Genomic DNA, 135,737 nt, shown 5'->3' with positions numbered 1-135,737 from the left:
CCAGCAGAGGCTCCCGAGTTCTGGGGGCCGCGGGCAACCCGACGACAGTGCTCACTTTGCTTGTTGACAGCCAGCTCGTCCTTCAGCCTCTGCAGATCAGCCTTCAGGCTCCTCTTCTCTTCCTCCACCTTCTCTTCAGCGTCCCCGCCATCCAACCTGACTCCACCGGCAGCTTCCTAGGAACAGTGCCAAGGGCCTGGGTTACTCAGGAGGGAGGAGGGAGGAGGGAGGGAGGGAAGGAGTCCAGCTCCGTCCTCCCCACTGAGCTGTGATTCCTCAAGCTGCCCTGGGCACTTGCCCCTTCGGAAATGTCAGCACAGAACTGGGCCACTGCTTGTTCCCAGCCACCAGGCAAAGCCCGGGCCAGCAGGGCCACCTGCTACAGCTCCCAGGGCACACGCCCTGCCTGCCCTGGCCCCCAGCCCTGCCTCCTTTCTCGGCAGCTCCTCCAAGTTGACCAGTCCATCCAACGACTCCATTTGCTGTCATCTGGGGATTGCTGCCAGTGACCCCTAACTGACCAATGCCATCGTTTCCTCTCTCCAAGCTCCACAGCTCACTCCAGCTGAGGAGCCCCCAGCTCACCCCTGCCCGTCCAACTCTATCCTGCCTATGAATCCAAGTCCATCCGTCTCCTTCCCAGCTTGGCTCACACCTCACCCCCTCTGACAAGCCTTCTAGGACTGCCCCGCCTCGTCCCCAGATGATAGCAATCCTCAGGGGACCAAGATTGGTCCTATCCTATCTTGTGTTCTTCTGTGCTAACTTGCCCAATGTTCACAGCACAGGGCTCGGCTCCTTAGGGAGTCAGTTTATCAGGGAAGTCTGGCCTGGATGCACAGCAGGTAGAGGCAAGAGAGCAGCAAGGGCGCTCCCCTTCCCATCGCATCCCCCAGACCCCTCCAGTACCCACCCCCTTCGTCCCTCCACCCAGCTCCTCCGCTTTTCACACAACAGCAGTGTCGCACGTTTCCCAGCCTGATAGGCTAACGGCAGCTGCTGTGGCCCATAAAGAATGTCACATGGCGGGGGTCGGGAAGGCCGAACTCACCTTCTTTAGCTGCTCATTCTCTTCCATGTACTTCTTGGCCGCTTCACTAGCGCTCTCTGCCTGCTTTTTAAAGGCTTCATTGGAGGCCAGCAGCGTGGCCTGCTGGGAGATAAGAGTCACCAGGCGTCTAAGCAGGCTGTAATTGTTTACAAAAAGAAGGGAGAAGTGAGCAAAAGAAGGAGGGAAAGATGGCTAGCATGAACTTCTTTTTGTTTGCTCCCACCCCACACCTGCCTACAGCCTAGACCTGTCCTTCTGGATTGCCAGGGAGGCAAAGCAAAACACACCGGCAACGTGAGGGGAAAGACGGAGGCAGGAGCTGTCCTCTGCCACCAGAATGATTACTAGTGCCCCCAAAAGGCTGCTCACAGCCCTGGGGCTCTCCTCCAGCCCAGAAGGCACAGGAAGCAGGAGCCTGACAGGACACAAGGGGCCACGCCTAGATACAACCTAAAGGCCTAGAACCCGGCACTTTACAGGGCAGGGCCTAGATGTGCCAAAGCAGCCACGCTGCCACTTTCCTTGCTGCAAGGCTGGGCTCGCCTTGATAAACAAGAGCAGCCCAGGACTTCCCTGGTGGTCCAGTGGTTAAGACTCTGTGCTTCCAATGCAGGGGGCGTGGATTTGATCCCTGGTTGGGGAACTAAGATCCCACATGCCATGCAGCAAAACAAAACAAACAAACAAACAAACACACCACACAAGAGCAGCCAGTGCTGCGGGGGCTTCCAAAGGGCCGGCCGAATCCTCCAGCCCACCTTGTGAGACAGTTGCTACTACTGCCCGTTTCACAGAGAGGATATGGAGGCTCAGCATGCTGAAGCAATTGGTCAAGAGCCAGAAACGAAATGTGGCTGGAATCCGCACTCCTGCCTGTCTGACCCCAAGGCCTGAGCTGCCAACCAGTACATGTTCTCGATTTCCAGGGAACCACTAGCCGGGCCAAATGAGAGAGATGGAAACAACTCTTCTTTCCTCACCCCCTTCCCAAATGCAGTCTACAGGCAGCTGCCAGACCACACCTGTTAGAAAACATCACCACCTTGAGGTTTCCCCGGGCGAGGGGGACAGAAAATGAAAAATCAGGGCCCAGGCACACATCTCAGGTTCAGACCAGCCACGAGAGGCAAGCACGTGGCAGCTGAGCACACGCTACTGTTTCCCGACAGCCACCCTGCCCTGAGATGTTAGCTGGCAGGAGAGAGGACGGGAAGACTCAGAGTCGGGGGCGGCGGGGGCACTTCCCACATGCCTGGGATGGGCGTGGCCAGCCACTGCCCCGAGGAGGGTGCAGAATGGGCAGGCCCCAGGGACGAGGGGAGGGGAGGACTTGGCATGTCCAGGGTGTTTCCACAACAAAGTGCTCGCTCAGAGCAGACAAAGCAGCCGAAGCCGCCTGCTCTGAGCCATCTTCTCTGGCCTTTGCAGGGCTCTTGTGGACACCTGCTGCTTATCAGGCCCCTTGTGGACACCTGCTGCTCATCAGGCCCAAGGGGACGAGGGGACTAGGGAGGGATGGGAGAGCAAACAAGGCGCCCAGCTCTCCCTGGCCAGGCCCTGGCAGAGCCCCTGCTGGGAATGAGCCCTGAGGGGGAGCAGCTCGCAGGGGCTGTGAGGCACCCATCACGCTTCCTGGTTTAGGGAGCGGCTCCAGGGGCCCCTGTCAGGACGGGGAGAGCAAGGCTACTGGTTCCTGGCAGGAAGGGAGAGTTTCCAGTGACATGTGCTCTCTAAAATTAGCGACCGAGACCTCGTGGCCCAGGGCTCAGGTTTCCCTGTCTCAGCCGCAACTGCCCACCATCCTGCCCCCCACCGGGCTGAAGCCATGGAGGTGGAGGGAGCTCCCGAGTGCCCCAGGAGCCAGAGAGAAGCAACATGCCTGAGTCACACAGGCAGAGTGGCAGTCACTGGGGGAGCCCAGAAAGAAAGGCAAGTCTGACTAAGCCCCAAGCTCGCAAGCACAGGGCGCTCAGGCAGCTCTGAGCAGATCCTGGTGACGTGGAGGAGGCTGCTCCTCCCAGCCGGAGACTGGGTTGGGGGGGAGGGCACATGTGCCACCTGGCAGACCCAGCCAGCAAAGATGGATGGAGCAGGCAAGCCCAAAGGTGACGCTCCCCCCTCGCCTGCCCCCCTCGATGAGGCTGGGCAGGCCACTGACACGCGGCGGGACTCCAGCAGCACTGTGAGCGACCACAGCTGTCGCCCCAGTTACCCAGGGAAGCCAAGCCCAGGATAGTGGTGGCAGTGAAGACCACAGCAGTACAGCAGGGGCCAAGCTCTCCTCAGTGCCGTCCCAGCCCATCCCCACTTATGGAGAACCAGGGTTGCCAAAAAGAGCCCGGGCAAACACGCGGTACCCAGCGCAAGAGCTGTCCAGGGGGCCTCCCGCCACCTCAACCTGCTCAGCCCCCCACCCGCCCTCAGGGTCTCCCCCTCAGTGCAGGGCAAGAGCCTCCAGGGTAGATGCCCCTCCCCAACCACGTGTCTTTCACACCATCCATCCACGCTATTCACGCTATTCACCCCCAACCCCGTCCTCTCCCTTCCTGTTAGACCTGTTCCTCCAACCCAGCCCCAGACGATTCTGGGTAATTCCTCCCTCCAGGAACCTAGCCCCTCAAGCCTCTGCCTCCCACCAGCCCAAGCCCCTCCCCTCTTTCTCCATTCCTCAACCGACACCAACCTATATATCCTGCCCTGGCCACGCCACCAGCATGATCACCGGTGCCCTAACCACCCAATCCAAGGAGCACCCTGGAGTCCTTGGTGCACCTGCTCTGTAGCACTTGGCACAGCTGACGGGTCACCCCCTTGGAACTCTCCCTTACCCTTGCCTCAAGCAACCCTCACCACCCACCAATCCCACCCCCGGCAGGGATTTATCTCAGCCAGATCCTGACACCCAGCTGCCTACTCACCGGTGGCTCCTGCGTGTCCCTGAGACATGCCCGACTCAGCCCATCCGTGACAGACCAACTCTCCTGCACCGCGCTGTGGTGGACGCCGTCACTGAGCTACCCAAGCTCTTGGGCCTGCACGCCACCTTGGGCCCCAGTCATCCCTGTGGCCTCACTGCTGCTTTCCTGGGTGACTTTAATAGCTCCTAAGCGGCCTCCTCCCTACCCTCCACCATACAGTTTTGTAATCCATGCCCCCAAGGAAAGCCAGTGATCTTTCTCCAAGACAATCTGATCATGTCACTCTGCTTCCATCCCTCTGACGCCCGCCCACTGTTCTGGCTGGCACACAGCCCTCTGCGAGCTGGCTCTTGTCCCCTCACCACCCGCGTGGCCCTCTGCTCTACTAACGCCAAACCACTGGCTGCTCTTGAACACGCCAGTCCTCACTTGCCTCGTCTCCTGTCACTGCACGTCAGCCCACCAGTCTGCAGGGGTGTCTCCCCTTCTCTTTGAGAACTCTCGCTGATGACTCAACACCCAGCTCCAGGGGACTTCCCTGGTGGCGCAATGGTTAAGGATCCACCTGCCAATGCAGGGGACACAGGTTCGAGCCCTGGTCCGGGAAGAGCCCGCATACCGTGGAGCAACTGAGCCTGTGCGCCACAACTACTGAGCCTGTGCTCTAGAGCCCATGAGCCACAACTACTGAGCCCGCGTGCTACAACTACTGAAGCCCACGCGCCTAGAGCCTGTGCTCCACAAGAGAAGCCACCGCAATGAGAAGCCCGCGCACCATAACAAAAAGGAGTGCCCGCTCACTGCAACTAGAGAAAGCCCGCCTGCAACAATGAAGACCCAATGCAGCCAAAAATAAATTAAAAATAAATAAAATTTAAAAATAAAAAAGGGGACATTAAAAAAAATCTGCCTGCCAGTGCAGGGGACGTGGGTTCGATCGCTGGTCCAGGAAGATCCCACGTGCCGCGGAGCAACTAAGCCCGTGCGCCACAACTACTGAAGCCCACGAGCCACAACTACTGAAGCCCGCGCGCCTAGGGCCCGTGCCCTGCAACAAGAGAAGCCACCGCAATAAGAAGCCTGTGCACTGCAACAAAGAGTAGCCCCCCGCTCGCTGCAACTAGAGAAAAGCCCATGTGCGGCAACAATAGACTCAATGCAGCCAAAATAAATAATTTAAAAAAAAAAGACCTAGCTCCATTACCACTCTCCCCTCAAAGCCTCTCCTGAACCTCCCAGGTCCCCCTTCCACATGTTCCCGCAGCAGCCCCTGTGCCCCCTCATCTGGTTGCACAGTTCTTGCTCTCTTCTCCTCCTAATCATCTCCCCGCATCACACTGTCACTTGCTCCTCAACTGGGTGCCCAGCCACAAACGCCTTCAGACCAGGGAATGCACCTTCAATCTCTACCCCCCCCAGCCTGGTCCACTGGGAAGGGACCCTGCAGGTGACTCCCCCCCGTCCCCCATGTGTGTGGTGCCACACCTCAGGCCAGGACAGAATGTGAGTCTGGGGCCCTGGCTCTCCCCGAACTCAGCCTTCCCTAGGCCCAGCCACACAGAGGGGGACACAGGCAGACATGGGCAGGGCTTGCCAGTCAGTTGAGCAACAGGGTGACGAGAAACAGCAGCAGGAAGGCGCCATGTCAGACCCGTGTTGATGAGCCAGCCAGGCTTGTGACTGCAGCGGTAGCTGAATAGGCACTTGGGAAAACACTCATCACCAAAGCTGGGGGCAAAGCCCAGTGCCCCGGCCCAAGTCCAAAGGGCGCCCCTGCAGGGCCCCTGGCTAAGCCAAGAGCAGCATTCCCTAGCACGGCCGACAGGGCCTGCCCTGCCCAGGAGCTGGCCTTCTAGAACTTCTTGGTGCCCCTCACACATTAGGCCCCATGCTCTTGTGCCTGCCCCCGGTTCACCCAAGATCCAGCTCCAACGCTCTCCGAGAGCCTCCACCCTCTCCCAGGCACATCAATGTGCCCTTTTTGTGTCTGTCCCCTCAGTGTTCTGAGCCTCCACCAAGACCCAGGACAGAGCAGGGCAGACGGTGGAAGGTGCTGAGCTTCAGCATCTCCAAATCTCAACAGCCCAGAGACGTCAGCCTAGAGAGAAGGCCGACGGACTGCTGTCCCCACTCCTGCTGGCCATCCTCCACCGAGCTCGGCTTGACTGCCCAAGTACTGTTACGCAGGTAACTATTCCAAGCCAGTTCTGGACAACAGGTGAGAAGCCACAAGCCGAAGGGATTTCCCAAAGGTTCAGGGCTGATAGAGGGTCCAGGGTCTAGGTTAAATGCACCCAGCGAATGAGAGAGAAGTCAGTGCACGAACCATAAGAGAATCCAGATGTGTCCTTGGCAGACAAATGTCATCCCCAAATACCTCAATTCAACTGGGTTTTCTCGGTAAGATGTTTCTGGATGCTGAGTGGGGCTTTCATGCTTTTATAAAAGGTTGAGTAAACAAGGATCGGCAGGAGAAACAGAGCCAACCATATCAAGCTATGGAGACGTGGTTTCACATGTTCTTTACACTGATCCTGTCTCCCTCCTGTGGGCGAACGGGGTGGGCAGACTTGGACTTAACAGGAAGTGGGACGAGAGCAAGGAGGAGGGTCCTCCCAAGTCCCAAAAGGAATATTCTATGCTTGTGGCCCCCCCTTGCCAATCCTGCCCACTAGCATTTACCAGGCATCTCCCAGGTGGCATGCCCTCGGGTCACTCAGCCCTCAGGGCCCCGGCGAGATAGGTGGACAGGCAACTCCCCTCACCCTGCTGCCCTGGGGAAGCGGGAAGCTGGTGTCACAGCGCCACCTGTTGACTCTCCAGGCCGACTACAGCTCTGCCTCTGGCGCCGCTCCACAGGGTGGCAGGTGGACTCCGGGTGAACTCGGCCCAGCTCGCCAGCAAAAAACACTGAGGAGGCGGCGGCGCGGCGGCGTGGGGAGGTGGCCACCGTGGCGAGGAGCCAAAAGCCAGGTGCTGCCCCAGCAAAAATGTCGGACAAAGCAGACTGGTAATAACAGGGTGGAAGCTGCCACAGGAAACTCTCACCCTAGAGTCTGGAGTCATGAAAATAAGGAGGCAGCAGAATGGGAAGAAGGAGAGTTTACTCAGAAAGGTCCAGGGAAAATCTTCCAAGGGCTGCCCCCGTCCATCTCAGGAGTACATCTCAGCACACGTGCTCGGTCTTCCTCTTAACCCTTGAGGTCGGACAAAATGGGAGGGGGCCAGGGTCGAGGAAAGGCCAAGGCCCTGCAGCAACTCCAGCTTAAGCCCAGGTGGTGCCTGTCTACCCTGGGGACAGAAAGGCCAGCTAGAGGGAGCGGGGGCAGGGGGCCCTCTGGAGCTGAAGAGAACCAGCGAACAGGAGCGAGCCTGTCACGTTGCCTTCTTGAGACCAGGGAGCAGAGGGATTCTGTATAAACTGGGGGACAGAGAGCAACCAAAAGAGGCCAAACAACCTAGGCAGATGTTCCAGCGCTAAAATATGCTGGTGGCCCCCTGGCTACTTCGAGGGAATGGGAAGGAGGGAGCTGTCGACCCCCAGATGTGCCCCACGCGGTACTCCAGTCCAAAGGCAACAAGGCAGTGTCTCTAGCAGGCGATGGCGATGTGCTGTGGAAAAAGCCCAGGAAATAGGCCTGGCCCGGGCTGGGGAACCAACAAAGCAAAGAATGAGAGGTGGCACTGGCTATGCCATCCAAATAACAGAGGCCACCAGAGGCCCTTTCAGTTCAAATAAACTAAAATTACGTTAAATGAAAAATCCAGCTCCTCAGTCACACCAGCCCCATTTGTTCACAGCGAGTGTCTCCAGCCTGCAGGCAATTGGTCACACGGCGCTGGGCTGGAGGAGCCAATCACCCTTCCCATCTCCAGCCCTGCTCTCTGCTTCCCCTACCCTCTGCCTTCAGAGGAAGGGGCCCTCCTGGAACATCAGGCTTCCGATGACCTTGGAATCAGGAAGACTGAACCCCTGTAGTTTGGCACCCTGCCCCCAAAGAGGTCATTCACCATTTGCCTTTAGAGTATGAAGAGAATTCTTAGGCCAAAATCCAGTAGCTGAGCAAACAATCCATACTTTAAAAGAAGCCGATGCGTGTCAGATGGTCTTCCGTGGCCTCTTCGTAGCAACTCCCCCTGCATTAACACGGTCCCCCCTTTATCAGAGCCCCCTCCTGGGCCCAGCACCCACAAGACACCAGCACACTAGTAGCTGGGGTGAGTTTGGCTGGGGGAGGGGGGGACTAGAAATCAACGGACTTATCAAAAAGGCTCTTACCCAGTACTGAGCTGTGAAGCACTACTGTATTTGTAGTCTTAGAAAATGATGGCAGGGCTTCCCTGGTGGCGCAGTGGTTAAGAATCCGCCTGCCAATGCAGGGGACACAGGTTCGAGCCCTGGTCCGGGAAGATCCCACAGGCCACGGAGCAATGAAGCCCGTGCGCCACAACTACTGAGCCTGCGCTCTAGAGCCCGCGAGCCACAACTACTGAAGCCCGCGCGCCTAGAGCCCGTGCTCCGCAACAAGAGAAGCCGCCGCAATGAGAAGCCCGCACACCGCAACGAAGAGTAGCCCCGGCTCGATGCAACTAGAGAAAGCCCGCGTGCAGCAACGAAGACCCAACGCAGCCAAAAATAAATAAATTAATTAATTTTAGAAAAAAAGAAAGAAAATGATGGCAGCTGATGGATGGACCCTTGGATTAAGAGGAAATAAAGGTCAAATATCCCTTTACCTGGCCTTCTAAGGTCAGTCCTCCACTTAGATCACTTTATCTTTGGGTAGGCCCCAAGCACCAGATTTTAAAAACCCCTTAGGTTCCCTTATCTAGACACGGATTTAAACAAACAGTAAAAAACAAAACCTTCGAAGTAATCTGGGAAACGTGAGCAATCACTACTGAGTTGGTTACTAAGGAGTTACTGTAAGGTTCTTGTAATGAGCAAGATGCTAGCGTGCTTATGATTTTTTAATAAAGTCCCTCTCTTTTCAAAGCGATAATCCAAAATATTATTTTGCCTGTAAACATAATAATTGGGATTGGTTTCAAAATAATCCAGAGAATAATGGGGAAGGGGGCAATCAAACGAGACTGGCCAGGGAGACACTCACTGTTGAAGCTGAGTGACACCACAGGGGGTTGGCTCTTCTATGCTGCCTCCAGTGCTGAGAACCGGATGCCCAGGGCCCTGAGGATTCCTCGGCTTGGCCGCCTCCAACCCTTATTTGGCCTCTCCTTGGGGCAGCCCTCCCCACACCCTCTGCTCTGGCTGCAGTACCTGTTCTCTCTGTCCTTCTGTCCCACTCTGCTCTCCCGCCCCCACTCTCCCCACCCTGTGCCCAGCCTGGAATGTTAAGACCCCTGAAGGCCAACACCAGCTTTCTCTTCAACTCCCTACCTAGGCCCAGCACAGCCTACCACACGAGTGGGAAAAATCCCACAAAACTCTCTCACTACTTGGGGTGATACCGGTAACAACTACCGTTTATTAAGCACTCCCCACGTGCCAGGCATGATGCTGAGAACATAACCCAAGTCACCTCCACCCTCACACCAAGTGTTCGAAAGAGGCATCCTCAACCCCTGCGCAACAGGTAAGGAAAAAGGCTCCGGAGAGTGAAGTGACTTACCCGGGATCACACAGCTAGACAGTAACAGACCCAGAATCCAAACCCAGCCAATTCCAAAGTCCACTCTCACTACACCCATCTGTCTCTCAGGACCACCATGGGCTGTTATACCCCCTTGGCAAGGGAAGAAAGCGCCCCGTGGCCACTGCAGGCGGCAGAGCCCAGGCTGGACGTTCATCCCCGCCTGCTGGGCCCACATGGCCTCCGTGGACACGGTGGCTCTGGCTTGTCTCGCCACTGACACAAGCCCCAGCAGCCGCCTGGGCACCAACTATCTGCAGAGCTGAACACCGGCAGCAAGCAGGGCTGACCCAAGAGCAAAGAAAGCAGAGCAGAACGTCCCGCTCACCCCAGAGGGTCTGGATGGATTCTGCCCCACCAGCAGTTTAAAGGGCACGATCACCTTCCAAGAGACAACCCAGCCCCCAAGTCACTGGCCGTTAAGCAGAGAACTTTGTAGCAAAGCACGGGCAGCTCCATCTGGACTGACTGTAGTGACACAACCCAGCCCCAGAGAGGTAGGCAGAAAACAAGAGGTAACTGTGGACCAAGTTCAGGTCACTACAGATCGAGGGGCCTCACACACAAGGGTGGACCTTCCTGGGTCTGGATGACGACCACTACTTGGGTCCTGACCAGTAACATTTTAGCAAAGGCGGAGAAAACAGAGCACTGCTCTCAGAACATGCAAAACTCAGCCCAGCAAGAGCTGCTGTGCAGCCACACCTGTAGCTCCAGAGGGATGCCGACCAGAGGTGGTCCCAGAGCAGGGAAGTAGGCACTAAGGCAACGGATGAGCAAGAGCATGCGAGACAGAGCCCGTGCTGCCCAGGTCCACACTAAATGGTGCCCTGCACCACACCCATCACAGACCAGAGGCCCGCTACACAGTGCTGGGACCAACGGCATCCACATCCACATCCTCGGGGCGCCCAGACATGTGTGTCTTCACGAGCACCACCCCCACCCCCCGGCATTCCTGCTGTCAGAGCTCAGGAGACCTGAAGAGCTGGGCATCCAACCTAAAACACTCGACACAGCAGTTCGATGAGTTCAACCTGGACATGGGCCTGAAGCTGTCCCTGTCTGCCCAGGACACTCCATTCAGTCCCTAAGGTGAAAGTGGCACAGAGCCAACCAGACTAAAGGAGGTGAGCCCAGGTCCCCATGCTGCCCCTCACACGCTGCTGGGGCCCTTGGAGGACAGCTCTGTAGGCCAGCCCACAGCACAGCACGGGCCTTGCATGGCAGAATCAGGAGGGAAGGCCCAAATAAGCATGAAGAGGAGGTCTTGGCTAGACCGGCAGGCAAGAGTTGGGGGGTTCCAGGCAGAGGCCACAGAAATACTCAGGGAAGGGGACCCACGAGGCTGGTTCACAACATGGGGAGGCCGAAGAAGAGACTACAGAGGGCTGTAGGATGTAGGTTTCAAGCCTTGATGCCAAAGGTGCTCTGAAGGCACTGGAAGCAGGGGGTGGTGGAGTCGGTTTTACATGCCAGAAAGGTCACTTGGCTGGGGCAGGGTGGACAGGCTGGGAGACCAAAGCCAGCAGCAGGAAGCCTACTTGGGATGATGCAGCCCCACTGTGGCAGCACTTCCCCGGGTAACGAGGAAGAGAGGCTCAGGAGGTGAGATCTCTGGCTGTGGAGTGGGGACAGAGTTTCAGTTTTGAAGATGAAGAGTTCTGGAGGCTGCCTGTACAACAGTGCACACGGGCCCAACACTACCGAGCCTTACACTTAAAAATGGTTCACATGGCCAGTTTGATGTTAATGCATTTTACCGCAATTAAAAAAAAAACACAGGAGCAAGGGATCACATGGGACAAAAAAAAAGAGGCAGAGCATCCCCAGGCTTCTGAGTAGAGACAGCTGTTCTCAGACTTTGGGGCCCAGCCCATAGAGAAAGGAGCGTGAGGACCTGGGAAGGTAGCAAGCTGCCCCACGTCAGAGCAACCACGAAGCAGATACAAGACAAAAGCCCAGACCCTGCCCCCCTGCCCCCTGCCAGCAGACTGTTGCAGGGAAATGCAGACTTGTTTAAGGACGTGATGCGTCCTTTAAGCCTGGGGCCCCGGTTTTCAATTACGAGGGCTGCTCAAGGCTCCCCCCAGGTGTTTTTTTGGCCGCCCCACACAGCCTGTGGGATCTTAGTTCCCCAATCAGTGATTGAACCCGGGCCCTCAACAGCGAAAGCGCAGAGTCCTAACCACTGGACAGCTAGGGAATTCTCCCCCAACGTGCTCTTGACCCCAGCCCCATGAGGAACCAACGCCACCCCCAGCCTCTCTTCTGAGCATTGCTCTCTCTCTCTGTGGTCCCCTCACCCACTAACCTGCTGTCTCTTCCCCAGTCTTGCCTCTCCCTGCATCTGCTTTCATTCCCCTCCATCACTTCCAGGCAGTGGCCAGCACCTCCGAGTTGCCCATTCCTCGACCCCTCGGTGAAGTCATCCCCCTCCTCTCCCCCGGCTTCCTCGTTCCTTCCAGCAGGCCTCACCGGCTCCCTTCCTTCCACGCGGGTGGGTGTGCAGCCTTCCTCTGGGTTCTGCCACAGCTGCCACTCTGTGGGCGCCCACAGGAGAACCACCACCACCTCAACCTCAGAGGCTTGGCATCCCCACTAGTTCCTCCCCTTTCTTCCACCAGCACCTCTGAAACCTGGTTCAGGCCACCAGCATCTCTCAGTTCAGCGACCTCTGACTTGGTCCCCCTGCTTGCAGGCTCTCCTGCTCTACTCCATCCCAGGCGCCAAGTATGAACACGTAACTCTGACCACGGCGCAGCACCACTGGAAAAACTCAGTGCTCTGCCACACAGAGATCAGGTACAAACTCTGAAACTGGCATTCAAAACCCTCCACCCTGTCTCTGGCCACTCCTGACCCATCCACCCTGATCCACGTGCTCTTTCCCAAACAGCCTACGGGGGTTCAGGGACTGAGCCAGTACCTGCAAGTGAGACTTGCACAAATACGGATGAGAAAGAGACAGACAGTAAGGGGGCAGAGACACTTTGAAGAGTACCAGGCAGTCCAGCTGAGAGGCACACAAAGTGACAATTGAGAGGGGTTTTCCCTGTTTATGATATCAGAAAAATGGGGAGATCGGTCTGATGTTCACCAGTGGGGAATTGGTAGACACCTAAGAATGCTGGCAACAGATGGGTTGTCCTAGAACAATGTTAATGACAAACTCAGTGGAAGACCCATGTTCCCACGTGGTAGTTACAACCTGACCCTGTTTTGAAGAAGCATGTGGCTGCTGAGGTCCCATCACTTTAAGTCTGAATTCTCAGCTCTGCTGATGACTAGTTCTGGGAACTGGGGTCTCTGAACCTCAGTTGTTTCCTTGCAGAGCTACTATAAAAATTAATGTGTGCTTGGCACACTGAACACTTAACAAGTGGTAGCTGCTATTAGGCATAAAAAAGTCTAGAAAAATATTTAACAAACGTTATGTGTCAACAGTGGTTATGATAGCATTTTAGAGGATGTATTTTCTTATTTGTTTATTTAAAGCCTCAACTTCCTCCAAAGGTTTTATACTAACATTACTTAATAATCTTCAGATGTACAAATGGAACTAAGAGATTAAAGTCGTTGGACTCCTAAAACTTAGACTAATAAGGCTGATGTACAGATCGTGTACTTGATCCAGGCACCTTCCTACCAAAATCCAGGGGAAAAAAGCAGCCCACTATCCAGTCTACGGTCAGAGGCAGGCTATACACCAACAATCTGGCACTAATTGCTCACTCTAATGCAAACTAGCTGGCATCTGAACAGAGGGTCGGAACTAGGCGTGAGCTCGGGCTGGCCACTTACAACCTGTGCAACTCAGGCTGCTCCATCTCTCTTGGGCTGCCCTTTTCCATTTATAAAGGCCCACTGAATTATGAAGGATTATTAAAGTCCTTACTGACTTCAAGCAGAACCAGAACCCAAACACCTCACACGCACACAGGCGAGGCCACCAGGCCATCCAGTCTTCAAGATAAGCTTTTGGGTTTTTTTCTTTCTTTTTTTTTTTTTTTTGGCCATGCTGCACAGCTTGTGGGAATCTTAGTTCCCTGATCAGGGATTGAACCCAGGCCCTCGGCAGTGAAAGCGCAGAGTCCTAACCACTGGACAGCCAGAGAATTCACAGGTAATCTTTTTTTCTTGGATGGTTAATGTAATGCAAATAGAGAAGTTCCTCAAGGGCCACAGCCGCCATACAGGATCTGACCCCTAGACTAGGGAGGAGTATATCATCTCAGAAAATTCTAGAAACAATTAAACAGCTCATTTGTGGGCAACCGATGAATCCACACTGATCCTTGGGGTCACCGTTTCCTTTTCTAAGAAGTCACACAAGACCAACCTCACGTCCTTTTTTTGATCAGCTACCGGCCAGGGACACGGGAGGGTATGGCAGGCACAGCAAGCTAAGATGGACGGGCAACAGATGTATGGCTGCTGGAACAACCAGGCCCAAGAAGTTACTATGTCCGACATGTTTTAAAGGGAATTTGATGAAGCCTTCCTTACACGCCTGTCAAATGGAGAGGTCAGAGCGAAGTGAGGGAGGCAGCTGACACGACAGAGCACAGAGCGGGATTGCGAGGGAGCACAGGACCTGTGGGCCAAATCTCACTCTCCTCTCTCAGCCTCCACGCGTCCCCTCGGGAACAGCGGAGTTATGAGGACTGCTCTTCTTTGAATTCACCTGTTTGGGTTAGGAGACTGCCAACTGCTCTGTACCCTGACGGTGGTGGTGTTATTCTACTCTGCATTTGTCAAACACTCACAGAACCAGATGCCGATTTGTGCTATATGTCAATTTTTTAAAGTCAACTGCAGGAATTAAGCTGGAACACCTCGCTTCACAGTGTCGCAGAGAGGACAGAGCTGAGCACACACTCTGTCTGGTACACCTGGCTACCCACTGTCCCCTGGCCTGGTCAGATAATACCTGCCCTGGAGATCTCCTTCTGGAAGAGATCACAAAAGCAGAGCAGTCAGGAGAGTCTCAGTCCACAAGATCATACTTCTTTTTTGAAGTTTCCTGAAACCCTAAAACCCTAAGGTATGTGTCCAACTCCTCCCAGCCTCCTCAGTTCCTGACTCTCAGAAGTTGGAAGACAGCAGCCTTGCAGATCACTCCTGTGATCAAATGTATCCCCCTAAAAAGCCCTTTCCAGCTCCACCACCCGCCACTTTCCAAGTTTGACCCAGAGAGGCCAGGCTCAGCTGAGCAACTGACTTCTTTTTTTTCTGAAAAACTGAAACCCAGACAGTCATTCCAATGCCCAAGAATCCATACACTCACCCTACTTCTCAGTAACCTCACTGTAGGCTCTTCCCAATAACTCCAGAAGCCCTTGGCCCCCAGGCTCCAATAGGTCTCAAGCTCCTGTGACAGACAGGTCTACATCTGGGAAGGCCCTAGGGACAGGGTCGGTCTCAGCCCCTTCGTGCCATTTCTGCCCACTCTTCTCAGGACAGGACCCCATACACAAAAAGCCCCTGTTCAACTGGTCCCTTTTTTTTTTTTTTGCGGTACACGGGCCTCTTGCCATTGTGGCCTCTCCCGTAGCAGAGCACAGGCTCCAGACACACAGGCTCAGCGGCCATGGCTCACGGGCCCAGCCGCTCCGCGGCATGTGGGATCTTCCCGGACCGGGGCACGAACCCATGTCCCCTGCATCGGCAGGCGGACTCTCAACCACTGCGCCACCAGGGAAGCCCTCAACTGGTCCCTTTTAAGCTGGGCTCCAAAGAGCCTCTCCCAGAGGAGGGTAACGCCTGTCATTTACTTCACTGTGTACAGAAATCGACCTGGTGATAAGACATTTGTCCTAAAAGAACGTGTTGCAGGTTACGGCAGAGCCAGAACGTGGTCTTCTGACCTTCTAGTCAGCCCTCTCCCACCCTCCATGCTGCTTCCGGAGGTCAGGAGAAAAATCAGAGGCTTCTGGGGAAACTGTGTGGTTCCCCTAACACAGAAAGGGCCTCCAGTTCAAGGCCACAGACTGAGGAGGCAAAGTTATGGGCTAGCCCACAGGTCCCTTCACAGTCCCTCACCCCTCCCCACTCACAAGGACAGCAGCAAGGAAAAGCCAGCAATGTAGAGGTTCCTCTGGGCACGGAAAAGCTTCATGTGGAAGTGTTCCACAGCCCCGGGGTTGTTCTGGAGGTTCACCTTCTCCGTCACGTCATCATACTTTCGAATCTCGCGAACAGCATCTGTGGCGGAGCAGAGAAGAAATACGGGCATTTAGCTCCCGCTCAGACTAGGCTGGCCTGTCCAGGTAAGACAGGCGGCATGAGCTGGGGCAGCCTTGCTTCCCTCAAATCTCTCTCCCCTGCTATCCCCCTTCTATACACACCTTGAGAGATGCCTTGTCAGAAGTGCTGCCCTTGGACCTACTCTCTCCTCCAGCTTTTCTCACGTCACCCCCTGGACCCATTCTACCCAGGCCACGAGCTTGCTCTCCGTGTCAAGATGCTCACCGAATCTGAGATATCGCCAGCAACAGAGGCAGCTCCCCTTTCCCATGGTGCCCCCAATGTTTGGTTCTGTTTATCTCAAACTGGGCTGGCCATGGGCCATCCAACTGATAAGCCGGGGTACTCCTGTTTATGGAAATGCCCGCTAGGGAGGCATGAGCTGCCTAGGAGTCAAGACCTAAAGCATGCCTGCTAAAGATTCAAGGGTTTTCATTTTTAAGCTTTATAACCCATTTTATTATTTAAACTGTTTTATTCTGATTACAAAAGAAATTCACAATCAAAGGTTCAAACACAGCAGAAATGTAGGAGTAAGAATCCCATAACATAATCACCTCCAGCAGGACCTGCTACATGTGGCCAGCTTAGCTAAAAAGCAGTCATTTTCAGTCCCATTACCTGATGTCATTCTCTTTGCAATACACACATCTGAAATTACCCCAATTACAGGTTTATTGTCCACCTCCCCCAAATTAGACTACAAAACGCCATGAGAGCAGAAATCTTTTCTATTACACCCCTAGGGCCTAGCATAGTGCTAGGCGCACAGGGGGCACACAAACACCTGCTGAATGGTGCAGCCTCTGCTCTGGAGAGCTGCTGCTGGCCACACAGCGCTCTGGGTCATCCGTATATTCATATCTATGCGTTTGTGGAATAGAAATGGAACCATCACACAGGGAGGGGGAAGGGTAAGCTGGGACGAAGTGAGAGAGTGGCATGGACATATACACACTACCCAAAGTAAAACAGACAGCTAGTGGGAAGCAGCGGCATAGCACAGGGAGACCAGCTCGGTGCTTTGTGACCACCTAGGGGGGAGGATAGCGGGGGAGTGATAGGGAGGGTGGGAGGGAGACGCAAGAGGCAGGGGATATGGGGATATGTGTACGTATAGCTGATTCACTTTGTTATACAGCAGAAACTAACATAACAATGTAAAGCAATTATACTCCAATAAAGATGTTAAAAAAATAAGAAAAAAAAAAAAAGAACTGGAACCATCCCATACCTACCACTTTTCTCCCTCAACCCTGAAATCTTTTTTCTTGAGGTACACTGATTTGTAACATTATATAAGTTTCATGTGTACAACATTTTATTTGTACTTCTGTATACCCTACAATGTGCTAAAAAACATGGAATGCTTCATGAATCTGTGTGCCATCCTTGTGCAGGGGGCATGCTAATCACCTCTCTCTTTCCAATTTTAGGATATGTGCTGCCAAAGTGAACATGTGAGACATCTTTTTAAGTCAGTACGTAAAGATCTACCTAAAGAGGGCTCTTAATGGACCCCCATGGGAGAGGGTCAAAGTATCACTGTATGGCTATTGTCTGGTTCTTAATTTCTGGTTTGAGACTGCTTGTTTTTTAAGCTGATCTTACATTATAAAAATCTGTCTCCCTTTACTGGTGTTTTTGTGTTACACCTGTACCATGAAGCAAGCCCTCTTTCAACACTGTTAGCAGGGATATAAACCAGGACAACAATGTTTTTTATGGACTGCGTGTTCCTGGCCCCCAAAATTCCTAAGTTGGCATCCTAACCCCCAACCAGATGATATTAGGAAGACGGGCCCTTGGGAAGTGAGCGCGAGGCCCTCATGAATGGGATTAGTGCCCTTATAAAATAGACCCCAGAGAGCTCCCTTGTCCCTTCTTCCATGTGAGGACATGGCAAGAAGACAGCCACCTATGAACCAGGAAGAGAGCCCTCACCAGACACTGAATCTGCCAGCACCTTAATCTTGGACTTGCTGCCTCCAGAACTTTGAGAAATAAATGTCTTTTGTTTAAGCCACTTGGTCTATGGTCTATAGCAGCCCAAACTAAGACATAAAATTTTAAATGTTCATGCCCTTGGGTTTATCCATTCCACCTCTATGAATTTACCCTACAGAAAGATTTACATATATGTGCAATGATATGAGGATGCCTATAAAGAAGGAATTACAGTATAACGATACGATAAAATACTACCCAATCTTTAAGAAGAATGAGACTGCTATAAGGAAAAAAGCCTAAGATACAGTAAGTGAAAAAAGCACAATCCAAAACAGTGTGTACTGTGATCTGAATCCAAGCCAAAACGGTATGTACTAGTTTAATAAAGACGGCAGCATAGAAAATGCCTGTGGAAGCATACCATAAACTTTTAACAATACTTACCTGTGAGACATGGGATTATGGGGAACTTTAACTTTCTAGGTTGAATTTGTGAATTTTTAAAGATGTGTTATTTTTGTGATTTAAACTAACAAAAACCATGTTTTCCTACACTGTGTTCTGCATCCAGAAACCCCAGCACCTCCACCACCTCTGGCTGATGGCAGAGAGCAGACCGGGGATGGGGGCATTGGGCCAAACTAGCCCAAGTCACGCAGCAGAGTGCTGCCCTCTATCTCAGGTCTCCAGCCCAGGGCAGTTGACCCTGGACCCTCATTAAGCCCACTCTCCCAGTGAGATGTGCCCTAGGCCCCTCCCAGTGATGGCTAGGGGCCAGCCAGGCCTGCAGCTTCTAGCTGGTTATGTTATGTCATCAGTATTTGCTACTAGCTAACAACTTATTTAGGTAGGCCTCTCTAGATTATGCTTCTTACCCTTAGGATAGAAAGCAGCCTATCATCATAACAGGATGTCTCTCTAGAACATCCAAGCAGTTCCCTGATGCCCAAAAAAGAAGAATGGCACCTTTGCCAACTACTGCCTTCTGCAAAGGGCCCCCCCGGCCCACTCTGCCATACTAGGAGAGTTCGTGGAGTCTGGTTTGCAGAGGGGCAAGGCCCCAAGTGAACACCCTCAGCACGGTCCCTCCCCACCCCAATTCTTGCCCCCAGCCCACACCCAAAAGCAAAAGCACACACACCCAATTCCAAAACCCTGCAGACTGGCTTCTCCTGCTCAGGGGAAGACACGCATAATCCCTACCTGTTCTGTACTCATAGGCCGCTCAGGGAGAGAACCCTGATTGGAAAGAGCTGCCTCCTGGGGCTTTACCAAGTATTTCAAGAACAGTGAGGTCTGTGTGCAGCTGGCACCCACCCTCCACGGCTGGGAATGGATAGGCTGCACCTCACCTGTTCAGAGGCAGTCCTGCCTGAACCTATCCCATCAGGCCCCGAGACATCAGGAAGGAGACACGCCTAATGCTGCTGCTGGTGGGTGGAGCCCTGCACATTCCCCTGAACTATGGCCCCCTTGGCCTCCCACCCCCTGCCACATTTCTGCTGGGGACTCAGGGAGACAGAAGTGCTCTGAGTCTAAGCAGGCATCGCACCTTGGAGACAGGACCACTGTCTACGGCAGAGGTGAGCCAATACTTTGGAGACCAAGCAGGGGGATGTATTGATCACTTACCGCAGCAAAAGGCACATTTAACAGACAGATGAGAGCTAAACTGATTCCTCTGGTCTCCAAACAATCACGCCACCACCTGGCCTCAGGCCCCACCCCTGTTCATCTTTCAAGCCCCTGCTGGTGTGTACCTCAATGCAGGGTTTATAGAACTTCAGAACTGGAAGGACTTCGAGGAACCTGAAGTCTGACCCAGATCCAGAGAGGTCTGGGATTTGACCCCTAGATATGCTATCAGACCTCTTGCCCCCCGTATACTTCAGGACATGGCAGCTTCTTTCCCAGCTTGGCTCCCTATCTACTTGGTAGCTCAGTCCCCTATTTGAGGCCTGTTTCAGGCACTGAGGGAGAGACTGACACTGCTAAGTGCCCAAGGAGCAGCGCTACTTAGACCAAGGTCGGCATGAGCCAGTTAGCTTCTCTTGGTTTCAGCTCTGGAAGGACGTGAGGAGCTGCCTGAGACATGAGGTCGTCATCACCGGGTACACAGAGGCTGCTGGTCAAAGTGAGGGCCCTGCCAGCAGTCAGCATCACCGTCTTTGTGGATGAAAGGAGCCTCTTCCCCCAAGAGAAAGACAGGCGCACTTCAGTGGTCTGTCTCTGAGAAGCCAAAGCTGTACACTGCTCATGGAACATGGCACAGGGCTTTGCAGCAGAGGGTACGTCAAAGGGTCTAGGTCAGGTAGCTGCCCTCAGCCTAAGCCCACTCACCAATGACCAGCAGCACAAGAATGACAATGAGAACCACAAAGAAGGTGTTGCCATAGCTCACGACCAACTCCACGAGGCGGGACTTGAAAATCTTCTGCCATCTGTGAAGAAAACAAAAAGGCTAAGGCCTGAAGAGAAAGAACGCACGCCTGGGATCCAGGGCCCTGAGAACAGAAAAACAGTTTTGCACTCGTCTCCAACGGCTGAATATCCCATACAGATTCAGCCTCAGCTGCTTGCAATTCTCCAATTTATGACATCCACTCAAGAGTGTTAAAAAGAAAAAAAAAATACGTGTCCGTGTATAGAAATTTCTAGAAAACCAATCTTAAACACTGGTAGGCTCTGGGTAGGGAAATGGGAACCTGACTTTCCCCTCTGTAGCATCAAAATGCTTGCCACGTACACATTTCTTTAAACTGTTTTCCCCCGTGACCAATCGTGGTTCACCTAGACTCCCAGCACCCTACATTACCATGAAGCAGACCCCAGACCTCTCTTCGTTTCCCTCCATAAATACTTCAGGATACAGCTCTATCAGAGAAGAGCCTTCCAAAATACTAATCACGATGCCATCACCAGACCTCAAAAATATCAACAAGAATCTCTCATCATCAGAACTCCAGAGCCAGAACTCCAAAGTCCAACTGAGACAATTATTTTTAGTTGGTTCGTTTGAATCCTGACAAGATTCTGATTCTGCATTTAATTGATAAGTATCTTAAGTCTCTCTTATTCTATAAGCTCCCTCTTCCCTTGCCCTCTTTTCTTTCCCAGTTTACTGTCTGCAGAAACCAGGTTGTTTGTCCTACAAAGCTTCCCAGATTGCAGCTCCAAGGGGGCCTGTGTTCTGCATTTCCTGTGAACTGTACGAGGTGACTCAGATCTCGTTTTTGTCAAGAATATTCCTTAAGCAATGTTGTACACTTTCCATCACATCACAACAGGGCCTACACTTTTTCATTAAAAAAAGAGCTTTAAAAAAATATCCGTAAAAAGACAGCCTTATCTGTAATGTCCCAATTTAAGTGCAAACGTGCTCACATAATAAATGTAATTTAAATTTATTTCAAGTTAACTTTTTACAGGTCCTCTGTTCATTGAAAAGAAACATGGCTCCAACCTTCATAGGCTGAGTAATGCTCATGAGGGCACTACGCAACGCCAGTGAGACTAGTTAAGAGAACAGAAGTCACCGAATCAACGGCAACGTGACCCTGTGATGCAAGTTTTGCAGATCCCACAACGCCATCCCCTGAACGGCAGGGCCCCCGGGGGGTGGCAGGAAGGCATCATTCCCAGAACCATAACTAGGTCTTCTCCCCTCTAGGACATTCTGAGGACCAGAAGGCAGGGCGCACAGGAAAGGAACTCAGCAAGATGTGACAGAGCAGAACTGTGGGGAAGGTTGGCGATAATCAACACAACCCTTGCCACCCCTACCCCAGACAGGTTCTACCTGTTTCCATCTGGCCTCAATACCAGGGCCCACCAACTCTGCAGGCATAAGCTGCGGAGCAACTCTCCCTGGCTCGCCTGTCCGCTCCACGGACCATACCTTTTGGGAGAAATGAAGGGAATGCAGAGAAGCAGCACAACGAAGACCTCTGCGTAGAGGAAGGTGGCGACTGCAGTCCACTGCAGACTCATCGTGCTGCTAGCAGCTTGCCAACGGGGAGATGTGAGCCTGTTCCTGACGGAGCACAGAAAAAACAGGAGTCGTGACAGCTGGGCGGCCCCCGCACCCGACCTCAGAGCCTTCCAAGGCCCGGCTGACACGGGCTCGAGCCCCGGCAGTCGGGGCGCTAACACACCCAGAGCCGCCTTTTCGGACAATTCCTTCCCGGTGGAGTCCGGGAGGCTCCTCACGCCTGCGGAACCGGGGCAGCGTCTGGAACCGGAAACTCGTGTAGCCCGGAGACCGTCCTCGCAGCCCCGCGGGCCCGGGCCCGCCACGCCGAGGGGCGCGCTGCGCCAGACGCTCCCGCCCCCCACACGCCAGCCCCCGTCTCCGTAACGCCCTCGCGCTCTCTCCCGAAGCTGCGGCGCCCCCGTCCCCCGGGGAAGCCAAGCGGCCCTGGAGCCCGCGGCCCTCCCATCGGGGCCCACAGAGAACCAGCGGCCCCTCCCGGGGTAGGAGCGGGGCTCCAAGGTCTCCCGACCACCGCGTCCGCCTCCGAAGGGGCGGAAGTGCTCGGGTTACCTCAGAAAGCCCCGGAGAGCGACTTCTAGAGAACGGGAGTTGGGGCCAAGGGCAAACGCGGGTCTCGACCCCGCACCTCACGGCCCCATCCAGAGAAACTTCTAGAAGACTGTCTCCTCATAAAGCCGGAGGAGCCCCTCCCGGCCGCCCGGGTCGGCCACGGCGTCCACCCCGCTCCAGAGGCACCCCGACGTGGCCCCGACCCGGCACGCCCTCCCAAGCCCCACCCCGGCGGCTCCTCCGGATGGACTTAGCCGTCGCCCCCCGCCCCCGCAGACGGCTCCACCCGCCGCCGCCCAGACCTCCCTCTACCCGGCCCTGCCCTCGCACTCCCGGCACGGCACTGGCCCCGCGCCCCGGGCCTCGCCGCGCTGCCCGCCGCTCCCCCCTCGTCGAAGAGCCGGAGCACCTCGGCGACCCCGGAGCCCGGCCAGGAGCGCGGGCGGGCTCGCTCACCGAGTTCCCCACAGTCAGCCGGCACGCCGCGTCGCCGCCAAACTCTCCCACCTCAACCTCGGCCCCGCCCCTTCCCCGCAGCCGGAACCGGAAACGCCCGCCGGGTCCCGCCCCCGCCCCCAACCGCCGCGAGGCCCCGGAGGCCCCTCCCAAGGCGGTTTTCCGCCCCGCCCCCGAGCCGAGGCTCCGACGCCCAGGACTGGGGAAGAAGCTGCGCCTCGGGCGCACGGGGAGTCGGGGCGAGGCCTTGGCGGGAAGGCGAGGTGCAGCTTCTCTAGCCCGCGCGGTCCTCCCACGTCTCTGTGGTCCGGGGAGGGGGCGGGGCCCAACCGTGGGGCGAGAACGGGGTGGGGCGCCCCGCGCCCTGGCTCCGCCTCCCACTCCTCCTCCGCCTCCCACCCCTCCTCCGCCTCCTCCCCTTCCCCCGAGTCACCCCTGGGGAAGAGTGGGTGGGTAGGTGGGGATTCTGGGCGGGTGGCGGAGTCACAGTCGCTTCAGCCAGGCTGCCGAGCGGACGGACGCGCCCGGTGCCCCGGGGGAGGAGGAGGTGGAGAGGAAAAGACGCCCTCTCTGCCCTAGACCTCTGGAGGCTCTGACCCCAGGGGCCAGGGGACTGACAAGTTCCTCCACCTCGGCTGCCTGAAGAGGCCGCGACCCTGGAGGCCCCTGAGCCCACCGCACCAGGGGGCCCAGCACCACCCGGGTGGCCTAAAGCGACAGTCTCAGGGACCACTGCGAGGTTTCCAGTTGCCTAGACAACGAGCCTGGGGTCAGAGCCACCACCCTTCCAGCCACCTGCCTCCTCTGCTGCCTCAGGCACCAGTCCTAGCCCCGTGAGTCCAGCCCAGGTGACATGACCGTGCTCTCGACCCCCCGGCCCTCGCGGGTGACCACGCTGAAGCGCACAGCTGTGGTCCTAGCCCTCACGGCCTATGGAGCCCACAAAATCTACCCCCTGGTGCGGCAGTGCCTGGCTCCGGCCAGGGGCCCTCAGACGCCGGCTGGGGAGTCCGCGCAGGAGGCCTCCGGGGCCACGGTGGGCGCAGCGGCCAAGGCTGGTGTCAACCGGGTGTTCTTCCAACGACTCCTGTGGCTCCTGCGGCTGCTCTTCCCCAGGATCCTGTGCCGGGAGACGGGGCTGCTGGCGCTGCACTCAGCCGCCCTGGTGAGCCGGACTTTCCTGTCGGTGTACGTGGCCCGCCTGGACGGCCGGCTGGCCCGCTGCATCGTACGAAAGGACCCCCGGGCCTTCGGCTGGCAGCTCCTGCAGTGGCTCCTCATCGCGCTCCCCGCCACCTTCGTCAACAGTGCCATCCGCTACCTAGAGGGCCGACTGGCCCTGGCGTTCCGCAGCCGGCTGGTGGCCCACGCCTACAGCCTCTACTTCGCCCAGCAGACCTACTACCGGGTCAGCAACATGGACGGGCGGCTCCGCAACCCGGACCAGTCCCTAACGGAGGATGTGGTGGCCTTCGCCGCCTCCGTAGCCCACCTCTACTCCAACCTGACCAAGCCGCTCCTGGACGTGGCTGTGACCACCTACACCCTGGTTCGAGTGGCCCGCTCCCGCGGGGCCGGCACAGCCTGGCCCTCGGCCATCGCTGGCCTTGTGGTGTTCCTCACGGCCAACGTGCTGCGAGCCTTCTCGCCCAAGTTCGGGGATCTGGTGGCAGAGGAGGCGCGACGGAAGGGGGAGTTGCGCTACATGCACTCCCGGGTGGTGGCCAACTCGGAGGAGATTGCCTTCTATGGGGGCCACGAGGTGGGGCAGGTTCGGGCGCCGGAAAGCGTGTAGCTGGGGGCTCAGGGGCAGGAGAGCCAGGGCTGCCTACGGCTGATGCCAGAGGTGTGGGCCAACCAGGGCCTTGGGCAGTTCAGATGGCACAGTAACGGAGAAGCAGGAAGGCTGGGTGGGGACTGCCCTGGGCCACTTCTGCTTCCTCTCCGCCTCACTTGTCTTGGCCTTAAGGCTGTGGACCCCAGCGATTTGAGACCAGAGTTCCCTGGTTGCCCCATGCCTCTAGCCAACAGAGAGGAGGCTCCTGCCATCTGGGGACGCGGCCTGCTGCCTGGCCCCTCCTGGGCCCCCAGACCCTTTGAAGGCTGGCCTCTGGCCCAGCTGGCCGGCCGGGCAGGCGGGCATTATGGGCATGACTCAGCCCAAGCGGAGGTTAACAAGCAGTGCGCAGCGTGCCGGCCGCAGCGGTAGTGGAGCTCAGCGCTCCAGGTCAAGGCTTCCCCCATCCGGAGCCCGAAGGCCCGCCTGGCTGTGGGCTTGGCCGCCTCCCCGAGGCCCTGGCCCAGGATGCCGGGCCCAGGCTGCCACTGCGGCAGGACGCACTTCCTGCCCGCCCAGCAGCCACCCTGCCCCCAGCGTGGCCGCCCTTCCGCCCGGGTCCCAGTTGTGCAGCTTCCCGGCAGGCCGGGTTGGGGGGGGGGGGGCGGGCCAGCTACGGCCAGTAGCCCGGGCCTAGGAAAGGTTACTCCAGGCCAATGCTCCCTTTATCTCGCCTCGGCCCCTCCCCTTCCTCGTGCCTGGGGTTGCGGCTGCCTCTGGCTAGGCTCTCTGCAACTCTGGTTTCAGTTCCCCAGTGTTTCTCGGGGGAGGGGCACAATGGCATCCATCTCGTGAAGGCCCATGTGTCCTCCCCGGGTCAGGTGGCCTTGTGCCCCAGACCTTGTCTCACTGGCTGCGCATCACATCAGGCAGAGAGGCAGGCTTGTCTCTGATTTTTAAAAAGGGTTTATTCCTGAGCAGATAGGGGGCATCCCGGGCGTGGGCTGGGCTCCAGATTTGGAGAAAAAGCGCCTGGTCTGCAGCTGCAACCCCCTCTCCTCCTCTCCTGTCCTCCGGGCCGCAGGGCCTTGGCAGGCAGCCGTGGCCTTGGGTGAGGCACTTGGCACGTTCCCCGTAGCTACATTGTCAGCCCCAGCCAGCACTCCTGCCAGCTCCCAGCACGAGCCTGGATTGCCCGGGTGCTCATTTCAGGAACAGGAGATGGGCTTGAGGCAAAGCCACTGAGCGGTGCCGCAGACCTGGGTGGTGGGGGATAGAGGAGAGATCACTGGCTCCTCGAAGGACTTCTTCTGGGCTGGTTTCAGCAAATCGCATGCTCACCGCGAGGATTCACCGGCCAGGGCTGGAGGGACCTTGTGAGCGTCCACAGCCTGTCTGTTTAGGCCTCAGCCAAAGGCCTGAAAGCAGTGTGGAGTGATGGGCCTTCATAGGTGGGTTGATTGCCCTTACTGTATAGGCAGGTGGCTCACCCCAGTCCCATTGGCGGATGTCCCCATGCCCAGGCTCAGATCAACAGGCTAGGGCAGAGGTGACTGGCTGGAGGGCAGACAACAGGGTATTCTGCTGTTACTGGGATCTCGAGGAGGCTTATTTAGACATGCGCATACCAACACACACAACCTCTTACTGGCTTGTGCCTAGGTAGACCTTTCTTCATAAGTGGAAGCATGAAGCATCGTTTACAAGAATTTGGTCCTCCTAATGGCTCAGCCAATGTGATCCAAATTCCATACCTCTTGCTACCTCCAGGCTGTGTGAGCTGGGGCAGGTCACTTTGCCTATCTGGGCTGCGTTGGACATGAGAATACACACACAGTGGGACATGGTGAGAATTAAATGGAGAGTCAGCTGTGAAACCACTTGACAAAGGAAACGGTTCCAGGCTGGGCAGCTATTGTCAGTCAGGGGTGGGAAGGCGGGGCTAGGGCATGTGCCCCCCGACCAAGAAATCTATGCCCCAATGGCCACCTTGCTGTGACTGCTTCCTGACCACTCCAGCCCCCCGCCCGTCTAACTGCTGCTGTCACAGGGAGCCTCTTTCTCTCGCACTCCCTCTCCTCCTCTCTCTTCTCCAGGCCCTGCACAGGTCCCTCTCCTGAGATGGCAGGTAGTGGCCAGTGCAGGAAGGGGAGGGCAGGGGAGGCCCACTCACTGCTGAGTGGGTGGGCCAGAGTCCTCAGCTGGCTTGGGTGTGGGGCTGTCCACTGAGGGCGATTCCTGCACGAGCTGGCTTGGGAGTGTGCCCTGCAGGTTCTGGTGGGAGAATGCAGTGAAAGTTTCTCACCCAGAGGAACTATGGGAAAGTAGAGGGAGGCGGGGCCTAAGCAGGTAGAGATTATTGAACCAAGTTCTTCAAAACCAACAACCGCCTTTTGCTTTCCTGTGCTGTCCTTCGCTTAGTTCAGGGTAGCCCCCCAGCAGTTGCCCAAAGAAACGGGCAAGGTGGCTGCCCTCGGCCTATGTTGAGAAGCTGTCCAGGGCAAAGAGAGGGGTGTGGTGAGCACTCCAACTGAAGAGGTAGCGGAAAGGGGATGAGCGTGGGCCTCAGGAGGTGGGGGGGTGAGCCCCTTCACTGCCGCCATACCCCAATGCTGCGATGTCGATCCCATACCTCCCACAAGTTTGAGACCTGTCCCCTGTAAACATGGCCCAGTCCTAACCCCCGGCTCTCAACCTTGTCGTGGTCATCAAACAGCATGGCCTGTGTGAGCGACACTTGGGGACTCTCGCTGTCGCCCCTGTGGGACTGACCGCCAGGCCTCTGGGTCTCCGGTGCCCCGTATCTGCAGGTGGAGCTGGCCCTGCTGCAGCACTCCTACCAGGACCTGGCTTCGCAGATCAACCTCATTCTGCTGGAACGCCTGTGGTATGTCATGCTGGAGCAGTTCCTCATGAAGTACGTGTGGAGCGCCTCGGGACTGCTCATGGTGGCTGTCCCCATCATCACCGCCACCGGGTACTCGGAGTCAGGTGAGCGGGGGCCTGTCCTCCTGCACCACTGGGCTAGGCTTGGGGGGGCCCCAGTGCTCAGCCGGCCCACCTGACTTTTCTACTTCCGGGGTCGGGGGGCACCCGGCAGGTCACACTCTCCCAGAGCTCCCCTTTACAGCATCTCACGCTTCTTGGTCCCACTTGGCCAAGCCCAGGGACTGCAACTCAGGAACAGCCTTCAGCAGGCGCGTGCACCCTTGCGCATCTGGCCCCGCCCTCGGCTCATCTTGGAAGTGGGAGGGTGGGGAAGTACGTCAAGGGAGCCCCTTCCTGGCCTGGGCTTTGGCTTTCCCACCCGCGCCTACAATAGCTCTGGCAGGTTGTGGAGGGCAGAGCCCCCTTCCCCAAGGCCTTGGGGGGACTGGGAAGGATTCACATTTTGTTCCTCTACTGGTTTGCAAGGAATTCATTCTGCTTGCAGCCTTTTCATGGTTGCCCTTCCAAGGTTAATGTGAGAACAGTGTGGGTTAATCAATAGCTCCTCCTCCTCTGGGCCCTTAGAGCACGTGGACTGGAGGACCAGCCCGCCTGACGTGCTGATGTCCCCAGCAACAGGTTTGCCGTTGCTTTATCCGGTTGGTGCGTGTTCAGATTCACCTGTGAGTTTCTGCTTTCTTGGCTTCCCAGCCCTTCCCCGCGGCCCAGTGACCCTCCTTCAGACAGCCGTCCTTACTGTGAGGCTTTCATCATGGAGCTTCGAGATGATTTTCTTGTCTGAAAATGTTTTTATTTTATCCTCCCCCTACCCCCGAACTGAAGTTCAATTGGGTGAGGGAGTTGAGACGGACGGTCGGTTTCTCTCAGCCCACTGACAACATCCTGTTGCCTCCGTTGGAAAATCTGTTACCAGCTTAACTGCTCTCAGCAGCCTGCGTGGTCTCCCTGGTTAGACTTTTCTCTTTTTCTGCAGTTTCTTTAGGAAGCGTTTGCCTGTGCGTTTCTGTCTATTCTGCTTGAGACTTGTTGTATGGCCATTGAATACTCAGATTGTTCCATCGTTCTGGAAAGTTCTCAGCTGTTATCTTTTCAAATATTGCCTCTCTCATTCTTTTTACTCTTTCCTTCTGGAATTCTCATTGCGTGTTGGGCTTCTCACTCCTTTGTGACTGTCCGTCTCTCTTCACTTTTCCCCATCTAGCACTGTCTATTTTGGGAGTTTTCCTCAGATTTTCCTGCTCATACATTTGCTAGTTTTCTCTTCTGCTGCATCTAATTTGAATTTTCTTTTTTTTTGGCCACACCACGCTGCTTGAGGGATCTTAGCTCCCCGACCAGGGATCGAACCCGTGCCCCCTGCATTGGAAGCACAGAGCCTTAACTACTGGACCACCAGGGAAGTCCCTAATTTGAATTGTTTTTTATTTCAATGCCTTTTTCTGTAAAGTTCTGCCGGCGACCATATTAATCATGTTCATTCCATGGTCTCTGTGCAGCTATTCGGTTGTCTGAATTCTTGGGGGGTCTAAGCCAGCTTTATCTTCCATCTGCCGGTCTTCTTTGCTCGTGGTCGTTGGGTCTAGCCTAACTAGAGGGTAGGATTCCCCTGCGCACATTTGCTTTAGTTTTAGCCAAGCGGCTGCCCGGTAATGAACCAGTTGGAGGCCACTTTCATGTTAACTTCTCTGCTTGGGGGAGGAGGGGTCCCCGCACTTGCAGGTGATATTAATTTGCAGCCCAGACACATAATTACAAATTCTTAGAGGAGACCTTTTGGTCCTTGCACCTAGAGCCCTATCTTCTCCGTCTCTGGGGATGTCACAGGAGCACCTGGCTACTGGGTTCTCTTCTCACTCCTGGGAATTTCCCTTGCTTTCCTGCAAGCACAGCTCTGATTTAAAAGGTGTTATATTTTATGCAGTTTGGTAGTAAGAGGGTTTTCAGATATATGTAAAGAGAGAGCCTGACGTGCGTGTTTCAGAACCAGAAGTCTCTCTGATTCTCTCCCTATTGGTGTCTCTCCCTTGGGGCTTCCGTACCCTCAGCTGTCTGTCCCTCTCTGGGTGACCCCCAAGAGGAAAGGTTTAATTGGAGGGGGTAGTTGCTTCCACCAATGGACCTACACTAAGGGTGGCCTTGATTTAGGCCAGGAGCATGGGAACGGACCCAGGAGGAAACCAAGCCGTGGTTTCTGTGAGGAAGTGCCTGTGGCCGCTTCCCTCTGAAGCTGGCACTGGGCACTGGGCACTGGGCACAGCTCAGCCTGTCTAGTCCCCGAGGCCTCTCCCTCCTCTGAAGGCCTAGGACTTTTTGGCGCCTCTGCTGTGTCGGGCTTTGTGGGCGATTCAGAGTCCTGAGCTCCTGTCCCCACGCTCATGGCCCTTATAGCCAGTCACCTGTGAACGTGTGGACCGCTCCCATCCCCCTGGCTCACTCCGCTCGTCTCACTGGCCTCCCCCGGAACACCAGGCCTGCTTCCGCCTCAGGCCCTTTGCTCCTCCTCGCTCTGCCAGGAATGTTCTTCATTCTGCCATCCCGCGGCCCCTCCCTCCCTCTGTGGGAGCTTTGCTCACAGGCACCCTCTAGGTGAGACCACCGCTCCACCTTTCTCTCCCCCTCCCCTGCCTCGCTGCTGAACAGCCCGTCTGCTCCCCGTCTGCGGCTGCCTTATAGAGGCTCTGCCACTTTAAACTCAAGGAGGCCAGAGGTTTATCTGTTTTGTCCCTGCTGTGTCCCCAGTAACTGGAGACAGAGAGCGCTGGGAAGCAGGTGAGGAGGCCAGCGATTATCCACAGGGGAAGATGTAGCTACCTTTGCCTTTCTGGCCTGCCAGCATGGCGGCCTGGCCAGGAAGAGCTGTCAGGTGTCTGGCTCTAGGGCACTCATCTTAGCCCCCAAGGCTCCGAGGAAAGCTGCAGAGGGTTATGCTGTCTCCAGGCAGGGGCCCACTGTTGCCAGGGCCCCCGCGCAGACCCTTTCCCTTTGTGCGCAGTCCCTTTCCAGCTCTCAGGATGTCCGGCGAGGAGGGTTTGTGTCCCCCCTGCCTAGGGACCTTAGACTGTCAGAATCACCACTCCCCTCCCCCGCCCAGTTCCCTGGACTCCTGGTGCTCCAGCCAGCTGTCTGGCCCTATCCACCCCACACTGCACCTGCCCTGACCTGACTCCCTGGCCCTTCCCAGCCCACCCCCACCATCACCTCCTTGAGGCTCCAACCTCAGATCCATTTATGCCCCTGGATAGAGTTAGCCCTCAGACTTGGCCTCCCCCTTGCTCCCCATCACCATTTCCAGAACATTCCTTGTGTAAAAACCTTGCCCCTCTAGGGGGTCCAACGGTCAAGGGAGTCAAGGCCATTGACAAGAGAGGGTTGAAGTGAGCGACCATGGGGTCTCAACTGAGACAGAAAAGAAAAAACCAAGTAAAGACAGGAGCAGGCTCTCAGGGAGAGATAGTAGCATCGAGGATAGCCGCAGAATACGGCAGCAAGGGGAGAGGTGAGGGCGGCACGGGATACACTGGAGGTCTGAAGGGGGTATTCCCGTTTGAGAGGCTCGGCAGGGGCTGCCGTTGTCGTGCAGGACGCAATATCTGCGTTATTGAGACGTAATTAACATACCATACAATTTGGCCTTTTTAACGGGTACAATTCAGTGGGTTTTGATATAGTCACAAAGTTGTGCAACCATCACCACTATCTAAGTCTAGAACATTGTCACCACCCCAACAAGAAAGCCCGGACCCATTAGTGGTCACTCCCCACCCCACCTGGCAGCCCTCAGCGACCACTCATCTTCCTGTCGCTATGGGTTTGCGTCTTCCGGACATTTCATATAAATGGAATCACACAATATGTGGCCTTCTGTATCTGGCTTCTTTTACTTAGCATTGTGTTTTTACGATTCATCCACGCTGTAGAATTAATCAGTACTTTATTCCTTCTTATGGCTGAATAATGTTCCATTGTATGTATATAGCTACCACATTGTGTTTACCCACTCATCCATCGGTAGACGTTTGGGTTGTTTCCATCTTTCGGCTCTTACGAATAACTGCTACGCACATTCATGTATCATTTTTTGTGTGGACCTCTGTCTTCACTCCTCTTGGATATATGCACACCTAGGAGTGGAATTGCTGGGTCATTTGGTAACCCTCTGTTTAACATTTGGAAGAACTGCCAAACTTGTCTTGCACAGTAGCTGCACCATTGTTCATCCCCACCAGCAGCGTCCCATGGGGCCAACTGCTCCGCTTCCTCACCAACACTTTTACTGTCTTTTCACTTATAGCCATCCTAGTGAGTGTGAAGTGGTGTCTCATCGCAGTTTTGATTTTGTATTTCCCTGGTGACCAATAAACATCTTTTCGTATGCTTCTTGGCCATTTGTATATCTTACAGAGGAAATGTTTGTTCAGATCCTTTGCCCATTGTTTAATTGAGTCGTATGTCTCTTTATTGTTGAATTGAAAAAGTTCTTTATGTATTCTGGGACCTGGGCCCTTAGCAGATATATGATCTGCAGATATTTTCCTCCAGTCTGTAGGTTGTGTTTTCACCTTCTGGATGACTTACTTTGGTGCCCAGAACTTTTTACTTTTGTCAAAGCTCCCTTACCTGTTTTGCTTTTGTCACTTGTGCTTTTTGGTGTCGTATTTAAGGAGCCATACCTAATCCCAGGGCACGAAGGTTTACCCCTGCTTTCTTCTAAGAGTTGTGTACTCTTAGCTCTTCCGTGCAGGCCGGTGCTCCACTCTGAGTTAGTTTTTTGTGTGTGGTGTGCGGTAGGGGTCCTTCTTTTGCATGTGGATACCCGGTTGTCCAAGCACCATTGGCTGGACAGACTTGCTCTCTCCCCCAGTGGGTCAGTTATGATTTTCCACTGTCCTTGCCACTCCCCGCCCCACTGTGCTCTGCAGACTCGGAGGTGGCGAAGAAGGTGGCCCTGGAGGCGAGGGAGGAGGAGCTGGTGAGTGAGCGCACGGAAGCCTTCACCATCGCCCGCAACCTCCTCACAGCTGCCGCGGACGCCATCGAGCGGGTCATGGTGTCCTACAAGGAGGTAACCCCCCGCCCAGCCCCCACCCCTACCATCTCCCCTCCCTCCCCACCCCCACTGGCAGGGGCTGAGCCACGGTCGCCCTCCCTGCAGGTGACAGAGTTGGCTGGCTACACAGCCCGGGTCCACGAGATGTTCCAGGTATTTGAAGACGTCCGGCACTGCCGTTTCAAGAGGCCCGGGGAGCCAGAGGACGCTCAGGCAGGGTCCGGGGCCGTGGTGAGGCCCGGTGTCCGTGTGGAGGGGTCCCTGCAGATCCGAGGTAAGGGTGCCCTCCCCAGAGAGGCCGCCCTGGTCCTGGTCCTCCCACGGCAGGCTGCCCAGCGCCCCACAGAGGGCTTCCTGGGCACGTTGCGGCCCCCGCAGCCCTCCCTCTCAGAGCGGTCGCCGCTGGCCACTGTGCTCACGTGCCCAGTCCCTTCCAGGTGCCCTGGCCCTTCCAGGTGCCCTGGCCAGGGTTTCCCTTTGCGAGAGAGGGGGGCGTGGTCCCTGAGCGGAGGGGATCACTCACCCACAGGGGCAGCGAGAGAAGTTCGCAGCTCCAGTAGGGGCTGGGGCGCTGTGGAAGAGGCCCCAGGCGTCGGAGCCGCCTTGCAGGTGGTGTGGCGTTGAGGGGCTACAGGAGCGGACCCCACGCTCGGGCTCCAGAGGCCAGGGAACCGGCTTTGCCCCTCCGCCGCCCAGAGCACAGCAAGGGGGCTGTAGTCAGCTGGTGGGCAGCTGCACTGTATTCCCAAGGGCCCCTGGGCCACACACTGGCATGCTGTCGCGGGTTGGGGGTAGATGGCGCCCACCGGAAGGTGGAGGGAGAGCTCTGCTCCTTCTCTCCCCTCCTCGCGTTCTCTCTCCAGGCCAAGTGGTGGATGTGGAGCAGGGGATCGTGTGTGAGAACATCCCCATCGTCACGCCCACGGGGGAGGTAGTGGTGGCCAGCCTCAACATCAGGGTAGGTCGAAGGGCGGAGGGGAGCCCCAACCTGGAAGCACGGGCGGGGCTGAGCCCAGCTCTGGGGCCCGGGGCCTGGCCTTCTGCACCCACCTCAGCCCTCAGCATCCAGCCTGCCCGCACTGCCAGTAGCCATGGACCCCAGGTCTACGTGGCAGGCAGGCTAAGCTCAAGGTGAAAGACCAACGTGTCTCTGAGTGACTGTTAGTTCTGGGGCAGTGGAGTCAGAGCTGATTAAGAGAGACCAGTGATTACCTGCACTGGGCTGGAGTCACCCAAAGGTTCCTGGTCCTATCGTTGCCAGCACCCCACGCCTGCCCCTATCCCTGAGTAGCCCAGGACTTGGGGACTCTGGTCCAACTCCAGCTGTGATGAAAGAGATTCTCTTCCACCGACCCGGGCTTGAGGTCCCACAGATCTGCTGTGAGAGGCCCCCAGGGCGGGTGTGTGCCGGGTGCAGCCTGGCCCACTGGGAGGGCTCTCAGCCATTATGCAAGCTGTCTGTGGAGAGGATGCCCTGGGGGCAGACATTCACCAATGACCTGTGTTCCCAGCCAGAGCTCTGGACAGGGTCAGGGAGTGATAGAGTGAAAGGGAGTCCTGGGTGCAGGAGTCATTCATTCATTCAACTAATGTTCCCTGAGCTCCAGGCTGGACCCTGTAAACCACAGGTAAATCAGGGGAACTCCAAAGGGTTACAGAGATCCCAGATTTGGGACTTCCCTGGTGGTCCAGCGGTTAAGACTCCACGCTTCCACTGCCAAGGGCGCGGGTTTGATCCCTGGTCAGGGAACTAAGATCCCACATGCCGCCCAGTGTGGCCAAATTAAACTTTAAAAAAAAAAGAAAAGATCCATGGTTAGATGGCTGTCCCGGGTCCAGCGAGGGCCACAGGAAAGGTAGACTAGAGGTCTGCATCCCTGGGGGAGTAGAGGTCACATGAAGCTTCACCCAGGAGCCTCCGGGCGGGCAGGCGGGCAGCGTGGTGAAGAAGAGGGCAGGAACGAGGAGCCAAGGGGCTTCGGGCCCAGGTCCTGCAGGGGCCACGTGTGCCCCGCTGAGGAGCCAGGGCAGCGGAAGCCACGGCCAGGCAGGGAATAGGCAGGAAGGGCCAGCGCCTAGAACTCCTTTCCTTGATCTGCTGAGAGGGGGCCTGAGAGCCAGTTGGAGGCTGGATGCAGGCCAGTGGTGCGATCCCCATCGCCCCTGGCAGTAGTCACCCTTGGGGTGTGGGGCTGCCACTGCCAGTTTATGCAGGGTGAATGGCTTCCAGGCAGGCCCAGTGAAAGCCCCGCTGGGCAAAGCTCAGAGGCCATGGTGAGCAGGGGCGTGGCTGGTTAAGGAGCGAGGTCAGCCGAGGAACGGGTGACCAGGGGCTGAGCAAGGGCTCTGTCCTGGCAGAGCCGCTGGTGGAGCTGGGCTCCAGGGCTGGGAGATGTTGGGGGTGGGGAGCAGTTCCTGGCCCTGATCAGCCAGGTGATAGGGTCAGAAGGGCGGTCGGAGAGATGCACGGAAGGAGACGAGGGAGGCAGCCGTGGAGCTGGCTGGGGCCACGCAGCTCCCCCGGAGCCAGGCACACAGAGGAGCCGGGGCCTGACCAACCAGCCCTCCCACACCTGCACAGAGGGGGGCCTGGGCCCTGCCCGAGGGAGTTTATAGTCTAACGAAGGAGGAACAGCAAACGAGGGGCTCAACCAACAGAATTTCAGATCAGGGTGTCTAGGCCTCTCCCAGCTTCTGGTGTTTTGCCTTCATCTTTTTTTTTTTGGCTGCGTTGGGTCTTTGTTGCTGCGCGTGGGCTTTCTCTAGTTGTGGCGAGCAGGGGCTACTCTTCATTGCCATGCACGGGCTTCTCATTGCGGTGGCTTCTCTTGTTGTGGAGCACCAACTCTAGGCGTGCGGGCGCAGTAGTTACGGCACTTAGGCTCAGTAGTTGTGGCTTGCGGGTTCAGTAGTTGTGGCGCACGGGCTTAGTTGCCCCGCGGCATGTGGCATCTTCCCGACCAGGGCTCGAACCCCTGTTCCCTTCATTAGCAGGCGGATTCTTAACCACTGCGCCACCAGGGAAGTCCCTGCCTTCATCTTCACATGGCACTCTCCCTGTGCACGTGTCTCTGTGTCCAAATGTCTCCTATTTATAAGGACACCAGGTCACACTGGATTAGGGGCCCACCCCACTCCTCATCTAAATTTCATTATATCCGCAAAGACTCTATTTCCAAGTAAGGTCACATTCTGAGGTCCTGGGAGTTAGGACTCCAACCCAGGACTCTTTGAGGGGACACAGTTCAACCCATGGCACTGACCGGGATAAACCAGATGGACGCGCGTATCCGACACACTCTGGGATCTCGTGAGGACTGCACTGGCTGGAAGGCCCTTAGTGTTGCTGTGATGTCACACATGGTGGTGGGCAGCGGAAGCTGTACCCCACGTGCCTTGACTCCGTGCCTCATGCTCTCCCCCACCCCGAGGACGGCGGGCTCCCTGCCATCTGCACGATCCCCGCCTGCTCGGGCCTTTTTCCTATAGCAGGTGTTTCCAGAACACCAGGGGACATGATGTAGTTGGCTCATGGGGGGCCTCAGGTGCTTGACGCTTGGCTTCCAGGTGAAGTGGGATGGCTGGGCTGCAGGCTGACGTTGACCGTCTGGGGCGCGTACCCATTTGTTGGACTGTAGCAGAACAGGCCCTCCTCCTACTGGCCCCCTGCTCTCTGGTGCATGTCGGGGCCCTAGGGGACAAGGCAGTGCCTGAAACAGGCAGCCGGTTAGGGCTCTGGATACCAGAGCTCACCGTCGGGGCCCTGCCATTCCTCACCAAGAGATGGAGGACGGCATGTGCTGGGTGCGGGGCCTCTCCGAGGCTGTCAGGCAGCCCGTGGGTAAGGAGAAGGAGGCCCGGGCCGGGCTCCACGGCCGCTGCCTCTACAGGTGGAAGAGGGCATGCACCTGCTCATCACCGGCCCCAACGGCTGCGGCAAGAGCTCTCTGTTCCGTATCCTGGGCGGCCTCTGGCCCACCTATGGTGGCGTGCTCTACAAGCCCCCACCCCAGCGCATGTTCTACGTCCCCCAGAGGTGAGTGGTGCGGTGATGGGGCCACCGGCGGCGGGGTGGGGGGGAGGGAGCCAGCGTCCCCAGGTCCGCCCCCACCCCTTCTGACCTGCGGAACCTGACGTCCCGGAGATGGCAGGGCCCGAGGCCTGGGCAGAGGACGGCAGGGTGCTGCCACTCCGCCCCGACCTGCTCACCCAGCAGCTTCACAGCTGGGGGTGCGTGTGCATGCATGAGTGTGTGTGCCCGAGTACCTGCACGTGTGCCGTGATGCGTGTGTGCAACCCAAGTGTGCGTGCGTGTGTGAGTGGGTGGGCGCGGCACGCTGCGCGGCGGCGTCTGCGGCCTTCTGGTCGGCCCCCCTCGGGCAGGCAGGGCCCGTGCGGAGCCCGCTCAGGCACAGGGCATCGGCAGGGCAGCCGGGCCGCCCTTCCCTCGGTGGACACGTGGCTCTCCCGCAGGCCCTACATGTCTGTGGGCTCCTTGCGCGACCAAGTGATCTACCCGGACTCGGTGGAGGACATGCGAAGGAAGGGCTTTTCAGAGCCGCACCTGGAAGCCATTCTGGACATCGTGCACCTGAACCACATCCTGCAGCGGGAAGGAGGTAGGGGAAGGGGCATCCCACTCATCAGTGCCACAGGGGAAGCCGTCAATTGATCGTCCTTTGTCCCAAGGCTCAGCCGGGGAACCTGCTGCTGCGCCTGCCCGTGCCTCCCTCCTGGCCCCCGAGGGATGAAGACTACCCCAACCAAAGTTCGCAAGTCCGAAGCGCTATGTGGCCTGGAGAGCCCCGCCCCCTGGGGAGGACTGGCAGGAAGCGGGCGGCCGCAGATGGCCTGAGTGCACTCCACTCGGGAAGGGAGCCAAGCCTGGCGGGGGCCACCCAGCGGGGCACGCTCTCCAGGCTCTGCGCTCCGTGGCAGGCAGGGCCTCTTGGGCCAGGCAGGGAAGCGACAGGTCAGTTATGCATTTCAGCGAGAGGGCAGAGCATGGGTGTGGGCAGGGCAGCCTGCAGCGTGCACAGTGGGAGCAGAGGTGGAGGGGACGCCTGCCCACCCACGTGTCTGGCTCGAGCCTGGGAGGTGTGTCCCCTGGGAAGAGACCGCAGGAGGGAGAGACAGGCCGATGGCCAGAGAACGCATCGCTTGGGGACTTCTCAGGTTGGTCTTTAATTGCCTGTCGTGCCCAGAGGGGAAGAAGAGGAGTGCGGTCCAGCTGCCAGAGTTTGGATTTTTATACTGAAAGCTGAGTGGCAGAGGTCCGAGTCCTACCTAGGCTACGAAGGGGCAGCTTGACCTTGAGCGAAACCTGACCTCTTGAGATGCTTTCCACCTGTAGAAGGGGCCAGGTACCAGTCTCAACCTCAGTGCCAGCAGCAAATGAAAGAGTGCCTGTGAGGACCCATGGGGGCTCCGCAGGACGTGGCAGGTGACTCATGAGAGTCCTTCCCAGGTGTTGTCACCTGTGCAGAAGGGGGGCCACAGGCGGCGGATTCAGTGGGGCTGTTCCTCCCGGGCCTGCCCTGGTTGCCATGGTCCCTGCAAAGCTTTATCCCCAGCTTCGCCCTGGCCTGGTCGGGCCTCTTTCGCTCGCCCTGGGAGTGTACCCCTCCTCCTGGACTCCACACACCCCTGAGTGCCTGGGGCCCCTGAGGCCGGCCATTACACCCATTAGCATCGAGTTCAGCTGTGAGTAATAGAACCATCCACCAACTGTGGCTGAAATAATTTGCACGTTCATCTTAACCGTGACATAGAAGTCCCGAGGAAGGCAGGCTGCAGTTGGTGGGGGCAGCCCCACTCCACGAAGGCCCCCAGGTCACTCTGTTATATGTGGCTTCCTTTCCCAAGGTCACCTCACGGTCCAAGGTGTCTGCTCCAGCATCACATCATATCCCAGGCCATAGGATGGAGAAAGTGGCGGGGTGGGGGTGGGGGGGGAGGTGCAAATCATAGAGTGAATGTCGCCTGTCCTTTAAAGAAAGTTCCAGAAGCTGCCACGTGTGTTAACACTTACACTTATACCCCACTGGCCAGAATTCAGTCCTGTGGTTAAACCTCTCATCAAGGCAAGCTGGGGGATTTTGTCTTTTTTGTGTGTGGCCACGTGCCCTGCCAAAATCTCTAGTTTTCTGGAAAGGCAGTGGAGGGAGCAGGCGAGGAGGCGTTTCTGATGAGACGCACAGGCCTGGCGCTTGTGGGTGAGAAGCCTTCTGGAGAGCCCATCGCAGCCATCCTTGGGGCTCTGCCGTGACTGTTTGATGCCCACTGGCACTTCATTAGCACCCCATCAGGTCCTGTGTGAGTTCGCTGGCACCACAGATTGGGTGGGGCAAACGACAGACGTATCGTCTCCCAGTTGTGCAGGCCGGGAGGCCAAGATCCAGGGGTGTGGGCAGGGGCATTTCCTTCTGGGGACAGTGAGGGAGGGTCTGTTCCAGGCCTCTCTCCTGGGCTTGTAGTTGCTGTCTGCTCCTTGTGTCTTCACGTCGTCTCTCCTCTGTGTGTGTCTGCATCTCCAAATGTCCCCTTTTTATAAGGACACAAGTCCCATTGGATGAGGACCCACCCCAGTGACCTCACTTTAACTCGATCACCTCTGTAAAGACCCTGTCTCCAAATGCAGTGGCATTCTCATGTCCTGCGGGTGAGGACTCCCATGTATCCTTTCTTGGAGGGGATGTAATTCTGGTCCCAGCTCTTTTGAGCTATTCCGGTGTCCCCACAGACAGACAGGTACCCAGAGCACACGTCCCCAGTGGACAGCCTTTCCCCGAGTCACGTGCGCTGCTGTGTTCCGCTATTGTTGGTGGCCCGGCCCCTCCCACCACAGCCACTGTGCCTGGGCCCGGGCCCTCTGCCCGTGCTGCCCGGCCCTTGTTGAACTGAACAGCAACCTTTGTCTCCTGCCAGGTTGGGAGGCTGTGTGTGACTGGAAGGACGTTCTGTCCGGGGGCGAGAAGCAGAGAGTTGGCATGGCCCGCATGTTCTACCACAGGTGAGCCACGCTGTCCTGAGTGGTTGGGCTCCCTCGGGCACTGGAAGTCCTCCGGGCCAGGGGCAGAGACAAGGGTGCTGCCTGGGTGCTCCCAGGAGCCTGCTCGGCATCTGTGCTCCCTGGGAGCCCCTTAAGCAGGGAGGGCAGCGCCATCAGGAGGCCTTGCCCTGCCCGCCAGGGCCCAGCAGGGGTGGGACCGCAAGGACAGGGGGTCAGCATGCAGATCAGGCTTCCCGCCCCCACTGGGCCTGGGGCCAGCCCGGGCTGTTGGCCTTGGAGGGTCCACAGGCTCACGCACTCAGCCCCCACCCCCAAGGCCCAAGTACGCCCTCCTGGATGAGTGTACCAGTGCCGTGAGCATCGACGTGGAAGGCAAGATCTTCCAGGCGGCCAAGGATGCAGGCATCGCCCTGCTTTCCATCACCCACCGGCCCTCCCTGTGGTAGGTGCCCTCCGTTCCGGCGAGCGACGCGCCCGTGGCTTTGCAGCTGGGGAGGGGGCGGTGCTGCCAAACGACCTCCGCTCCCTCTCCTGGGACAGGAAGTACCACACACACTTACTACAGTTCGACGGGGAGGGTGGCTGGAAGTTTGAGAAGCTGGACTCGGCCGCCCGCCTGAGCCTGACTGAGGAAAAGCAGCGGCTTGAGCAGCAGCTGGCGGGCATCCCCAAGATGCAGCGGCGCCTCCAGGAGCTCTGCCAGATCCTGGGCCAAGGCCCCGGAGTCCTCCAGACCGCTGCCACCTGACAGACGGCCCTGGCTCTTAGCCCTTGGCCCACGCCCCACACCAAGCCCTCGGATCACGTGAAGGAAACGGAGCGCCTGCCCACCAAGCCTTCCCCTCCACCGCCCCGCTGCGGGCCCACCCTGCATGCTTTGCCGTCCTCCCAGGCCTCCCAGAGGACAGCCAGCGAAACCCGTGCCCACTTCCCAGCCCCACCAGACTGGGACCTGGGCGAGTGGAAGGGGAAAGGGGCCAGAGGCGTGGCCCCGCTCACAGCACCAGCCTGTGCCCAGGAGCCTTGGTGTTTGCGGGGCAGCGCCTCCTGAGTCTGGAGTCCCCCCATTCCCTCCTCTGCGGTCCCTTGGAGACATCACGGATGGTCCGTCTCTCTATTGCCATCATCCCAGTGGCCCGCCGAGGCTCCCGTCCCCCAGAACACCCTTACTGCCATAAAAACGGCCAAGTGGGCCCCGCGATGAGGCAGGGCCCCTCATCTGTGCCCCTTCTCTCCACCAGTCATCCCAAAGAGCCCTCGGGAGGAAGAATTGCAAAACGTTTCCTACCGAGCAATGACAAGAATGTAGACCCCGTCCCCCTCCGTCCCCAGCCCTCTCCCCTTCAGGCTAATTTATTGGATTCCTCCATCGCCAACATGAGCACCCTGCCAGCGGGGGAGGTGGCCTGGGCCCCCAGCCAGCCCGCTACCCCACCAGCCTACACTGCCAACCGCCAGGGCGTGGGTGGGGGTGGGGATGCTGGGGCTGCCGGGCATGAGGGCACCGCTGTCCCAGTTCAGTGCCAAAGAGGGGTCAGTGGGGAAGCTGTCTCTGCAAAGACTGCCCCCACCCAAGGGGGAGACCCCGCCGCCGCGCCGCCGTGTGCCTTTCAGGCCCTCAGCCCTCTGGTCAGGGAACCTCCCTCAGTTCCTCAGTAAAAACCTCCTGTGGAAAGTGCAGTCCTGCCTCCCAGCCTCTTTGTCGGTTGGGGCTTGGGGGAGAGGCGGGAGGGGCAGCAGTGGGCTGCGTGGGGAGGAGGAGCCTTGAGCCCTACCCCCAGCCGACGATGCTGCCCTGCGCGTTCTCCGGCAGACACAGCCGTGGGCAGGCGGCATCAGCAACATCTCACAAAAAGGATGGCTGAGCCGGACGAGGACTCTGGACCCAGCCCCACCTTGTGCCAGGGTGGAGAGGAGAGGACCGAGGTCCAGTCCACCCGTGATGAGCTCCAAGAGAGATGCTGAGAGAAAACCAGTGAGCTGCCAAATGGGCTGGCAGGGGACACGGAGGAAGAGTCCTGAGCCAGCCAGGCAAGGAGCAGTGGGGACACAGTGCTTCTAGACCTTCTAGGAGGGGGGAACGCTTGTGCAGAGGCCCAGGGGTGAATCAGGAGTAAGATGCAGGATATCAATGCCAAGTGCAGGGGGGAGGGAGGGACCTCACTTCCAGAGCCTGGCCTTCAGAAGCAGTGAGAAGCCACTGAAGGGTTTTCAGCAGGATGGAAACAACATGGGATTCATGCTTAACGGAGGCTGCATGGAGGGTTTCTTGGAGGGAGGCAAGAGCACTGCGCTTGGCCCTCACCCACTGCTGGTGGGACAGAGGTGGGGCAGCCATCATGGGGAACAGTGTGGCAGGTCCTGGAAAGCTAGGCAGAGTTCCCATGTGACCCAGCACTTCCACTCGGAGATATAGACCCAAGAGAATGGAAAATAGATGTTCAATCAAAACCTTATACGTGGGGCTTCCCTGGTGGCGCAGTGGTTAAGAATCTGCCTGCCAATGCAGGGGACACGGGTTCGAGCCCTGGTCCGGGAAGATCCCACAAGCCGCGGAGCAGCGGAGCAGCTAAGCAGCTAAGCCCATGCACCACAACTACTGAGCCTGCGCTCTAGAGCCCATGAGCCACAACTACTGAGCCCACGCACCTAGAGCCCATGCTCCGCAATGAGAGAAGCCACCGCAATGAGAAGCCTGCACACCACGATGAAGAGCAGCCCCCACTTGCCATAACTAGAGAAAGCCCGTGCACAGCAACGAAGACCCAATGCAGCCCCAAATAATAAATAGATAAATAAAAATTTTAAAAAACCCTCATACATGAACATTCTTAACAGTACTATTGATGGTAACCAAAAGTGGAAACAACTCGAGTGTCCATCAACAGATGAATGGACAAGCAAAATGTGCTCCGTCCGTACAATGGAGTATTATTCAGCTTGACAAAGAAAGCAGACCAATGGGTGCCAGGGGCTGGGTAGTGACTGCTGAATGGGGTCAAGGTTTCCTTTCGGGGTAATGAGAATGTTCTGGAACTATAGAGGTGATGGTTGCACAATACTGTCAGTATGCTAAATACCAACAAATTGTGCACTTTAAAAGGGTTAATTTTGTGTTATGTGAATTTCGCCTCAAAAAATAAATAATAGATGATGGATACATTGATCATAAAGAGGTAGAAGTGATCGATGACTGATAGATAATAAAGAGAGATGATAGACTGGTGATGATAGTAGATGGATGGATGGATCACAGGTAAAGAGATAGATAGACAGAGACGAAGGAGCACACCGCTTGACGCAACCCAGGCCAGACGTGCTGAGGCCTGAAATCCCAGATGCACTAGAGAGAATAGAAGAAAGCCATGCGGGGGGTACCTCAGACTCTGGGGGAGGGGACGGGTGGAGTGAGAGTCAAGGTGACCCCCGAGTTCTGGCTTGGGTGGCTGGTTGGGCGATGGCATCCATTGCGGAAGAAGGGACAGGTCGGGGAGAAGGTGCTGCCTGATTAGTGCTTGCTGGGCCCAGGCCCTTGGCCCCAGCGGAAATGATGAGTAAGCGCTAGGAGGGTGTGGCTGGCTGAGAGCTCCAGACTGGAGGTGGTCCGAGGGTGCATTGGCCAGCAGAGAGGCAGCTGGTGGTTGAAGAGACGCATGGACGCGAGGTGCTTGGTCTCTCATCTGTGGGGATGGGAGATAGACTGTGTTTTCTCTGAGTTTTTTTTTTTTAATTTTTTTTTTGGCCGTGTTGGGTCTTCATTGCTGCGCACAGGCTTTCTCTAGTTGCGGTGAGCAGGGGCTACTCGATGTGCAGGCTTCTCATTGCGGTGGCTTCTCTTGTTGTGGAGCACCAGCTCTAGGTATGGGGGCTCAGTTGTTGTAGCACTCAGGCTCAGTGGTTGTGGCTCACAGGCTCTAGAGCGCAGGCTCAGTAGTTGTGGCGCAGGGGCTTAGTTGCTCCACAGCATTTGGGATCTTCCTGGACCAGGGCTCGAACCCGTGTCCCCTGCATTGGCAGGCGATTCTTAACCACTGCACCACCAGGGAAGTCCCTTAGCTGAGTTTTGAGGTTAGAATTTGTTCCTGATCCAGGACAAGTGGCAATTTGGAGGGTTAGGAGCTGTTCCTCCATCTCTTCCCAAGATTGTGCAAGTCGTCACTACCTGATAATAAATCCTTTTTTTTTTTCAACTTACAAAGCTAGAATGGTTCTGTGGTCTGCCACCAAACCCTAATTGATACAAATGGAAACAGACATACCCAGCTAATACCATTCAAAAGGAAGTTAGTGGAGAGAAATTAACATCAGACAAAGTACACCTCAGGGCACAAATCATTATTAGGAATAAAAGAGGTTGCTGCCCAATGATTAAAGAAATAATCCATTCAGAAGCATTAACCATTGTGAATGTGTGTGTAGCTGCCTAATGACAGAGCCTCAAATGTACAGCAAACAAAAAAGTAGCAGTAAAAGGAAAAATTAATAAATTAGTAAATTCACCACCGTAAATCACACTACCTCTCACTCCAATTGGTAGCTCAAGCAGACAAAAGTAGGAAGAATATAGCACAAATTGAACACGCTTGATTAACAGACATCCCCAAACTAGAGACTACACACTTCAAGTTCACCTTGAACACTTAATAAAACCCACCATGTTCTCAGCCACAAAACAAATCTCAGCAAATACTAGAAGAATGCGTATCATACAGATCACGTTCTCAAACTGCAATAGAATAAAATCATAAATGGATAATAAAACTGAAATTAAGTCCTCCCATATGTTTGAAAATTTTAATTTACAAATTTAAATTTAAAAATACACTTCCCGGGCTTCCCTGGTGGGGCAGTGGTTGGGAGTCCGCCTGCCGATGCAGGGGGCGCAGGTTCGTGCCCCGGTCCGGGAGGATCCCGCGTGCCGTGGAGCGGCTGGGCCCGTGAGCCATGGCCTCTGGGCCTGCGTGTCCGGAGCCTGCGCTCCGCAACGGGAGAGGCCACGGCAGTGAGAGGCCTGCGTACCGCAAAAAAAAAAAAAAAAAGTAAAAATACACTTCCCAATAACTGATTTGTCCAAGAAGAAATACAATGAAAATCTAAAAAAATGTTAGAACTGAACAACAATGAAAACGTGACATTTGAAAACGTGTGGAGTGTAGCTCAAGCAGTACTTAAGAGTAAATGTATAGCCTTAAAAAAGTAAGCTAAGCCCCAACCCAGGAAGTTAGAAAAACCACAGTAGAATAAACCCAAAGAAAGTAGAAGGAAGGAAATCACAAAGACAGCAGAAATTAGTGAAATAGAAAAAACAAAGATCAATAAAACCAAAAGTTGGTTCTTTGAAATTAGTAAAATAGACACAAGGCTCTGGCAAGAATGAAAGGAGAGGAAAAGAGGGGTAGAACCATGGATACCACAGCCCTTTCCAACATAATGAGAGACTCTGGCTTAAGCGTGGGAGCTTGGACACCTGTGCAAGAGGCTGCTAGATCACATATATTTCAATTATATGTATATGTATATATATATATATATATATAATTGAAAAAATATATATATATATAGCAGCTTTATATATATGAAGCTGCTAGATGCTCACATCTTTACCCCACCTCATGCAGAAGACCAGACTTTATTCTCTGGCAAGTTAGAACAGAGGGTCTTTGGAAATGCAGATTAAAGCCACAGTGATATATCTTTTTATTCCCATCCACTGACTGACAGAAGTTAAAAAGTCAGACAATACCAAGTGTCAGCAGTGATGTGGAGTAGCAGGAACTCGTACACTGTGGTGGTATACAAACTGGTACAACCGCTCTGGAAAACAATTTGGTGTTATCTAGTAGAATTAAAGATGTACATATTTATGGCCTAACAAGGTCACTCTTGGGCACACCCTAGAGAAGGTCCTTCACAAATACCCCAGATTACATGTACAGGTCGTTCACAGGCAGCATTGTTTATAATAAGCAAAAGCCAGAAAAAACCCAGGTGTCCATTAACAGGTGAATAAACAAACCATGTTGTAGTCATATGATGGAAAACCATTCAGCAATAAAAATGAATAAACTCCAGCTAGGTGTATCACACTCAGGTGCATGTCACAAATGTAATATAGAACTAAAGCAACAGGTTACAGAAAAATACATCCAGTATGATTCCATTTGTATAAATTCTAAAAATATAAAACCAAACTATATATATTGTTTAGAGATGATGCATATATGGGACAAGTAAGAAAAGTAAGGAAAGGCTAGTGGTTGCTTATGTCAAGGGAGGAACAGGGTATATGGGGCCTTCAAAGTCATTGGGAATATTGTCTTCTGGTTGACAGTAGGGACACATGTAGCAACAAAGGATACAATAAACAGAGTAAAAAGGCCTCCTACAGAACGGGAGAAAATATAAGTCACATATCTGATAAAGGGTTAATATCCAGAATATACAAAGAACTACTACAACTCAACAACAACAAATCAAATTACCTGATTAAAAAATGTGCGAAGGGATTTCTCTGGTGGCACAGTGGTTAAGAATCCGCCTGCCGGGGCCTCCCTGGTGGCGCAGTGGTTGAGAGTCCGCCTGCCGATGCAGGGGATACGGGTTCGTGCCCCGGTCCGGGAGGATCCCATATGCCGCGGAGCGGCTGGGCCCGTGGGCTATGGCCGCTGAGCCTGCGCGTCCGGAGCCTGTGCTCCGCAACGGGAGAGGCCACAACAGTGAGAGGCCCGCATACCGCAAAAAAAAAAAAAAAAAAAAAAAAAAAAAAAAAAAAAAAAAGAATCCGCCTGCCAATGCAGAGGACACAGGTTCGAGCCCTGGTCTGGGAAGATCCCACGTGCTGTGGAGCAACGAAGCCCATGCGCCACAACTACTGAGCCTGCACTCTAGAGCCTGAGAGTCACAACTACTGAACCCGCCTGCCACAACTACTGAAGCCCGCAAGCCTGGAGCCTGTGCTCCGCAACAAGAGAAGCCACCACAATGAGAAGCCCACGCACTGCAACGAAGAGTAGCCCCTGCTTGCCGCAACTAGAGAAAGCCTGTGCGTGGCAACGAAGACCCAACGCAGCCAAAAATAAAATAAATTAATTTTTTTAAAAAGATTTTAAAAAATGTGCAAAGGCCTTGAATAGACATTACCCCGAAGATTATATACAGGTGGCCAACAAGCATATGAAAGCATGCTCAGCATCACTAATCATCAAGAAATGTAAATCAAAACCACAATAAATTACCTGACACCCATTAGAATGGTTACTATTTTTTAAAAAAACCAAAAAAAAAACCCCAGAAAACATCAAATAGTGTCAAGAATGTGGAGAAATTAGAAGTCCTGTGCACTGTTGGTGGGATTGTAAAATGGTGCAACTGCCATAGAAGATGATAAGGAAGTTCCTCAGAAAATTAAATATAGAACTACCATGTGATCCAGCAATCCCACTTCTGAGTATATATCTAAAAGAATTGAAAGCAGAGCTATTTACATATCCATGTTCATGGCAGCACTATTCACAATAGTCCAGAGGTAGAAGCAACCTCAGTGTCCATTGACTGATGAAAGGATGAACAAAAAGTGGTCTATACACAAAATGGAATATTATTCCTCCTTAAAAGGAAGGAAATCCTGCCAGATGCTACAACATGGGTGACCCTTGATGACATTATGTTATGTGAAATAAGCCAGTCACAAAAGACAAATATTGCATGATTCCACTTATGTGAGGTCCCTAGAATAGTCAAATTTATAGACACAGCAAGTAGAAGGGTGGGTGTCAGGGGCTGGGGAAAAGCAGAGTTGTTTAAGGGATATAGCATTTCAGTTTTGCAAGATGAAAAAGTTCTGGAGATCTGTTTCACAACAATGTGAGTGTACCTAGCACTGCTTAACTGTACACTTAAAAATGGTTAAGATGGTAAACTTTATGTTATGTTTTTTTACCACAATAAAAAAAATTGACTCAAGAAGAAACAGAAAACCTGAACAGTCCCATAATTATTAAAGAAATCGGCAATGTAATTTAAAATGTATGGATAGAGGGGCTGGTGGCTGCAAAAACAAGGAAGGCCTAGATAGTTTTACAGATGTATTCCATCAAGCCTTTAAGGAACTGATAACCCTTGTGTTAGATAAATTGTTCCAGGGAACAGAAAAAGAGGACATGCTCCAAAAACAACAGCAACAAAACCAATCCAGCCAATACACCATGACAAAGTTGAGTTTAGCCCAGAAAATGCAAGGGTGGTTTAACATTAGATAGTCAATTAACACAATTTAACACATTAACTGATGAGAGGAGGAACATTCTGTCATCAACTCAGTGCTTTTTCTGAATGCATTTGATAAAATTCAACAGATAGCAAACTAGGACTAGAAGGGAACTGCCTTAATCTCATAAAGGTGTCTATAAACACCCTCTGCAAACATCTTAATTAATGATGAAACCTTAAGAATATTCTCTTTGCTTCCATTCAACCTTGTACTGTCCAGGGAAGTAAAGTGAGAAAAAGAAACTGTACTTAAAAGGACTGGAAAAGAAGAAACAAAACAGTCATTCCTCCCAAATGGCATGACTGTGTAAGTAGAAAACCAAAAAGAATCCACAGGGGACTTCCCTGGTGGCGCAGTGGATAAGACTATGAACTCCCAGTGCAGGGGGCCTGGGTTTGATCCCTGGTCAGGGAACCAGATCCCACACGCATGCCGTAACTAAGAGTTCACGTGCCGCAACTAAGGAGCTGACAAGCCGCAACTAAGGAGCCTGCCTGCCACAACTGACACCCAGAGCTATCAAATAAATAAATTAATTTTTTTAAAAGTCACCTTCCTTGGAAAAACATCAAAAGAATCCACAAAAAGAATCCACAAAGAATTATTAGCCCTAATACAAGCATTTATGAGGTTGCTTGATACAAAATCCATACGCCAAAGTCAATTCTGTTTCCTTTGTTGTACACCGGACACTAACACAATATTGTAAATCAACTGTACTTCAATTTTTTAAAAAGTCAATTGTGTTTCTATGTACCAGCAACACAATCAGAAAGTGAATTTAAAAGAAGATAGCATTTATAATGACATAAAAAAGCAAGTCCTGGGACTTCCCTGGTGGTCCAGTGGCTAAGACTCCGCACTCCCAATGCAGGGGGCCTGGGTTCGATCCCTGGTCAGGGAACTAGATGCCGCATGCCGCTACTAAAAGATCCCCCATGCCACAACGAAGATCCCTCACGCGGCAACTAAGACCCGACGCAGCCAAACAAATAATAAATAAATAAATAATTTTTTTAAAAAAGCAAGTCCCTAGTAATAACTCTAACAAATATGTGATGTTCAAGTCCTTAGGGGAAAATGTATTGAAAGGATCTTAATAAATAGAGAGAGATGCTATGCTCAGAGATGGGGAAATGATATTTTAGAGATGACTAGTCTTCAAAGGGATTCAAAATTCAACAAAATCTCCATTTACCTCTTCAAAAAAGTCCCAACAGTGTTTCCTGGAACTTGACAAGCTGTTTTTGAAACTTCTAAGGAAAACTAAAGGGCCTAGAATAGGTGACAGAATTTTGAAAGATGATGATAAGGAGGAGGAGGGGGAAAAGGAGAAAGAGAATGGGAACAAAGGGAGTGACCGCCTCCCGGTATCAAGGCTTTGCTTTTAAAGCTGTAGTAAGTAAACCAGGGTTAGACAGAGAACTACATTCAATATCCTGCCATAAGCCATAATGGAAAAGAATATAAAAAAGAATGTATATATGTGTATAACTGAGTCACTTTTCTGTACCGCAGAAATTAACACAACATTGTAAATCAACTATACTTCAATTAAAACATTAAAATAAAAAATAAGACGGGGGGACTTCCCTGGTGGCACAGTGGTTAAGAATCCGCCTGCCAATGCAGGGGACACGGGTTCGAGCCCTGGTCTGGGAAGGTCCCACAGGCCACGGAGCAACGAAGCCCGTGTGCCACAACTACTGAGCCTGCGCTCTAGAGCCCGCGAGCCACAACTACTGAGCCCGCGTGCTACAACTACTGAAGCCCGCGCGCCTAGGGCTCGTGCTCCACAACAAGAGAAGCCACTGCAATGAGAAGCCCGCGCACCGCAATGAAGAGCAGCCCCCGCTCACTGCAACCAGAGAAAAGCCCGCACACAACAACGAAGACACAACGCAGCCAAAAAACAAAAAAAAGTCCAGCGAGGCATCACCATTTCACACCCATTGTACTGACCGAAAGTACGAAACACAAAGTAAAAGTACTAAGTCCAAGTGCTGGCGAAGATGAGGAGAAACAGAAATCAATGTCTATAGAGTGGCAGTGGGAATGTCATGTGGGCCATCAGCTTGGAAAGCGATTTCTCCACCCCTGGCAATCTCGGAGCGCACGTGCCCTATGACCCAGCGAGTCCCGTTCCAGCATCTAGAGAACCCCGCCCTCAGCAAGGCTGCCTCCCCACCCCTTGCAGGGATACTGATGGATGGATCCCATGCAGCTGGACGAATGGGCCATCCACATGGATCGGCACAGATACATCTCCAAAGGCCAACTGCGAGGGGAAGGAGCCATTGGCAGAAGGAAAACAGCAACACGATTCCCTTTGTGTAAGATGTTAAAACTCACAAAGCTTGCAAAGGTCCTTCATGGTTTCCACTGACTTCAGACTAGGGGCTGCCTGTCTTCTGCCTGGGACCGGTGGACGCGGCCCTTGAAGGCCATACACATACATACTTATCAAAAATTGTGTTGCCTGGAGACATTTATTTTCTTCTGTGGAAAGGTAGGACAAATGTTCCCAGCCCTGGGACTGAAGGCGTCTGTCTTTCCCGAAGCCACCAAGGACACGTGTGTGCTGGGGTGGAGGCCGAGGAGGGACACGGTGGAGGGGAGGGGCCCAGCTGGCCATGAGGGGGACAGTCCTTCCTGTCTTAGTGTTCAGAGACCCTCCCCCATCACTCTCCCGACAGCCTGCCTCTCCCGGAGCTTCTAGATCCCTCCATGGCCCCTTCTTGGGCATTTGGCCTTCCCCCTTGGGGGAGGGGCTGTAGCCCTCCGGATCTGCTGGGCCTTTAGGTTCTGCGTCGCTCACCTCCCCTGACGCCCCTGGTCTCCCAGTTCCCTCTTGTGACTCCCACCCACCCCCAGTGCTCTTCACCCTGAGCCAAGCTTCTCACGCTAAGACCCCACCAGCTCCATTGGCCATCTCCTCCTGCCTTGTGGGCCCCTCAGTCCTCCCCTTCACTGGCACCCCTGCTCCATAGGGAGTGATGCCCCAGCAGAAAGAGCCCAGGGATCTCCTGGATCCTTCTGTGTTCGCCGCCTACACCCTGTCCACCGCCGTGTCTCCTGGGTCCTGCTCCCCCTCTCCATGCCTACAGCCACCCCTGACCCAGGTTTCCCCCGTGCTCTCCACCCCGGGCCACCAGCTTGCACTTGTTCAAATGCAAACCTGTTTGCCAGCCCATGGCGAGCTAAGTCCAAGTTCCTCCAGACTTGCTCACCTCTGCACCCTTGAAGCCCACCTCGACCAACTTGTGCTCCAGGTAGGAGAAAATGCCCTGTGGGCGTGTCACGTGCAGGCTTGGCCTCGGGCAGTCCCCATCTCCCTTCCTGCCCAATGTCTGCTGCCGTTCATGGTTCAGGGCCTCGTGGCCTGATGGTTTAGGGCAGGGACCCGCGGTTGACTCTTAGTCTTACCACTTACTAGCCCTGTGACTTTGTGCAAGTTTCCTAACCTCGCGAGCCTCAGTTTCCCCACCCGTGAACCAGGGGAAATAACTGCACCCCCTCTGGGGTCATTGCAAGGACTGAATGAGTTCACGTACACAGAACACTTAGACCAGCCCTGGTACATTGGAAGATGACAGTAGGAGTAGCACCGTGTGATTCAAGGTCAGCTTAAACCTCACTTCCTCTGTCATGCTCTCCATGGTGCCCTGAGCGCCCCTACACTTGACTCCCCCTCCTTGGTAACACACAGTGCCCTCCACAAATGGGCTGTCCTGGCAGTGGGGTCTCATCTGTTGGCAAGTAGTTCTGCCCCTGAGACCCGGGAGACTCTTGGGGCAGGTGGCAGTGGGCTTTGTCTCTGAACGGTGCCAGTGCCAGGGCCTAGTCTGGCGCTCAGTCAGGGCACTTCATGGAAGGCTATGGAATGCCCGCTTACCCCCAGCCCCCCATGGGAGGGCACCACGCTCCCTCACCTCCTCCGGGCAGGTGCGCGGCCGGCCCTCTGCCATGCCCACCGAGGCCGGCAGAGGGCACCAGTGCCCTGCCCTGCGCCGTCGGGCAAAGGGGTGGGCGCGGAGGGGCTGGGCTGCCCGGGCCACCCAGGACAAGTCGGGCTGGGAGCGATTGCATTGTGGGGAGGGAGGCTGGGGCTCCTCCGGGACGTACTCTTGGCACCGCCAGCTGCTCCTTGGCCCAGCCGGCGGCCCACTCAGGTAGGCAGGAGCCGGGGCTGGCTAGGGTGCGAGGTGCAGGGGCCGCCGGGTCGGGGTGGGGGGTGCCGCCTGGGGGCCGGGAGAAGCCAGGGGTCCGCAGGCCGACTAGCCCGAATCAGGCAAAAGGGCTTAGGCGCCAGCCCCAGTCCTGAGACGACACCTCCTGATGCCTGGGGGCCCGGATCTCCCCAACCCCGGCCAAGGGGTGGCCCTGGTGCTGGGAGGTAGGGCTGCGGCTGCTGACCCCAAATGCGAGAGCTGGTGCCTCCGGCCACGGGGCAGGGCACGGGGTAAGGAAGTGGCCCGCCTGGCTCCCCGCTCCTACAGCCACCCAACTGGCCCAGCCAGGTGGCAGCGAGCCCTGCAGCTGTCACCTCACCCTGGAGCCTGCCTGCTGCTACCGCACCCCGTGGAGGAAACGGGGAGCCTGACTCAAGTACACCTGTTCCCGCACCTCGGGTCACGGCCTGAGCCCTGCCGCCTTGGTGTGCGGACGGTGCCCTCTGAGTGGGGCAGAGGAGCCGGCTGCCAGCTGCCACCCCACACGTGAAGGGGGAGATCCAGACCCATCCTGGGATGGTATTTCCCCGAGCGAGCAGGAAGGGGACAGCCTGCGACCAGTTGCCAAGTCTGAAGCTAAGGGCTGGGTTCCCGCCCCCTCCTGTGCATCCTCTATGCCTCAGCCCCCTCCAGAAGCATCCTCCGCTGGCACCAGACTGTACCTGGCACGACTTTGCCAGTCCCTGGGGGTGGGGGGGCGTGGGGGGAGAAGGTCTCCCAGGCGGGTTGCCTTGGCCAGTCTCTTCCCTGCCCCCGGCCTGGACAAAGGCAGGCATTGAGGGTCAGGACTCGCCTCCAGCCAGGCGCCAAGGCTACCGAGGGTGAGGCCGGCTATGCAGGGGCGCAGGGCCCTGGCCCTCGCAGGGGGGCTCCGTGGCCCACTCTGAGCCCTTCACAGGGACCCCGGGGGGACATGGGGAGGAGCACGCTGGCTGGCACGGGGCGGGAGTGGGGGACTGGCTGTGTGGGTCTCATTTTTCTGGCTGAAGGAAACCCTGTCCCTTTGTCCCCAGATCCCAGGGGGTGTCGCTCTGGGGGTGGGGAGTGGCAGGGAGCCCCCTGGTCAGAACAGCCTGGATGGGGATAGGAACACCAGATAGCGGGTCCCTGGCCTGGGCCTCTGGACAGAGGGGACATTGTTGGCGTGGAGGCAGGGCTGCCTTGGCCCGGCCACTATTGACAAAGCTGCCAGCTGTGGTGGAGCCCGGCTGCCAGGCCTCGGCACCCCCCCAGCCTCCCTCCTCCCCCGGGGTTGAGTGTGAACGGAGCCAAGCCTTGACTGTCTCCCTCCTAGTCAGGACAATGCCCCCCACAGCCATCCTGTGCCCGTCACCACTGCCCCGGGAGACGCCTCTGCTGCTGCCCTTCGCTGCGGTAAGTGCCTGAGTCCTACGTCCCCAGAGACCCCCCTCTGGGGCAGGGCAGGCAGGTGAGGAGCGCAGAGGAGCCTGGAGCCCGGGCTCCCACGCGCTGCGCCTCCAGCTGTGGGCCGTCTACCCCTCACCCGCCGCAGACACTGCCGCCGATACCAGGGTCCAGAGGAAACGGCCCTGTCCCCAAGCCAGGCCTGACCTTCCTGTCTGTATTCCCAAGATAAGGGCCCAGGGGCATCCTCGGAGCTCTCCCCGCAGCTGGCACGCCCATGGGGGCCGGAGCTGGCAGGCTGCTGAATGACAGTGGGCCCACTCCTGGCTGGCACGCGCCCACACGGCCAGCTGTGCGGGACCTTGGCTCAACTCGGGACCTGGCTTCTACCCCATCTTTGTGGCTCTGTGCCGGGGTCAGGAGGAGGGAGGCGTGAGGGGCCATCACGGCCCAGGGACTCATGGTGTGTGTCACCTGGGCACCGCAGGAGGCTGCTGGGCAGCGGCTGCTAACGGCCCCTGGCCGGGAGGTGAGCTGGAAGGCGAAGCAGAACTCCGGATCGGAGCCTCCTCTGGAGTCTAGGGCCCCGCCCTTCCCCTCAGGGCTCAGCCTTGGGGGCGAGCTACCTCCAGTCTGGGCCCCAAATGGGTGGGGAAGGGAGCCCATGCCCGGCTTCTGGCTAGAACTTTCTTTCAAGCTCTCCTCTCCCCTCCCACCCTCTCTGGCTGTCCTCTTCTCACTCCCCGCCCCACACATTAACCCTCCCCGTGCCAGTCCCGGTGGACCCTGGCTTCTGGGGCTGATGGGGCAAGGGACAGGCCTCCCCCAACCCCCTGCACCCTGGGTTGTCTCTTGGTGTCCCCTAACTCCCCCATCCCCGCTCTGAGCACCCCCAGCTCAGTCTGGGGCCCTCCCAGCCCTCTGTTCTCCTCTGCCTCGGCCCTGGCCACCGGCCCCTTGCTTTCTCTGGGGCAGGCAGCGGGGTGTCTGGCTCTCTCTCTTCCGCTGGCTTCCCAGGGCAGGTTTTCTCTCCCACCCTCGCTGGCCCTCAGGCCCTGGTCTCTGGGCTCCTGTCCCCTTTCCCCTCACCCTCCGCCACTGGGGAAAGGCGCTCCCCGCCCTCCGCCTCCACCTCCCCACCTCTCCCCTGCCCTGCTCTCCTTTCTGTGGTCTCTCCTCTCTCTGTCACTCAGTCCTTCTATTGGTGTTCTGGTGGCTTTTCAGGATCTGCCCCCTTCAACAATCTAGATGCATATAAAGTAGAAGATGAAGGAAATTCCTCGCGCATGCGTGCACCCCGCCCCCATCTCCTGGGGACTCTCCGTCCCCCCCCCCCCCCCCCCGTCCCTGTCTCCCTCTGACTCTTTCCCTCTCCTCTCCCTCTGCTTCTCCCTGCCCCCGCTTCCTGCTGCTGTCTCTCTGCCTCTCCGTCCTTCTCTCCCTCCCCTTCTGTCTCTGTCTCTCCTGGATTCTCCTTTCTCTCCTGCCCCCTCGTCCTCCATTCCCACGGCCACCCTGACTCGTGCCTTCCTGCCCGGCCTCCCCCAGGGCCCCGCGATGGCGCCCCGGCCTCCGCTGGGCACCTGCCTGCTGCTCGTGCTGCCGCTGCTGTGCCCACTACTCACCCCGACGCGGGCACACCGCTTCCCGGCGCCCAATACCACCCTCAACCGCTTGGCGCTGGCGCCAGGCCGGGGTGCGCTCTACGTGGGCGCGGTGAACCGCCTTTTCCAGCTCAGCCCCGCGCTGCGGCTCGAGTCGGTGGCCGTCACAGGCCCGGTCCTCGACAGCCCCGACTGCGTGCCCTTCCGGGAGCCGGCCGAGTGCCCGCAGGCCCGGCTCACCGACAACGCCAACCAGCTGCTGCTGGTGAGCGGCCGGGCCCGGGAGCTGGTGGCCTGCGGGCAGGTGCGGCAGGGAGTGTGTGAGAAGCGGCGGCTCGAGGATGTGGCGCAGCTACTGTACCGGGCCGAGGACCCCGGCGACGGGCAGTTCGTGGCCGCCAACGCCGCGGGCGTGGCGACGGTGGGCCTGGTGGTGCCCGCGCCGGGCCGGGACCTCCTGCTGGTGGCCAGGGGCCTGGCGGGCAAGCTGTCGGGCGGGGTGCCACCCCTGACCGTGCGCCAGCTGGCTGGGCCACAGCCCTTCTCCAGCGAGGGCCTGGGTCGCTTGGTGGTGGGCGACCTCTCCGACTACAACAACAGCTACGTGGCGGCCCTCGCTGACGCTCGCTCAGCCTACTTCGTCTTCCGCCGCCGCGGGGCCCGGGCACAGGCCGAGTACCGCTCCTACGTGGCTCGGGTCTGCCTGGGGGACGCTAACCTCTACTCCTACGTGGAGGTGCCCCTCACCTGCCGGGGCCACGGCCTCATCCAGGCCGCCTCCCTCGCCCCGGGCGCCTTACTGGGGGCGTTTGCTGCCGGCCCGAGGCGGGCTCAGGCGGCCCTGTGCGCCTTTCCCCTGGCCGACCTGGACGCGACCATGGAGCGGGCCCGGCGCCTTTGCTACACCACGGGCGGCCGGGGCCCCGGCGGCACGGAGGAAGCCACCGTGGAGTACGGCGTCACATCGCGCTGCGTCACCCTGCCGCCCGTGAGTGGCTGGGCCCGGGCCTCACCCCTGCCCTCTCACCTGAGGCTTTCTGCACCGCCACCTGGCAGCGGCTCCCGCCTCTCCCGCGGCCTCGTGTTACCCGGCCTGCCACTCCGGCCCTGTCCCTCTGTGGACCTGCAGCATCTCTCTGACCAGGGCCAGGGCTGCCACACGTAGTCCTGGTCGAGGGCAGCTGGACGCTCTCATGTGACAATCACCTGTGACCTCTGCTTTAGCGGATGTCAAGGAGGGGCCGCTCGGTCTGAGTCTCCTCGGCCAGTCTCTCCCTCTCTGCGGGGCAACCTTGGGCTCTTCTCACCTGCTGCCTTGCCGTCCTGTGCTGACTGCAGATCTGGGCCCAGGGAAGGTATGTCGTGCCTCTTCCGGGAACTGATTCTCCCCTCTCCGCCCCTGCAGGACTCCCCCGAGTCTTACCCCTGTGGTGATGAGCACACCCCGAGCCCCATTGCAGGCCTCCAGCCCCTGGAGGCGGGGCCTCTGCTGCAGCTCAGAAACTCCATCAGCGCAGTCGCAGCCCTCCAGGCAGACGGACACACAATAGCGTTCCTGGGGGACGTCCAGGGCCAGCTGCATAAGGTAAGGGCCTGATGAAAGCGGGGCGGGCCTCGGCCAGACCCCCGGTCCCAGCCTCAATGCTGCCAGGCCGGGCCCGGCCTCAGTGGCCTGACTGCATGCGCTCCTGCCCTGTGGCGGCTCACAGAAGCCCCGTGAGCCACGGTTTCCTTCCACACCTCTCGGCCTGTGTCCTGCTGGCAGGTCGGAAAGCCAGGCCACACACTGATGGCTGGTTCTCAGATGTGTGGCTTAGGACGCCTCCCGGGCGGCCCCCACTTAGGACGCCTCCCGGGCGGCCGCTGCTTCTCCAGCCGGTGACAGGAGACTCTTGCCTTTTCATGACCTGCTTGTCTCCCCACAGCTGCCCTTCCTCCCCTGGCACCCAAGGGCCCCACCCAGGGTGGCTCGGCCCCCCTAGCTGGGTGAGGCTGGAGCGGGGAGGCAAGATGGGCAGGCTGGATGCCCGTGGGCCTGCCCCACCCTCCATGGCATGGCCCGGCCACCCTGGGCCGGCAGGAAGGGGAGACAGCTCCGTGGGCCGGGATGCTCCCCGGGAACCCCAGCCGGGACAGCACCTGCTCTGAGCGGTTAGCCTGTGGCCATCTTGAGAGCGGGCCTTGGCTCGGCGGGCTGGTCCAGCCCTGCCCTTGTCATCCCCCCAGGTCTTCCTCAATGGCACCCGAGGCCAGGTGTACCACTCACAACAAGTGGGGCCCCCGGGCTCAGCCATCAGCCCCGACCTGCTGGTGGACAGCAGCGGCAGCCACCTCTACGTGCTGACTTCCCAGCAGGTGAGGGCTGTCCCGGGGGGGGGGCAGGTGAGCACACGAGGCCCAAGGCCTTGCAGCCACCACCTCCGTACCCCGCCGCCTGTCCAGGTGGACCGCTTACCCGTGGCAGCCTGCCCCCAGTTCCCCGACTGCAGCAGCTGCCTCCAGGCCCGGGACCCCCTGTGCGGCTGGTGCGTCCTGCAGGGCAGGTGAGTGGGGGCTGCTCCCGGAGCACTTCTAGGTGGGCCAGGAGGCCGGGTCACGTCCCCGAGGTGGGACGCAGGGCCGTCGCTGAGTTCCCCCATCCTGCCCTGCGTGCCAACCGAGAATCTGGTGGGCATACCCTTCCCCCCACTGCCCAACCTGTCCACTTCTCCCCCCAGCCCCCTCTGGGCCAGGCCTCTGTCACCTCTCTCAGGTGTCCCCTGGCCCACTCCAGCTCCTCTCCAGCCCACGCTCCACACGGCAGCCTCAGGATTCCCTCACGGCAACCCTAAGTTAGGTTCACATGCTCATGTCCACAGCAGCAGCGCCCCCCCCTTGCTCACAGGCAAGGCCAAAGCCCGCACATCGGCCGTGAAGCCATGTATGCTTGGCCCCTTCCTCTCTGAGCAGAGTCCCTCTCACCCCCACTGCTGGCTGCGCTCCAGCTGGGCCGTCTTCCCAAGCCCCTTGCCGCCAGTCACCCAGGGAGCCCGAGTCCCACACAGGGACCCAACAGGTCCCTGCCCCACAGGTGTACCCGCAAGGGCCAATGCGGGCGGGCAGCCCAACCCAACCAGTGGCTATGGAGCTATGAGGACGGCCGCTGCCTGCACATCCAGAGCCTGCTGCCGGCCCACCATCCCCGCCAGGAGCAGGGCCAGGTCAGACGCCTGCCGCTGCCTGCTGGGGCGGGGGCTGCCCCGTCTTCCTTCTCTCCCGCTGCCTCTGCTCCCAACCCTCCCTGCCCTGGATCCCTCTCCCTCGGCGGGCTGGGCCCCCCAAGAAGCCCCCGCCTGCTGTGCTTTCCTCGCATGCGTCCCAGGTCACCTTGTCTGTGCCCCGGCTGCCCACCCTCACCGTGGACGAGTACTTCCATTGTGCCTTTGGGGCCTATGACAGCTTGGCTCACGTGGAAGGGACCCACGTAGCCTGTGTCACCCCTCCCCAAGACCAGCTGCCACATAACCCTCCAGGCACAGGTGAGGGGGCCCCGGGGCAAGGGGCGAGGGCAGGAGCCGGAGGGGCAGGAGCCACATGACCGCCCCTGCCACCACCATGCCCTCCCAGAGCACATCACCTTGCCCCTGGCCCTGATGTTCGAGGACGTGGTCGTGGCTACCACCAACTTCTCCTTCTACGACTGCAGTGCCGTGCAGGCCTTGGAGGCGGCTGCTCCGTGAGTGCCGGGCCCGGCTGCTGGGTAGGGGTGGTGACTCCCGATGGCGCCCCACCTGAGCAGCCCCCCGTCCCCCCAGGTGCGGTGCTTGCGTGGGCAGTCTCTGGCGGTGCCACTGGTGCCCCCAGAGCAGCCGCTGTGTGTATGGGGAACGCTGCCCAGAGGGCGAGAGGACCATCTACAGTGCCCAGCAGGTGCGTGGGCCCAGCCTGCCGGCTTCTCTTCACCTCCGTCGTGGACCCACCCTACCCCGGGCCCGCCTAGGCTCCTCGACTCCTGAAGCACTAAGGGGTCTCCTTCCCCCAGGCGGACATCCAGGTGCGGGGCCCAGGGGCTTGTCCCCGCGTCGAGGGCCTGGCAGGCCCCCTCCTGGTGCCTGTGGGCTGGGAGAGCCGTCTGGCCCTGCGCGTGCGGAACCTTCAGCATTTCCGGGTGAGCACTCCGGTGGGTGGGGGACAGGGACAGCGGGGGAGGGGCAGTGGTCGCAGCTGACAGTGTCCAGGATGCTGACAGAGCCCACCCCCAGGGCCTGCCTGCCTCCTACCACTGCTGGCTGGAGCTGCCTGGAGAACTGCAGAGGCTGCCGGCCTCCCTGGAGGAAGTGGCCGGGGACGCCGGCCTCATCCACTGCCAGGCCCAGCAGGTGGGCAGCTGCCCCATAGCCTCACCTGCCACTGGACGCCTTCTGCAGCCCTTGCTTGTCCTGGGCCCTCAGGGGCTCGCCCCGTTCAGCCTGTCGTCACTCATGAGGCCTGCTGTGGGCAGGCCTGGGCGTGCACAGGAACGTGGTGCCCACAGCCCCTGCTGGGAGATGCGGGGGCCCTGAACAATGGCACCCATTCTGGAAGGAGCATCCTGCAGGAGGCGGGCGGGGCTCAGAGGGTGTTCCGAGCTGGGTCGGCCCTGACCCCGCCCTCCACCCACAGTTCCAGCCCTCCATGGCCCAGCGGGAGCTCCCAGTGCCCATCTACGTCACCCGGGGCGAGGGCCAGAGGCTGGACAATGCCCGCACTCTTCATGGTGAGCCTGGGGGCGGCACAGCAGGCAGGGCAGGGTGTGCAGCCGGGGGAGGCACCTCAGCGCACCACCTGACCTTTCCTAGTGACCCTGTACGACTGTGCCGTGGGCCACCCCGACTGCAGCCACTGCCAGGCAGCCAACGGGAGCCTGGGCTGCCTGTGGTGCAGCCACGACCAGCCCACCTGTCGCTATGGGCCGCTGTGCCCGCCTGGGGCTGTGGAGCCGCTGTGTCCCACACCCAGCATCCACACGGTGAGCCCCCAGCCCTCTCCCATGGCCCAGCCTCTCACCTCCTCCCCCATCCCCCATCTCGGTCTGCCTGGCCCCACCCTGCCCCCCACTGTCTTAGCTTTACCAGGGTCAGAGCAGCCCTGCCCCAGGCCCCCAAGCCCTAGCAGCTGTGTCCCACCTCGGTCGGGTTGGCTGGCCAGGCACCCCCCCACCGCAAAAGAGGAGCGGGTTGGGGGCATCCCATCACCACCCTTCCCTGTTGCAGATTGAGCCCCTGACCGGCCCCCCTGAGGGCGGCTTGGCCCTCACCATCTTGGGCTCCAACCTGGGCCGGGACTTTGCTGACGTGCAGGACGCTGTGAGCGTGGCTGGCCGGCCCTGCAGCCCTGACCCCTCTCTCTACCGCATCTCTGCCCGGTGAGGCATCCTGGCAGCCAGGGGCGGAGGGACGCCCTCCCAAGGAGGCCCTCAGAGACGGGCCGCCCAGAGAGAAGGGAGGCTCGCAGCCAAGAAACGTGGGCCCGGGTCAGATACGCCAAAGGAAGATGAGGCCGGGGCTGGCAGCGAGAGGAGTGGAGGGGGTGGGCTCTGGGCAGCGGCTGGCAGGCGGCCTGTGGCTCCCGACGGGCGAGGGTCCGGCCCACGGGGGTCCTGAGCAGCTATCGGGCCTTCGCTCTCCAGGATTGTGTGTGTGACATCTCCTGCCCCCAACGGCACTGTGGGCCCAATCCAAGTGGCCGTTAAGAGTCGGCCACCGGGCATCTCAACCCAGCACTTCACCTACCAGGTCAGTGCCTACCCTGGGTGGTCCCCACAGAGGGGGTAGTAGAAAGAAGGGGCAGGAGGGCAGTGACACCTACGTGAGGATTTCCAACTTGACCTAAGGTTAGTGGGAAGTGTCGCCTTATGTCCAGGAGGGAAGCCACGTGATCCGAGTGATTGTTCTGGCCACTGAGTGGATGGTAGGCTGGGGGCAGCGGCGGGATGGTGAGGACGCTGCCCACTGGCCGCTGTCCAGGAGGGAGGCAAGCAGCGGAAGCAGTGAGTGCAGAGGCCGCCGGATGCCCAGGAGGACCACTCCAGGACGCAGAGCTGTCAGGACTTGCTGCCCACCTGGCTGCCTGCGGGCAAGGGGATGGGGGAGAGCAGGGATGCCTCCAGGCGCCAGCCTGAGCCCTCGAGACTTGCTGGGGCCAGAGAGCCCGGGGTGGAGCAGTGGGTGCAGGGGCAGGTGCAGCACCCCAAGGAGGTGACTGGATCTTAGGGCTTAGAGCTGGGGGGAGGGGGGCCTGGGAGGTGCAAGCCGCGGCAGAGGACGGGGAGACGCAGTGAGGAGAGAAGAGCACCCCCTGGTGGGGCAGGGCGGCTGGCAGGAGAGCTGCGGGGCTGCAGAAGCTGGGCACAGGGCTTCCGGAGGGAGAGAAGGGTTAGCCGTGGCCCAGGAGGCAGAGCTGAGAAGTGGGCCTCCACGTGCCCCAGCTTGCCCTGTCCCCCAGGACCCCGTCCTGCTGAGCCTGAGTCCCCAGTGGGGCCCCCAGGCAGGGGGCACCCAGCTCACCATCCACGGGCAGCACCTGCAAACGGGAGGCAACATCAGTGCCTTTGTGGGCAGCCAACCCTGTCGTATGTGAGTCTCTCCTCCTGGCCCCAGCTGGTCGCTGTCAGCTGGGGGTACTCCCTACGGGCCCCAGTGTCCCCTTGCGTACAATGGGGGCGATGAGCTCAGGGCTCCCTAAGGCCCCCGTGAAAGTCCCAGGTTCACGGCTTCCGTGCCCACCCCAGGGGTCTCTGCCCTTGGTGAGGGAGGCAAAGCAGGCCTCTGGTGGGGAGGCCGGGCTGAGGCTAGAGCCCAAGATGCCAGACACCTCCCCACCCTGCAGAAGGGAGCCAGTGTGTCCTGAGGCCATCGTGTGCCACACCACGCCCCAGGCCAACCCAGGAGAAGCTGTGGTTCGAGTGGTCTTCGGCCGTGCCCAGCGCACGCTGCTCGCCAGCCCCTTCCACTACACCACCGACCCCCAGCTCGTGGCGGCAGAGCCCAGCGTCAGCTTCCGGGGGTGAGGACCTGATCCGCCTGGGGCAACCTGTGCACCCTGCCGGGAGGGCGGGGAACCTGGACTGAACTGGGCTGCCTGCTGCCCCGGTCCTGCTGAGTGCTATCCTGGCGCAGGGGCGGGCGGCTGATCCGAGTCAGGGGCACGGGCCTGGACGTGGTAGAGCGGCCCCTGCTGTCCGTGTGGCTGGAGGCCGCGGAGGAGACGGCTGTGGCGGTGCAGCCCCGGGACCTGAACCCCAGGAGGAGCTGTCGGGCCCCCGCCGCAGCCCCCCAGGCTTGCACCCAGCTTGAGGGGGGCTTGCTGCAGGTGAGGACGCGCCAGCAGGGGACGCCGTGCCCCGTGAGGGGGTGGGGCGGCCCCCACGTCCCTGGGAGCGAGCGGGGAGCCCCAGCTCACCCTGCCTCATCCTGGCCCACCATCTCGCAGTGCTCCACCGTCTGCTCCGTCAACTCGTCCAGCCTCCTCCTGTGCCGGAGCCCTGCAGTGCCGGATGGGGCCAGCCCCCGGCGCGTCTTCTTCGCCCTGGACAACGTGCACGTGGACTTTGCCCGCGCCAGTGGGGGCCAGGACTTCCTGTACCAGCCCAACCCCCGCCTGGCCCCCCTTAGCCGCGCCCGCCCCTACCGCCTCAAGCCAGGCCACATCCTGGACGTGGAGGTGAGGCCGTCTGCCAGCCGCCGCTGCGCAGGGGCTGCGGGCACTGGCTGGGTGACTCGACTCAGGCCCCGGCTCTGGCTTCCAGGGCGAGGGTCTCAACCTGGGCATCAGCAAGGAGGAGGTGCGCGTGCACATCGGCGACAGCGAGTGCCTGGTGAAGACGCTCACGCTCACCCACCTGTACTGCGAGCCGCCCCCGCGGGCCCCACAGCCCACCAACGGCTCCAGACCCCTGCCGCAGTTCGTGGTGAGGCCGGGCCCCAGGTGCCGGGCTGGGCGGGCGGAGCGCTGCAGGCCGGCGCTCAAGAGCCCTGCGTCCCCACCACAGGTGCAGATGGGCAACGTGCGGCTGCCACTGGGCCCCGTCCAGTACGAGGCTGAGCCCGCGCTCTCTGCCTTCCCCGAGGAGGCCCAGGCAGGCCTGGGTCTGGGCGTGGCCGTGCTGATCGCCGCCGTGCTCCTCCTGACCCTCATGTACAGGTGAGGGGGCCGCCCTGCCGCGCGCACACCCACACCAACTCCCCTCTTCACCTTTGGAAAGCGTGTCCCACGGCAGGCCTCTGCGCAAGCGGCCATCTTGGCTCGGTGGCCTCGGCCCAGGCAGGCCTGGTCCCGTGGCTGACACCTGGCCCCTGGACCGCAGGCACAAGAGCAAGCAGGCCCTGCGGGACTACCAGAAGGTTCTGGTGCAGCTGGAGAACCTGGAGATCGGCGTGGGCGACCAGTGCCGAAAGGAGTTCACAGGTCGGGAGAGGGCGGTGGGGAGAGGGTAGAGGGCAGACCCGGGCTTGAGCTCACACCTCGGTGGCTCCTGGCCTACAGACCTGATGACGGAGATGACTGACCTCAGCAGCGACCTGGAGGCCAGCGGGATCCCCTTCCTGGACTACCGCATGTACACTGAGCGCGTCTTCTTCCCCGGGCACGGCAGCTGCCCACTGCAGCCTGCCCTCGAGGGGCCCGGGGAAGAGGGCCGCCGCGCGCCAGTGCGCCAGGGCCTCATGCAGCTCTCCAAGCTGCTCAACAGCAAGCCCTTCCTCCTTACGGTGAGGGCCGCACGGGCAGGCAGCGGGCCTGGGCGAGGAGGCGGGCCAGGCGGCAGGCGTGGGCTCAGGCGTGGGAGGATGCGTGGGGCGCAGGGCTTCCCGGGGTGAGTGCCAGTACCCCGTCCTCCCGCCTAGCTCATCCGCACCCTGGAGGAGCAGCCCAGCTTCTCCCAGCGGGACCGCTGCCTCGTGGCTTCGCTGCTGTCCCTGGCACTGCACGGCAAGCTCGAGTACCTGACCGGCATCATGAGGACGCTGCTCGGAGACCTAGCTGCCCACTACGTGCAGAAGAACCCCAAGCTCATGTTGCGCAGGTCGGCCTTGGCCTGAGCGGCCCCGGCAGCAGGGGAGCTGGCTCCGTCCAGCCTTGGCCTGGCGTGGGCGGGGCTGGGAAGCCCCGGGAGGCGGGCTGGGTCCGGAGCCGCTGGTGGGGAAGCAGATGGGCATCCTGAGCGACGAGCCGGGCACAAAGGGTGGCCAGGTGGAGAAGCTCTGCCTTCCCGCTACCGCCTGCCTCAGCCTGGAGACAGGGTGGCCCTGCAGCAGCCCCTCTGACCCGGGGCCCGCTCCCTGCAGGACGGAGACTATGGCGGAGAAGCTGCTCACCAACTGGGTGTCCATCTGTCTCTACGCCTTCCTGAGGGTAAGGGCCCCTCTCCCCTCACGCCATTCTGGGGCTGCTGCCTCTGGCCTCACTGATCTGTGCCCCCATTCCGCCAAGGGGCCTCGGGCTCGAGGGCGGGGGGATCGGTGAGGGGAAGGCTACAAACACTTGCCCGGGCTGGATGTGAAGCGGAGGCTGCTGTCGTTGCTTGCCCTCCACCCTCGCTCCGTGCCCCGGGCCACCCCTCCCTGCCCACACCGCCCACCGGCCCCCCGGCTGACGCCAGCCCTTCCTGGTGGTTGCAGGAGGTAGCGGGTGAGCCGCTCTACGTGCTCCTGCGGGCCATCCAGTACCAGGTGGACAAGGGCCCCGTGGACGCCGTGACAGGCAAGGCAAAACGGACCCTGAATGACAGCCGCCTGCTGCGGGAGGACGTGGAATTCCGGCCCCTAACGCTGATGGTGCTGGCTGGCCCAGGGGCTGCTGGGGCTGCGGGGGGCAGCGCAGCGCAGCGCGTGCCCGCTCGGGTGCTCGACACGGACACAATCACCCAGGTCAAGGAGAAGGTGCTGGACCAAGTCTACAAGGGCACCCCCTTCTCCCAGAGGCCCTCAGTGCACGCCCTAGACCTCGGTGAGAACCTACCCCTCCTGCCCCGCCCGAGGCTCTTCTCACCTGTGGCCACTCGGCTCTGCCCTACGGGAACAGGCTGTGGGCTGACCGGCTTCCCTGGGTCCCCCCAAGAGTGGCGCTCAGGCCTGGCTGGTCACCTAACCCTGTCGGACGAGGACCTGACCTCAGTGACTCAGAACTGCTGGAAGAGACTCAACACCCTGCAGCACTACAAGGTGCCGGGCGGGTGGGCGCTGGGGGCAGACTCCCGCCTCGGGGTCCACCAGGGAGGGAGCCCAGCCTCTGCTCCCCTCCCCGCCAGGTCCCGGATGGAGCCACGGTGAGGCTCATCCCCCGGCTGCACAGCGGAGGCGCCGTCTCCCAGAGCCCGGCCCCGAGCTGCCCCTCTGGGGAGAGTGAGTCCCGAGGCCCAGCCACGCCAACCTGCCCCCGAGTTCGAGGCGGGCAGGCTGGAGTCCTGGTCATGCCGTCTGCCGTGTCCGGGTCTCCCCAAACCTCGCCAGCAGGGAAGCCACAACTCCAGGCTGAGCCAAGGGCCCGGGGTGGGTGGACGAGGGCGGCAGCGCGTCCGGGTCGGGGAGCTCCAGGGCTGCGGGGTGCTGAGCCGAGCGAGCCCCTGGGCTGCCACCCTGTCCTCCACATCTCTCTTACCCTGCCGCCCTCGGCGCCCCCCACCCTGCCCCACCTCACCAGGGAAGTAGGCTGGGCCTCCCCGGCCAGCGGCACGAGGGTGCAAAGGACTGAGGCCCGGCTTCTGTGCCCTCAGACGTCCCCACGCTGGAGGATGGTGAGGAGGGTGGGGTCCACCTCTGGCACCTGGTGAAAGTCACCGATGAGCCAGAAGCGGCCAAGGCGCGACGCAGCAGCCTGAGGGAGCGGGAGCGGGAGCGGGCGCGGGCCAAGGCCATCCCGGAGATCTACCTCACCCGCCTGCTGTCCATGAAGGTAGGTGGGCCGGGGAGCTGGGCCCCCGGGGAGGCTCAGCAAGGGCACCCCAACCGAGCTGGGGTGATGTAGCGGCCCCACCCACCGAGGCAGGCCGCAGTTGGCCGCGGCTTCCAGGCCCACACACGCTGCCCCCCCCCCCACCGCCCATGCCCTGCCTTCTAGGGCACGCTGCAGAAGTTTGTGGACGACACCTTCCAGGCCATCCTCAGTGTGAACCGGCCTGTGCCTATCGCTGTCAAGTACCTGTTTGACTTCCTGGACGAGCTGGCTGAGAAGCACGGCATCGAGGACCTGGAGACCTTACACATCTGGAAGACTAACAGGTGCCTCGCCGGCTGCCCCCGTGCAGAGAGGACGCTGCCAGGGCGGGGGCAGTAGGGCCGGGACGGAAGCCCAGGCCTGGCGGCCTTTGCCCTGGGTTCCCGGCTGCCCCCACACGGACTCGCAGGCCAGCTCCCCGCGCAGCTCAGGGCCAGGGACCAGGCTGAGAATGGGAGCTGGGCAGCCTGCTCATGTCGTGGCTGGCCCGTGTCCCCAGCCTACTCTTGCGGTTCTGGGTGAACACCCTGAAGAACCCACAGCTCATCTTTGACGTGCGGGTGTCGGACAACGTGGACGCCGTCCTCGCCGTCATTGCCCAGACCTTCATGGACTCCTGCACCGTCTCGGAGCATAAAGTGGGCCGGGTGAGGGCAGAGGGAGAAAAGCTGGCGGGGGAGCCACGGGGACTCGGAGCAGAGCCCTCGGGGGGGGCTGGGGGGGCACAAGTGGCACAGTCAGAAAGACAGGGGGGCTTCCCAGGTGGCGCAGTGGTTGAGAGTCCGCCTGCCGATGCGGGGGATACGGGTGCGTGTCCCGGTCCGGGAAGATCCCACGTGCCATGGAGTGGCTGGGCCCGTGAGCCATGGCCGCTGAGCCTGCGCGTCCGGAGCCTGTGCTCCGCAACGGGAGAGGCCACAACAGTGAGAGGCCCGCGTACCGCAAAAAAGAAAAAAAAAAAGAAAAAGAAAGACAGGGCAAAGAAGAGAAAGAAAAAAAAAAAAAGACAGGGCAGAGCTCCCCAGCTCCCGCTCACGCCCACCCCTGCCCGGAACAGGATTCCCCCGTGAACAAACTGCTCTACGCCCGGGAGATCCCTCGCTACAAGCAGATGGTGGAGAGGTAGGTGTCAGGGCGTCATGGATGAGGGAATGGGTGCTGCCTGCCCCTAACTCTGTCCCCTCCTCCAGATACTACTCTGACATTCGCCAGAGCTCTCCGGCGAGCTACCAGGAGATGAACTCGGCTCTGGCCGAGCTCTCGGGGGTGAGGCCCGGCCCAGAGGGTGCGCCCTTCCACACCTGGGGTGGGGGGTGGGGGCAACAGGGAAGGGGGAGGCTTGGCTCGAGGCCCGGGCTGGGGCCTCAACCCCCACGTGCTGCCCCCAGAATTACACCTCCGCTCCCCACTGTCTGGAAGCTCTGCAAGAACTCTACACCCACATCCACAGGTACTATGACCAGGTGAGGCCCGGGGCACTCTGGGGGGAGGGGCACGCCTCCGGAGCCTGGATCCCGGAGCCCAGAGCCCAGAGCCCAGAGGGAGGCCCCAGGAGTCTCCCTGGGGGTGGGAGGAAGTGTCCAGGCCCAATCTGGGCAGAGGAGAGGAAAGGCCCAGGTTGGGGAAGGGGCTCGGCATCCATCCAGATTCCTCAGGGAGGTCTGGCTCCCCAGGCTGCTACTGAGATGGAGCCAGGGCAGGGCGGCAGGTGGCTGAGGGCCAGGGCCTCAGACAGGATGGCCTGCTCTGCCCTGGTAGATCATCAATGCCCTGGAGGAGGACCCTGTGGGCCAGAAGATGCAACTGGCCTGCCGCCTGCAGCAGGTTGCTGCCCTGGTGGAGAACAAGGTGACTGACCTGTGAGTTGGGCAGCAGCAGGATCTGCCATCTCAACGCATTCTCCCCCAAGACCCAGGAGGAGCCCTGGATGGAGCCGGCAACACAGGAGTGGCCGGCAGAGAGCGGGAGGGGCTCCCTGCTGCCTACCACCACCACCCCCGCCCCCTCCGATTCCCTCCTTCCCCGCCTGGGCTTCTAACTTATAGCCATCCTTTCTCCCTCCCCCTTCCCCACTGTATTTATGTGCTTGCTGGAGCATCACATCTGGAAATAAAATAAAAATGTCTTTTTAGAAGAAGCCCAATGCCCAGCCCCACGTTCACCTGTGAGTCTCTTCAGTGCCCCAGCACAGCCCTCCCCTCGGCCCACGGCTACAACTTCTGCTACCTGAGAAAAAGAGGACTCTGAGGCCTTGCTCTCCTCCCTCCCCTGAGCCCTGCGGGAAAGGTGCCCCTGCCCTCCCGCCCCCATCTATGCCTACCCCATCCTCCCAGTCCTTTCCTTGGCACAGGGACGGAGAACCAAGTGTCCCCAGTCACTGCCAGGCCCCCTCTGCTTCCTTCTGACTCTCTGACAGTCCCCAGCTGACATCCTGGATCCCCTCTTCGCCCCCCATTCCCTCCTGGGAGCAGCCAGTGTTCTTTCTAAAGAGCCAAAGTGCCCACTGGTCTCTGCTGGAACCCCACAGTAGTGCCCACAGGCTCGGGGGGCTCCTTGGCCACCCAAGGCCTCCCCTCATCTTCCCCACCCATGCCAGCCACGGAGGTCTCCAGCCCATCGTGCTGCCTCCCTGGAGGCTTCCCCGCCCACCCCCTTTCTGGGGACCTGATTCTTCTTCCTGGTCCCTTGGATGGGGTCCCAAGGTCACAAGCTCCAAGGGCTCTCTGCCTGACCCGGACATCTCTGCCACTAGCCCACTAGAGCTGTGGGCTTACTTGCTTCCCACTTGAGGGCCCACTTGCTTCCCACTTGAGGGCCCGAGGGCGGGGCCGGGAAGGACAGCTCCCCACGTCTCCTACGTGGACATGTGCATGTGTTGGAGCCAGTGAGCAAGGCAGGGCTGGGCCGCAGGGAGCCAGGAGAGACCGTGCAGCACTAGAGTCCCAGGCAGGCAGTCACCAGGCTGTCACTCAGGCCTGGCACCTCTGGTGGGAAGAGCTGCCCGCAGCTCACGCCCCTGAACTTTGCCTGACCAGGGCCCCCAGCGATGCTACACTGAGGGACAGGAGGGCTCCAGCCTGTCTTGGGGATCAAGGAGCCATCGGAAAAGCGGGAACCCAGCTGAGAGTGGGCAGGGAATGAGGTACCCACGGGAATGGCAGGGATCGCCTCTGGGAAGGCTCCCCCAGGGGCCAAGCAGGAAGCCAGAGAATGTTCCCAGAGTGTCGCCGGCACCCTAGGGCATGTGAGAAGGGGTGAAAGCCCGGCCTGCCTTGCCTGCAGTGCCCTTGTGTGGCTGTCCCCATCAGCGGGCTCTGGAGTACAGAGATTCAGTCTGAGGACCAGGTCACCGCCACATGCCCACTCAACGGTCCCCTCTTGCCAGCCCTGAGGTGCAGGGGCTTAGCCTGGGGCCCGGGTCATCACATCCCAGTGTGGGTGTCCCCCTTGGCCCTGGGGTGCGAGGGAGCTCACTGTGGAGGATGTGTCACACCGTGTCCGTGGAGTGGTGCCCTCTGCCAGCCCTGGGGGGGCGGGGGGGCTCGTCCTGGGGGCTGGGCCCTCCAAGGCCGCTGTCGCCGCCCCCTCCCCGCTGCATACCTTGCCCACAGCCGAGCAGCTGGGAGGCTATTTATAAAGGCGGGTGAGATCAGCGGCCGGCCGAGGCTATAAATGCGCAGGCCGAGGCTGGGCCCCACAGGAGCAGCCGCCCGGGGCGCCGGAGCCGCGGGCAGCGCTGCCAGAATGAGCACCAGCGCGGTGGGCGGCGGCGGGGACAGTGGCAGCAGCAGCAGGTAGGGCTCGGCCTGGGCGCCCGGGGCCCCTGGCGCCTCGCGCGCTCACCGCCCGCCCACCCCACCCACAGCTCACAGGCCTCCTGTGGGCCTGAGTCCTCAGGCTCTGAACTGGCCCCCGCCGTGCCGGCGCCACGGATACTGCAGGGGCTGCTGGGCTCCGACGACGAGGAGCAGGAGGATCCCAAGGACTATTGCAAGGGTGAGGCCTGGCCTCGGCGCCGCCTGGGAGGAGGGGGCCAGGGCCGGCCCACGTGGGCCAGGGGGCCGGCGGGGGCCGGGCTGTCCCAGGGCACGGGGAAGGCAACATCCCCACCGCGCCCTACGGGCTCCCTTCCCCAGGTGGCTACTACCCAGTGAAGATCGGGGACCTGTTTAATGGGCGGTACCACGTGGTGCGCAAGCTCGGCTGGGGCCACTTCTCCACCGTCTGGCTCTGCTGGGACATCCAGTGAGTGCCCCCTCCACCCCCCGAGGCCCAACGCCAGCTGGGGTCCTGCCCTCGGGCACCGTTGAGGCCATGGTGATGGCCCCGTGGGTCTGGCCGGTGCCGGCAGCCGACACAGGTCTCGGTGTTACAGGCGCAAGCGCTTCGTGGCCCTCAAAGTGGTGAAGAGCGCAGGGCATTACACGGAGACAGCTGTGGATGAGATCAAGCTCCTGAAATGTGTGAGGCGCCTCCCCTACCCACTCACAGCGCCCCAGGAGCCACCCAGGGCCTGGCAATGTGGGTGCAAGGCCTGCCGGGGCTCCGCAAGGGGGGGGGGGCGGGGCTCCCGGAGGGGCAGGATCCAGCTGGCTCCGCGGAGTGGGAGGACCCGAGGAGCGGGCAAGGGCGGGCCGGCAGCCTTTCTTCCAGCGGGGCCCAGCTGGAGCGGGAGGGGGGCCCCCACCCCGGAGGGGCCGCCCGGGGAGCAGCTGGCGAGGGGCAGGTTGCAGCCGTCTGTGGCCCCTTGGCTTTTGCTCCAGGTCCGAGACAGTGACCCCAGTGACCCCAAAAGAGAAACCATTGTCCAGCTCATCGACGACTTCAGGATCTCAGGGGTTAATGGAGTCCGTATCCTTTGTAGGCTGAGCAAGCAGTGTGGCAGCGCAGGGGCCAGCTGGCTCATGCCTTCCCAGCTCCTAGGGCCTCAGTTTGCTGATCTGCACGATGGGGGTTTATCCCTTCCAGTGACACTGTGAAATATCTCCATCACCACTATGGGGATTTGTGTTTCTGTGGGGGGGGGCAGGGAGCGGATAACCAGGTTGGCACTGGCTATCCACGGGTGCTGCTGGGTTACCCCCAAGTGGGAGGGCCCACCTCTGTGGCAGTGCCTTCCCTTTCAGGGGGCTGTCCGTAGGCTCTTGGGCAGACTTGGGCATAGGACTGGGGATGGGCTGAGAAACCTGTCTATTCCTCCAGTGCCCTCTCCCTAGGGTGACCACAGAAGGTACTGTCCCAACTGGCACACCTAAGAGTGACAGGGACACTAAGACACTGGGATGGTAGCAATACCGGGACCTCCCAGACCCAGCTCTGCACTGCCTGAGGCTCGTTGCTCCCCCGCCCCAGCTGAGGGTGGGCAGGGCCTGTGCCCCAGCTGCTTGCCCACTGACTGCCCTTCACTCCCGTCCCAAGACGTGTGCATGGTATTGGAGGTCCTAGGCCACCAGCTCCTCAAGTGGATCATCAAGTCCAACTACCAGGGCCTGCCCGTGCCCTGCGTGAAGAGCATTGTGAGGCAGGTGAGCATCACGCGTCCGGCACGAAGAGCACAGCGAGGCGGCCTGGGGAGGGCTGCAGGAATTCAGGAGTGGCTCTCCCCAGGTGCTGCACGGCCTGGACTACCTCCACACCAAGTGCAAGATTATCCACACAGACATCAAGCCTGAAAACATCCTGCTGTGTGTGGGTGATGCCTACATCAGGCGCCTGGCTGCTGAGGCCACGGAGTGGCAGCAGTCAGGGGCCCCGCCCCCATCCCGTTCCACAGGTACCAAGAGCCTGCGTGGGGCGGGGCGGGGCCCGTGGGCCTCAGCCCCTGCCTGAGTCTCGGTTCCTTTCTGTCACACCATGCTCTGCCTGCCCCACCCCCCAGTCAGCACTGCCCCCCAGGAGGTCTTGGTAAGTGGGGGCACCCCTCTTCCTCGGCCTCACCTTCCTCAGCCTCTCTGGTTCCACCCCTTCCCTGCCTCTCCACCCTCCCCAGCACTCCTGCAGTGGCACTTCCAAGAGGCTGGGTGGCCTGGATGCGGATGATACGCAGAGTGGGCCACGTGCCCCAAACTGCCCTGGGTGGCTGCTGGGCTCGCCCCCGCCTCAGTGGAAGGACACTGCGTCGGAGGCTGGGAGGGGCCGGAGCTGCCCCTAGGGGAGGCTGGCACCCACAGGCAGGCCTGCTGGTTCCTCCCCAGCCTCAAGCTCTGGGGAGTGGCGGGCAGGAGGGGAGACAGGAGGTGGGTGAGGAGGCGGTGCCACGTCTGGTGTCCCTGGAGCCCCCGGGCCCGCAGGCCACGGGCAGAGGCTCGGGCTGCTCAGGGGATGGGTGACGGGCACCCCGGAGTGACCCTGGCTCTAACGGCAGACCGGTAAGCTGTCCAAAAACAAGAGGAAGAAGATGAGGCGCAAACGGAAACAGCAGAAGCGGCTGCTAGAGGAGCGGCTTCGGGACCTGCAGAGGCTGGAGGCCATGGAGGCGGCGGCCCAGGCCGAGGGTGAGGGGCCAGGGGGGCGCAGGGCCGCCTGGCACGTGCCGCAGCGGCATCTGCTCACACACCACCTCCGCCCGTCTCCCCAGACTCTGGCTCAAGACTAGAGGGGGGCAGCGGCTCCACCTCCTCTTCCGGCTGCCACCCTGGGGGGGCCGGGGCCGGCCCCTCCCCGGCCTCCTCCTCCCCTGCCCCCGGGGGCAGCCGCAGCCTCAGCCCCAGCTCCCAGACCTCAGGCTTCTCGGGCTCCCTCTTCTCCCCCGCCTCGTGCTCCGTCCTCTCAGGCTCATCCAACCAACGAGAGACCGGGGGCCTCCTGTCACCCAGCAGTAAGTCAGGCAGCGGCAGGCAGCATGCGGGCGGGGCTGGGCAGGGCAGGGCCGGGCCAGCTCAGTCTCTCTCCCTTCTCTTGCTTCCCCAGCACCATTTGGTGCCTCCAACCTCCTGGTGAACCCCCTAGAGCCCCAAAATGCAGACAAGATCAAGATCAAGATCGCAGACCTGGGCAACGCCTGCTGGGTGGTATGAGCGGGCACCCTGCTATGAAGGAGGCGGCACAGGCCCGTCTCCAGGGCTCACCGAGCAACCCGCTTGACCAGACCCCTCCCCGTGTCTGCCTCAGGCCGCAGTCCCAGGGCTGAGCCGAAACCAGCACCGGCCCCGCCTGGTCAGCAGAGCTGGGCCCACGGCAGGGGGTGGGGGGCCACAGGGAAGCGGGCAGCCTCAGCCTTAGGTCGTCTGGCCAGACCCTCGGGACACCTGGGGACGCTGAGGCTCAGAGTGAGCCCCACTGTGCTCCTTGGGTGCACGGCCCAGAGGAGGTGGGAGACGAGAGGGGGGACAGTGAGGGGAGGCCAGCCATGGCCCCAGCTCCTCCCCAGGGCTCCCCTTGCCTGCAGCACAAGCACTTCACCGAGGACATCCAGACGCGGCAGTACCGGGCCGTGGAGGTGCTGATTGGCGCCGAGTACGGGCCCCCGGCCGACATCTGGAGCACGGCGTGCATGGTACATCCGTTTGGGCTACCCCGCCCAGAGCTGGCCCACCGGCCGCAGCCTCACCCTCTCCCCCTTCCAGGCCTTCGAGCTGGCCACTGGCGACTACCTGTTCGAGCCACACTCCGGAGAAGACTACAGTCGTGACGAGGGTAGGGGGAGGCAGGCCCTGGGCTCGGCCTCGGGGTCTCCTGGCCGCCCGGCTTCCTCCCAGCCCCCTGTCTATTCACAGACCACATCGCCCACATCGTGGAGCTGCTGGGAGACATCCCCCCGGCCTTTGCCCTCTCGGGCCGCTATTCCCGGGAGTTCTTCAACCGGAGAGGTGGGGCCGAGCGGGCTCAGGCCACCTGGATGTAGGGGGCGGGGCAGGGACCTTGGGTTCTGAAATAGGGGGAGCAAGGGGTCCCAGATCAGAGTCCTCCCTGGTGGAGCCTGACCTAAGGCCCACCGGCCTGCCCCCAGGAGAGCTGCGGCACATCCACAACCTCAAGCACTGGGGCCTGTACGAGGTGCTCATGGAGAAGTACGAGTGGCCCCTGGAGCAGGCCACGCAGTTCAGCGCCTTCCTGCTGCCCATGATGGAGTACCTCCCCGAAAAGCGGGCCAGCGCGGCCGACTGCCTCCAGCACCCTTGGCTCAATCCCTAGGCCCGGCTGGTGCTTTGGGCAGCTTGGGGCGGTCCTGGCTGCCCCTGACCCCCAGCCCTCAGTGCCTTCAGGGAAAGCAGGACAGCTCCGCCCCACCCACCCTGCTGAGTGCGAGCTTTCTCACACCGCCCTCGCCCTCAGCAGGGCAGACAGATACCAGGGCCAGGCCTGCCTTTCAGAATTCGTTCTGCTCCCAACCCTCACAGAGGGCCCTCTGAATGGGAAGCGTGCTGCCTGTTTTCTTAATAAAGTGTGACTGAAACACCAGCGTCCTGGAGTGACAGAAGCACGCGGCCAAGGGCTGGGGCAGAAGTGGGTTTATTCTGGGTCCACCCACCGAGCCAATTAGGGTGCTGGGGGCACGAAGGGGATCTAAAAGGGTGGGCCGAGCCAGTCCCAGGGACGGCCTAGGCCTCCACGGCCCGGCCGTTGATGACGCGGATATGGCGGATGATGTCCTGGATGGCTTCTGACGTGGTGCCCTGGCCCCCGATGTCTGGGGTGTGCATCTGCAGGAGACGGGCAAGCTTGGGCACACAGCGGGGCTCGGCCAATACCTGTGCCCTAGCCTGCAGGCAGCCCAGGGCTGCCCACAGTGCCCCGTGGCCTGCAGGGGCTGGAAGCGCCACCAGGAGGGCAATAAATACCAGCTAACGCCCCAAAGGCCCACTCTGCCTGGTACAACCCCCCACCTTGGGGGCAGCACAAAGTGCCGGGTTACCATTTCCAGCCCCTCAGTCGTCCTATCAGCTCAACCCGGGCTGGGGTGGGAGTTGGACAGGAGGCAGGTGGGGGGGACGGGGGAGCCTCACATTTTCATTGTCCATGGATGCCAAGACGGCCTTGCGGATGGAGGTGGCGTAGGAGTGGAGCCTGAGAAAGAAGGGCAGACTTCGGTCCTCGCGGCCTTGGGTGCAGGCCGGGGGCCAACGGCCCGGCATCGAGAAGCCACTTACTTGAGGTGATCGAGCATCATGCAACTTGCCAGCAGCGTAGCTGTGGGGTTGGCGATGTTCCTGTTGGCGATACTCTTGCCTGTGTTCCTTGTAGCCTGGAAGAGGCGAGACAAAAAGGAGGGGGCTGGGAAACGCAAGAACGTCGAGTGTAGACTGCATTTGTGTCAAGTGTCCAGAACAGGCAAATCCAGAGACAGAAAGCAGATGACTTCGGTGCCAGGGGCTGGGAAGGGGGAACAGAGAGTGACAGCCACAAGTACAAGATTTCTTTGGGGGGTGATGAAAACATTCTGGAATTAGAGAGTGGGGATGGTTGCACAACTCTGAGTATCTTAGAAACCAATAAATAGTACACTTTCAGGGGGTGACCTAGAAGTATGTGAGCTATAGTTCACAAAAGCCAGTGGCCCTGGCACTGCCGGTGGCACTCACCGTCTCAAACACGGCATACACGTGGCCGTAGTTGGCCCCAGCTACGAGGCCAGGGCCCCCAACCAACCCCGCACAGACGTTGTTGACGATGTTGCCGTAGAGATTGGGCATCACCATGACATCGAACTGCTGGGGCCGGGACACCAGCTGTGGGGCAAGGAGGGGACAGCCAGCACCTGGAGCATGGGCAGCCCCGGGAGCCCAGGGCAGGGGCCGCGCAGCATGGCAGCCTAACTACCTGCATGGTGGTGTTGTCCACGATCATATTCTCGAAGGTGATCTGGGGGTAACGGGCTGCCACCGCCCTGCAGCACTGGAGGAAGAGCCCATCGCCCAGTTTCCTAAGGGGGACGCAGGACACCAGTTTGGCCACTGCAACCGTCAGCTAGAGGGACGGGGCGCGCAGATGCCACAGAAGGCTGGGTTCTAAACCATAACCAGTGCCGTCTGCAGGATGGGCAGAATCCCATTCCACCTCCCCTAGGTGAGCACTGCGGTGAGGCCACAGCTGGGAAACGGGCAACAGGGCATAGTCCTGGGCCCCGAGTCCCAGAGAGCAGGCCCAGGCAGCAGCGCGAAGGGGCGAGGTGGGGGGCATACATGATGTTGGCCTTGTGTACAGCCGTCACTTTCTTGCGCCCACTCTCCTGGGCCAGTTTGAAGGCATACTCAGCAATGCGCAGGGACTTGGCCTCGGTGATGATCTTCAGGCTCTCCACCACTCCTGCCACACTCTGAGAAGGGGACGAGGGAAAAGAGACCCACATCCTGTCTGAGCCTGCCCTCTAGCACGAGGTTCCCCTCGGGCATGGCCTTCCTGACCACCGCCCTAGCCGAGCTCATGCCCAGCAACACGCCCCCACCTCATGCTCCAGGCTGCTATACTCGCCCTCTGTGTTTTCCCGGACGATGAGGATATCTATGTCCCGGTGCCGCGTCACCACTCCCGGCAGGCTCTTACAGTGGATGACGTTGGCGTACAGGTCCAGGCTGGTGCTAGGGGCACAGAGGGAGAAGCAGCCAGCAAGTGCAACGTCTCTCTGCTGGCACTACCCGCCCCCCGCCAAGCCCCCACCCCGTGCACCTGGCTCTCACCGAAGGATGTTGTTTCGGGATTTGTGGGATGGCGGCAGGTTATGGTTTGTTTCAATATTGCCTGCAGGACAGAAACAAGACCAGCAGGCTGGAGAGGGTGCCCCAGGCTCAGCTGTACCACCATATTCCCCTTTCTGACCCAGGGGATGTGTGCCGAGGGTGACTCCAACAGAAGAACACAACAGCTTCTGGCGGCAGAAGTGTTTCATGGAACACTCTAGCGTAACTTGCAGCGTAAGCCCCATGGGGGCAGAGGGGCACGTGTGTCTGTGCATTTGGTTCACTGATAGGCTCCTGGCATGTAGCATGCACTCAATAAATACTGAACGAATGAATGAATGAACAGGGGTTGGCATCTGGCCAGAAGGTCTTGCTAGACCCTGGGCGGGGAATGGCAAGGCCAGGGTCTAGCTGGACAGAAAGTGACCACTCTTGCCTACTAACAGGCTGGTGGCTAGGCTGGCACCAGCAAGGGGACCTTGGCCAGGGTTAGTGTCAGGCCCTGCGTCAATGAAGCACAAGAGCTCCAGCTCAGAGGCAGGTGGGGGTTGCCTTGAAAAGACCACAGCTTCACCTTGGCTGGGACCAGGGCACCCAGAGGGCCAGCAGCTGCTGAGAGAAGGCAGTCAGAGGGTGCCAAGTAGAGAAGGGCTTTCTCAGGGCCCCCAGGGCCGCCGGCCCTCCAACTCACACCCTGCCTGGACTTCCTTCACCCAGAGTGCCTTGGGCACCCTGTAGTTGACATGGCTGCCCCCCCACCCCCGTGACTGCACGGCCTGGGGCTCTAGCCGGGTTCATCTCTGCTCACTCACTCCTCACACAGAGCAGGTAATGCTCTAAAGTTTGCAGAATGAGTGATGGAAACCGTTTAAGGACCTGGATCAAACCAAGGCAAACTCAGAAAGGGTAAAGCTCCCATCGGTAACATCCACCGCTGTGCCAACTGGAACCAACACAGCAGGCAGAGGGTTAGAACTGCATCTCTGTGACACCTGGTTTGTGAAGAAAGACTCTGAGGGTCAAAGCTGACTCCAGCAGAGAGGGCTGCCTCAGGAGGGAAGAAGCGGGTGGAAGGGAGCCCATCCCCGGACGGGCTCCCGCAGAGCCTAGTGCCACTGAGATCTCAGAATCGCAGCATCAATGGGGCCGCAGGGACAAGTGTCAGCTTGGAGGTGAAAGGAATCACGTGCGGTGCCCCATCCTGGCCCCCGAGCTCACCCTTCAGGGCCACGCGGTTCCGCCGGATGGCCATGATGGCGTTTCGGATGTCCTCCTCGTCGGCATTGGAGCTCACATGCACCTCTTCGAAGTCCACAGGCACACACGCATGCCTGGGGCAGAGCAGGGTCAGGGCGGCGGCCCCAGGCCTCCGTCCGGGAAGCCTGCCTGGACCACTGGGTGCAGAGGCCTCTCCCCTGCTGCTGCCCACCCTGCCCTGGCTCTGGCTGAGGGGAGACTGAGCCCACCTGCGCCAGCTGACAGGCGTGCACTTACACTCCACAACGCTGTTAGTGGGCCCGGTTCCACCCTCCCCGTGCTCGGGCCAGCCTGGTAGGATCGCAGACACTGGGACAAAAGGCCTCCCACCACTGGCTCACTGCCCCTCTTGTCACAAAGTTCTCAGGGTCCCCCTGGCTGGGCCCAGGGGCTCTGTACCTGAACACAGACTTGACGTGCAACATGAGTTCTGGCCCGATGCCGTCCCCTGGGATCATGGTGACCGTGTGCCGCCCACCATACTTAGCCGACGGGGGCTAGAAGGACGGGGAGGCCTTCAGTTCCCTTCGTCCCTCCAGCACTGACCCAGCAGGAAGGCCCACTGGGAGGCGCCAGCTTGGGGTACCACACCCCTACACCCTGCCCCACCCACCCCAGACAGGGCTGCTCACGGCGGGGGACACTCCTGGGTCACGAGGACAACAGCAGAAACAGGCCCCGTCCCCGCCTGGACTCGGGTCAATCCCAAAGCAACTAAAAGCCCCAACCTAACAGGCAGATGAGAAGAACACTCACAATTGTTTGTTGCTAGAGGCGGGACAGGAAGGAAGAAGACACAGATCAGCCAAGGTTGGAGGAACAAGCTTTGCTGGGGAATGGGGCTGTTTCCCTGGGGCGCTGTCTAGCACGGTTCAGGGGAGAAGGGGTGGGCGAGCTCTGGAGACTGCACCTCAGGGGGAGAGACACAGAAGGGCAGGGAGCCCAGAGGCACGACACACACGTGTGCACACGCACACACACACCTCTGCACCCACGCCTGCCTGTGAATGCAACTGCATGTGCCTGTACACACATGCCTCTGCACACACAGACGGGCACACTTGAACATCAACACACGCACGTGCATGCACACACTCGGGTGGGTACTTACTGAGAAGCTCCTCCAGGGGGCTTCATGGGCACCTAGAACCTGGCAAAGAGAACCCAGATGCCAGTGGTTGCTGTCTAGCCCAGAAAGCCAATTTGGCAAGGGCCAGCCAAGCTCCTGGCAGGGAAGGCAAGCGTCCCCACCACGCCCAGACAGGCCCTGCACCTCACCGGTGCACCACTGTCTAGCGCACAGCAGCACACAGACCGGCCCGTCGGAGCACCGCGGAGGGTCGTTACAACCCTTTACACCTCCTTCAGGTCCCTGGTCAGTTTTTTAAAAAATGTTTACATCCCCCTCCCCACCTTTTGTTGTTTCTGGTCTTCTTCAGCCAATTATTCCTGCTCAGTGATTTCCTGTAACTTGGAAAAGTTGGCACGCCAAATGTAGTACAATAGGGAAATTGTGATAAACCACTGGGCCACAACGACCATCATTTACATCATTTTTAAAATCATGTTTTCTTACTACAAAAGCAGCATATGGACAGAACTCGAAGCTCAGAAGGAAGAAGATAGCCCCCAGCCCCCGTCCACCCAGAGACAAGCACTGCTGGCACAGTGGGGAACGGCCCTCTGGAATCGGAAATCTAAAAATGCAACCATTTTCAGCAGAATAGCAGATGCCAATCTTGCAGAAGGTTTTCATGAAGGATTGCAAAACTGCTTTGTGGCCTACATGGATGACAGATGTCCCCACCCCCCAACTTGAAACAGCCGCACTTGGTCACATCGGTGCCACGCCTGACAGCTTCAGAGCAAAAGCCACCAGAGCCAAATGGGACAGGTGCTCAGAGTGACCTATCTGGAGTCCCCACACTTTCCTGGAAGAAGCAGCCCATGTCCCAGCTCCCACCGCAGCAGGGCTACAGGCCCACACACTTTCCTCCCTGTTGTGCCCCACCTGGGTGCCCTTCAATCCAGAGACAGGGGCAGGGCCAAGGTCCTCCTTATCGCTTGGGAATGCCCTGCCACTTGCCTGCTGGGGCAGCAGCAGATCGTTCCAGCCAATGGCAGTCACTGTGGCCATTTTCCAAAGAGCCATGCCTTCCTGCTAGAAGTCTAGAAAGCTCAAAGCAGAGGCTGACCGCCCCATCTGGGTCTCCCTGGCTGGTATTCACAAGGCTCCCACTTGCACAGAGCTCTGGCAGCACAGGGTTAGGAAGGGGGTGACTAATAGGACAAGAGGCCCTGGGGGTTTCTGCTGATCCATGGGGCTCCCGGGTCTGCAGCCTGACGCATACTTGGGGCTTTTCTGTTTTCCTTCTAGCAACTGTCAGTATCTGGATTCATCTTATCTGTAGGCTCTCAATACAAACTTGTGGATGGTGTTTGTACTGAGACTGCCTTTCCTCCAGGAAGCCTTCCCTGATGCCCTAAGGCTGCTGAGCTGTTGGTCCCCCCGGGCTCCCAAAGCCCTACCCACCCCACTCCCTTCCCCTCAACCACAATCTCCCTAGGTTATCGCTGCTGTGCTCCCTCTCCAACCCCTAAGCCCCTGAGAGTGGACTCCATGTCTGTCTGATCCCCTACTGTCACCCCAAGACCGAGCAGAATGCCTGGTCCAGAGCTGGGACACAAAAAACATTTACTGAATGAATGAGCATATCAGAAAATGAAGGAAGATATGACGGGCTTTGAGGCTAAGGAGATCTCGGTCCAAATCCTCCATCTACTACTCTTGGTGGCAAACAGCTTAACATTGCTGAGCTTCCCACCCTTACCTGAAATCCACAGAATAGAGGAGCCTACTTTATCTGACTGCTGGAAACGTTAAGCAAGAAGAGGTATGCAAGCTGTTCAGTCACTAGAAGGGCACACAGGGCTATGCAAAAGCATACGCCCCCCCCCCCTTTATCCCACCAGCACCTCAGGCCAGTGTTCAAGGCTGCTGGCCAGTGAGGGGATGATGGGCTGACCCCTACAGCCCTGAGCAGTAACTCCTCCTGGGTTTCAGCCCTGTGAGGTCTACTGGCACCTGGCAGGTAACCTGGCCGTGCCGGCGAGCCAGCGCTCACACCAGGCCTGGCTCTGCATCTGCGCAACCACACCCCACCAGACCCTGGACCCCATCACTACCACCAGGGCTGAACCTCTCTCACCTGGTCCCAATGCTAGATGTTCCATCCAGCTTTGGCCAAAGACCCGGAGAGCTCTCAGGATAGTGACTTCCCTGACCTCGCTCTAGACGTATTCAGGCACCTTCCTTCAGGAGGTTACAAAGGTTCTGTGAAGCTACCTATCAAAGGAGCCCAGTATGAGGCAGGATGGGATATATGCATCGCTGTCCAGCTTGTTCATCAAGCAGGAAGGTGGGCTGTTACCCTCGTCCTTTGATAGTGCCACAGAAAGGAGTCCAGAATGGTACGTGTCCCAGCCTAAGGGCTCCCATGATCCACATTTTAGTGAGGTTTCTCTCTTCAGCATGTTTCTGTTGGATCAAGTACCAATGGTGGCTGCATGTTTTCCCACGAGGTCCCAATTAGTGGGACCAAAGATCTGGGCTTCATCTCTAAAGGTTCCCATACCCAGGACAACCAGTCTCAGGGCAAGGCATTGCCCACCTAGCAACCTTTCACTGCCCCCCCATCCCTGCCCCAATATGGACACAAGCACACACACAGGGGAAGTCAGGGAGGAGATAGATGTCCCCACCAAGATCCTACAAGAGCTTAGCTGCCAGGGACCTCTGGAAAGCCTCTGGTGAGCAAGTGGGAGAAGTCAGCATTTTAAACATAATTTCATAAACCAGAAGCTGTTACAGGGCAGTCTTCCCCAGGGATCAGAGGGGGGTAGCATGGCCGAAGACATGTCCACAAGTAGTGTCAGCAAAGTCACAGAGTTCTGGAAGGTCAGAGTTGGGTGGATCCTTTGCGACTGAGGAGAAATTGAAGCCCAGAGAGGTCAGACCTCTCGTCCCTCAAGGCCAGTCCTGACTCGATGACGCTTCAGATGGCTTCCAACCCACCCAAGGACTAAATTATCCTCATTCAAGCGTGTCAAGAGAGAGGAATCAGACCTGAATAACCAAGATCCTAAACAGAGAACAACGGAAGCAAAGCCCTCGCGGCCTCCCAACCCGCCAGCTTCAAGAATCCTAGCTCCTTCCCATTCCAGGCGCCTGCGGTGGGGGGTGGGGTAGGGGAGGCTCTGGGGCACCGGCGAAGTCCGATTCGCCACCTCTACTGGGAGAGGTGGCAAAGCGGTCCACAAAAGGGAAACTTGAAGAGGAAGGGCGGCCAGGAACCGATTCCCAAGAGGGCAAGAGCAAGGCGGGCCAGCCACGTGACCGCCTTGGGGGGGGTTCCCACAAGGACACTAGGGAGGTGACATTCCCCCCCGGGGTCCACTCTCCCCGCCCGTCGGGAGCTCCCCCGCCACAAGATGCAGACCCCTGAGAAGCCAGACCAGAATCAACTTTGGCTTACCCCTTCACTGACAGCGAAGGTGGCCAATCAACCCTGGCCCGCAGCACTCTCCCCTCCCCTCACGGGACCCGCAGCCAATCGGGCCCCAGGGCGCTTCGAGAGCGGCGGCCACCGGCCTAACCCTGGCGAGGTGCAAGTACCCCTCAGCGAGCGCCGCGGCTGTTCCCGTGGCCCGCTCCTGCTTCTCACCTCCCAAGGACGGCAGAGGAGGGCCGGCCTGAGCACTGCCTTCACAGCGCCGCCCGCGGCCGTCACCACCTTCAGCGCCATAATGGAAAGTGAGAAATGCCGCAGGTTCCGACTCGCAGATGCCGCTATCGCGAGAGTTCGGCGGGGCGCGAAGTCCCGGGAGGGGGCGTGGTCCTGCAGTGCGCACGCACACGGCCGCGCCGGTTTTCACGCCCTCTTCCGGCGCGGAGAGCGCCGCCGCCGCCGCCGCCGCCGCCGTCGCCGTCGCCATCTTGGGGGGGAGGGCGGCCAGCTGGGCCCCTGGTCCGGGGAGGGGACACGTCAGTGCCGCCGGCGACGTCACAGGCCCGCCCGGCCCGCAGGCCCCTGATTGGCTGCTGCGGCCTCTTACGCGTCGCGCTTCCTCGTCTGCTCCTCGTGTTCAGGGGAGTCGCTCTCTTTTTCCCTCGGCAGAGAAGAGGCGATGGCGGCGCTGGCATCTCTCGGCGCCCTGGCGCTACTCCTGCTGTCCGGCCTCTCCTGCTGCTCAGGTAGCGGCCTGGCCGGAGCTCGTTTCTGGCGAACCTCTCACCCACGACTGGTGGTGCGTGGGGGGAGGAGGGGTGCGGGCGAAGCGGGGGTCTGGGCTTTCTTCCTCAGAGAGGCAGGTGGTCTCTGGTCGCGGCAGCCGAGCCCACCACGCGCTCCTGCACCACACACGTTTACCAAGCAGCTGGGCTGCTGGGAGAAACAGCCTAGTCTGTTCCTCGTCTGCTCCCGCGAGGAAGAGTCCCAGAGCCTCTCCCGTGCGCCTGGCCCCAGCTCCAGCAGGAAAAATGACACACGTCCCTGCTGCCACTCCAGGAGCTCCCGGTCCCGGAGGGGGGTCGGACAGGAGCAAAGCTCTGCAGCGCCGGGCGATCGGAGCGAGAAACTGGGCCGGTGGGGAGGAGCCACCTGACCCGGTGCGGTGGGGCCAGGCCTCTCCAGGAAGAGAGCTCTGAGTGAAGAGGGAGCAGGGACGGTCCAGGCAGAGGGGCCCGGAGTGCGGGCGAGTTAGAAAGGAACTGAAGAGGGAAAGATGAGTGGGCCTAGAGTGCCGAGATCAGGCGGTTGATTTGTTTCCCCTGAGGCCTTGCTATATCCTTATAGGGTTTTTCAGCGGAGTCAGATGGCTTCACATTCTTGAGAGGTTGTTAACACTTAGGGTTAGGGTTGAGGTCAGACCGGAGTCCAGAAGTTTGTTTAGGAGGCGGTCCTTGCAGGAGCCCACCCCGGGCCCGGGGGCCTGGACTGGGTCAGGGCAACTTTCAGTGCATTCACTTTACCTGCCCTACTTCAGGCCAGCGCTCTTGATGCCTGCAGTGTTTCACCAGCCTAACTGGCCTCCCCGCCTGCACCCTGCTCACCTGTTCCTCAGGAACTCCCCCACGCTATAGCCAGTGATGCCTGGAAAGGACAGACCTAACTATAAAGCCCCTCTGTGCTCCCCCGTGTCCACAGGAGAAAGGTCAAGTCTAGCAGAGCGTGGAAGGATCTGGGGGATGTGGCTCCTGAGAACCACCTCCCACCCATGTTCCCAGACATCTTCCTCCCACCATTCCAGTCCCACAGCCTCCTCTGACTGCTTCAGCCTAAATCACGGCCCTGCCCGGACACCACATTTGGAGAGCAGTTGGCGCCTTGTGATTTAGGAAAGGAAAGGCACCTTTCCTTCCCTTTAGCTTCTAGCAGTGTGGCGATGACTACGGCAGCATCCTTTTTCTCAGTGCAGCCCTGTTCAAGGGGACAAGTTATGCTTTTGGACCCAGACCCTCTGCCATTTCTTTCCCTCTGGAAACGCTGGGGCCAGTCGTAGCCTTCTGTCAACTGTCTGGGGCAGAGACCCTTTCCTTCATATCAAAAGCCCCTGTAGGTTGCCAGCAGCACCATGCTTTGTGCAGAGGACGCCTTCAGTAAACTGTCCAGAGCCATGCATGGCTCTGAATTGAGGTCAGCCTGGCCCCCCCGGGCTTCTAGGGTGCTCCAGGGCAGACTGCATCCCTAAACCATTGCACGGCTTCCCTGTCTGCAGGTCCAGGCACAGACTCGAGTTGTGCAGTGAATTCATGCAGCATGCCCCCGCCCCCCGCACACTCACCTGTTCTGCCTGTACGTTGAGGTTCCACCTGTACAAAGCCTTCCTATCTCCCTTCCCCTGCCTTCCTTCAAGGCCATCCCACCCCTCTTTGACACTGTACTTCTGACTGATCATTTGGATCTGTCTCCCAGACCCCACCTGGCAGGGTCCAGAGGGCCCTTTGTGTTCTCAGCTGATGAGCTCTGGGAAGTGGGGTTAGGGTGGCCCCTTCTGCCCCTAAGCCAGCAAGCACAAGCCAGGCCTTAGCCGTTCATCTCTGCCTCTCCACAGCAGAGGCCTGTGTGGAGCCCCAGATCACCCCTTCTTACTATACCACCTCGGATGCTGTCATTTCTACTGAGACTGTCTTCATCGTGGAGATCTCCCTGACTTGCAAGAACAGGGTCCAGGTGAGGCAGTGGGGATTCAGCCAGGAGGGTGTGGGGGCGAGAGGTGAGCAGTGAGCCTGAGACCTTGGGCCCTCACTGGTAGTGGATGGGGTCAGACCTGGGGGTCTGTGTGGACGGGGAGAATCAGGGTTTTGATTCCCAGGTGTAGGAGAGATGAGGGCACAGCCAGGCCAGATTCTAGCAGATATTTAAAGAACATTCCCCTCACCTGCCTGCTCTGCTGCATCTATGTGCGGTGATACAGACAGACACCTTGCTGTGTGTGGAAAGAGCATATGTGTGAAGGGAGAGACAGCCAGGCTCAGCCCCCAGGCTCCTGCATCCCTTTACTGGTTGCTCTTTGCCGAAGTGTGTGTCCACATGTGTGTTTCATCGTTTCAAGACCAAGCAGCCCTGGCCTCAGCCTCTGCAACCTAAAGGCCCAGAGAAGGAAGGAAGTTGGGCCTTTTTAGGTACAATCTTCCTTAGGCAGCTCACTGGGTGTCCACGACCGTGATACCCCCTTCCAGGCTCAGAGAAGAAACAAGAACATTTCACTCATCCTGCCCCTGTTCAGTTAACAGGCTTGCTGTGGGTTAGGGAGGCCAGGCATAGGGGAGATGTGGCCCCCAAGGAGGGAGACAGACGTGGAGAGTCGTGGCAGGCTGGCCTCCGTGGTTCCTGCGCGGTACCCCCGCCAGACACACCGCAGTCCCCAGCTGTGCCCTGCGGCCTCCTTACCCACACACAAGCCAAGGGTGCTACTGTGGGCGGCAGGGCGGGGCCTCACCGGCAGCCAGAGAGGGGAGAAGGTGACTCTCCTCTTATCCCCTCCCCCAGAACATGGCTCTTTATGCTGACGTCAGCGGAAAACAGTTTCCTGTTACCCGGGGCCAGGATGTGGGCCGATACCAGGTAAGAGATGCTATGGTGGGGTCACTTTCGCGGGAGGCCACCCGTTCACGGGTGTGGCTTGAAGACCGGGCCAGCAGGGCTGGGGTTCTTGAATTCGATGCGCTGGCCGTGGCGCCATGTGCGCTGCCCACCTCCTGCCGAACACACCCCACCCAGGTGTCCTGGAGCCTAGACCACAAGAGCGCCCACGCAGGCACGTACGAGGTCAGATTCTTTGACGAGGAGTCCTACAGCCTCCTGAGGAAGGTGAGTGTCCCCGAAGGCCACCCAGGCCTGCGGTAGGGGGGGCATAGCCCACTGCCCCAGCTGGCTCCACCCTGAGGTCCCCTCTCTGACTTGGAGCAGGATGGCCGGTGGGTGCCTTCCTGCCCACCCACCCCACCTGGCCCTGTGCCTTCCGTGTCGCTCCTTCACCCGCGTTTCTCCTTCCACGACTCTGGCCGGTGTTCCTGCCTCTCCCACCCCACCCAGCATCGCCCCCTCACCCCAGCACCTCCCTCACAGGCTCAGAGAAATAATGAGGACATTTCCATCATCCCACCTCTGTTCACAGTCAGCGTGGACCATCGGGTGAGTGGCCGGAAGGGGCTGGCCCGGCCCAGGGGAAGGAGGGAGCAGGTGGCAAGCCTCGCCTTTTAGTGAGAGCTGGGGGCTGAGCCAGGTGGACCAGTGTGTCTTCACGCCCCAGAAGGAGGGTGGCTGGAGTGACTGGCCTTCTCACCCGCCCTCCCCCGAGAATGACTTTGGTCTCCTTTCTTGCAGGGCACCTGGAATGGGCCCTGGGTCTCCACCGAGGTCCTGGCCGCTGCCATCGGCCTGGTGATCTACTACCTGGCCTTCAGTGCCAAGAGCCACATCCAGGCCTGAGGGTGACGGCCCCCACCCCGCTTGCTTCTTTCAATAAACAATTACCAGCTATCCCAGCACCAGGGCTGTGTCTCACACACACACACACACACACACACACACACACACACACACACACACACACACACACACACACACACACACACACACACACACACACACACACACACACACACACACACACACACACACACACACACACACACACACACACACACACACACACACACACACACACACACACACACACACACACACACACACACACACACACACAGGCAGAGCTGGGTGACCAGCATCCCTCTGCCTGCCTGGATGGCACAGGCACTGAGTGGGGGCAGGTCTGGAGGTCCCCTTCCTCCTTGTGTACGTTTGCTTTACTCTTGGCCATTGTTAGCACTCCCTTCTCAGCCCCCAGTGAAGCCTTCGGGACCTAATACCCAGTGCCCACCGTCTCCCAGGGCTGCCTGCCTGGTTCCAGGTGGGGCACGGGGCTGTCTCTCCCCTCCGCCCCCCAATCTCTGGCAAAGAGGGGCCTTGTTCTCCTGCCCTCGCCCAGCCTGCCTGGGCCCGCTTAGGGAAGGACCCTCTGACCACCTGCCATTTCGAGGGCAACTGCCCAGGGCAAGTGGCGTGGGGAGCTTCCCCGAAAGCCAGCACTGAGCAGTGCATGTAGCCACAGCCCCTCCTGGCCTTCGGAAGGGCTCTCGTGCTTGGAGTCCTGGGCAGGAACCACACACTGAAGTACTTCCTGTGCTTTTCCCGGGGGGCGCAGCGAGCGGCCCTGTGGAGCTTATGCGGTCGAAGCTACTACAGGTAGCTGTCCAGGGGATTGGTCCTTCCAAGCTCTCCACTCCAGCGTCGTGCCTCCCAGGATGCTGTCACCTCGTGTCGGGTGGGGCACGGAGAAAGGCACAAGAGAGAACCCGGACCCCTGGGCCTCCAAGGAGCCCATCGTGAGCCCTTTCCAGTTCGGCTGTACCTTCCCTCCTAGCGGACCCTCTCAGCACCTGATGTTCTCGAGACACCGGGCGGGCGTCCCTGTGCAGGCTCCATGCTCCACGTCAACCCGCAGCCCTCCCACCAGCCCAGTTTCCCTGCTACCACCTAATGGCTGGAGAGGTGGGGGGCCCTAGGGTTCAAAGGGGCTGCATGCAAATCCCAGGGGAGCCCTTTCGCAGCTGCACAGGTTTGCTCAGCTGTGACCGGGCTTCCTCCAGGGTGTCGGTGAGGGGTCATTGAGATCAGCGTCCAAAGAGAGACAGCTGTGTGAACAAGTCTCCAGGGAGGCTGCACCCAAAAAGGAGGCTCAAAGCCTTTGTGAGTGGGCGGGGGTCTCCTCTGGGCTTTGTCCTCCACGGGAGTGTGGAGGGACCTGCCTGGGGACCTCCAGGCTAGGGGATGCCAGCCGTTCCCTGCCCCACACCCTCAGTCCAAGCGAAGCGGGTCAGCATGGGGTGGCTGGCAGGAATAGGGAGGCTCTGGGGAAGAGCCCCGTCCTTGCTCCCAAAACGGGCACAACAAGAACCATGGGGCCCCTGAAGACCAAGCCAGGCGAGAGCTGCTGGCTGAGGCGCTTTCTGCATTCCAGACAGGGCTGCTGGGAGCTCAGGTGGCGCCTGCCGGCTGAGCACTGCTCCTCCTCCTATTAAGGGGGAAAGTGGCAGCTGTTGGCCACCCAGCGGCTCTTTTTGATCCCAGCTCCACCACTCCACCCAGTTAAGTCACTGGTCCAGTGCTGTCACTGGTCCAGTGCGCCGGTTGCCAAGGGCTTCCAGATCTCCTGGTGTCAACATCTCCCCAGAGCCAGTGAGAGCCAAGCCCCAGCACCAGCTTTCACATAGCCAAGGGACCCCAGGATCCGGGCCTCTCCTGGCCCCCACCCCAGAGCAAAAGTGAGGTACCTCTAGAGCCATCAAAGTGAGCCCCCAGCAGCCAGAGAGGGATGCTCAGGAAACAGGTGGCTTTAAGTCTCCAACTCCAGCCAGTTTTCTGCGATGGGCTGGGTCCTTGGAACCCCATCCTTCACAGGAGCCTATATGGAGTGTGCCCTCCCGAGGAACCGGGCTGGTCACGAGTTGATGTTCCTAGCCCCCAGCTCCAGAGGCCTCTGAGGGATAAGGAAGGTGGTGTCTCGTGTTTGTCCCTTATCATCAACAAGCCCTTTCCTCCCTTGAAGCCACTGGTGTTCTGTGTGACATGCTGGGTCTTCCCTCCCAGCTGTTCAGACAGCAGGGCACTCGGCTTCTGGGAACGCAGGCTCAGGTTTCTTGCTCACGCCAATCTCAGCAAACTAGCAAAATTAACAAGAAGTCTACATTGCTCTTTCAAGAGAATTTTTAAATGTATCCTCACCCACTTAATGTGCTGGCAGCGTCCTGTGTCTTTTCAGGAGACGGAGCGCCTACTCAAGGGCTCACCACACAGACGGCACCCCTGGAGTTGCCAGTTTTTGGGGCCTTGGCCCCAGCCAGGACTTAGCAGAGTTTCCGGCACTGAGCAGGTGCCCAGTGGTTTGCTCTGCTGAATGGAACCGCTGAGAGTTCCCGCAGCCACCTGGTACTCATCTGGTCAAAAGACACTTCTTTGCATCTTCTGAGGGCTAGGCACTGTGGGGTCCCCAAACAGGGAAGGAAGCTTGTGCCTTCCAGAAGCCTATTGGCCCGCTAGGGCATTCCCTGAGCTGCATGGCAGGGAGAGGGTGGAACCACTTCTCTATGACTCTACCAGAGCAGGGGTGTTGGCCTCATGCACGTGCCAGCTCCAGGCTCAGTCGCCAGTCCTGAGACAGGTCTCTGCCATCCTTCCTGCACCTGGGCACCACCCTTGTGACCGTGGCAGACCTCTGAAATGATTCTCGTGGCTCTGTCCCTCCTCCCAGAGTGCTGGAGGCTGACTTCGGAACACCTTGCTGTTGCTCAGCTTTCCCCTGACCCGCCTGGCGCCCCCCCACCAGCCCCCGGTGCTGGAGAATGAACACAGGAGGCCAGGAGTCACCCTCGAAGGCAGCTTGCTTTATTCTCACGATGCCGGCAGGGGGCGGGGGTGAGCAGCCTGTCAGCCTTCCATCTGAGGCTCTCTGAGCCGGGAAGGGCCCGGAGGCCAGCTCTCACTAATGCACAGGTCCCTGAGGGCTGCCTGGCCCACACTGGCGAAGTGGGGCGCAGGGCATCTTCTCCCCAGTCAGCCCACCTGGCAGGGCCCGCCTGTCACTCAGCTCCAGGCCGCTCCCTAGCTCTGCGTGGGTCGTGTCACCAAGGTCTGCTGCTACTCACGGGACTTGGCTTCTGGACCCCTCACACCACTCAGGAGAGAAGCCGAGCTCCAGAAGGCGTCTGGCACAGCCCTGGGCTCGCTTCCTTCTTCTTGGACGGACACTGACCCTTCAGTCCCCGCAGTCGCCGGGGAAGGAGGTGACCTCCAAGGTGAGCCTGGCAAGCCACATCGGAAGCTCCCAGTCCCCACACCTCAGAGCAGAGGCCACCTGCAAAGCTGCTTCCCATTCTTGCCTTCATTCCCCCACCTCCCCTCCCCCCTCCCCCTCCCTTGCTTCCCCCCACCCCCCCCTTCCCAGCTATCACTCGGGGATTCCACCTCTGTCAGGCTGCCTGAAGGAGCTGCCAGCCCTCAGAGCAGGTCCACAAAACAAACAAACCAAAAAAACAACAATTGGCAAGCACAGAAAAGGAAAAGAACCACAAAAATCAGGGTTGCCTTTGTCTACAAGTAACGGACATTCTCTTGTGCTTAGGACAGTCTTCTTTGCCTCTTCTTTTCAGTGGACTTCCCTGTCCCCAAGTGCCCGCGCTGAGAGCACTCTGGAGGGAAGTGCATGTGTCTGTGTGCGTACATGTGTCTGAGCTCGTGTCACACACACACACGCCTACGGCTGAAGGGGGGACCGATACGGGTCTGCCCCAGGGCCAGCTGTTGATGTGGTCACTGTACTTGGGGAGAAGGAAGTCACCGATGGAGAGAAGCGTCCCTCCTCCTTCAGGGGCTTCTGTCTGGTAACAAAGTCCCACGCACACACACAGACACACGCTAGAGTCTACGGGAGAGCAGAAGACGGGGTCCCGGCAGGCTCAGTGGACCTGGGCCAGGGCGGAGGACCCGTGCCCCGGAGCACAGCTGGGCTCAGACAGTGGTGACAGAGAGCAGAGGGTTGTAGACCCGCTTCCCATCGGCTGAGCGCGTGCCATGGGCCAGCATCTCCTGGATGGTGATCCAGTTGTCCAGGATCTTCTTGTTCCGCTTCTTCATGGTTTTGCGGTGGCTCAGGGCGATGATGTTGAGCTCAGCCTTGCTGTCGCCGCTCTGCTGCTCCCGCAGGCACTCCAGCCGGCTCTGCATCATGAACTCGCGCCGCTTGCGCTGCTCCCGGGCACGGAGCAGGTGCTGCTTCCGCTGCTCTTTGCTCCAGTAGCGGCCCATCTTCATCTCGCTCACCGCGTCGTCATCGGTCGTCATGCCGCTGCGCTCCTCCCGGATCTTCAGGGCCCGGGCCTTTAGGAGGCGGTCCCGCACGGGTCGCTTGGCCACATAGCGGGTCCCGTCGCTGCGCACCTTGACCTTCCACTCCATGCGGGGCGCATCGGTGGCCACCGCCGCCACGCCACCCACCCGAGGGCCACTGGCCAAACTCAAGGGACCGTGGCCCAGCTCTTCCAGACCGCGCGGCGGAGCCAGCTGCATGCAGCTGTTGTAGTGCTCGCCTTCCTGGCCCTGGCCGCGGTGGCGCCGTGACAGGTAAGGGCTGCCTTCGGGGCCCACGCGCTCCAGGGTCACCCCCGTCTTGGGGCCGCGGCGGACCCGCTCCCCTGCGTGCTGTCTCCGGCCCACCTCGGGATCCCGGGAGAGGGATCGGAACTTGGCGGGACTCCCCTGCGGAGGGGCAGCCTTGGGGTGGGCGGCGCCAGGGGGTCCGGAGGGGGTCCGGTTCAGGTTGGAGTTGCCCCCGGCGGTCGCCCGCCTCAGGGGGCTCTCGGGCAGGGGTTCCACCAGCAGCGGAGTGCTGCGGCAGCTCTCACCCGTGTTGTAGGCGCTGGTGCTGTCCTTGTCCGACTTCTCAGGCAGCTCGGAGATGTCAGACAGCTCGTGCTTCTTGGGCTCCCCGGCCCCCAGGTCGTAGAGGCTCTCCTCCTCCAGCAGCCAGGCCTTCATGCAGCGCTCCCGCAGCTGTTGCATCTTCTGCGCCCGCAGGATGTTGCGGCACTTGAACTCCAGGTGTCGCAGCTCCTCCTCCAGCACGGCCACCTCGTGGCCCACGCTCTCGTTGCGGTTGACATCCAGGGCGCCGTTGCCGCCGGCGGCGCGGGGAAAGAGGAGGCCCAGGGGGTTGCCATTCTCCAGGTGGCACTTGATCTCTAGCAGCTCGCGGTAGCGCTCGTACTCCTCATCCGTGAGGCCCGGCACGTCGCCGCCACCCAGCCCTGCGCCCTCGGCCAGCAGGGAGTCCATGCTAAAGTGGAAGTCGCGGCTCTGCAGGGCGTCCCCTTGCAGGCCAAACTTGCGCAAGGGCCCGGGCGTGTTGGCAGTGCTCAGGGGCTCGTCCCCCAGCAGGTCGTGCTCGGAGCTCTCCTCGTTGCGTGTGCTCTCATCCGTCCGGCCCACGCCGCTGTCCAGCTCCTGGCTGTTGCTCAAGCCCGGGCCCGCATCAGGGGCCCCTTTCTCCTCTTCGTTTCCAAGCTGGAGCTGGAAGATGAGCCCCTCTCAGTCTGGGACCCACCAGTGGGGGCGCCGTGGGGGGAAGGATGGAGATCGGAAAGGCTTTCGGGTCTGGTCCATCTCCCGCAGCCCCCCAAGCCTCTCCTCCGTCTTGCCCTCCTGCCCGCCCTCCCCGCCCTTCTTCCTTCCTCACCTGCTGGGCAGGGGGGGATTTCAGCTTCTGCGCCTGCAGGTCCCTCTCATTCTCAGAGCCAAAATCATCCAGGAAGTCATCCCGGTCACTGTCCTTCCACCGCTTCGCCAGCTGCAGAGACAGGCCCGTGCTGTCCCCACTGCCTTAAGGACCTCCGCAGACAATGACCCCACTTGCGTCTAGATCCCAGCCCCCTCAGCCATCAGAGGCCACAAAGGGAAATAGGCTCCAGACACCCACCCTCCATCAGTGCCAGGTTGCTGGCATGTTTGCGCCCTAGTCGGCAGCTTTCAAGACAGAAAGCCCCACGTCAGGGGACCCAGGACGCCCTACTGGGCACACACACCTGGCTCTCAGGCCGGGCCACCAGCAGGGAGATGTTGGTATTCTCCTCCTGGCTCAGGATGGCCACTGCTTCTTCCCGGTTCTGGACGTCCACACCATTTATCTGTGGCAGGCCAAGGGACAATCAACGAGGACACCAGGGCTGGCTCTGGGGCAGGCTCCAGTTGAGCTACAGGGGTCCCCTCGCAGGGAGCTCCGAAGCGAGCACCCTGGGCCAGGACAGGCTCTCGAGCTCTGGCAGGATGGAGACAAGTGGAAGGTGCCGGGGGCGAAGACAGCCTGGCCCACACAAGAGCACACGTGCTGGTAAGGGGCCCAAGCAGAGACGCCAGCAGAGCCCGCAGGCACACGGGAGCCACCTGCGTGGTTGTGCAGGAGGGAGATGAGTCCTAGCCCTGGTTTCAGGCATGGCGGGACGCCCGGCATCGGGCTGGGCTCTGAGCAGGAGAGAGCTAGAATTGGCTAAGGAGAGCTGGGGGCGGGGCCTGCCTGCCCTGCTCACCTGGATGATGCGGTCTCCCTCGCGGATGCGGCCGTCTTTGGCTGCGATGCTGTTGGGATTCACCTGCAAGGCACGGGCATCATGGGGACTCGGCCCCCTCCCTAAGGTGCCCGTCTGGTAGGAAGGGGCAGCCGCGCCTCAGAGGCCCCAATGTGAACGGAGGGCTGATTTTTTGAGCATGGCAAAGTATGGGAAAGTACCCAGCACCACCTGCCAGACGGATGGCGGAGAAGAACCCCTGTGATTACCAGCAGGGCTCCTGAAGGACGTGGCGGGAGAACACAGCCTGGCCAGACCACAACCTGCCTTACCCCGCAAGGCCCCACTGTTCCACTACGGGCACGGGTCTCCTGGGGACGACTGCCTGGCTGGACACACGGCGAAGCCGCTGGCTGCCCTGGCCTCGCCGACTGGCAGCCTCCCTGTGACGCTAAGCTGCCTCCTTTTGGGCAGCCTCAGAGCCCTGGGCAGCATGGCAAGGCTGTGAGCATAGGATGGCATGGGAGTCTTCATGTGCCACACCCTGCCTCAGCACCTGCCACCGTGCTGCCCCGGCCCCCTCATAGGCGCTGTACAGATGGGCATCCAAGTCCAGCTGTCATGTCCCAGCACACAGGAAGGCGCATGGAGCGCCACTGCCTTCTAGAAGGTTCCAGCCCCCCGTCCCACCTTCATACCTCTCCAACGTAGATGCCCAGGTCCTCCTCGTCATCCGTGCGGTAACAGACCATCAGGCCCAGCTTGTCCCGGTGGCTGGTTTTATACAGCTCCACCTCCTGCCACAAGGGGGATGGACAAGCAGAGGGAGAAGCTGCAGGGACGGCAGCATCCGCCCAGCCTAACCCCCGGGACCGTGTCACCTGAGCTGAGTTTCCAAAGGTCTCTCTTACCATCCCAAATGGCACGAGTGTCCTGTGGTGTCCCCTACCGGGCAATGCCCAAGACACACACAAGACACACACGACGCACAGCATACAGACATGCGTGGGACATACTCACCAGCACACACTGACAGAGGGACATCACCCGTGCCCTCCCCAACTCAGCCCAGTTTGGCCCTTGAGCCCTTGAGCCACGCGTGGGAAAGGGCCGCGAGGCCCAGCCTCCTGGGGGTTCGGGAGCCAGGCCTGAGCTGGGCTACGGGCTGGCGCCCAAGGCTGGCCACCAGCTCACCTCATACTCCAGCTCTTCCATATGGTCTGCCTCCTGCGGGCCGCCCTCCATGAACTCCGCCGGGTCATAATACTCATGGCTGATGGGGGGGCTGCCCAGGAGAAGCGGGGCGTCAGGCCAGCCATCTGCTCCCCTCTCTCCCTAGCCCCGGCTCCCAGCTGGCGGGTCCCAGTGCACTCGGCATGGAGCCCTGCTCGGGGTGCAACCTCGGGAGGTGGCGGCCCAGCTACCTCTTCTGTACCCCCTCCTTCTGAGCTACATGCATCTATGCAAAGACCAGGAATATTTCTTGAACAGGAGTGCGAGGGCATCTGCAGCAAGGACCCAGGTATGCCTAGCTCTCCCCGCCCCGCCCTGTCCCATCCCATCCCACCCTATCCTGTCCTGTCCGCTAGCTCAGACTCCTCTAACCATGCCAGCCAGCAGGGACCGACTTCTCCAAACTGCGGATGCCCCTCCCACCTGGCACTGGCCCCACTCATGCAGTGCCCCCAGGAGTTATCCAGGCCCTGGAGGATTGCTGGGGAGTGGAAGAGGACCCAGTCTCTCTCCAGGGGCGGCCCTCCTTGCCCCGAGGCTAAGCTTGGCTACTGCCAGCCCCAGGCCTACCTCTCTGTGGAGGAGGGGATCCCCGGACGACCTCCCTGCTGCCCGGGGTGAGTCTAGCGAAATGAGTCAGTGTTCACACAGTCATGAGCCACCAGGCCCGGATGAGAGGCCCTTCTTCCGAGCAGGCCAAAGAAAGAAGCCGAAGAGATGGAGGAAGTTCAGAGCAGGGAGAGGAATGGGACAGACAAGGATGCAAGAAGATTCAAGGGGTGATGCTTGTGAGGCAGAAGAGGATGGGGCGGCAGAGGAGGAAAAAGGATAGAGGAGGAGCTGAGGACCTCAACCTTCCGGCAGCAAAGTCCCGGGACGGTCCTCCCTTGGCACTGGGGGTAGATACAGTGGGGAGCCTGCGTGTCAGGACCCCCAGGCCCATTCACCAGCTGCTGTCCAGCCAGAGGCTAGAGGCCCAGAGATTCCTGAGCCCAGGGGTGAGACGGTCAGCTCTGGAGGCCAAGGAGCCTGCATCCTGCCCGGGGGCAGCCAGTCGGGGTCTCTCTGCCACGCCCAGAGCTGCGACAGTGTGGCCTCTGGGTGGCACGGGGCAGCCACCCCAGGTGGCTTGCCCTCTCTGGAGGCAGGGCCCGGGGCCCTCCTGAGGGCGACTCACAGCTCAGACGGGACGTACGGCTCCAGGATGACCATGGGCGGGGTGGGTGGGCGCAGCTTGCCCAGCGCCATGATATGCTCGAAGGTGATGTCGGTCTGAGTGCCACTGTCCACCAGCTGCAGGTCGTGGGAGGAGCCATCCCCCCGTAGGCGGGGACTGCGTCTCAGCACCTGGATCACCAGGGGCTCCTTGGAGGCACGCAGGGCCTCCAGGGTCTGCTCCTGAGACAGCTTGGAGAGCTCCTTCCCGTTCACCTGCAGCAGAGACATGACATGTCCCCGTGAGGACCCGCTGAGGCCCTGCTTACCCCTGGGCGCCCTCATTCCCAGGTGAGCCCCACTTCTCAGCCCTGCCCCCACATGGTGCCACGCCCCAAGGGCCGGGGAGCCTTGCCCTAGATACCCTTCGGCCGTCCTCCTCCTTCAAGCAGCACTGAGGCCAGAGCTGGTGTGAGAAGATCATGGGGAGCCCCCTTGGCAATGACTGAGCATCTGCTGGGATCATCCAACATATCAAGGTGGGAGGGAGACCTTGACTCCCTTCTGCCGACAGGAGTCAGTCAACAAATGGGTTCAGGTGGAAGAGTCCGGAAGAGCAAGAAGGCTCAGAGGACAGGGTCTCTGTCCTCAAGGCAGCAACGACTCACCACAGAGAAAAGGCCAACACACACCAAGCCTAAGAGAGGTGCTGAGGAAGTGGCCCTTACAAGACCACTGTTGTCCCAGTCTTCAATTCTCACAGTGCCATCCCCTCCCCGGGAGTCTCCGGAGAAGGGGTTCTTCACAGAGATGCCCAATGCAATTGCAAGATCATGTCTTCCGGGCTGCAAGGAACAGGCCAGCCCTGGATGTCATTCCAGGAAGACGGGCTGTCAAAGGAAAGCACAAGGAGTCCTAGGGACCCCTGGCCAGCCAGTGGCTCCTCTGCTTCATGGAACCCAAATAATCACCTTGCTGCTACTTGGTTATGTCCTTGTAGATAGTAGTTTCAGTTTTTATGTTCCCCTCTCTGTAATCTTCACATGGTCAGAAAAGATTTTTTAAATCAGGTTTGTCTATTTTTTTTATAATTAGACAAACCTGATTTAAAAATAAAAAGTTTCGTTGTAGAACATTTGAAAAATACAGAAAACCGTAAGGAAGAAAACAAAAATCACCCACCATCTCAGGGATGTAAAAGCTGTGAATGTGTTGGCATATTTCATTCCTGCTCTTTTTTCAATTTGTGACTGCAGGCGCCCCGATGCCTGGAGCACGCCAGGGTGCGCGTGGACCATCCGTTATGTATTGGCTTGGTCCCTACTGTCCATCACTAGTGGTTTTCAATTTCACTATAAAGAAGTTTGCAGAGACACAATTTTTGTATGTTCTGTACCTATTTTCTATGTATATCTTTGTGTAATCTATGGTTGTTACGTTAGAGAAATTTTCCAAAAGTGGAATTATTGGATCAAAGGGTATCAAGGAAACAGCTTGTCAACCAAGAAGGCATTAGTTGGAAGAATGTGGTCAGCACAGCCCAAGAGGATCAGGACAGCCGGAGAGGCTGCAGTTATAAAGCGAAGAGGGAACGGAGCCCGCGGGGCCTAGTGCATGGGAGAAAAGGGCTGGCTGCTGATGTGTATTTGGGGAGGCATGTGAAGGGTGGACTGGCAAAGGCTGGGCATCAAGGGAATGTGAGGACTGGCCTTGAAGCCCTTAGCAGAGCTAAAACTGTCAGGAAATGCTTGAGGCAGCATTAAACACAGCCAGTATCGACCTTTCAATGGAACAAACTTACAACTAAATGAATTTTATTAAAAACAAAGGCAAAAGCAAACACGCATGTTCCTTATATAAACACCAATATTTAACATTTAACTCAACCCTCACGATTCATTAACAAAAGGAAACTCAATAATGTCGGGCAGATGTGACTACAGGAAGAACTACCTCCAATGAATCTGGCTGCTTTCAGAACTTTGAATAAAAGAGAAGTCAGTTTTACTGAAACCATTTCCTCTAAGATCAAGAACAAGACAAAGTTCTCCACTCTCACCACTACTATTAAACATAGTTTTGGAGGTTTTAGCCACAGCAATCAGAGAAGAAAAAGAAATAAAAGAAATCCAAGTCAGAAAAGAAGAAGTAAAGCTGTCACTGTTTGCAGATGACATGATACTATACATAAAGAATCCTAAAGATGCTACCCGAAAACTACTAGAGCTAATCAATGAATTTGGTAAAGTAGCAGGATACAAAATTAATGCACAGAAATCTCTTGCTTTCCTATACACTAATGATGAAAAATATGAAAGAGAAATTAAGGAAACACTTCCATTTCCTATTGCAACAAAAAGAATAAAATACCTAGGAATAAACCTACCTAAGGAGACAAAAGACCTGTATGCAGAAAACTATAAGACACTGATGAAAGAAATTAAAGGTGATACAAACAGATGGAGAGATATACCATGTTCTTGGATTGGAAGAATCAACATTGTGAAAATGACTCTACTACCCAAAGCAATCTAAAGATTTAATGCAATCCCTATCAAACTACCAATGGCATTTATCACAGAACTAGAACAAAAAATTTCACCATTTGTATGGAAACACAAAAGATCCCGAATAGCCAAAGCAATCTTGAGAAAGAAAAATGGAGCTGGAGGAATCAGGCTACTGGACTTCAGACTATACTACAAAGCTACAGTCATCAAGACAGTATGGTAGGGCTTCCCTGGTGGTGCAGTGGTTAAGAATCCACCTGCCAATGCAAGGGACACGGGTTCGATCCCTGGCCCGGGAAGATCCCACATGTCACGGAACTACTAAGCCCATGCACCACAACTACTGAGCCTGTGCTCTAGCGCCCATGAGCCACAACTATTGAGCCCACATGCCACAACTACTGAAGCCTGTGTGCCTAGAGCCCATGCTCTGCAACAAGAGAAGCCACGACAATGAGAGGCCACACACTGCAAAGAAGAGTAGCCCCCACTCGCCGCAACTAGAGAAAGCCTGCGCGCAGCAACAAAGACCCAACACAGCCAAAAATAAAAACAAATAAATAAATTTATTTTAAAAAGACAGTATGGTACTGGCACAAACACAGAAATATAGATCAATGGAACAGGATAGAAAGCCCAGAGATAAACCCATGCACATATGGTCACCTTATCTTTTTTTTTTTTTTCTTGCGGTATGCGGGCCTCTCACTGTTGTGGCCTCTCCCGTTGCGGAGCACAGGCTCCGGACGCGCAGGCTCAGCAGCCATGGCTCACGGGCCCAGCCGCTCCACGGCATGTGGGATCTTCCTGGACCAGGGCACGAACCCTCGTCCCCTGCATCGGCAGGCGGACTCTCAACCACAGCGCCACCAGGGAAGCCCTGGTCACCTTATCTTTGATAAAGGAGGCAAGAATATACAATGGAGAAAAGACAGCCTCTTCAATAAGTGGTGCTGGGAAAGCTGGACAGCTACATGTAAAAGAATGAAATTAGAACACTCCCTAACACCATACACAAAGATAAACTCAAAATGGATTAAAGACCTAAATGGGGCCTCCCTGGTGGCGCAGTGGTTAAGAGTCCGCCTGTCGATGCAGGGGATACGGGTTCGTGCCCCGGTCTGGGAGGATCCCATATGCCGCGGAGCGGCTGGGCCCGTGAGCCATGGCCGCTGGGCCTGCGCATCCGGAGCCTGTGCTCCGCAACGGGAGAGGCCACAACAGTGAGAGGCCCACATACCGCAAAAAGAAAAAAAAAAAAAAAAAGACCTAAATGTAAGGCCAGACACTATCAAACTCTTAGAGGAAAACATAGGCAGAACACTCTATGACATAAATCACAGCAAGATCCCTTTTGACCCACCTCCTAGAGAAACGGAAATAAAAACAAAAATAAATGGGACCTAATGAAACTTAAAAGCTTTTGCACAGCAAAGGAAACCATAAACAAGATGAAAAGACAACCCTCAGAATGGGAGAAAATATTTGTAAATGAAGCAACTGACAAAGGATTAATCTCCAAAATTTACAAGCAGCTCATGCAGCTCAATATCAAAAAAACAAACAACCCAATCCAAAAATGGGCAGAAGACCTAAACAGACATTTCTCCAAAGAAGATACACAGATTGCCAACAAACACAGGAAAGGATGCTCAACATCACTAATCATTAGAGAAATGCAAATCAAAACTACAATGAGGTATCACCTCACACCAGTCAGAATGGCCATCATCAAAAAATCTACAAACAATAAATGCTGGAGAGGGTGTGGAGAAAAGGGAACCCTCTTGCACTCTTGGTGGGAATGTAAGTTGATACAGCCACTATGGAGAACAGTATGGAGGTTCCTTAAAAATCTAAAAATAGAACTACCATACGACCCAGCAGCAATCCCACTACTGGGCATATACCCTGAGAAAACCATAATTCAAAAAGAGTCATGTACCACAATGTTCATTGCAGCTCTACTTACAACAGCCAGGACATGGAAACAACCTAAGGGTCCATCATCGGATGAATGGATAAAGAAGATGTGGCACATATATACAAGGGAATGTTACTCAGCCATAAAAAGAAACGAAATTGAGTTATTTGTAGTGAGGTGGATGGACCTAGAGTCTGTCATACAGAGTGAAGTAAGTCAGAAAGAGGAAAACAAATACCGTATGCTAGCACATATATATGGAATCTAAAAAAAAAAATGGTTTTGAAGAACCTAGGGGCAGGACAGGAATATAGACGCAGACGTAGAGAATGGACTTGAGGACATGGGGAGGGGGAAGGGTAAGCTGGGACGAAGGGAGACAGTGGCATAGACATATACACACTACCAAATGTAAAATAGATAGCTAGTGGGAAGCAGCCGCATAGCCCAGGGAGATCAGCTCTGTGCTTTGTGTCCACCTAGAGGGGTGGGATAGGGAGTGTGGGAGGGAGACGCAAGAGGGAGGAGATACGGTGATATATGTATATGTATAGCTGATTCACTGTTATAAAGCAGAAACTAACACACCATTGTAAAGGAATTATACTCCAATAAAGATGTTAAAAAAGAGAGAGAGAAGTCAGTTTTTGAAATAAAATGCCAAATATAGATGGTGATCATCATTATAAATATTTTCTTTTGTTTTTAATCCTAGAGTGACTATCTTTTGTATCTTAAACTACCATGTTTCTTCAGTCCCTTGGAATACTTATTAAAGAATCTCATTGTGTGAACTTTAAATAAATAAATAAAAATAAAAACAAAGGCAATGAGTCCTCCAAGCTCATGGCTTTCTCATTATTTCACTACACTTTTATCTGGTCTAGTGTGTCTGGAAGGAGACACCATAGGACGGTGTGCGACTGCGCATGTCTTCCCATCCCCGCGTTCAGTGACATCAGGCTGGTGGCCATGGTAGGAGTATTTACACCACAGAAATCGACAAAGGCTCCAAACGAGGGCTTTGGGTTTCAGAACATTTACCGGCTCCCCACTGCCCTTAAGTCAAGGGCCCCTGTAAGAAGCGGAAGGGCCAAGGGCCAAGAGCTGTGCTCAGGATCTTTGACCGGAGTTGGCAGGGGGTGGGGGGCGTTTCACATTTTCACCATGTGCAGTGGGACACTCAGGTGACACTGGGAAACACAGGGATGTATTTCTCCCTGGAAACGTTACCCAGCAGCAGCGTTGCTATGGAAACTGGGCCCAGGCAGTGGGAGGGGAGTGCAGGGTGGTCTGGGATGTCAAGAGGGGGATGGGCACAGAGCAGATCGAGGCCACCAGAGTGATGCCCCTGACAGCCCAGCAGCCTTCCCCTTGACCCACGTGGCGCCGAGCAGAGGCAGACCTCTGGGTGTGGAGGCTTGGAGCTCCTGGGCCACTCCTGCAGCAGTCACGATGGGCCCCAAGAGCTAATGAAGGTGTGTGGGACCAGGACAGGTAAGACAGGAGCCCTCCCAGAAAGGGTGAAGGCTACCAACAAGATGGGGAAATGCGGGGCAACGGGCAAGGCAGTGCGGGCCCCGGCACTCGGTAAGGATCCAGTATTCTGGCCCTTGTCCTCACTCACCCTACGGCCATGAAGAAGAGAAAGACTCGCGTGCACCGGCAAAGCCACCATTCAAATGGCCCTGCTCCAGTCCCAAAATGTCTGAACCCAGGCCAGCTTCCCTTCAGAGTCCCCCTCAAGCTAAGGCCACCGTCTACACATGCCGGGGGGCACTCCCCACCTACCCAGCTGCCACTGCTGTAAACCCACACCAAGCAATTCAAAATGGATCAAAGTCCTAAACGGACTGAGCTTTAAAACTACCTTGGAGGCGAGAGAACAGTGTCTTTATGATGCTGAGATACAGAAGCAATTCTTTCCTTTTTTTTTTTTTTTGGCCATGCCTCACGGCATGCAGGATCTTAGTTCCCTGACCACGGATCAAACCTGGGCCCTGGCAGTGAAAGCAGCAGTGAAAGTGACGAATCCTAACCACTGGACGGCCAGGAAATTCCCTTAAGACAAAACATGGGCAAACAAGAATGGAAAAGATAAATTTGACTATGTTAAAATGTAAAACTTCTGGACAACAAAAGATGCCATAACTACAGTGAAAAGATAGGACAGGCTAAGAGAAGATCCTTACAAATGCACAGAACTGATACAGGATTATCCAGAAAAAAGAATTCCTACAAAACACTGGGAAAATACAGAACTCAGTAGGAAAACAGGCATTCCAGGAAAAGGAAGCCTGAACCCACCCATAAGCTTGAATTGATGCCCCTTCGGGACGCTGAGAAGTGAGCAGCGTCATCTTAATAGCTGAGCACTAGAAAGAGCTGAGGGTCAGCGTTGGTAGAATGGCTCCAAAAATTGTTGTATAGTCATACATGTGGTTTGTGACAACACACCTGCTTATGAATAGCACACATAGTAGAAAATGTGCCTCAGAATGACAAACCTGAATCCCCACGGACAGAGAAGGAGAGGAATGGGGTCAGGGGTGGGAAAAACACTGAGGCCAACAAGGCCCACATCGAGGCTGGGGGGCAGTACACGCGCGTGCTGACATCATTTTGGATGCTTATACTTTCCCAAGCTCAGGAAATATTCCAGAACATCTCCACATGGAGGAGAAGCCAGGGGGAGGGAGGCCAGCCGGGGAGCTCTTGTCACGCATTAGGATGTGGAATGGGTGAGACTTGGGGACGTGGGAGCACAAAGGTTTCCGGCCCGGGTGGCTATAATACTGGCTTGGATGCCAGGACTATTATTACTAATAATAGCTACAAACCATTCACTAACGGGCGACCGCGCCCCATTCTGCTCTGAGTGCTTTACGGCCAGTACACTATGAAACACGCACTACGGGTATGTCCACCTCACAGGTGAGGAAACCGGGGATGTTAAGGGATTCACCGGACAGGCCCACCACGGTCAGCATCTCAGGCTGGTGAGGGGCAGGGAGCATGCTCAGCCGGGACAGCTTCGAGAAGCCCCCTCCTTGCTGTATATATAGTAGGGGCCGGGGGCGTGTGGGTGGTGGGTACCCATGGGGGGAAGGGTGCGGAGGAGTGGGGTGAGAAGACAGGGCCTCAGCTGAGGTGGGGGGCTCTGGGCTGTTGGTCTGGGTAGGGGCGTGGGCTGTGGTGGGATGGCTTGGTGGCAGTGGGGGTAGGTCTAGGATCCTGCATTGGACTCTCTTCTCCTTGCAGAGGGTCTTCTCTGGCGCCCTCCCCTCGCCACCTTCCCCCTAAGCACTCCAGCCAAGCTTATTCATTTCTTGGGCTCCCTACTCTCGCCCGCTCACACACCCTTCTTCTTGCCGCTTGGACACCTGCTCATCACCTCCTGCCCCCGTCCTGTCACCCACACTCACTTAAGGCCAGGTGCCCAGGCGTGTCCATTCCGAGCCCAAGAGCCACTCAAGGCCTAGCAACCACCCAGGGAGAATGCCGAGCAGGGGGTCTGAGGGTGACTCGCCTTCCATCAGGCTCTGGAGGCCACCCGAAGGCCTGGCCGGATACACTCACACCACACCTCGCATGGACCTGGGGTCAGCTTCACCAGGAACCCTTCTGGTTCAGGGAGAGCAAATACTTGCTCGCTGAGCCCATTGTCAGGAAAATCAATTCGAAGATGCTGCCCAAGGGGACCGCCCTGTGGACCACAGCTCCAACCCAGACCCAGCTGGGCTGGAAGTCACTTTGCTTCCACTGAGGACTCTGCAGAAAGGTGCGCTTGCCTTGCCGGGGGGCGGGGACCTGCGCCTCAGAGGCGCCTCTTTGCCCAAATGTGGCCCAGGTGGCCCTCCCCCTCCCCTCGCTGAGGGCCTGATTCCCGTTTACCTGGAGATCCTTGCCCTGGAAGCAGCTGCGAGCCTGGGCTGGGGCGCGGGCTGGAGAGGTCCCTGGAGTAGCAGCCGCCTCCAGACCCCCCCGGCACTGCGACCCCATCACAGACCACACACTCTCAGTCTGAATGTTACCCCAGAGCATAAAACGGTAAACTTGATGGAGGAATCTGTCAATAACTATAAAGAACCTTGAAAATGTTCATCATACCCTTTGATCCAGTAAATTGACTCTAAGTAATAGATCCTAAAATAATCAGAATCGATATTACATGAATCACAAGGATGTTCAGAGCGGCATTCATGATGTTTTTTATGGCGGTAAAATACACCAAACGTAAAATTGACCATTTTAACCATTTTCAAGTGTACAATTCAGTAGCATTTGGTGCATTCACATAGCTGTGCAACCATCACATCTATTTAATTCCAGGATATTTACATCCCCTCAAAAGGAGACCCCCTGCCCATTCTCTCCAAATTCACCCCAGGCCCTGGCACTCACCAATCTCCTTTCTTTGCCTCTAGACATTTCATAAATGGAATTCTACAACAGGTGGTCCGATGTGTCTGGCATCTTTCCTCAAGCATGTTTTCTAGGTCCATCCGTATTACAGCCGGCATCAGCACTTCATTCCTCTTATGGCTGAGTAATATTCCATCATATTCCAAACTACTGCATTGTGCAGAGAGACCGTTGATACCTCAACAGACATTGGTTTGCTTCTACCTTTTGGCAGCTGTGAATCACGCTGCGGTGAACATTTGTGTACAAGTTTTTGAGTCCCTGTTTTCAAATCTTTGGGGCCATATGGTCATTCTACATTTAACTTACTGAGGTACCAGCATTATTTTTAATGCCCAAAACTTTACAACAGTCTTAAGCACAAGTGTCTGCCTCGAGACTTCCCTGGTGGTCCAGCAGTTAAGACTTTGCGCTCCCAATGTGAAGGGCCTGGGTTCAATCCCTGGTCAGGGAACTAGATTCCGCACGCTGCAACTAAAGATCCCGCACGCCGCAGCTGAGACCCAGAGCAGCCAAATAAATAAATTTTTAAAAAGTTTTAAAGGTGTCTGCCTCATCGAAGTGTACAGCTGCCCTACCAGAGTTTTCCAATAACAAGCCTGTTTCTCAAAAAAGATATAAAATGGCATGTGAACTATGACGATTGCCATGTAAAGTATATGTTTATGGAAAAAGACTGGGAAAGAATATATAAAACATTGTTCGAGGGAAATGGAAATCTGAGAATTTGCTTTTTTCCAAACTTTATATACCATGGCTAAATTGTTTTTTGAAAAAATGTTTACAAACTTCAAAAAAAATAGCATTGGTGACCCCAGTTCTGAGAGCGTGGATCTCAGCACGTGGGAGGCAGCTGACAGGTGAAGGCGGGAAGGTGTGAGCCCACGGAGGCTTCATGATGCTACAAATGTGCCAGCTCAGAGGTTGCACGGGGGCTCACAGGGCTTTGAAAACTATTTGGAATGGATGTGCCCGTTATGTATATTCATTGGTACGTGTGTAAGTATAAATTATCACACAATATCTTCTTTAAAGCCTGGAAAGAGGGACTTCCCTGGTGGGGCAGTGGTTAAGAATCCGCCTGCCAATGCGGGGACATGGGTTCGAGCCCTGGTCCGGGAAGGTCCCACATGCCACGGAGCAACTAAGCCCGTGCGCCACAACTACTGAGCCCGAGTGCCACAAATACTGAAGCCCGCGCGCCTAGAGCAACAAGAGAAGCCACCACAGTGAGAAGCCCGTGCACCACCACAAAGAGCAGCCCCCGCTCGCCACAACTAGACAAAGGCCGCGCGCAACAACGAAGACCCAATGCAGCCATAAATAAGTAAATTTTTAAAAAAATACAACAGGGCTTCCCTGGTGGCGCAGTGGTTGAGTCCGCCTGCCGATGCAGGGGACACGGGTTCGTGCCCCGGTCCGGGAGGATCCCACATGCCACGGAGCAGCTGGACCTGTGAGCCATGGCCGCTGAACCTGCGCATCCGGAGCCTGTGCTCCACAACGGGAGAGGCCACAACAGTGAGAGGCCCGCGTACCGAAAAAAAAAAAAAAAAAAACCAACAATCTAGCCTGCGCTCTGTTTCCCTGAGGCCCCAGGCTCGGGGGCAGTGGGCTGCTTTGTGCTTCTGCTCCTGGGCAGCCCCTGCAGGCGGTACAGCCTCTGGGCTCAGGCCCCTTGGGAGCAGTGGCGATGAAGTCACGTCAGACTTCACATCCAGATCCGATTTGAGGAAGCTCGGGACGTGCTTTCTGGCCCAGCTGTCCCCAAGATGGAAGGGGCAGCTCCCAGGAGCCTGGAGACCCAGAAGGAATGAAGGAGGCCAGATGGGGGCAGAGCCTTCACTCCAGGACCTCCAGCCTGGAAGGTGGGGGAGATGAATCACAGCCTCCACCCCTAGGAGAGGTGGCCAGGAGGGTCCCATGCCCACCCCACAGAGCATCAGGAAGCTGGTTCTGCAAGGCTGGAGAAGGGCCTTGTCATGGGGCTGCCAGCTGGTCTCAGGCCTGGGACAGGACAGAGCAGACACCCTCCCGCCCCCCATTTCCCCCATGCCCCTCCCCGTCACAACCACCCCCCACTGGCTCTAGGACTGCCTTCGCAGAGAGGGTTCTGCGGGTGGCCGAGGAGTGGGCCCTGAGCTCCCCCAGCCCAGTGTCTGAGCAAAGGGCGGCAGGAGGCCCCTGGGTGTGGAAGCACTGACCCACGAGGTGGGGAGCACGGCCAGCAGGCCCCCAGGTCTGCCTTCAGAGGGAGGCCGTGCCCACCCCAGCCCCTCAAGGTAGGCAAGGCCCCTCACACCAGCGGAGGGCAGGTGCCTGTGGTGGCAGGGAGTGGGGTGAGGGTGGGAGGGGTGCAGGAGAAGAGCTGAGATACAGCTGGCACACAGCTGGCTCAGGGACTGCCTCAACCCAAGCTCCAAAGGAGGACTGTGAGGCAGTGCAGTGGGTATGCGAAGACCTTTCGAACAATCCAGGGTGTTGGGGGGTGAGCAAGGAACAGAGGGCCCCCAGCGTCAGAGGCTGAACCCGGGCAGGGAGTCTGGGGGCCTGGGCCACTTGCCACTGCTCAGGCGCTGAGGGGGGCCCTGGGGGACACCCAGTCCCTTATCCCCAGGGGGCCGAGGACAAGGGATTCCTGGCGCAAGCCCATGCTGTGCTGTCTCCCCGGGGCTTCTCCAGGGATCAGAGAGACATGGGAAAATGAGCCCAGGAAGGGAGGGGGCGTGGGATTTCCTCGCCCCCTCACCCCCACCCCGCCATGCCGGGTTGCCCTTTCGGAAGCTGAGAGGCAGCCTGCTTCAAGCTGTGGGCAGAGGCTTGAGCCTGGTGGGATCCAGCACACAGCCCCTCCCACAAGGGTCCTGGTTGGAAGGTAGGAGGGAAAGGGGCGGGGGGGGCAAGGCTGCAGCTCAGAGGGTCCACAGCAGAGCGCAGGAGGTGAGGTCAGTACATGGGGTGTCGGTGCACCAGTGACCCTTCCAGTCCCTGGTCAGCCAGGAACCACTGGAGGGAAGAGGGCATGTGTCCCCGAACAGGGCATTTGAGGACAGGCCCACTGCTGGCTCAGAGCCCAGGCTCACCGGGCACCGGCAGAAAAGGACGAACAACCTTGGGCAAGACAGAAGTGATCCCCACGTTGTTTGGGGAGACCAGTGCCAGGGCAGAAATGAGCGAACAGAACCTTGAGTTCGGACGGGGGCTGCTTTAGATAGAACGCACAGGGACAGCCTCTCTGGTGACATTTGAACTGAGACCTGAAAGATGACAAGGAGCCAGCCACGCTAGGGACTTCGAAGAACACTGCAGGCAGTGCTAAGCCCTAGGATGGAATGACTTAGCGCTTGCTGGAGAATAAGGCACGTAGGGGACAGGGCGGAGGCAGGGGACAGGGCGGAGGCAGGGGACAGACCGGCAGACAACTGCAATGGCTCAGCTCAGGGGGTGGTAGTGGAGACGGGGCTGCCATGAGCTGCTGCTGAGCTGCGGAAAATGACCAAGGAACCGTGAGGGAAGAGGGACAACGAACAAGCACAGGAGAAGATGCTCAACGTCCTTCATCACGAGGCAAATGCAAATCAGAACCGCAATGAGATACCCCCTCGCACCCACTAGGATGGCTGAAATACAAACACAGAAAATAACAGTTGATGAGGATGTGGAGAAATTCAACCCTCACACACTGCTTGTAGGAATGTCAACAGCAGTGGACGTGGAAAACTGTCTAGAGTTCCCAGATGACCCAGCAGTACCACGAGAATTGAAAACAGGCACCCAAACAAAAACTTGTACACAAATGTTCATAGCAGCACTATTCTTTTTTTTTGTTGGCCACCCCGTGCAGCTTGCAGGATCTTATTTCTCCGGCCAGGGATTGAACCAGGGCCCCAGCAGTGAAAGTGCTGAGTCCTAACCCCTAGACCGCCAGGGAATTCCCAGCAGCACTATTCTTTTTTGTTGTTGTTTGGCTCTGCGTTGGGTCTTCGTTGCTGCGCACGGGCTTTCTCTACTTGCGGCGAGCGGGGGCTACTCTTTGTTGCGGTGTGCGGGTTTCTCATTGCGGTGGCTTCTCTTTGTCGTGGAGCACGGGCTCTAGGCGTGTGGGCTTCAGTAGTTGTGGCTTGTGGGCTCTAGAGCACAGGCTCAGTAGCTGTGGTGCACGGGCTTAGTTGCTCCGTGGCATGTGGGATCTTCCCGGACCAGGGCTCGAACCCATATCCCCTGCATTGGCAGGCGGATTCTTAACCACTGCGCCACCAGGGAAGTCCAGCAGCAACCTACATTGTCCACCAACAGATGGATAAACATAATGTGGTAACATCCACCCAGTGGATTATTCCACCATATAAAGGAATGAAGTCCTGCTACCTGCTACAACGTGGATGAAAACAGACCAGCTGAGTGAGAGAAGGCAGGCACAAAAGGCCATGTACTGTATGATTCCAGAACGGGCAAATCCATAGGGACAGAAAGTAGATGAGTGGTTGCCAGGGGCTGGGGAAAGGGAGAATGGGGACTGCCGGCTTAATGGTGTGAAGTTCCCTTCTGGGACGACGCACATGCTCAGGAACTAGCCGGTGGTGACAACTGCACCACCCTGTGATGTACGCAATGTCACTAATGGCAAACTTGATGCCATATATCTTTTCCCACAACAAAAATTTAAAACTGCTGCCCGGATCCCGAGACCACCGGTGCCCTTACAGAGGTGAAGACCACTGGAAAAGACGCAGGGGTGGGGGGGAGGGGCGGGACCTGGGGAACTTGTTTAATCAATGCAAATCTTGATCTCTGATTTGAAGTTCCTGAGACCTGCAGACATCCCCAGTGTCCCCACTCTACTTACACGTATCCCAAACCAACCAAGCCACCAAACCAGGTGTCATATGACCACTGCTACTGAATTCAAGCAGGGATTGATTGTTCTTGACTTAAAATCATGAGATGGAGGCTATCACCTGGGGATTGAGTGTAGCAGAGGAATAAGAGGCCCAAGGAGACCCTAAGGCACCCTGACATCGAGCAGTTGAGGAGACACAGAGCTTAAGTCAGCCAGAGACAAGGAAAGCTAAGGAGGGAACCTGGGCAAGACAGCGCACCAAGGCCGGGGAGGATGGATTGGATCAGGATGCAGAAGGGTCCTCAGGATTTGCTAAAAGGGGGAATCGGGGAGGGGGACACCCAGCCGACCTGTATAGATAGACTCAGCCTTTGGGAGCTTTTGCAGAGAATGGGGTGGAAGCGCCTTGGGGCTCTGGCTCGGGGATGTGGGAGAGTGCTAACGTTTGGGTTTTACCAGGTCAGACGCCTGAGAGCGTCTGAAAGCTTGATGGGAAAGGTAGGTTCAGAAGAGGAAAAAATTTTAAATGCCAAAGAAAGCGAGGAAAAGACCTGCAGAAGGTAAGGCAGTAAGAGAGGGGAAGGGAACACGGGGGCAGGAGGGAGGGACACGGCGGGGGGGTGCAGCAGAAGGGATATGGGTGTCAGGTGAGACATGGGGGCTGACTAGGGGTACATGGGGGCAAGAGGGGACTCGGGGACAAGGGGTCAAGCAAGAGGAACGCAGGAAGCTCCGTGGGCAATCGCGCTCCCGCAGGGGCCTGGTGGGCGAAGCTGGAGGCACGGCCCCACCCCAATCCCCGCTGCGGAGCGGCGGCGCCCAGGGAGGCGGGGGGCGGGGCCCAGGCTCGCTCGTCCCGCCTCCCCGGGCGCGGAGCCGCAGACAAAGAGCGCGCGGCGGCGACGGCGGCGGCGGCGGCGCGAGCTAGGCTGGCCGCCCGTAGGCCGCGTCTCCAGCGCCAGTCTCCAGCGCCAGCAGCCGGCGCAGCCCGACCAACCGGCGCGAGTCCTCCGCCCCAACCTCTCCGTCCCCGCTCCGTCCCCCTTCCCGGCCGGGGCGGGTCTCCGGACCCCGCCCTAGGGGGCCTGGCGCGACTGGGCCGGAGGCTCCGGGTGGGAGGTCCTCGCCGTACATGTTGCCAAATGCTCTGATCGGGAATCTCTGAGCGGGCGAGAAGAGGGAGGGTAGGCTGAGAAAAGAGCCCTGGCCCGGGTAACTGGGGGTCCCGCGGGCCCCACGGCTCCCCAGGAGGTCTAGGGACCTCCCCTTTCACCCAGGGTAACGCGAGGTGGAGGGGGTTAACGACACAATTCTAGGGGCGCCCACGATTGGGGTGAGTCTCCCAACCCCACCCGGCGGATTGGGAAACCTAGGCTAGGCGAGAACACAGACCGGAAGTTAGTCTCTGCCCTGGCGCCCCGTTCCACCCGCTATCTCAGCTCTGCTGTCGCGAGTGTGCAAGGAAACCTTGGACGCAGCCGTGTCTGGCTCAGCGGGACCGAGAAAGAAGAAGCCAGGCAGGCTCTGTGCGCTCCCATCTTTTCAGTGGCCCAGCAGAAGTCCTCATTCATGTGTTCCCATCTCTGGAGCTTAAAAATTGTCAACCCACAGGAACGTTGGCGCATCTGACCGTGGACATCTGCATTCCCCTCACCCGGCTCTCCCCCGAGTGCACATTCCACCGCACCTGCTCCCTGCTCTCTACACACACACATTCCCAAGCAAAATGCTGGCACCAACGCTCTCCACACACCCCCACCCCCCGGGAAACCGCGACACCCTTAATGTGCTCAGGGATTTAACACTGACGCAGTCAGCACCTCTGCATCTCTCCAATTGTACTGTTAATGCCCTTATAGCTGGTTTTTTTTTTCTTTTTTTTTTTTTCAGATCCAGGATCCAGTCAAGGATCACACACTTGGTCATTAGGTCTCTAGTCTCCTGTAATCTAGAACAATCTATGCATTTAAAAAAAAAAAAAAACCTTTCATGACACTGACCTCTTGGAAGAGTCTAGGGCACTCGCCTTGTAGAAAGTCCCAGTGTGGATTTGCCCGCTTCCTTCCTGGTTAGATTCAGCTTAGGTGTTTTGAGGACAGCACCGCCCAGGGCAGGCTATGTCTTTCTCCCTCCCCGCACAGGGAGAGGAGGGGCAGGGGGCCGGGCTGCCCACCGTTAGGGAGGCTCGGTTTGATCACCTGGTGTCTCCCTTGTAAAGTTGCATTTTCCCTCCTTAATGCACAAGTAATCTGGGTGACACCTTGAGACCCAGTGACTATCTTTTCCCCAACAACCTTTATCTAACGGTTTTACCATCCAAGGATGATCCCCAACTGGATGAATTGCATTGGTGGCTGCAAAATGCCTTAATTTGTTAGAATTCTAGCAGGGACACAGCACTACACGCCAACATGTGGCTGGCCCAGTGAATGGCATGCCCCCAGTTGAGGCTGCCTGGACAAGCCATACCGTCCACCCCCAGAACTCTGTGCCCACTCTTTCTGCCCAGGGGCAGGAGCGAGAGAAGGAAGAAGCACAGGAAGCCTTCATCTCAAAGGACTTTTTAGTAGTTTGGGGCTGGTGTGTGTGTCTGGGTACCCATGTGAGCTGCCTGTAGGTTGGTAAGGATGTGTGTGATGGGAAGAGGCTCGGTTAGTTGCACGTAGCCTGGAAGAACAGATTATGTCCCTTGGGGCCCCACCTGGTCAATTATCCCTGGAAATTGATTTGATAGGTGTGAGATGAGGCCTCCCCCCTCTTATTTGTAATAAACTCACTTCCTAGGTGATATTGACATAATTTGGGGCTTCACTGATTTATCCCAAGTCCTGAGCGAGGTCCTAGCTACTCAAAGTGTAGTCTGAGGACCAGCAGCATGGACATCCCCCGGGAGGTTGTGAGTAATGCAGAATCCCAGGCCCCACCCTGGACCTGCTCAAGCAGATCCTGCATTTTAACAAGGGCCTCAGGGTAGTCATGCTGGCCCAGAGCACCCCCTTGAGGAACCAGGGAGGACTTGCACACACCTTGACAGGATTCAGACCACAGGCAAGTGCTTCAAAGGGTCTCTCCTCCCCGCTCTCACTCCACAAAGGGGAGTGGGTGGGTGGTGCCCATGGGGCAAGCAGAAATCTGATCCACCTGCCCTGGCCCCCTGCCTTTCCAGGGAAGAGCAGGCCTCTCGGGCACCTCTGAAGTCCTGCCTGCAGAGAGAGGCTGGGAATGAGGGATGCCCCACATGCGGCCAGTATGGAAAAGCAAAGAACTTCCGGAGGTCATCATTAAGATCAGTCTTTGGGACTTCCCTGGCAGCGCAGTGGTTGAGAATCTGCCTGCCAATGCAGGGAACACGGGTTCGAGCCCTGGTCTGGGAGGATCCCACATGCCGCGGAGCAACTAGGCCCGTGAGCCACAACTACTGAGCCTGCGCGTCTGGAGCCTGTGCTCCGCAACAGGAGAGGCTGCGGTAGTGAGAGGCCCGCGCACCGCGATGAAGAGTGGCCCCTGCTCGCCACAACTAGAGAAACCCCTCACACAGAAACGAAGACCCAACACAGCAAAAATAAATAAATAAAGGAGTTCCTTAAAAAAAAAAAAAATCTCAAACCCTTTAAAAAAAAAAAAGATCAGTCTTTGGGTGTGTGCTCACAGCTTCCCAGGCACCTTGGATGATGATGGAAAACGTCCTCCCACCCACCCACCTCTGGGCTAACCTGGCTGGCCCAAAGGCAAGCTCCCTGTGTCGCAGTAATCAAAATGATATCCTTTATGGAGTGCTTTTCATTTCCACTGCTCAAAGCAAGCATGAGGAAGAGACAGATTGCGCTACAAAGAGGCGAGACGCCTGTCACACCCAAAGCCGGCTCTGAGCCGCAGCTTCTAGATCTTTCTTCTTTTGACTTGGCTCACGTGCAAAAGGACCAAATGTGCCTCCACCTTGGCATGTGTCCATCGCCTAAGTAATCTTATACGTTACACTTCACAACTCAGGGCGCCTCTGTTTTTCTCCCCCTTCTTTCTTACTAGAAAAACCCTCAAAATAATATTGGACATTCTTCTGTCACTGGACATTAATTGTGACATGTTCATGAGGAATGCCTTCTCCATCCAATTTCCACGCCTTAACGCCTGACCAAATGGCCTGATGGCAGCAACTCCACCCCCACCCAAATGAGATCCCAGGGAACCCAGTGCCGCTGATTTCCCAATGGCAATGACCCCGGGAGGCAGGCGCTCTTTATTCCCATAGAGCAGGTGAAGAAACTGAGGCACTGAGCCAGTGAGCCGTCGAGTATCCCCACACCACACTGTCTTCCCTGGCAGGGATCCTGAAGTAGAAGGAAAGAAAGACCCACTCAGCCCCACCAGGGGCTCCTGGTGGGCTAAGTGCTCTCACGTGCTTTTCTTCCTTTGGTAGGTGTACATCTGTTTCTTGTTTTTAAAGCTTTACTGGGGTATCATTGCCATATGATCAACTGCACATATTTAGAGCGTACAGTTTGAAAAGTTTTGATATAAGGTGTACATATACATCTGTGAAGCCATCACCACAATCAAGATAGTGACCATTTCCATCATCCCCAAAAGTGTCCTCGTGCTCCAGTCTGTGCTCCCTCCCTTCCACCCATCCCTGCAAATACTTTCTGTCACTATAGATGAGTTTGCATTTTCTAGCATTTTTCTATCAATGGCTCAGACAGATCCACGTCATGGGGGTCATGGTGTCAGAGAGAAGGACACAGGCCCGGCAAGCAGGGACAACAGGAAAGGCTCTCGGAACGTGCTTCTGTGGTCTCGGTGTTAGGTGACCAGGCTCCCTCCCTTTCTGCCCTTTATGACCTGGCTTCTTCCTCTTCCTCACAATATGCATGACCCTCCCTCACTCAGGGTCATTTCCAGATTTTTCAAGCTCTCCCTGTGCCCCCCCCATGCCCCCAGCGCCCACACTTGGTTAAGTATCCTTGGAGGACAAGACTGGGATAACAGAAATGGAGCTGGGGTTCTGACATGCCTCACTTAAAGTGCCTGTGATAGACCACGTCAGTAGAATCAAGGGCCCAAAAACCACAGGATCATCTCAAGAGCCACAGAAAAAGCGTTTGACAAAACCTAACAACACTTCATGATAAAAACACTCAAACTAGGAATAGAAGGGAACTTCCTCAACCTAGATGTCATAGATGAAGAGCATCTATGACAAACCACAGCTCACTTCATACTCAGGGGTGAAAGACTGGAAGCTTCTTAGATCAGCAGCAAGACAAGGATACCCACTCTCACCACTTCTATTCAACATTGTACCGGAGGTGCTAGCCAGAGCAAATAGGCAAGAAAAAGAAATGAGAGGTATCCACGATGGAATATTACTCAGCCATAAAAAGGAACGAAATTGGGTCATTTGTAGAGACGTGGTTGGATCTAGAGACTGTCATACAGAGTGAAGTAAGTCAGAGAGAGACAAGCAAATATCGTATATTAATGCATATATGTGGAACCTAGAAAAATGGTACAGATGAGCCAGTTTAGTTTGCAGGGCAGAAATAGAGACACAGATGTAGAGCACAGACATATGGACACCAAGGTGGGAAAATGGTGGGGGCGGGGGTGTGTGTGTGATGAATTGGGAGATTGGGATTGACAAATGTACACTAATATGTACAAAATGGGTAACTAATAAGAACCTGCTGTATAAAAAATAAATAGAATAAAATTCAAAAAAAGAAAAGAAATGAGAGGTATTCAGATGGGAAAGGAAGTAAAACTATCCTCTATTTATATATAGGAAATCCTGAAGAATCCACTCAAAACAACTATTTGAGCTAATAAATGAGTTTAGTAAGGTTGCAAGATACAAGACCAATATAAAAAAATCGATTGCATTTCTATACAGTGGCAATGAGAAAAATGAAAAGGAAATTAAGAAAACAATTCTACTTACAATAGCGTCATAAAGAATAGAGTACTCAGGAATAAATTTAACAAAAGTGCAAAATATTGGCGAAGGAAATTGAAGACTCAGGGAATTCCCTGGCGGTCCTGTGGTTAAGACTCTGCGCTCTCACTGCAGAGGGCCCAGTTCAATCCCTGGTCAGTCCCTGGTTGGGGAACTAAGATCCCACAAGCGACGTGACAAAGAAATTGAAGATCCAAATAAAAAGGCATGCCATGTTCATGGGTAATACTCTCTCAGATTCAATGCAATATTCAATGCAAATTCAATACATACTTAATGCAATATTCAATACAAATTCAATGCAATTCCTACAAAATCACAGCTGGTTTTTCTGAAGTTGACAAGCTAATCCTAAAATTCATATGGAAACTCAAGTGACTCAGAATAGACAAAACAATCTTGAATAGTACAAAGTTGGAAGACCCACAATTCAAAAGTTACTTACAAAGCTCTAGTAAAAGCAATGTGTGGGGCTTCCCTGGTGGCGCAGTGGTTGAGAATCTGCCTGCTAATAATGCAGGGGACATGGGTTCGAGCCCTGGTCTGGGAAGATCCCACATGCCTCGGAGCAACTAGGCCCGTGAGCCACAACTACTGAGCCTGTGCGTCTGGAGCCTGTGCTCCGCAACAAGAGAGGCCACGACAGTGAGAGGCCCGCGCACCGCGATGAAGAGTGGCCCCCGCTTGCCACAACTAGAGAAAGCCCTCGCACAGAAACGAAGACCCAACACAGCCAAAAATAAATAAATAAATAAATGTGGGGTTAAAAAAGAAAAGCAATGTGTTACAGGCATAAAGATAGACATTTCTCCAGAAAAGATATGCAAATAGCCAATAGCACGGGAAAAGATGCCCATCAGGAAATGCATATGATGTCCCCTCAAACCCAGTAGGATGGCTATAATAAAAAACGTGTGTGGGGAGGGTGTGGAGAAACTGGAACCCTCATACACTGCTGGTGGGAACGTAAAACGTAAAATTGTGCAGCCCTTGTGGAAAACAGACAGCTCCTCAAAATACTAGACACAATTACCATAAGATCCAGCAATTCCATTTCTGGGTATATACAAAAAAGAATTGAAAGCAGGGACTCAAACAGATATTTGTACACTCATGTTCACAGCAGCACTGTTCACACTAGCCAAAAGGTGGAAATAAGTCAAATGTCCATCAATGGATGAATAGATTAATATTATGTGGTATAGCCATACAATGGAAAATTACTCAGTAATAAAAAGAAATTTAGTACTGATAACATGCTACAACATGGATGAACCTTAAAAACACGATAAAGGAAAGAAGTCGGACAACAAAAGGTCACGTATCGTATGGTTTCATTGAGATGAAATGTCTGGAACAGGCAAGTCCATAAAGACAAGTAGATTAGTGGTTGCCAGAGCCTAGGAGGTATTGGGGGAAATGTGACTGCTAATGGGTGCGGAGTTTCTTTTCAAAGTGATGAAAATGTTCTGGAATTCGATAGTGGTAATGATTGCACAACTCAATGAATATACTAAAAAACCACTCAATTGTATGTTTTACAGGGGTATGTGAATTATACCTCAATAAAGTTTGTTTTTTTTTTAAGTGCTGTGAACTATCGGGAGAAAAGGGTCTGGAACTCAAGACTAGAATAAGAGACTTGGGACTTCTTAACCTGGGTGTCAGAGACCTCTGGGGATCTAGGAAGGGGCCCCAGGGCGCCCCAGCAAAAGGAAGCCACATGGCAAGTGGTGTAGGTGTACTTGTGCATTTCTCTGGGCTGAACTGTATCCCGGTGGGGTTCCTTATTTTGGTAAGGTGCAGAGGCCACAGGTGGGTGTGGACAAGCCATGGAGAAGCCTCTCCGAAGCTGAGAAGCACCAGAGTTTAAGCGGGGGGCAGGCAAGGGGTCCTGGAAACTGACTGGTCTTCTGGGACAAAAGCTTCCCTCCCCTCTGAAAAGAGGCTGGGACCAGGAGAAGCTCCCTGCTGCGCCTGGGACGCCAGCCCCCAGACCCAGAGTCATCTGGGATAGTTAATGGTTTTCCCTGCTCTCCAGATTTTTTTAAATTCAATTCGTTTTTGTCTTCCCTTAATTTTTTTTTTTTTTTTTTTTTTTTTTTTTTTTTGCGGTACGCGGGCCTCTCACTGTTGTGGCCTCTCCCGTTGCGGAGCACAGGCTCCGGACGCGCAGGCTCAGCGGCCATGGCTCACGGGCCCAGCCGCTCCGCGGCATGTGGGATCTTCCCAGACCGGGGCACGAACCCGCGTCCCCTGCATCAGCAGGTGGACTCTCAACCACTGCCCCACCAGGGAAGCCCCTGTCTTCCCTTAATTTTAAAGGATAGTTCCTTTTTTAAAACTGCATCCATACTGTATAGCACAGGGAACTCTACTCAATACTCTGTAATAACCTATATGGGAATAGAATCTAAAAAAGAGTGGATATATGTATAACTGATTCACTTTGCTGTACACCTGAAACTAACACAACGTTGTAAATCAACTGTACGCCAACAAAAATTAAGTTAAAAAGATAAATTTAAAAAGTAAAATAAAATAAAACTGCATGCAGTCTCGGATTCTGTCCAAACTTCTGCAGGAGCTTTAAAAGGGAGCAGCATCCCCGGGGACTGGTCAGTGAGGGCTGCAGATGAGGAAAAGCAGAGGCGGCTGGCCTGAGGCCGCCCTCCTCCTGGGGAACTACTTGCCCAGGGCTTGGGGCTCTCTCTCCAGGAGAAAAGCCTGGCCCGGGACTTTCCAGCCCAGGTTCACCTCAAGCCTTCCTGCAACATGAAGCCTCCCTGAAGGCCGTCCCAGCCAGACCTGTGGCAGCCTCCCTGCCACTGCCCATGGGGAACCCGAAGGGTCACGGCAGCGTCGCCTCCCAACCATGGCTCATCTCGGGCCTGCAGTGCAGCGCAGGTTGCCCTCCACTTTCCACACATCCCCAAGGGACTGGCCTTTAACGAAGCACTACATCAATCCCTCTGGGAGGAAGTCAAGAGCCAGCCTCTTAGGATTCGCTTGCCATTTGATAGAATGATTCCAAGAAAGGAAGCAATGAGGACGGGATCCCACGGCCTCATCAACACACCAGTGCAGCCCACCTCCCGCCGGTAGCCCTGGTGCTCACTACTGGGATTCCACGGGACTGCTCGCGGTCCAGGCTGGGTCATTCCCGAACCTGATCCCATGATGGGGAATGGCAATGGCCAGGCAAGATTTTCAAACAGCTGGAACGAGAGATGGGAGGAAGCACGAGGCGGGGTGGGGGTGGCGGAGGCGGAGAGAATGGCAGAAAGAAGGCGGAGGGCCGAGAGCGGGGAAAGCAGAGGGCCCGCGCGTCCCGGGAGACCGGCCCGAGAGAGCGGACGAGGAGCGCCGCCAGGCTAGGCAAGATTCCCGTCCTGCCCTCCTCCCCTCCAGCCCAGGACGGTCAGAGGCTCTCAGCACGAATGCAGCACTCCCACGGGCTCCCCAATCCCCACCGCGCCCCGGCTGACGCCTGTAGGGGTGCCCCCTTTTCTTCTAAGGAGACCCCATTCCCCCAGCCAACACCTCTCCGACCTGCACTTGCTCCCCAGTCCGGACCAATAAACCCAGAGTAGAAACGTATACCTTGTCTGCGCCCGGTCTGCCCCTGAGTCCCGACTCCCTCTAACCTTGAACTCCCTCCACAGAGCCCTGGGGGCGTCTCAGACCACGCCACCCGGGACATTTCTCTGGACAGCTCTCAGAGCGCACACAGAAAGTACACACACGCAGGGCCGGAGGAGCCTCCGCGAACACACAGACGGGGCACAGGCACGCACTCACGAAGTCACGCCACGCACAGGCAAGGAAGCCGAGCTCCGGGTCCGAGAGCGCGACCTGGAGTCTCCCCTCCCTCCCCGCCGAGCACTGCCCGGTACACGCCCCCCACCGCCCAAGACCCCAAGGCCCTGCGGGGCCTAGGGCAGGCCGGGCACCGACTCCCGCAGACTGCCCTTCTGGCAGACCCGGCGACAGCCACTCACCCGAGGCTCCCAAGGGCTGGGAGCCCACCGTTTGTCTGGGCAGGGCCGGAGCGGAGAGTACGTGCGGGGGTAGGTGCCTGACCCTGGCCAGGCGGCGGCGGGGTCCCAGGGCGGCCCGCGCGCTCCAGTACCCCTGGCCCACGGGGACCTGGATTTGCCCCACCCGGACCTGGATTTGCCCTGCCCCACCCCACCGCGCCGCGGCCGCCCCGCTCCCTCCTCCGCCCTAGGTCCACCGGGGCTAGCGAGTGCAGGGAACGGAGGCCGTTGCTATGCAACCCCCATCCCGCGCCGGCGCCGGCAACAACGCGTTTCCCGGCTCCCGGGCCCGGGGTGTATGCGCACAGGACCTGGGCTGAGCCCAACTTCCCGACCCGGGCCGATCTGGACCCAGGGCTCGCGTCCCAATCAATGTACTCCGGGCGAGCCAGGGAAGCACCCCGCACCCCTACCCCCGCGCAGGGACCCCCCATCTTTGCCTGGTTCCCACGGAGCACCAACACCCAGCAGCCCCAGAAACTGAGGGCGAGGATGGCTTCCTACCTCTTCCTCTTCGAGCCCTCGTGCCCCTCCACCCGGCCCTCCACCCGGCCGCCCTCCCCCCGGGTCAGCTCTTCCCCAGGTGTCGCCCACGCCCCTCGCCCCAGCTGCCCAGCCGCCCTACCTGAAGCATCACTTTGTACTGCTCCTCCGGTTTCTGGACCACGCACATATTACATCCCATGGTGCTGGCCGGCGAGGGAAGGAGGGCGGGAACGGGAAAACGCCTTTCACTGGCCCGTGCGCGGGACCTCGGGTCCCGGCCCAGGGCCGGGGGCCATACCCTAGCGCGGGGGGCGGGCTGCCTAGCGGGGGAGGGGGGCACGCCCCCAAGGTGGGGGCAGCTCCACGCCCCTCGGGTTAACTCTTAGCTGGCTGAGGCCAGGCGCGGGCATGCTCCCTTGCACCCGGCCAGGAAAAAAAGGGCAGCGGGGGATGGGAGGGCGCGCCGGGCGTTGCTTGGCTACGGCCCCCCAGGAGGCGCGGGGGCGCGCCAGGCCACTGGGGACCGTCAGGGGCCGTAGGCCGCGCGCCTCCCCGCCCGCGGGGCCCGCCGCTGCCGCTGCCGCTGCCGCCTCCGGCTCCCGCCCATGGCCACCAGCCCCGGGAGCCCGGCCCTCGCGCTTGGCGCCGCGGCCCGGCCAGCCGACTGGGGGGCGGCGGCGCGGCTGCGGCCCCCGCCCGCGGCCCAGGCCCGCGCCCGCGCTCCCGCCTCGCCCGGCCGCGCTCCCGGCGCCTGCTCTCGGGCCCGCAGCCGGCCCCGCGATCTCCAGCTCCCGCCCGGGACTTCGGGCACAGCGCGCGCGCCCGCGGAGGCGGCGGGGGAGGGGCGCGGGGACCGGGCGCAAGCGCGCGGGAGAGTGGAGCTGGGCTGGGTGGGAGAGCGAGCAGCTGGAGGCCGCGGGAGCTGGCGCGGAGAGCTGTGGGCGGGGCCTTGACGGGGTTGGAGGGGGTCCCCGGTTCCCCGCGATCCCCGGCGTCCGTCTCCGAGCACCCGGCACAGTTTGTGCCGCCCGCCCTGTACCAGCCCGGGAGAAGGGGATCCTGTTTGGAGCAGCGCCTCCCGGGACCCCCCAGAGAGCTCAGGGCCTCGGGAGGGGGGTGCGATTTCAGACCCTTTCCCAGTTCCTCCGCGCCGCATCCCGAATGCCTCTAGCCCTCCGTCAGGTTGCCCTTTAATGAGTGCTTCTCTCCTTCAACTTAGCCGTTCTCTCGTTGTCGTTGGAATGGACACCTTTGTTAAAATTTAAAAACAAACAAATATTTTTTAATAAGAAGGAGAAGAAAAAGAAAAAAGCGTGAGGTGGGGTGGGTCCTGGGGAGAGCCGACTAAGGGGCTTGGGATGCCCTGGGGCCCCGGCGCGCATGACTGGGCCCCCTGGGTCCGCTGCCTACCTGTGTCTCTCAGCCACAGCCTGCGCTCAGGCACACCGCTTTAACGTTGCCTCCATCTCTACCTCTTCTCTCCCACAACCTGTCCTGCTCTCTTCTTGGACAAGCCTGGAGAGGGAAAGCCTGGGAAGCAGCATCGGATTGAGGGCTGGGTTCCCATGGGGTGCCAGGAAGAGCTGCAGAGCCCAAGCCCTCTGGCTGCAGATCACTTGATTAAATTGTTGCATGCTTCATTTCCAGGCTTTGGCAAGTGATAAAATCATTAACCACACAGGGCCGAAGGCCCCTCCAAAGCCCTTCATTCCTCCCTGACTCCTGGTTTAGAGAACAGGAATCAGGAAGGGTGGGCCTGCCTGGAGTCTGGAAAAGGAATGTGGGTGTTCCAAAAAGCAGACCTTGAGACAAGACAAGGGCTGGTGTACAGGTTGCATATGTCAGAAAGTGGTCTCAGGGGAATGAGAGCCATTCTAAGCATACATTATCAAGTTGGTTGGCACTTGAAGCTGCTAGGACTTGACTCTGCTAGGGGCTGGCTGGATAGAATTGTCTCCCCGGACCCAAAGAGGAGACTGCCACACCACAGAAGACCACGAGCCCGGTGGCTTAAAACAACAGAGACGTATTCTCTTCATAGTTCTAGAGTCTCCAAATCCAAAATTAAGGTGCTGGCAGGGCCATGCTCCCCCTGAAGGCTCTAGGGGAGGGTCCTTCTTTGCCTGTGCTTAGCTGCTTGGTGGCTCTTAGCCATCTTTGGTGTTCCTTGACTTGTAGCTGTATCGCTCCAATTTTTGCCTTCATCTTCATATGACCTTCTTCCCCATGTGTCTACCCTGTGTCTGGGTCCAACTTTCCTTCTTCTTTACAAGGACACCAGGGAGTTCCCTGGCGCTCCAGTGGTTAGGACTCCGTGCTTTCACTGCCGTGGGAAGCCATGCTGCGTGGCAAAAAAAAAAAAAAAAAGAAGAAAAGGCACCAGTCATTGGACTTAGGGCCCACCCAAATCCAGCATGACCTCCTCTTAGCTTGGTCACATCTGCAAAAACTCTAATTCCACATAAGTCACATTCACAGGTACCAGGGACTGGAACTTGAACTTTTGGAGGACGTAATTCTACCCACTACACATCAGCAAGTCCAGATTCCGAGCCTGCAGAAATGGACTCTGCCTCTTGGTGGGAGGAGCGACAAAGTCACACTGGATAGGAACGTGAGTGTCTGTGTAGACCCACATGGGAGGGCTTTGTGGACATTTTGCCATTGACCATACCCTCCTCCATCACCCATTCTAGATTTTCCTCACCCTCAGAAGGCATCTCCACGGGTCTAGGTGATTTTCATGGAGGACTGAACCAGATCTTTATCCACCACAGGTCAGAGCGTTTCATTGCTTTCCCCTTGTCAGGCCACCAGCGTGCAATCGCCTGTTTACAAACACCGAGAGACACCCTAGCGAATCCGTGTGTCACGGACATACTTCTTGCTGTCTTGCTAGCTCGTGATGTACCAGGATCCACTGCCCTGCCAATACAGCAATCTCTTCTTGAGTGGATGGTCCCTGGGTACGAGGAGCTCACAGTGACCAGATGGTAGGTTTCATTTCAAGTTCTGCAGAGCCCTTACCGTGAGCCCTGATGGAAGCAGTACCCGCCACCCCAGAAACCACGACCTCTGGCTCAGGAGGGCCTAAGATTTCAGAAATGGGGAGCACAGATTCCCCAGATGGGTCACTGGGAATCAATGGGAGAGCAGCCAACGCTACTCTCATTCCTTGGTTCACAGCACCATGGATTCTATCTACTGGGGACACAGCACCACAGCACTATGTATTAACCATTAACTCAGTGCATTCGTCACATTATGAAGTAACGCTCTGCAGCCCCACAGGGTGTATTCCCTGAGCTGACATCTTTGCTGAGCAAGACCACTGGCTCCCATGGTCATGTGCCTATTGTCACACCTCCTTTCTCGGAAGAAGAGTGCCTTACTCTGAAGCACTGTTACGTGGCATACTACGTAAGCCCTCAGATTGCTGGCAGACACGCTACGCACAGGAAGGCCAATCCACATCTGGAGTACAACCCATTACTGCCCCTTCCAGTGTGGAAGGAGCCCAGTGTAATCACCCTGCGTCCAAACAGCTGGCTGGTCCCCTGGAGGAATGGCATCACATTGAGGGCTGAGTACTGGTCACTGCTCCAGCGGGTTGGGCGCTCAGTGGTGGCAGAATCAGCCTCCTTGGTGAGAGGAAACCCTAACTCTTGGGCCTTGGCAGAACCTCCAGCCTTTCCACTGCAGCCACTGCCTTCATGGGTCCAGGGCACCGTGGAGAAAGGCCAGCTGACCTCCGCAAGGCAGAGACACAGGACCCACACCCTCTTCCCACGCACCCCTTTCAGTGTGCTAGCTAGCTCCCAGGCTCTTCTCCAAATCTTCTAGTCTTTGACTGTGATATTGTGAGTTATGATAAGAAATATATATACTTGGTCTTTGTCCCTGTTTCTGGCACAGAGCTCCTAAAACTCTTGGAATCTCCTAAGTGATGAGAGCTATAAAAGTGTCTTTGTTAAGTGAATGAGGTGACTTTGGGACCCCACCTGAGGATGGGGGATGGTTGCCAGGGGAACCAACCAAGTGATTAGAGGGTTGGGATTTTCACTTTCTCCCCCACCCCGCGCCTCTGGGGAGGGGAGAGGGGCTGCAGGTTGAATCAATGGCCAATGGCCAGTGATTTCATCAATCATGCCTGTGTGAAGAAGCCTCCATGAAAACCCACCAGGACTGGGTTCAGAGAGCTTCTGGGTTGGTGAACACATGGAGGTGCTGGGAGAGTGGCCCCTGGTGAGGACGTGGAAGCTCCGGGCCCTTTCCTCAGGCCTCGCCCTGTGCATCTCTTCCATCTGGCTGTTCCTCAGTTATATCCTTTTATGATAGTCAGTGATCTAGTAAGTAAAGTGTTTCTCTGAGTCCTGTGAGCTGCTCAACCAAATTAATTGAACCCTCAGAGTGGGTCGTGGGAAGCTCCCATCTATAGCTGGTCAGTCAGAAGCACAGTTGACAACCTGAGCTTGCAGATGGCATCTGAAGTGGGGGGGGGGGCAGTCTCATAGTCTCGTGGGACTGAGCCCTTAACCTGTGGGGTCTGATGCTATCTCCAGGGAGACAGTGTCGGAATTGAGTTGAAGTATAGGACACCAGCTGGTGTGCAAGAATTGCTTGGTGCTGGGGAAAACCCCACCCCCACCCCTTGGAACTGGGTGCAGAGCCCTTTCTACTGACCCAGTCTTACTCGCCCTGGGTCCCTGACCAATCAGTTAAGTTGTTTTCCATGGACACCTTTAACTCAGGCCATAGCTCTCTCTACCAAGTGGACGGCCAAGTGTATTGCTCACTGGGGGGATTTCCCTCACCTCTGTCCCCGAGGGCCACCCTGAATGGGACCATAGTGAGACAGCAATCCAGCTTCATTAGTACCAACGTAATGCGGTGACCCGTCCATGAGCCGGGCCTCAGTGCTTCCCCGCCACGGGTTAGTCACAGGGAACCTCCGCCCATGAGCCCACAGGTGTGAGCTGAGGAAGAGTACAGTGTGACATGTGGGGTCTTGACTACCTGTCCATGTACCTGACCCATGTAGCCTTGGGCCCCAGTTGGGCCTGGTCTGGAAGGTGCCATCTCCATTGGATCGCTGCTGTGTCTGCCAGGCCGCAGGGCTCAGTGGGTCTGCCAATACTCAGCTCGTGATGGGCAGCTCTGGTTACACAGGCACTTGATATCCTGGCATCAGGCTCTAAGTCTGGACCACGGCCCAGTAGCATGACAGCAGCTGCTTTTTTTTTTCTTTTTTTTTTTTTTTTTTGGCTGCATTGGGTCTTCGTTGCTGCATGCGGGCTTTCTCTAGTTGCAGTGAGCGGGGGCTGCTCTTCATTGTGGTGCGAGGGCTTCTCATTGCGGTGGCGTCTCTTGTTGCAGAGCATGGGCTCTAGGCGCGCTGGCTTCAGTAGTTGCAGCACATGGGCTCAGTAGTTGTGGCTCACGGGCTTAGTTGCTCCACGGCATGTGGGATCTTCCCCGAGCAGGGCTCAAACTCGTGTCCCCTGCATTGGCAGGCAGATTCTGAACCACTGCGCCACCAGGGAAGTCCCAGCAGCTGCATTTTTGAGTGCTGAGTAGCTCTGCCACAGAAGATATGGCCTTGCTTCAGACCTTTATGGGTCTGTACTGGGATCCTTCTACAGAGGCTTCCCACAGACTCCCCCCCAGCATCATTATCTACCATGGACAGATCCCCTTGAGCCTTTAGACTGGCTGCATCTTATAGCCCTAGTGGCCTAGCAGCTTGCACTGCAGCCCAGATCTTCTGCAGGGCCCTTTCTTGCTCTGGACCACTCTCAAAACAAATGACACCTGTGCATCTCAAGACCTGCTTATAGACATTCTACCAATTCAGTGATCTACCCAGCATCATGCCAAATAAATCCCTTTTCTTGCTTAAGGTAGAGTCAGTTTCTTCCTGCAATCAAAAAGTCCTAACATGCAAAACCCTCTGAGAGTGTGGGAGAGGAAGATCAGAGACAGTCGATCGATCAAGGAGCAGCTACTTTAATCTGAGCTCAGCAATTCAGCAATGAGGAGGAGGGTGGAGGGATGCCCCAGCACGGAAGGAGGGCAACAGGTATGGCAGGCAACCAGGCTGGAACAGAACAGCCGGCTCAAGAGACAGACATGGTGAGGGCAGTCGCCACCATAATCTCCATGGCCATTGCAGCATTCTTTAACCTGAAGACCAAATACCAAGGTGAGCCAGCCCAGGTTCTTATCTGGATTGGTCCTATCCTGTGACTCTGTGTTTCTTTCCCTCCATGCCCTGCGGAGGACACCATGTCACCCCACAGAAAGTTTGCACTCCAGCTCACCCCTGATTGCTGCAAAGAGGTCAGGAAGCCAATCCCCTATTTTTCCAATGGATGTACGGTCCCTGCCTGGTCCTCACCCCAGCCCTGTCATATGCCCAACTGGGAAGCCCTGTTTCCCAGTAGTCACTCATGACCTTGTCCACTGACATCCCCAGAAGGGAGCTCCCAGGGAAGCAGAGGCCAGACCACAACCCAGAAACTGTCCAGCTTCTCATCTCTGGAGAGTCTGGACTCTTTGCTGTCTGTCATCCTAGAATGAAGAGATTGCACTCTCCTAATTCTTTGTGTTTGCCACTCTATTTTCCACTGCTCGTGTCTTTGATGTTGTAAGCCAAAGAAGTCATCACCAAACGCAAGGTCACCTAGATGTTCCTCTAGGTTATCATCTTCTAGGATTTTATAGTTTGGCATTTCATGTTTAGGTCTACGATTCATTTTGAGTTAATTTTTGTGAAAGGTATAAGGTCTGTGTCTAGATTCATTTTTTTGCATGTGGACGTCCAGTTGTTCCAGCACCATTTGTTGAAAAGATTATCCATTCTCCATTGAATTGCCTTTGCTCTTTGTCAAAGATCAGTTGACAGTAGTTGTAAGGGACTATTTCTGCTATTCCATTTTGCAAAGCTGAAAACCCTGTTGATGACATGGAGGAAGCAAATGGTGGGCCCAGGGGGCTTCTCATGTTCTATATGAGAACATGTCTTGGCTCATGGGAACATAGGTATTTGCTTTTCTAGTTTTGTTCTGTTGTTTTGTTTTTTTAATTCAGATGCACAGAATTGGATTACTCACTATCCACCAAATTTGTCCACTCAAGGCCCACTTTCATTTTGTTTATTTGAAAAATAAGCTTATTAACACCTACTAAGCCAACACCCAACCCTGACACAGGACCGTTACCAGTAACTTATGTATACCATCCTGACCCCGCCTCCTCCATGCCACACAGTGACCAATAGGCCACAGTTGGATTTATCATTCTCTTGCTTTTTAAAATTGGGAAAAAATATGTATAACACAAAATTTGCCATTTTAACCGCTTTTAAGTACAATTCAGGGGCATTAATTACACTCACAGTGTTCAACCATCACCATATCTCCAAAACCCTTTAACCACCTCAAACAGAAACTTTGTACCCATTAAGCAATAGCTCTCCCTTCCTGTCCCTGAGCCCCTGGTAACTTCTATCTACTTTCTGTCTGTATGAATTTGTCCATTCTAGATATTTCATATAAGTGGGATTGTATAACATTTGTTAGTTTATTAGTATTATTTTTTAATTTATTATTTTTGTTTGCATTGGATCTTCGTTGCTGCACACAGGCCTCTCATTGCGGTGGCTTCTCTTGTTGCAGAGCATGGGCTCTAGGCGTGCAGGCTTCAGTAGTTGTGGCATTCAGGCTCTAGGGCGTGCGGACTACAATAGTTATGGCTCACGGGCTCTAGAGCGCAGGTTCAGTAGTTGTGGCACACGGGCTTAGTTGTTCCATGGCATGTGGGATCTTCCCAGCCCAGGGACTGAATCCATGTCCCCTGCATTGGCAGGCAGATTCTTAACCACTGCGCCACCAGGGAAGTCCCACGACTGGCTTACTTTACTCAGCATAATGTCCTCAAGTTTCATCCATGTTGTAGTGTGTGTATCAGAACTTCATTCCTCTCTATGGATGAATGGTATCCCATTGTACGAATGGACCACATTTATTCCTCTAGTTATCTCTCCATGGATGCTTGGGTTGCTTCTCCTTGTTTTATCATATATGCTTTCAGTTTAGCTTATTTTTGAACTTTATGCAAAAACTATCTCATCTGTAGTCTTCTGTGACTTGCTTTTCTCCCCTCAACATTATATAACTAAGACTTTTCCCCATGATGTTTTTTGTAGCTATAGGTAATAGGTAACAATAGGTAATAATGCATAATTTATCTACCCATTCTCTTGTTGAAGGGCATTTCAGTTGCTACCAGTGGGTTGTGTGCAGTCTCCTAGTATAGTGTATGGAAGTTTCTCTTGAATATGTGCACATATTCAAACCAACAGATGAGGCCTAGTTGTTTCCCAAAGTGGTCCCGCCAGCGCACCCTCCCACTAGCAATGTATAAAAGATCCTTTGGGATCTACATCTTCTTCAACTCTTGGTATTTTTGCCAGGCTTGTGGGTGGAAATGGTCCCTCACTATGATTTTGCATTTCCCTGATTACTGATGATGGAAGAAATGTTCACATATTGAGGTCTGGGGAAGTCATTCTGGCTTATGCATGAGTGCATTTGAATTTGAGGCTAACTAAAACAGCCTGTTTGTGGCCTATCGAACATACGTTGTCCATCTGCTTTATTAAAGAAAAGGGTGCATTGACCAGAAGTAAAGAACGTCAGTGATAAAAATATGAAATGCCTCCCCTCCTAGAACTCCTTTGATTTGATAAGACTCCCTTCCCAGGTGCCAAGGCCATACGGACTCGCTGTGTACGTGCTGGTCTGTTTTTTTCTTTTTTTTAAACCTTGAAGGAATGTATCCTTGACTTGTTTGATGTTCTTTGTTCTGACAAGTTCTAAAACTGTGCTGAAAACCATGCCTCTCTGGAGCAGTTTCTCAGAGTTATATGAGAGGCTGTCTTCCAGGCTAGAGTCCTCAGTTTGGCTCAAAAAAAACTCTTTTCTATTCCTATTATAGATTGTTTATTGATTATTTTCGTCGACACTAGTGAGGCAAATATTTTCTTCCGTGGTTTCTTGGCCATTTGCATTTTCTCTTCTATGCTACACCTGGTTTTGACTTTTGCCTTTTTTTGTATTGTTTTCTTTTTCCATTTGCTTACTGATTTGTAGGAATTGTTTGTATATTCTGGATACTAACCCTTTGTCAGTTACAAATATTACACATATTCTCTCTCAGTCTGTGGCCTGCCTTTTCACTTTCTTGAAAGAGTCTTTGGTAAACAGAAGTTCTCAATTCTAATGTAGTTAAATCTACCAAAAAAAAATTTTTTTAATATATTTATTTATTTATTTATTTTTGGCTGCACTGGGTCTTTGTTGCTGCGCGCGGGCTTTCTCTAGTTGCGGCGAGTGGGGGCTACTCTTCGTTGCGGTGCTCGGGCTTCTCATTGCAGTGGCTTCTCTTGTTGCGGAACACGGGCTCTAGGGCGTGCGGGCTTCAGTAGTTGTGGCTCGCGGGCTTAGTTGCTCCACGGCATGTGGGACCTTCCCGGACCAGGGCTCAAACCTGTGTCCCCTGCATTGGTAGGCAGATTCTTTTTTTTTTTTTTTTCTTTTTTTGAATTTTATTTAATTTATTTTTTTATACAGGAGGTTCTTATTAGTTATCCATTTTATACATATCATTGTATATATGCCAATCCCAATCTCCCAATTCATCCCACCACCACCACCACCCCACTTTCCCCCTTGGTGTCCATACGTTTGTTGTCTACATCTGTGTCTCTATTTCTGCCCTGCAAACTAAACTGGCTCATCTGTACCATTTTTCTAGGTTCCATATATATGCGTTAATACACAATATTTGTTTTTCTCTTTCTGACTTACTTCACTCTGTATGACAGTCTCTAGAGGCAGGTGGATTCTTAACCACTGCGCCACCAGGGAAGCCCCCAGAAAAAATTTTTTTAAGGATTAATGCCTTTTATGTCTGGTTTAAGAAGTCTTTCCGTACCCCAAGGTCAAAAAGATACTTGCCTATATTTTCTTTTCTTTTCTTTTTTTTTTTTTTTGGCAGTACACGGGCCTCTCACTGTTGTGGTCTCTCCCGTTGCGGAGCACAGGCTCCGGATGCACAGGCCCAGCGGCCATGGCTCACGGGCCCAGCCGTTCCGCAGCATGTGGGACCTTCCCGGACCGGGACACGAACCCATGTCCCCTGCATCGGCAGGCAGACTCTCAACCACTGCGCCACCAGGGAAGCCCTACCTATATTTTCTTATATGAATTTTAAAGTTTCCTTTTTGACATTTAAATTGTTATTTGCTGGGGACTTCCCTGGTCGTCCAGTGGTTAAGACTCCACGCTTCCAATGCAGGGGGGCGTGGGCTCGATCCCTGGTCAGGGAGCTAAGGTCCCACATGCCAGGGGACGTGGCCAAATAATTAATTAAATAAATAAAATTGTTATTTGCTAGGCAAGCCCCTGCTCATTCATCTTCTTCAGGGGTGTTTTACCTAGTCTTGACCTTTGCTGTTTCGTAAAGCCAACAATAAACCAAATATATAAACCTAGTAAAGAGAGTATAGAATGAAAACTTTTGAAGACAAGTGCAAAAATTCTAAAAAGATAAGCGAGTAGATTCCAGCAGTATACCAAAAGAACGAGATATTATGTATGACCAAGTAAGATCTAGTCCAGAAATACAAAGGTAGTTCTGAAGCAGGAGATAGATGGGCCCCAGGCTGAACAGTTTCTCCCCTGTGGAGGGAAACTCCATAATAACAGAAACTCCATAAAAACGGGATGGTGGAGGAGGCTGGCCCTGCCCAGATAAGAGATAAGAGGCCACATATTCGCATTCCCGAAGTCAAGGAGACCTCCCTGACTACACATTCTCAGAAAGGTTCCTTGGAGGTCAAAAAGGGAGGGGGTGCCACCCCATAGTACGTAACGCCAACTATCCATAGGCCTCTTCGCTAGAATCCATCTTGGCTAAGAGATGCATACGTACACATGGGAGGACCCTGAGTTATACCAAATATGGACTCAGAACCAGGCAAAGCAAGACGACTGGCCAGAGGAAACCTGGAAGAAATGCCCCATAAAAGTGATTCAAACCACCACGCGGGCGTGACTCTGAGCCCGCCCGTGTGTCTATCCACACGTACTGTACTCTTTTTCCTCCTAATAAACACTTTACTTGCTTCACTATTTTCCTCCTCTATGTGGAAATTCACCTACACAGCTGACGGGCCAGGGCCTTGTCACTGGCCACTGGTCCCTGGTGGTCTGGTGGTTAGGGTTCAGCTCTCTCACTGCCGCTGCCTGACCTCAATCTGTGGCCGGGAACCAAAGCCCTGCTTCAAGCCGCTGCAGGCCGAGGCCACCGGAGATCAGTTCAACATTAGAAAGTCTTTTCATAGAAATCATTACTCAGCAAATTAGAGGAAACAACTTAATCACATCAGTCGGTGCTAATAAGGCATTTGATCAAATTCAACGCTCATTCCTTTAAAAAAGTACGAGGTAGATCTTATACTAGTGAAATAAGACAGAAAGAAAAAGACAAATGCCATATGATATCACTTATATGTGGAATCTAAAATATGACACAAACTTATCTAGGAAACAGAAACAGACTCACAGCCATAGAGAACAGACCTGTGGTTGCCAAGGGGGAGCGGGGATGGGGGAGGGAAGGATTGGGGGTTTGGGATTAGCAGATGCAAACTAGTATCTATAGGTTGGGTAAACGACACGGTCCTACTGTATAGCACAGGGAACTATAGTCAGTATCCTGTGATAAACCATAATGGAAAAGAATGTATATATTCGTATAACTGAATCAATTTGCCGTACAGCAGAAACTAACACAACATTGTAAATCAACTATACTTCAATAAAATAATTTTTTTTTTTTAAGTGCAAGGCAGTGAGACAGCGTTTTGACTCTTCTGGTGATATCACAAAAGCAGTAAGTTGCATGGAACCCCCCCCAAAAAAAACTTCCATTTTCAGCAAAACTAAGAGACAGATCTCCTCAGCCCCAAGGCAGTTAGAATTCGCGTCGTGCAGAGTCCACAGTGAGGCGGCCCCACCCTGGCGTGTCCCAGATAGACCAGCGCACTCTGTCCAAGTAGCAAGATGACTCTGTGATGGTAACCCTATGTCCCTAACTACAGCAAGAGCTATAGGACCTGGGGAACATTGGGAGGAGGCGGACCGAAGCCACACAGGGGATACTTGCAATTAAAGGGTAAAGAGCGGAGAAAAGCAGCCAAGGGGCAGAAAATCTCAGAAAACACCAGAAACAAAATACACTTCTGTAGGTGAGGGGCTCATCCTGACGTAGTAATCCTAAAGCAGGAGCTTGGAGATGGGGGTCAAGAGAAAGGAGAGAGCACAAGCCACGCTGCGGGGGGAGGGGCAGGGTGCAGGGAAGACTTGAAGAATAGCAAATTGGCCCAGTGCCGGCAGAGCTCAGAAAACACTAATTTATCAATATCTTCTCCTACGGTTAGTGCTTTTTGTGTCCCAACTAAGAAACCTTTCCCAACTCCGAGATCATAAAGATGTTCTCCTGTCGTCTTCTACAAGTTTTGTTATTTTGCCTTTTATTTTTAATTTCCAGTACAACTGAAATTGATTTTTGTGTATGTTGTCAGGCAGTGGTCAAGATTTTTTTTTTCTTAAAAGAGAAGAAAAAGACTCTTCCAGGTTGAAGATGCTCTGTAGGGTCTAATCACGAGGTCCAGGTTGGTTTTCCAGATTCTTATTTTTAACAATGCCAGGAAGCTGACCAAAGTACTCTCTTCCTTTAAAAAGACACTGCATTGAGATGCAAGTCTCTTTGCCGGTGGGGCATTTGCTTCTACAGACTGGGTCTTGGGCACTTTTAAGTTTTAAGCGAAGTCCTCCAGGAGTAAATGCATCTCGTGAGTTCCTGGGGAGGGGGTGTGGTGGGTGCCCTCGCTTTGACTACGCTCCACTCCTCTAAGCACTCAAGTGCATTGAAATGCAAGTCCTTCTGAGAGTGGAGGCATTTGCTTATCCATATCGGGGCTTGACCATTTTTCAATTGTAAGGGGGCCGTTGGAAATTCTCTGGGCCAGATCACAATTCCTTCCTGGAGGAAATGCACCTCCTGAGTTCCTGGGGGAGGGGCTGCTGTGGAGTCTCTCGCTTTGGCAAACTTCAATTGACCCTTCCTCTCCTTGCTGCCTGGGGTCCCACCTTCTCTCAAAGTCCCCTCAGCCCCCATCTTTCCTGCTGCTGCTGGGGAAGGCTTTGCAAAAGCACCTCTGTTCTTGGGAAGGGTGGTGACCCAAAGGGATGTGGAAGGTAAATGCTTCTTTACCATCTTTGGGTCTCTGGCTGGGCCTGAGAATAAAACTGACACAAGACACATTAACAGGAGGCGAGCATACACATTCTATTAAATGTTTACATGTACCTGGGAGCCTTCACAAGAGAATGAAGACCCAAAGAAGTGACCGGAACGGGAAGCTTTTCTACCTTTTAGACACAGGCATGTTGCATTTGTGAAGAATTGACAAGAGAAAGGGGTTTGGGCTTGGGTGGCAAGTAGTAAAGAAACAAGTCGGAATACTAGGGTGAGACTCACAAGGTCTGTGCAGACTTCCAGGCCCTCGCGCCCGTCCCTGGTGCACGGAGCCACTTTCGTGGAGGCGGGCTAGCTCCTGCTCTCAGGAAGAAAAAGGCTCAGTACATTTATGACCTTTCACTTTCCTGCCTGGTGGTTACAACTGAGGAAAAGTTCAATGAGAAGACTTTTTTTCTCCATGTGGATATTCAATGAACGCACCTCCATTGAAGCAAAAGTTGCCCTTTCTCCCTGGCTGCGAAGTGTGTTGGAGAAACAAAACTAAAAACAAAATATCCCAACCTGGAACACCTCTCCACAAAAGCAGAAAAGATAGAAAACGGTGTAAAAAGCCTGAAAACAGAATGATCTGTGCAAACGCAGGCACCCTGCCCGAGGGATGCGGAGACAGAAGGAACATCTCCACAGGGGTGGCCGACAACAGCCCCGCCCCCCACCTCCCGCACTCGCTTTTGCCATTTGGAGTCTGGTCGGCTGAAGTCAGACCCCTCTCCTTTCAGGAAGCTGGGAGGTCTGCAGGGCCAGCGTCTTCCTTAATTACAATTCAAAAAGACGCTCCCAGACCCTGGAGGGGGGGAAACATTCCTGAGTTGTGAGAATGACCGGACGCTTATTTAGCCATTAAAAAGATTTACATATATTTAAAAAGACAGAGGGAGAAATTCTGAAAGAAAATGTCTAGGAAGGGGAGCCTCTCACCTTATCTTCTCCCAGGAGAATTAAGGCTCTTACTCTTAATTTGTATTTGTCCTTACAATCGCCTCCCTGTGTTCCTATGAAATAGTAACATTACAATATTTCATTATCTCCATTGTCCTCTTAACTTTTTCTGGGCAAGGGACAAGTTGCAGATGCCTAAATAGCCAGACGTAAAAATACGAGGCAAAACGATTATCAGAATTACAATAAGATGACAGACACCATGGAGAACTGTATGGAGATTCCTTAAAAAACTAAAAATAGAGCTACCATACGACCCAGCAATCCCACTACTGGGCATATACCCTGAGAAAACCATAATTCAAAAAGAGTCATGTACCACAATGTTCATTGCAGCTCTATTCACAATAGCCAGGACATGGAAGCAACCTAAATGCCATCAACAGAGGAATGGATAAAGAAGATAGGCACATACATACAATGGAATATTCCTCAGCCATAAAAAGAAACGAAATTGAGTTATTTGTAGTGAGGTGGATGGACCTAGAGTCTGTCATACAGAGTGAAGTAAGTCAGAAAGAGAAAAACATATACCGTGTGCTAACACATATATATGGAATCTAAAAAAATTTTTTTAAAAAGGTTCTGAAGAACCTAGGGGGCAGAACAGGAATAAAGACACAGACGTAGAGAATGGACTTGAGGACATGGGGAAGGGGAAGGGTAAGCTGGGACGAAGTGAGAGAGTGGCATGGACATATATACACTACCCAAAGTAAAACAGACAGCTAGTGGGAAGCAGCCACATAGCACCGGGAGATCAGCTCTGTGCTTTGTGACCACCTAGAGGGGTGGGATAGGGAGGGTGGGAGGGAGACGCAAGAGGGAGGGGATATGGGGATATATGTATATGTATATATAGCTGATTCACTTTGTTATAGACACAGCAAAGCAAACACAACAATGTAAAGCAATTATACTCCAATAAAGATGTTAAAAAATAAAATTTAATTTAAAAAAAATTACAAAAATTACAAAATTACAATTACAAAAATTACAATTTCACAATTCAGTACCATATTTGCCTCGGAAGAGAACAAGCTTTAAATACATCATACCAATGGGGAAGGGTTAAATCAGATTCTTGGGAAGCAACGCGCATTTTCCTTCTTCATAGATTAATTTTACTAGCTGTTATGACCTCTTTATTAACTGAGCTGTCGAATGGTTAACTATTTGAGTATTATTTTGAAGTTCCTTACAAAGTCTTGTCCAATCCAAGTCTAGAGTAGCTTAACTCTGGAGTTTTATAATTTAAATTTTTA

The 135,737-nt window shown here is 56.7% G+C and overlaps 7 protein-coding genes and 1 non-coding gene across 19 annotated transcripts in view; 4 read left to right on the top strand and 4 right to left on the bottom strand.

Moving 5' to 3' along the window:
- The window catches only part of BCAP31 (B cell receptor associated protein 31), a 25,368-nt gene extending 2,445 nt beyond the window's left edge, over positions 1-22,923 (bottom strand). The window contains exons 1-6 of one of the 4 annotated variants that reach the window (XM_060087507.1): positions 22,822-22,923; positions 21,721-21,855; positions 20,163-20,263; positions 15,683-15,830; positions 1,052-1,187; positions 56-176 (exon numbers count right to left, since the gene is read on the bottom strand). In XM_060087507.1, coding sequence (XP_059943490.1) covers positions 56-176; positions 1,052-1,187; positions 15,683-15,830; positions 20,163-20,263; positions 21,721-21,812 — 598 coding nt within the window. In that variant the 5' untranslated portion in view covers positions 21,813-21,855; positions 22,822-22,923. Of the gene's footprint in view, positions 1-55; positions 177-1,051; positions 1,188-15,682; positions 15,831-20,162; positions 20,264-21,720; positions 21,856-21,976; positions 22,042-22,365; positions 22,571-22,821 lie in introns of those variants that run through there. The other 3 variants (XM_060087509.1, XM_060087506.1, XM_060087508.1) reach the window with 3 other exon arrangements.
- LOC132482769 (U6 spliceosomal RNA) lies at positions 17,228-17,330 on the bottom strand. Its single transcript, XR_009530946.1, has one exon. It is a non-coding gene; the product is annotated as a U6 spliceosomal RNA (small nuclear RNA).
- Positions 22,924-23,211: 288 nt separating the features above from the next.
- ABCD1 (ATP binding cassette subfamily D member 1) lies at positions 23,212-41,286 on the top strand. The gene is made up of 10 exons (XM_060087477.1): positions 23,212-24,583; positions 27,409-27,589; positions 32,467-32,609; positions 32,700-32,868; positions 33,458-33,552; positions 36,485-36,630; positions 37,068-37,213; positions 39,522-39,606; positions 39,923-40,048; positions 40,147-41,286. The coding sequence occupies exons 1-10, from the start codon at positions 23,675-23,677 to the stop codon at positions 40,352-40,354; spliced, it is 2,208 nt and encodes a 735-aa protein (XP_059943460.1). The 5' UTR covers positions 23,212-23,674; the 3' UTR covers positions 40,355-41,286.
- A 12,123-nt stretch (positions 41,287-53,409) lies between these two features.
- PLXNB3 (plexin B3) lies at positions 53,410-67,889 on the top strand. The gene is made up of 35 exons (XM_060087458.1): positions 53,410-53,481; positions 55,021-56,064; positions 56,482-56,661; positions 57,303-57,431; positions 57,519-57,619; positions 58,147-58,276; positions 58,438-58,594; positions 58,683-58,791; positions 58,871-58,985; positions 59,098-59,223; positions 59,318-59,434; positions 59,718-59,811; positions 59,894-60,063; positions 60,308-60,459; positions 60,724-60,829; positions 61,539-61,669; positions 61,923-62,099; positions 62,213-62,405; positions 62,526-62,756; positions 62,842-63,003; positions 63,085-63,236; positions 63,400-63,500; positions 63,579-63,802; positions 63,938-64,116; positions 64,379-64,445; positions 64,712-65,039; positions 65,151-65,254; positions 65,341-65,479; positions 65,806-65,984; positions 66,150-66,310; positions 66,526-66,673; positions 67,084-67,148; positions 67,217-67,292; positions 67,415-67,489; positions 67,785-67,889. Exons 1-35 carry the CDS (start codon positions 53,410-53,412, stop codon positions 67,887-67,889), a joined length of 5,799 nt encoding a protein of 1,932 aa, XP_059943441.1.
- A 1,857-nt stretch (positions 67,890-69,746) lies between these two features.
- Positions 69,747-74,159, top strand: SRPK3 (SRSF protein kinase 3). Of its 2 annotated transcripts, XM_060087479.1 has the most exons (16): positions 69,747-69,820; positions 69,892-70,022; positions 70,163-70,271; positions 70,402-70,489; positions 70,790-70,877; positions 71,445-71,551; positions 71,634-71,799; positions 71,905-71,930; positions 72,391-72,520; positions 72,604-72,651; positions 72,751-72,843; positions 72,936-73,036; positions 73,414-73,521; positions 73,592-73,661; positions 73,742-73,834; positions 73,975-74,159. In XM_060087479.1, the coding sequence occupies exons 1-16, from the start codon at positions 69,771-69,773 to the stop codon at positions 74,157-74,159; spliced, it is 1,593 nt and encodes a 530-aa protein (XP_059943462.1). In that variant the 5' UTR covers positions 69,747-69,770. The 2 variants fall into 2 exon arrangements, with proteins under 2 accessions (XP_059943462.1, XP_059943461.1); XM_060087478.1 differs by having other exon boundaries at positions 72,604-72,843.
- Positions 74,160-74,461: 302 nt separating this feature from the next.
- On the bottom strand, positions 74,462-82,753 carry IDH3G (isocitrate dehydrogenase (NAD(+)) 3 non-catalytic subunit gamma). Of its 3 annotated transcripts, XM_060087482.1 has the most exons (13): positions 82,624-82,752; positions 79,011-79,049; positions 78,656-78,667; positions 78,299-78,396; positions 77,861-77,973; positions 76,643-76,703; positions 76,411-76,543; positions 76,148-76,281; positions 75,786-75,888; positions 75,548-75,694; positions 75,116-75,210; positions 74,972-75,032; positions 74,462-74,668 (listed from the first exon to the last, which is right to left on the bottom strand). In XM_060087482.1, the coding sequence occupies exons 1-13, from the start codon at positions 82,702-82,704 to the stop codon at positions 74,567-74,569; spliced, it is 1,179 nt and encodes a 392-aa protein (XP_059943465.1). In that variant the 5' UTR covers positions 82,705-82,752; the 3' UTR covers positions 74,462-74,566. The 3 variants fall into 3 exon arrangements, with proteins under 3 accessions (XP_059943465.1, XP_059943467.1, XP_059943466.1); XM_060087484.1 differs by lacking the exon at positions 75,548-75,694 and having other exon boundaries at positions 82,624-82,753; XM_060087483.1 differs by lacking the exon at positions 78,656-78,667.
- Positions 82,754-83,022: 269 nt separating this feature from the next.
- Positions 83,023-86,943, top strand: SSR4 (signal sequence receptor subunit 4). Of its 4 annotated transcripts, none has more exons than XM_060087511.1 (6): positions 83,023-83,153; positions 85,016-85,131; positions 85,951-86,025; positions 86,182-86,271; positions 86,497-86,595; positions 86,788-86,943. In XM_060087511.1, exons 1-6 carry the CDS (start codon positions 83,087-83,089, stop codon positions 86,890-86,892), a joined length of 552 nt encoding a protein of 183 aa, XP_059943494.1. In that variant the 5' UTR covers positions 83,023-83,086; the 3' UTR covers positions 86,893-86,943. The 4 variants fall into 4 exon arrangements, with proteins under 4 accessions (XP_059943494.1, XP_059943497.1, XP_059943493.1 ...); XM_060087514.1 differs by having other exon boundaries at positions 83,027-83,153; positions 86,530-86,595; XM_060087510.1 differs by having other exon boundaries at positions 83,028-83,153; positions 85,013-85,131.
- A 3,621-nt stretch (positions 86,944-90,564) lies between these two features.
- On the bottom strand, positions 90,565-120,343 carry PDZD4 (PDZ domain containing 4). Of its 3 annotated transcripts, none has more exons than XM_060086738.1 (8): positions 120,284-120,343; positions 95,989-96,242; positions 94,773-94,863; positions 94,277-94,375; positions 93,600-93,662; positions 93,099-93,200; positions 92,753-92,863; positions 90,565-92,580 (listed from the first exon to the last, which is right to left on the bottom strand). In XM_060086738.1, exons 1-8 carry the CDS (start codon positions 120,341-120,343, stop codon positions 91,030-91,032), a joined length of 2,331 nt encoding a protein of 776 aa, XP_059942721.1. In that variant the 3' UTR covers positions 90,565-91,029. The 3 variants fall into 3 exon arrangements, with proteins under 3 accessions (XP_059942721.1, XP_059942722.1, XP_059942723.1); XM_060086739.1 differs by having other exon boundaries at positions 96,007-96,242; XM_060086740.1 differs by lacking the exons at positions 94,773-94,863; positions 95,989-96,242.
- Positions 120,344-135,737: the final 15,394 nt, after the last annotated feature.

Source organism: Mesoplodon densirostris, chromosome X (assembly GCF_025265405.1).
Source record: "Mesoplodon densirostris isolate mMesDen1 chromosome X, mMesDen1 primary haplotype, whole genome shotgun sequence".
Lineage (NCBI taxonomy): Eukaryota > Metazoa > Chordata > Mammalia > Artiodactyla > Ziphiidae > Mesoplodon > Mesoplodon densirostris.
This window is presented reverse-complemented; position numbering and strand designations above follow the sequence as displayed.

Excerpts from the sequence above, each read along its gene's own strand:
- ABCD1 (XM_060087477.1), top strand. The coding sequence starts at position 23,675 with ATGACCGTGCTCTCGACCCCCCGGCCCTCGCGGGTGACCACGCTGAAG. Across the intron at positions 32,869-33,457 it reads GGGGTCCCTGCAGATCCGAG|GCCAAGTGGTGGATGTGGAG; the intron begins GTAAGGGTGCCC and ends TTCTCTCTCCAG. Across the intron at positions 36,631-37,067 it reads ATGTTCTACGTCCCCCAGAG|GCCCTACATGTCTGTGGGCT; the intron begins GTGAGTGGTGCG and ends GCTCTCCCGCAG.
- PLXNB3 (XM_060087458.1), top strand. The coding sequence starts at position 53,410 with ATGCCCCCCACAGCCATCCTGTGCCCGTCACCACTGCCCCGGGAGACG. Across the intron at positions 59,435-59,717 it reads TCCACTGCCAGGCCCAGCAG|TTCCAGCCCTCCATGGCCCA; the intron begins GTGGGCAGCTGC and ends CTCCACCCACAG. Across the intron at positions 67,293-67,414 it reads CTCTGGCCGAGCTCTCGGGG|AATTACACCTCCGCTCCCCA; the intron begins GTGAGGCCCGGC and ends TGCTGCCCCCAG.
- SRPK3 (XM_060087478.1), top strand. The coding sequence starts at position 69,771 with ATGAGCACCAGCGCGGTGGGCGGCGGCGGGGACAGTGGCAGCAGCAGC. Across the intron at positions 70,272-70,401 it reads TGGCTCTGCTGGGACATCCA|GCGCAAGCGCTTCGTGGCCC; the intron begins GTGAGTGCCCCC and ends TCGGTGTTACAG. Across the intron at positions 72,521-72,603 it reads GGCGGCGGCCCAGGCCGAGG|ACTCTGGCTCAAGACTAGAG; the intron begins GTGAGGGGCCAG and ends CCGTCTCCCCAG.
- IDH3G (XM_060087482.1), bottom strand. The coding sequence starts at position 82,704 with ATGGCGCTGAAGGTGGTGACGGCCGCGGGCGGCGCTGTGAAGGCAGTG. Across the intron at positions 75,889-76,147 it reads GTACACAAGGCCAACATCAT|GAAACTGGGCGATGGGCTCT; the intron begins GTATGCCCCCCA and ends CGTCCCCCTTAG. Across the intron at positions 74,669-74,971 it reads CATCCATGGACAATGAAAAT|ATGCACACCCCAGACATCGG; the intron begins GTGAGGCTCCCC and ends CGTCTCCTGCAG.
- SSR4 (XM_060087510.1), top strand. The coding sequence starts at position 83,087 with ATGGCGGCGCTGGCATCTCTCGGCGCCCTGGCGCTACTCCTGCTGTCC. Across the intron at positions 85,132-85,950 it reads CTTGCAAGAACAGGGTCCAG|AACATGGCTCTTTATGCTGA; the intron begins GTGAGGCAGTGG and ends CCCCTCCCCCAG. Across the intron at positions 86,596-86,787 it reads CAGTCAGCGTGGACCATCGG|GGCACCTGGAATGGGCCCTG; the intron begins GTGAGTGGCCGG and ends CCTTTCTTGCAG.
- PDZD4 (XM_060086738.1), bottom strand. The coding sequence starts at position 120,343 with ATGGGATGTAATATGTGCGTGGTCCAGAAACCGGAGGAGCAGTACAAA. Across the intron at positions 96,243-120,283 it reads AGTACAAAGTGATGCTTCAG|GTGAACGGGAAGGAGCTCTC; the intron begins GTAGGGCGGCTG and ends TCTCTGCTGCAG. Across the intron at positions 94,864-95,988 it reads CCGTACGTCCCGTCTGAGCT|CCCCCCCATCAGCCATGAGT; the intron begins GTGAGTCGCCCT and ends TCTCCTGGGCAG.